Source organism: Nelumbo lutea, chromosome 7 (assembly GCF_056320005.1).
Source record: "Nelumbo lutea isolate HS-2025 chromosome 7, American lotus-T2T, whole genome shotgun sequence".
NCBI lineage: Eukaryota > Viridiplantae > Streptophyta > Magnoliopsida > Proteales > Nelumbonaceae > Nelumbo > Nelumbo lutea.
This window is the reverse complement of record NC_142690.1, coordinates 10,271,692-10,400,513: the sequence shown is the minus strand read 5'-3', so window position 1 is coordinate 10,400,513 and position 128,822 is coordinate 10,271,692. Positions and strand designations below refer to the sequence as shown.

Sequence of the window (128,822 nt, the reverse complement as noted above, 5' to 3'; positions counted from 1 at the left end):
CGAGATCGAGCCCAATTCAGTGGCTTGATTATTAAACGAGCTAAGCTCGAGCCTATTTAGAGCTCGACTCGTGAGGCTCGCGAGCCAGCTTATATATATATAATAAAAATATTATAACTATTAATTATTATAATTCTTAATTTTTTAAATATAAAATAAAAAATTATATATAATTTTTATTTTTATAAAATATTCTTTCTCAAAATCAAGCTCGAACCGATCCGAGCCGAGCTCAAGCTTATGCATTTTTTACTCGAGCCAAGCTCAAGCTCAAGGTTCTGGCTCGAATTGAGCTCAAGCCTGGTACTATTCGACTCAGCTTGGCTCGAATCCACCCCGACTCTCCATCAATGTCCCACGTAAAGCATATATATTTTCTATACATCTATGGCTGGAATGTCTTATGGGTAGATGCGGGTAACAAATGTTCAATTGTTTGATTAAGACCACTTAAATCACTCGCAAGTAGGGATGTGCATAAAAAATCAAAAAACCAAATCGAGAAAACCGAACTGAAAAATCTGATTAACCGAATTGATGAGTTCAATTTCAATTTGGGATTTTTGAAAAATTAAAGGACCGATTTGATTTTTGGTTAATCTAGGAAAAAATGATGGTTAACTGAATTGACCGATATATATATATATATATATATAACATATGTCACATATTATCTATATAATATATATAAATATATATACACTATATATATAATTATCTATTTATAAATATATTATATATTTTGTAATATTTATAATATATTATATTATTTATTATTTATAATATAGTATTATACATATATATTTATATAATATATAAAAATCGAAGAACCAACTGATCAATTGGTGGTATTGATTTGGTCTCGGTTCAGAGAAATGGAAAAACCGATACTGGTTCGAACCGTGGACACCCTACTTACAAGGAAAGGTGATCGATTTCAAATTGAAGGGTTAAAAGGAATAATAGGGGCAGACGAGAAAGGACAAGTGTCAAAATTGTAGGAAATAATTTAAGTATTCATAATTCAAAAATGGATATGGCATTAAATAGAACCTAATGGCTCATGATTCATCTAACCAACCCCATGCATTTGGTTAGGACTTAGACGATGATGATGATATCAAATATTTAATAAAGCTCTTTTGTGTGCTGAATTCATTTATCTTAACAACAAAATTCAGTTATTACCAAGTAAAAGAATAGAAAAAATGGAATACCAAAAAGAAAAGTTATAAGGCTCAACCATGTCAATAAAATCATCACAATCATGGAAGCACAGTGAAGCTCGAGATGATTGAACATAGCTTAACATTCTGTAAGCACTTGGCCTAAACACAATTTAATAATAAAAAAAAAATAAAGCTTATTTTCTCAATGTTGATCCCAGGCGGCCAGATAGCTATAAGAGATTTTGGTCATTGGAAGGGGTGGAACAAATACAAACCTAACCTTCCAGATTTGTTTATTTTATTTTATTTTTATTTTTTGCACAAATGTTCTAAGACTTGAAACCACATACTCATGCTCAATAGTATTCAATCTGATATATCTTTTATATATATATATATATCAATGGAATCTAGTGATTATTACAGTAATTAATTACTGTAACTTAATAATTACCGATTCTTACAGTAATTTAATAAATATATAATTAGTGATTATAATTAATAATTACTGTTATTATAAATATTGTTAATAAATAGATATTTACTTTAATTTTATTTTAAAATAAATTATAAATATTGTTAATAAATTTAGTAATTATTTTTGTATTAAAAATAGTTAAAAATGTAATATGTTGTTGATAAGAAAAAGTGCCATGTGTTGTTTATGGGTCGGGTCGGGCTCATAGTTCTAGTTAGTTCTTGTTTAAAATTTCAGTTATTAATAGAGATAAAATTGTAGAACTGGAACTATTATAATTGGTTCGATCAGTTTGGATCCATTAGGTAGACCTAGACCTGTTCATGGGCCGGGCCATGCTTTGAATATATATCAACAGAATACACTCAAGCCTGAGCCCCAACCCAGCCCGACCATCAGGCCCAAGTCTTAAGCCTGAGCTCGAGTCTAGGCAGAAAGTTTTTTTTTTCTTTTTTATTCAATAAAAAGTGTTTTATTTATATTAAAAACCTTTGAAACTCAAAAATAATAAACATCTCACTATTACTTGAAAAAAAAAAAGAATAAGAATAAAAAAAATATTATATATATTTATTTATTATTTAATATATAGTATCAAGTCGGACTCAGACTCGGATCGGACTTTTTTGAGAAAGCCCGAACCCTGGGGAGCTCAGGCCCAGGAGTTGCAACTTCGATCATCCGGGCTTTGAATATCATGATTAATTCTACCAATTTTCAACATGCTAGACTTGCAGACACAGTGCAACCATGGGGAGAGTTAAAAATAAAACGTGTAATGCACTCCATGCTATCCGTTAAGTAAGCACATCCAATCAAATGAGTAATAGAAGTATATATAGCACACAAGTTGCTCATCAAAGCACACCAAAATGTTAATACTACAAGTTAGGACTGCTAGAAATTTTTGTCAATGCTCGGGGATGCCCCAACTCCCCACTCCATCCCGGGTTAGCAATGGACTGGTTAAACAGTTACTGGGCTCTATGTGATAGTATGTAAGAATAACAAATTCCTAAAAAGATGCAGAAGGTAAATGGGCTTAGAAAAAATGCGGACGGAGTGAGAAGAGGGAAGAGGATAATTAATATGACTGAACCCTGAGACAAACAAGTTTTGCCATTCTGAATGTCGATAATTAATAGCCATCTATGCTTTTAGTTTTTTTAATTGTAAAAAGAAAATGTTTGCACATTTGACATGTTGCATGGTCTTATTGTTGAGCCATCTCCAACTTTAAACTTTAATGTTCATTCTCCAACTTACTGGTATTTTAAACTTAAAGGGCTCTCTCTTGTATCCATTCTTTAACAAGTATGAATAAATTGAGTCATTTATCCCAAAAATGAGGTAGCACAGAATTAGTGTAAATTATTGAAGTTTGATTTTTAATTGAAAATTATATTAACTTTCTCTTTCATTTTTAATCTCCCAACTATTCAATAAAGAATTATTCGAAATTGTTTCCTTGCCTTCCCATTTACCCGTGCTTAGCACGGGCCCTTTCTGCTAGTATTTTATTATTACACCAGGTAAGATTTATTGGAAGTAAAATCATAGGTATAATCATGCATTGGAATATCTTTTCATGAATTTAAGATGATGTACAGGAAATATTAATTCCTTATATATGTATGTTTGATCCATATTAAGACCAACATTATGATTGCTTCAGTTGGAATATCTTTTTGTTTTTTTACTGATAGCAGGCATGCACAAGCATCCCTATATAGAGAGAGATCACTTGAGTGCAATATACGGCTGGTGTTAAAAAGATGTCCACGTTATATTCAGTTTCTTAGTTGAATTGGTTGTGGGTGAAATTAATTAGCCAAATATTTATTTTTCATTTTAAAGTAAAAATAAAAAATAAAAACAACATATAACTTCATTTTAAGTGTATAAATAGCTTGGAGTTCATTATTTTAACTCATCATGCCACTTTTGCTCTTGTTGCCTTGTGGCATGGGAAGTGCTACAAGACAGGGGAGCTCAGTACTTAATAACTTAGTTAATTGAGTTTCCATGCAATTTGGGCTGAAAATGAATGGTCTGTGAATTCCATGTTCACATATGACCTAATAAAAAAGGACAGACTTGATGAATTAAGTAAAGAAAATTCTAAATTGAAATTTAACTATACTTGTACATAACAAACCCGGGTTTTTTATTCTAACTATCACATCCTTATTTTATTTATTCATTAACTTTTTTTCTTGTGCATCCCTTGAGTTTCATGAATGGTTTCAAAGTGAAAGGGAGTCATTTCTTGGTTTAATGGTAAAATTTCAGGCCAGCAATCATGAAAACATAGGTTCAAATAGGAGGGTGTACATTGTGTACAATAAATAAATAAATGTTTGGATCGTATCCACTTTACCCCTCCCAAGACCCTATATATTGGGACTAACATTATACTATATAAAATAGATACTTACCTTGGGTTTTGTATAGGTGGTCATGAAAGTTAAGATGGTGTTTGGTTCCATTATGTTTTTATTGTTTTCATTGCTTTTTTTTCAATTTTTTTGCGATTTTGACTGAGCCACATCAACCATGCCACCATATTAGAAAACACTTTGAGAAAAGAAAAAACATAAAAAAAAAAATGATGTTTCTGAGATGGCCATTTTTTGAGAAAACAAGAACCAAGCAGCATGTATATATGCAATTTTTTTGTTGCTATTGTTTTTTTGAAATCTGATATACATGATGCGATTTTCTCAAAAAACGGCAATAGAACCAAACACCACATATCATATACTATGTACATAGCACTTGCTCTTATACTAGTTTTCATAATGATATTTTGCAATGGTTTAGAAGTGGATGTTAGGCAATAAAAGTAAAATTGTTCCTCACTTATATCTCATTTTTGCCAAGCATATATTAAACAAGACGTCTCTTGCATTGCAATCAGAGTTAACTAGGCAATTCCCCTATATGACATACTCTATTTATGACATATTAGGGATGATGTGGCAAATCCAATCCATTCACAGGGTAGAGCGACCGTCTGGTTTATCCTCTATACCTGGCCTGAATTGTTGGTTTCCCAATTAATAATTTCTATCCAAAGCCAATATAGAAAAGTTTCTCAAAAGTAATAACTTTATGGACACGTAGAAAATAAATATTTTTGGGTAATTTGTTCAACAAATGAAGGTCAACAAAATAGAATGGAGATGGAAGACCAATTTGGTCTCCCAACTAAATTGTCAAGTGGAAGATCACTGGCTCATTTAAGACTTTTCGACTAAATTGTCAAAGGAGTGGGCCTCCTGGTTGGTGAACTTCCCTATGACCCACTTGAAAGTTTAAATTTAGGTGGGAGTCCAAAAGAGCCTTACATTTTTCATCGTAAAAATTTTAATTTGGAAACACTTGCCACGTGTTAAGTTTTAAATTAAAAATTATGAATTTAAATGACCATTATTTGTAGAGGAAATAACAATTTGGGGTAGAGTTTAGAGCTGATGCGGACCAAATGATTGAAGGAATACCTATCCAATCGAGGGAATTCACCACTTACAGTTGATGGGATGCCTTTTTTATTTTTTTTAATATACTCCAAGATGAGATATATCATGCAGAGCTGTAATATAGGTTGGGTCTGGTTCCGGACAGGGTGTATCAGTTCTCAACCAATTATTTATTGGGACAGTATTAGGGCTGATTATTCTTGGCCCGGCCCCGTATCATGTTCGGAAAATTTTGGGCCAGGATTAGGCCCAACACATCAATCCCGGCTTAGCCTGTACTATAATATAGTATAATATATATTTTTAAAAATATATTATAACACTATATTATATATTAAAAGATATAAATTTTTTTAAAAGTTTATTTAGAATGTATTAAATAATTATTGAAATTTATTAGAGTATTTTGGAAATTTTAGGAAAAATTACTACATTTTGATAGATTCTGGAAAACTATTAAAAAATTATGTAATTTTCATTGTAAATTACTGAAATTATTAAAGATAAATGAATATGGGAAAGGGAAAATTGTAATTTTAACCAATAATTACACAAATTATTAAGATAAATTAGTATAATATTGGAAAAAGAAAATTATTGATTAGTTTATATTAGAAAATATAAGATAAATTAGTGTAATTTTGTAAGTGTACCATTTAAAAAGAAAATAAATTATTTAATAACAATTTAAAAATAAATTTGAATAAATTTTCAAAATTACACAAATATAATATATTTTCCATGATTTTTTCATAAAATTATATTTTTGAAAATTAAAGACAATTTAGTGTACTTTTAAACATTTACCATGTGGTTCATACTCAGTATATCAATTTTATCATCAAATTGAATATTGGGTTAATGGGGAGTGGGTACCTTGCCTTGAACGTGCCTGATAATAGGGATGGGGCGGGAAAATTTTGAGGATTCCCCATCCTTGATAAGGAATGGGTACCTTGCCCTGAACAGACTCGACACTTAGGACGAGATAGGGAAATTAGAGGATTAACGGGGAGTGGATGCCTTGCCCTAAACCCGCCTAACACTGGGGACGGGGCTAGGATGGGGTAGAGTGTCTTGACTATGGGGTGGGGACAAAGATAGGGGTGCCTCGCCTTAAACCCACCCCATTGTCATTTCTATACAATTGTTAATCATTAGTGAAATTAATAAAATGTTAACATTTGTAATTATTTAAAGTCAATCAAAATTTCATTTAAAAATAATTAAAGTTATAGCAGTTATTAAAATTACTAAAAATGATTAATAAAATTAAATTTATTAAAAATTATTTGATTCGTATTAAATTAACAATCATTATTTTTTGTAAATCAACATTAAATGAAAAATATAATTATTAAAATTTTAAATATTAACAATAATGTTGAATACTTTTAGTTAATTAACAATAATTTTATTTGTTAATTTATCAATTAATTAATATTAAATAAAATTATTATTCTTATATTTTCCCATGCATCGCACGGGTCCCTGCTAGTGTTATATATACAAGTATATTTTATTTTATACTAAATGTTTATTATTTTATAGAAGATATAAAAATTTTAAGTTCTAACATATAAATAAATATTAATTAGTTAACACATGTCAATACATGTGTGGACACTTGAGCCAACTCAAGCATGTAAATTGTCCTCTTAGGCAAGGCCTTCTATAGATGAAGGCAAAACCTTCACCCTCGTTTTCTAAGTAATGTGGGACTTAGACAAATGCCAAATGGTAGCACTCATTATTTGATGTTGTTTCAAGTCCCACGTTGCTCGAAATGGGAATAAAGGCCTTGCCTTCATCTATAAAAAGATAGATAAACCAAGACAAATCAACTCTAAGAATTAAATGAGGCCCATGCCTTTTTTGTACATAGGCCCAAAGTTTAGCCAAGCCCAATTTACTTTGGGCTTGTGCCATAATTTTTTGCATATATTATATTATATTATATTATATTTAAGATTAAACAATTTAATAATTAAATTTTTATTATTAGATGTCATAGGCCTAGAAAGCCCATAAGCCCAATCCGGGCCCGTGTAGGGCAAGAATTGTGCTTGTAAACTAGGCTTGAGGTGTAGGCTGGGTGGGCCCAGGCCTTGGGGGGCCAAGGGCCCCCACCAATATAATTGGCTCCACCTCTATTTGTATTGATAATTTTGTATTGTTGTCAAACAATTTTAATTGTGATAAGAATAAACATTAATCTCGATACTATAATCCACTTTTTTAAAATTAAACAACTTGAATGCGAAATTTTGCATCCATTTTCCAGATGCAAACTTTTGCTCTCATTTGAATGCAAACATGTCATGGAATTGAATTTACTGTCATTATAAATATACAAATATACACCTGCAAAACAGAACCATAGTGCATATATGCATTAAACCAACATCCACATTGATGCCTCCAAATAAAATCAAAACATTGTAAGTTGAGGAATAACTTTTTTTTTGTATTAAGTTGAATAATAACTTTTTTGTTTATATTAAGTTGAAGAATAACTCTAGATGCCCCATCAATTGAGAATGAGTTATTTAAAGCCACATATGTTGTCACAAATAAAGGCCCCTTCATAATGTGACTTATCCTTAGAGATAACAAAAGGAGATTATCTTTGTTCATTAAGAAAATAAACAAGATTATCTTTCTTTTAGTGGAACTAGCCAATGTGCAACTTAATAATATGGTCTTTATATATTACAGGAAAAATAAAAGGACCATATTATAATTTACAATGTTAATTTGATACTTAACTCATTATACAATGATTAGTGACACTAGACTAATGTAAGAGTGTCAATTGGATAGTATGTGGTCTAACCCGATCTAGTCCAATATGAATTCATTAAAAATGGACCATGTCCAATCCAATCCAATAAATACTTTGGACCATTAAGCCTATACTGGTCCAATTTAATTTGCTTTATTGGTCCAACCCAAAATTGGTCCTCTAGACTATTGTACCTTCTATCAAGACAAATAACCCATTCATTCGTGAGAAGGAGATTGTGGTATTTATCCATATACATGTCATGTGTATTATTAGACATATTATTTAGTATCACTAGTAAGTGTTCATGTGCTTTACGCGTGGCAATTCTAAATAGCAAATTGAAAAATTTAAATCTGATTACATAACACCTCATCCAAATATGTGATAAATGTTTTGAATTGTGAAGTTTTAAGTATCTTTGACAAGCCTATTTGCTTGGCGATACTCTTCTTTTTTGTAATGTTTTATCTTTTTGGTGTATCTTTTTTTTTTTGTTATTTATAAAAAAATTGTAAGAATTAAATAGAGGCAAATGAATGACTCAAAAATTAATGGTTCAATTTACAATTTAAACATTAGAATTAAATAGGGACTACATTAAAAAATGAGTATTTTAGTCAAAAAAAAGTTTCACAATCTTATTCATACCTTTAATAGTAGTGTAAATATAGAATTATAGATGTGTTCATTTTTTCTATAATTCCTCAACATTTCTATGAGTAAAAATAATTATAATATGTCACACTTACTTTTTGTTTAATAGGATAAATAAATGATATTATACATGTGCCTAAATGTTTTTTTTATAAAATTTATGTATTTTTTAATTTTTATGTTTATATTTTATTAATTTTTATTATTTATTTATGACATTAAAGGTTAACACATTTGACCAAAAGTTGAACAATTGATCTTTTTCAAACAGTAAAATAATTTCATTTTTGGTTAATTCTAAATTATGTATTTCTTTTTCATTATCAATAAAAATAATTTTTGTTTATTGCACTTATTTGTTTTCTACATTTTTATAATTTTCTATATTTATTTTTATTTTAAGAATTTTATTACCTAACTATGACTTCATATGTTGATGAATTTGATTCAGATGGTTGAATTGGTTAACCACCACTTGGGTAAAGAATGGTTTTGTTTTTTGATCCAGTTTTAAAATATATGGGTTTATGTTGTTAAAAATATCGACATAGATCTAATTAGTAGCATTTATTAGTGAAAAATAACTTAAATATAGGATTTAATAAGAGAAAATGAGAGTTAATGCTACAAGACTTAATGAGAGGGGATTAAATTAGGTGGAAAGTAATAATTAAAGTTACATTTTCAACTCTTACAATTAGAGATGGATTAAATACACAAATATGGGCATTTTAGTAGTCATTAAAGCTAACATTAAAATTGTAATAAAATGGCTTTTATTCCCTTTCTCAATCAAAGAAATAGAGGGTAATTTTAGCCTATAAAAACTTTCACTCTGCATCCACACTTTTATATATAGTATAGACTTAGGGTGCAATTACGTCGGGTTGGATTGGGTTGACCTAAGACTAAGGATGTTAGTTTTGGTTGGTTCATCCGCCTTGACCTAACCTTATTCGGTTGGTTAGTATTAGTTGTTTACTGGTCAGGATAAAGTTCAAGCTAACACGTGACACATGCTAAACCTAATACATGGCAACATTGAAAAATTATACATTAGCCTTTGCTAAGAATGTAAGGGTCTATCGCCATTTGGTGGTGGCTTGATCGGTAAATTTTTTGACTAATTGTAATGAAGACGTGAGATCAAATCCCTTTACCACCAAGGTTGAGGGCTTATGCCTTATGGGCATGGGATAGGCTACCCCATGTATATAAGAATAGGAAGAACATGATCTTTTCACATGGCATATATATCTGTGTGTGTGTGTGTGATACATATAATTACAAATAATATACACTTGGTTTTATATTAAATATTATACACATTAGGCATGCTATATATTAAACATACTATATTTAAAGGTGTAAGCTCAAAAGCTTTGCTCAACCCTAGTATGGATCTCTATATGGTGAAATTCGAGCCTTCAAGCTTAGGGTGTAGGCTAGGCTGGGCATGGGCTATGCTCCTTATCATAAACTACTAGCTTGACCTGGCTTACTTGTTTTTCCTTTCTGTTTTAACCTACTAAAGTGAAATTCATTTAAAAATGCTATCAGATTTGAAAAAAACCAAAGTACCATTGTAAAGTCCAAGAGAATACATAGTAAGAAAAGTCAGAAAAAAAACAACTAAGTCCCAACATGACATAAAGAGAGATAAGTGTTTTAAAAGTTCACCTAGATGCTAAACCATTTTTATCTTTGGGTTGTAGATCACCTGATTGACTATCTAGGTTGGATAGGTCATACCTGGGTTACACATTGGCACTAAGTAAGCAGATCATCCCGGCAGGGCGGTTAGTAGCACCTTGCTTAAGGCCAACCTAAAGTACCTCGGCTTGGTCCACCTGAAGGACCTCCGTATAAGGAGCGACCTCCTTCAGGGACTAGCCGAGCTAAGTAAGGTACAAATGGTGACCTACAAGGCATGCTCGTCGACCTATTACATAGATCCGTTAACAAGACCGAGTTCTCCAGAGTAATAACGTTCGACTGCTAAGCCGACCTACCCACCTCATCCGCATTAGAGTCGACCGAAAGGACCTTAGTCCTCTGCACGGATTATGTAACCGATGGGATATTTTCTCCCAACTTAGCAGAAGTAGCTTCCTGGGAATCTCAAACCTATTACAAAGGGTCTCTAATCCCTTACACCTATATAAAGGCATCATTCTCCTAAGAGAAGGAATGCGCGATTAAGCTCTCACACACTCTCATCTTCTAAGTCGGTTGGGCGATGCCTTCCATTCTTCTAAGCCATAAAAGAGAACTAAGACTTTGAGTGGACTGAAGAGTGCTAGCTCACCTTTGACGAGCGCAAAAGGTACCTCGGTTCGCCACCTATATTGACCAAGCCGGAGCCTAGGGCTTGGTCCTCATTAGAGAAGTAGAAAAAAATCAACGATTTATTTACTATGTAAGTAAAGTCATGCATGCTGCTGAGGCTAATTACCCGAACATTGAAAAGTTAGCCTTCTCGTTGGTGTTAGTAGCCCAAAAACTGAGACCTTATTTTCAGGACCACACTGTTGTAGTCTTGATTGACCGACCTCTGAGGCAGATTCTCCAAAAGTCCACGGTCTCAGGGAGACTCACAAAATGGGCAGTCGTACTCAGCGAATACGATATCTGGTTTGAGCCGCAACTAACAATCAAAGCATAGGTCCTGGAAGGCTTTGTCGCCGAGTGTACGTTTAGCACGCTGATCCCTGAAGTTGCCAAGCTAGTAACCACTTTGGGGGCATCAACCAGTGTGGCACCCGTAATGGCCTGGGGTGAGGAGCCTTGGATCTTTCATGTGGATGACTCACCCAACCAATGCAGAAGCGGGGCTGGACAAATCCTCTACGGGCTGAGCGAGGTAAAGCTGGAATACGCTCTCCGGTTCGCGTTCCGAGCTTTAAACAATGAAAGCTGAATATAAGGCACTGATAGTTGTGTAGCGACTCATAGCAGGTCGTCAATCAAGTGAATGGGAAGTATGAGGCTCAGGAGCCCACCATGTCGATCTATCTAGCTAAGGTTAGGGAGCTCCTACCCAACTTCCACTCTTGGTACATCCAATAGATCCCGAGGTCACAAAACACTGAAACCGATGCACTCTTAAAACTGGCCAGTGTAATAGACTCCATGAAAAGAATGATCTACATAAAAGACCTACTACGCCCAACTATAGGAAGGGTGGCAGAAGAGGTCACCCTTGTTTTGGTAGTAGAGCTGAGCTGGATGGATCCATTTGTTGACTATCTACACCACGGGACCATTCCAAAAGACCGTAATGCAACATGGAGGGTAGAGTGGTAGTCAGCTCGCTATGTAATCATAGGTAAGTAGTTGTACCGCAGGTCATTTTCGCTCCCCCTACCTACGTTGCTTGCGCCGATCTGAAGTAGACCAAGTGCTGCAAGAGATTCATGAAGGTACAACCCATGGCCTTGGGGGCAGGGTGTTTGCCCAAAAAGCGTTGCGACAAGGCTACTATTGGCCTACATTGAAAGCGGATGCAATCGAATTGGTACAGAAGTGTGATAAGTGTCAGTGGCACGCTAACATTCTACACTAACCCGTAGTCAACCGAAGATACCTTACTATCCCATGGCCTTTCGCGCAATGGGGGATTGACATCCTTGGTCCCTTTCCACCCGCAACCGGGTAGAGGTTCTTAGTCGTGGTTGTTGATTACTTCACAAAATGGGTGGAGACTGAGCCGCTGATATCCATCACAACTTGGAACTTCTTCTGGAGAAGCATCATCTGCAAATTTAGACTATCTAAGGTGTTGATCTCATACAACAGAATTTCATATCCCTAAGCAGACGGTCAGGCCGAAGTGGCAAACAGGGCATGCCTTGGGCCAGGCTGGTCCGTGGGCCAAGCCTTGGGCCAGGTCGGGCTGTGGAATGGGCCAAAGCTATTTATCTAAAAAAATTAAAAAACTTAAAATTTTAATTTTATATGAATGTTGATAATGAAATAAATTAATATAATAAAATTGAAAACAATTGTTTATTTTATTAATATATTATATACTATATATTATTATATAATTATAATTTATATAAATATTATATATAATATAAATAATATATATGGGTCGTGTTGGGCTGGGTTGTGGGCTTGGTCGTGCCGGCACGCGGGTCGCGGGTGACACTACCCACTCGGTCGTGCCATGTCGGCCCAGCTTGCGAACCTAAAACCCCGGACCCAATACGACCCACATGACCATGTTGGGCCTGGCACGACCCGTGTGTTGTCGTGCTGGGCTGGGCCGCGGATGCCATAGACCGATTTACACCTTTGTGCTTTCAACCTAATGTACGAGACTGAGGTTGTAATTCCAATCGAGATAGGTCGACCATACGCTCCAAGGCCTATGAGGAAGAAACCAATGAAGACAAACCATGGACTAACCTCGACCTGGTAGAAGGGGTTCACAACCTAGCTTACATTTGGACTACGTCATACCAGCAGCGGGTAGCTCAGTACTATAATGCCCAATTTAAGAAACGCCAATTTAGAATTGGCAACCTAGTACTCAGGAAGGTTATGGTTGGTCTGAATTGGGAAGGTCTTTATAGAGTTTTTAAAGTGATCGGTGAAGGCACGTACGATATCGAAACAGTGGATGGGAAGCTGGTACCCCGTGCGTGAAATGTGGACAATTTAAGAAGGTATTACTTGTGAAGAAGTTAAGAAGTTTCGAGCTGCGTCCGCAAAGTTATAAAATCCTACTAAGTATGAATATAAGGTTATCTGCTCCAGCGACTTTGAGCCAACCTTCAAAAAGCTCGGCCAAAAGAAATTCAAGGGGAAGCCAAATCGGTTTTAGCACTATGGCCCCCCTAAGTTGACCTACGAGAAGCTCGTCGAAAATGATCTCAAGGGGAAGCCAAATTGCTTTTAGCACTAAGGCCCCCTAAGCCAACCTATGAGCAGGTTGGCCAAAATGAACTTAAGGAAAGCCAAATCGCTTTCAGCACTAAGGCCCCTTAAGCCGACCTACAAGCAGGTTGGGGAAAATGAACTTAAGGGATGCCAAACTGCTTTTACCTATAAGGGCCTTAAGTCGACCTACGAGCACCTTGATAGGTTTTGAACTTAATCAAAAATTAAAATTGAATTCATATGAAAAGAACGCAATATATACCAAAATATGGATTCATTATTTTCTACAAGAACATTGCCAAAAAAAAGGATGAGTATAGATAGGGGCATGTAAGCCCCAAGAAATGACAAGTTCTGAAAGATTAATAGGAGAACATAGGCTCGAGGAAACAACAACATCCCATAAGTTTAAACCGGGCCAACCACTACTCATCATCGTCACCTTGCAGCTTGTCATCGACATCATCTGCCTCCTCACCCTCTTCATTGCTGACCTCTCCTTTTTCTTCATTCGGAGTCAAGGGCTCCTAGTCAACCTGCATTACCAACTCTTCTGGCACTAGCCTAATGGTTAGGTTGCCAAAGTCAAAATCGGGGTGTAGAGTCTTGAGATAGCATTGACAAAGCTTAAATCTCCTCTTCATCGAGGGAATGGCATTCTCAACTTGCTCCTGGGCATATTAGGGGGACAAACGGAAATGCTCGACAACTGCGACCTCAACAGGACGGATATCCTTAGTGTACTTGGTCTGCCACTCCTCCAGTTGACGATCCTTTGTCCGCACTTCATCAGTTAAAGTGGAAATGGTCCCTCTCGCCTCCTCTAGCTCGTGCTGTATATCGGTGCTAAGCCTAATGAAACGCTGGCGATCCTCCTCGGCACTGAGCTGAACCCCCTACAGTTGGGCCTTCAAAGCCTGCATGCTTGCCTGCATCTCGTGTTTCTCCTTCCGAGATGAGGTAACCTGATTCAGCAACACATTGTGTTCGCCCGCCAAAGAAGAAGAGAACAGTCAGAACAAGGATAATAGGAAAAGAGAAATAAAACATGAGAGAGCAAGAGACAAACTTGATGGATGCACTGAGTCATTCTAGCGCCGACCTCAGAAGGGTCCATCCCACTGTAACATTGCACGTCTTCTGGAAGACATTGAGAAAACATTGTGCACTAGAAGAATGCCAATCTCAAAATCCAAAAATAGAATGCCCCTAGCTAGAAAATAAACCAACTTGCTAAGATAGAATAAAGAAAGCATTGAGCACTAGAAGAAAACAACTCATGAGACTTATACAAATGCAATTCTTCTCGAGACCAATCCAAAGTAGTGAAAGTTGTGATGTTGGTCCCAGTGCTCCTCATCATACACGTTATTACTCAAATTAAGACAGATGGCATCTGTTCTTGGTTCTTATTTGGGCTATGTTATTCCATTGTTCATCCCAGAAGGGATTTTAGGTGCAACAAAGGAGATCAGACCTTTTCTCGCTCAACTTTGTTTTTTTAGGCATTTATCATTCTTTTTTTTTTTGAAGAGTAAAAGAAAACTAACATTAGATAAAGGATAAGGAAATACAGTCATCCACCCTGGGTATCCCTGGCAGATAGTTATAATGAACAAGAAAAGAGGATTCATGAATTTTAGCTACTTGGGATACCGCATGGACCGACAGGTTATACTTTCTATTTACAAACAAAAAGGTAATAGAGTTCAAACTTCTTAGTTTAGAATGTACGAAAAGCCAGTGGCAATTCCACAGATATTCTTGAAGATCATTGTATGAGCTGATCAACTGGTGCAAGTCTGAGTAGATATAAACTTTTCTAATAGTCCATTGTTGTAATTCAAATAACGCCTGCAAAACAACAAATAATTCAGCTTGTAATACAGAATTAACAGAAGAAGTACGCCCTCCCATGAGCTTGATAAAGGATAAGTTTTTGGATAAGATAATAACCGCAAAAGTATATAAGGAGTCTGAAAATTTTCCTGCATCTGCAAATATTATGTAGTCAGTATTGTGGGGTAGGGACAGATTCCATTTGGGATTAACAGAGGAATTTAATGGATTCGACTGTTGACTTTTGAAATTAGTTGAGAGCTGGTAAACGCACCGAATAGACTTAGCTAGAGAGGAAGGATGAAAGCAATGCTTTGAAACAGATTTTCATTTCTAGTAAACCAAATATAATAACAGGCAATGGCCAACCAAGACAAAATCTGAATAAAAAGAGTTCTATCATTTAGAATATTGTACAGACATTTCAAACCCGAAGGTCAAGAGTCATGAATTAACTGCTGAAAATGTAAATTCCAAGGGTTCGTAAAAAGAACAGCCAGGGCAAAAGGACAATTGATAAACAAGTGAGGGATAAATTAAGTCTTAGCTTGAAAGGAGTATAAATACAAATATGTAAGGGTACTAAACCTTGTACTTTGTATTATTTTATATTTATTTGTATTTATATTCTTTCCAAACTGAGCCTTATATTTGAACATTTATGGAACATGATATTCCTAAATATTAGACTGAATTGTGACTGTTTGGCCTTGATTTAATTCTATAAGCTTAGAATCCAGTATTAAATGTGTTTGTCTCCATTCTATGCAAATGGTTAGGTTATTTGTTTCACTCAGCTTGATTTTATTTGTTTTGCCTTGTATTGTGATTTGTGATTTCTAGTGTTGAATGATTTCATGTTTTATCAAAAAAAAGAAAAAAGAAAAAAAACAACGCCTTAGAGAGACAATTTTCCATACCAAACTCTTACACTTGGCAATTCCAAGCTCAAACTTCAAATCATAAATAGATGCAAGAGAAGGCCCTCCATCTTGCATTGCTTTAACCTGACCCATGATTACCCTCACCACACTGGCACGTAGCAATAGGCCCTATGTGCACTTTGTCACTAATCCCATTAACCCACTAGCAATGTCGATATATAGCAGCATCATAACCATTGTAGATCCAAAGTTAGAAATTAAATCAGCCCCCACAAAGTCTAACAATACATTTCCACTGTGTATTGGAAACATCTCCCAATGATAATATCAGAAATGATGATGTCATCATCAAGAAATGTTAATGGAGATGTGGTGTGGGACATTTGTGGGGGGCTGATTTGAACTCCGAAAGTTATATTAGGGTTATGTTTGGCATTAATGTATTTTATGAGCATTCCATCTTGCCAATTTGCCACATTAGAAAAAGTAGAAATGTCATTAAGGCTCAGTTTGGAAGGAGTACAAATACAAATATGTAGAGTGTAAAATCCTGCATTTTATATTATTTTGTGTGTATTTGAACCGTACATATTTGTATTTGTACTCCTTCCAAACTGAGCCTAAATTGCATTTGATAAATTGGTTTGGAAAAAATGGTATTGCAATGACTATGGGCATGTTTGGTATTGATGCCATTTCCCAGAAAAACCATGCCAACTTAGAGCCTTATTTGGTTCACACCATATTTTTTTTTTTTGCAAAAAAGGGTTAATAAAGATGACAATTTCCCTAATCTTCGAGGGGACCTGTCCTTCATAGGGTCCTAGCAGGGATGGAGAAAGCACTCCCTGCCCCACAAGGCTCCATCTTCTCTTAATAGTATATATTTGTGTTAATATTTTTAAAATATGGATGAACATGTTTGAATGTATTTGAATCTATTTCTGATTGGATTGTAAATTGTAACTCTTTTAGTTAAGAAATAGAATGAGATAGAAATTAAAAAAAATGAATTTAATGTCAGGAAAAATGTCAAGAACTAGGAATCAAGATCAAATCAGCCCCCACAGGATTGCCCTCCACAATGTCCCATAGCACATCCCCGTCATGTATTAAAAACATTTCCTAATGATAATACCAAAAATAATGATATCATCATCAAAGATATTCCCAATATACAACGGAGATGTGATGTAAGACGTTGTGGGAGGATGATTTTAACTCCTTGGGAAACGCCTACAAGGATTGGAAAATCCTGTCTCCTTTGGTGGGAGTAAGGATGAAAATTTTGAAGGGATGAGTATGGAAAGTAGCTCCCATCCCGCACCCACCCCGTTGACCTTTGCCATTCCTAATGATAAGCAACGATGCCTCCAAATTCGAAACATGGTTTTTCCAAAAACATCGAAGTGACATTTCTTACATTGACAATACGTTTCTGACCATATTTATTAACTTATCATAGTGTGGCACATGAAAAATGGTGAAAACCCTTTAATTGACATTGCACATTTTATCCTATTGATAGCAACAGTTCCAAATAAAAAAAGGCATAATAAACCACTTTAGTCTTGAGCTGAGTCCATATCTCCTTCCAACAAAACACTTTCTAATACCCTTCCAACATAATTTGACATTGCACATTTTATACGTACTGGGTCCAAATTTCATGATGAGAATTTAATGCATTGGAAACATATCCCATACTTGTCAAAGATAGATAATCCCAAGTTCCCAACACATGGTTGGGATGTATGCATAATCAGGAGTGCAGTGTTCCTCACTCTTGGTGAAATTGAAATCATTGTGAAATGTAATGATTTAAAACAACCTCATTAAGATACGAAAAAGGTCAAGATCAACTTTGATACTTCAAGGATAGAAGATGGAAGATGTATGATTAGTATTGTAGCTTGTGATTATGCCCACAAAGTAATACTAATTTGCAGTTAGTAAGAGCGTTGGTATGTGTTGATTAATGTGGCGATTAGTATTGTAGTTTGTGATTATGCCCACAAAGTAATACTAATTTGCAGTTAGTAAGAGCGTTGGTATGTGTTGATTAATGTGGCACATGCCTGGGCAGCTCTTGGGCATATCTTGTTGCGGCTAGGTTTATAAGTTATTGCTTCATCATTGAAGGACACCAAGTGCGGTAATCAATAGAGTGAAACCTCGGATCAGTCTATCAAAGCTTCTTGGCTGGTTGATTGGGGAACTTGAGCCACACGTGTCACCAGAGAGTTGGGATCACCTGCCAGCTGATCTGAACTGTTGCCAGATCACCAATAAACAAAATACATACCAACACCTATTTGAGTTTTATGATGAGATGTACAGTGTCAGATCATGTTGAGAGGATGTTGTAACTTGTTTATTGGCAGGAGATTCCAACTCAGGTCACACCCTGAATATTTAGTGTAATGTTGTGCCTTTTTGATTTATGGGTTGAGCAAATTTGAATTTGCTCCTTACACCAACTTCACGGTGCATCACAATGCATTGAGAACATCTTTGCATGAATGATAATATCAATTAAGGAGTTTAGATCTGTTCCTCAGAGAGTGTGTCTCACACCATCTTCACAATGCATCACAGTCATGCATTGGGAAGATCTTTCCATGAATGATAACATCATGTATGGGAGATATTCTCAATGCACGGTTGTGAGGAGCAGATCCGATCTCTCAAGTAAAGTCTACACATATGCTGTGAGGTTGGTGTGATGTGCACTTTGTGAAGAACAATTGCAATATGGAGTTGGACCAGTCATTTAGCCTTTACTCTTCGAATTGGGATTTGCTCCTCACACAAGCACCTCACAATGATCACAAAGGCACATCCCACCTCCTGTTAATAATAACACACAAGTATGAAGATGTTCCTAATACACAATGGGATGTACCCGTGAGGTCGGTGTGAGGTGCCCTTTGTGAGAGCACATCCGTTCTCTTACTCTTCTTGTTATGAAAAATGAAAAGGTTAAGTGTCCCAGAAAAAAAACATATAGGGGGTTGTGTCACACACCCTAAGGCATAGGGAGGTCTCTGTAATTTACTCTATTCAGCTTTCGAGTTTGTGAGGTCGAGGTTTCTAATTGCTTTTAGAAACGGGATCTGCTTCTCACAAATGGGGACCTCACATGCATATCCACTTGCATTGAAAACATCTCTGAGACAGGATGTGTACTCACAAATGGGCGTCTCACATGCACATTCGCCGTGCATTGAAAACATCTCCCCTAAATAATAATTATTAAGTATGGAGATGTTCTCAATGCATGTAGGATGTATGCGTGTAAGGCGCCAGGTGTGAGGAGAAGATCTTGGGACAGCCGGACAGGACTGTTGACTGGACTGGATTTTTGGCTTTGAGGCAGTTGATTCTCCTTCATATGTTCAAAAGAAATAAACAGTGCTTGTTGCTTGATGAAGATGAGATCGAAATGCAGGATTTGGTGGCCGAAGCAGCTCTCATCTTGCGAACCAAAACCCACCATTTTGTTTGGGTGGTTCGTCCATTCTTCTTGGACTTCTATCAACGTTGTTGTAGCTCTTGCAGCTTCTCCTAACGAGATATCGCGTTCCTGCTTCCAATCTGGGCTTCAGGTGGATTACCCATTTTAACTTCTCACGTTTTCCTTTTCCTCTTTATATTTTCCCAAAATCTGTTCATTTGGTTTTTGTGTTCTTAGTGTAGTGATGGATGCTTTCCTTCCGTTAAAGGTTGAATGATATGCAGAACTTCTGATGATTTACTTGTGGGTTTTATACGGGAATTTTCTAACTTTCGTAAATTGGTATTCTGTGCTTTTCTACTCACCATGTAGAGAAAACAATACAAGTATGTGAGTTTAGTATTTGGGAGTCTTTATGCTTGAATTACAAGGGATATAACTCAGGCGTTTAGTTGAAATTTGGTTGTTTGTGTTCTTCCCTGTAAAATTCTATGAAATAATTGGTTGCAGCTATTAAGCAATAGATTTTTTTTTAATTAAAAAAAATAACTCCAATACGACATTAATATTTCTTCCAAATCAGATTAAACAGAGCCCAGTTGTTGCCTCTGTTATCTATAAGTTCAAGGCTATAAGCTCAAAAAGTTTTAATGGATAAGAGTTTTAAATTGCATTTTATCTCAAGAAAGGATAATCACTCTCATAAGGAGTGTTTTGTCTAGTCTGCCAACATATTATTTGTCTCTACTAGAAGTCCCAGCTGAAGTTGCCAAGAGGGTGGAGAGATTACAGAAGGATTTTCTATGGGAAGGGGTGGGAGGAGGGAGTTCCAAGAAATTCCATTTGGTCAAATGGGGTAAGGTATGTAGACCAAAGGAGGGAGGGGGTTTGGGGATTAGAAGAGTGAGAGTTTTTAATAAAGCATTACTCAGGAAGTAGCTGTGGAGGTTTGGGATGGAGAAGTTGACTCACTCATCATGGAGGAAGGGGGTGGTGGTGGAACATGTGGTGGTAAGGTTTGGTTAGGAATCGAGGGAGGTTAGTGCATCTTATGGGGTTTGTGTGTGAAGGGTATTATGAAATTTAATCAGCAGTTTAAGAATTTAGCTAGTTTTTCCTTTTGGGATGGGGAAAGGATAAGGTTTTGGGAGGATGATTAGAGTGAGGTGGGTAAGCTGATGGAGGTGTGCCCAAGGCTGTACAGATTCTCAGATCATGATTTAACCATTAGTCAATGTTTTAAGAGGCATGGGGATCAGTGAGTCTGGTGTCCAAGGTTCAGGAGATATTTACTTGAAGGAGAGGAGGAATAATGTATTAACTTGCTGGAAAAGCTGGAGAGGGTAAAGGCTTCAGATCACTTGAGAGATGATCTATGGTGGAAGGAGTGCTCCAATAGTAAATTTACAGTTAAATCTTGCTAATCAGCCTTGTGCAGGAACCATTTGGAGTTTGATCAGGTGGTGGGCATTTGGGGCAATCCTGTGCCCACAAGGGTGGAAGCTGTAGCTTGGCTCATCTCTATGGATAGTGTGCTAACTGCAGATCACCTCGAGAGTAGAGGGTTCAGTCTAGCCAGTATGCTACTTAAGCAGAGAGCAAGAGGAATCTGTGAGTCACTTGTTCATATTGTGCAAGGTGAATGCCTTCATTTGGAAGTTGTTCTCAGCCTTGTTTGGGGTAAGGTATCTTCAGCCTGACTCCCCTGCACAGGTTTTCTCTATATGGCTGAGGATCAGAGGTAGTAAGAAGGCTAAAATGCTATGGATTTGTATTCCTTTTGTGGTTTTCTGGTGCATACGGAAGGAAAGGAATAGGAGGTGTTTTGAAGACAAATGCTGGAGTTTAAAAAGACTAGTGGTAGCTATTTGAAAGGCTTCTTCAGATTGGGCGTTGGTGCATGTTATGCAGGAGAGAAGAAGAGAGGAAGAGAGAAGAGAGAACTGAGAGCCAAAAAGTGCTGCTGGCGGCGCCAGATTTTGGTATATATACTAGGGCGACAGAATATAAAAAATAAAAGGAGAAAATTACAATAGTACCCCTGCGGTACTATACTAAGAGAAATAACAACCTTTTTACACTCCCACTCAAGTTGGGACATAGATGTCAATCATGCCCAACTTGTCACATAAATCATGATGCCGTGAATGGTGTAACTCTTTTGTAAAGATGTCTACAAGTTGATCTTCAGAGCTAACATAAGGAGTACACACTTCCCCTGTGACGACCTTTTCTCTGATAAAGTGTTTGTCGACTTCGATGTGTTTAGTTCTATCATGCAGCACTGGATTAGCAGCAATGTTTATGGCTGCTTTGTTATCACAGAATAGGGTCATAGGTCTGTCAACTGGAAAACCCAACTCACTCAACAAATTTTTTAGCCACATAATTTCAGCCACTCTATGAGACATTGCTGGATATCTAGCTTCAGCACTAGATCTAGCTACCACATTCTGCTTTTTGCTTCTCCAGGTAACTAGATTACCTCCTATAAAGGTATAGTAGCCACTAGTTGACTTTCTGTCATTTAGGGATCCTGCCCAATCTGCATCAGTATACACTTCAACCTTCAAATGTCCATGCTTTTGAAACAACAAGCCTGCACCTGGGAACTTCTTAAGATATCTGAGAACTCTTTCTGTTGCTTCAAGATGGGTAGTCTTAGGGACATGCATGAATTGGCTAAGAACACCCATTGCATAAGCTATGTTTGGTCGAGTCATAGAAAGATATAACAATCTTCCTACAAGTCTGGAACTATTTCGCATCCTTAATGGGTTCACCTTGATAGTCACCTAGTTTGTGGTTAGGATCAATAGGGGAATCAACTGGCTTCACTCCCAATTTTTCTGTATCCAAGAGTAGATCTAGGACATACTTTCTTTGGGAAATGAAGATACCCCTTTGTGAGTTGGCCACTTCAATCCCAAGGAAGTACCTTAGAGGACCTAGATCCTTCACTTCAAATTGGGTAGCAAGAAAATTCTTCAACTTCTGAGTTTCATCATTCCAATTGTTAGAATGCTTGAGTGTGTTCGGCTGATAAGAATTTCTATTAGCCCATTCTTATGTTAAACTTATCTTGTAACTGGGCCTTTGCTAATGGGCCTAATCTTGTTTATGTCTTAAGTCTTCTGGGTGTTCCATCACTAATCAGGGGTATCCCAGTAATTTCTTGTACTTTGTACTTCACTTATATATAAATAAAGGCATGGTCGACTGCAAGTACAGTTCGACATTCTCTGCATCTTAGAAGTTTCATTCTCTTCTTTGCTACTTCGAGTTTAGCTTCTCAGTTTACATGGTATCAGAGCATTAGCTCCTTCCTGGTTTCAGCCGGTGCACTCTCTTCTCTTGCTGCCTTTTCATCTTCTCTTTTTCTTTTTCTGGGTTGCTGCAGCGAAGACCTAGGAGTGTAAGGGAACTCAACAAGTTCGAACCTAGGGTTTCTCTTGGTTGTAGGACTCAAGGGAAGTAAGACCTAGAAGTAGATGTCCTATTAGGTTTTTTTTTCTAGCAAGTAGTAGCTATTTGGCTACTAAGAGAGGTCTGTACAAGACAGACCTAGTTGAGGACTGATTCCAGCAGTTCTAGCACTAGTCGAAAGGGGAAGTGCTTCCTCTACAACTAAAGCTTTGGTGCTCCAGCAAGACCTACGCAGAACAGTGGTAAAGGCATAGCCTCCTCTACAGTTGTAGCTTCGGTGCATTAGCAAGACCTTTACAGAACTGTGGCGACTTCAGTTACAGATCATTTCCAGGTCGGTTACCAGCCCTACTCCAGCTCTGTGAACTGGTTCAGTTACAGACTTTTCCTTGCTGCTGTACCCGAACTGGTTTAGTCCAAGTGAAGCCTATCTGGTGTGCTACCAGCACTGTGAACTCTGTGACTACTTCGGCCAGCCCTAACCAGAACCACCCAACAGTACTGTGAACAACTCCTTGACCGAAGTTAGGATGTCATCACTATCTGGTGAAGTTTCTTCTAAAGATAACAGACCTGTTATAAGGTCCTCAAACCTGGAGAACCCTAATCTGCATAGCTTTCAGATTACAAGTGTGCTATTGGATGAGTATAACTTTAGAGAGTGGTCCGTCTCAGCAAGACTGTTCATTACCTCTCGTGACCTTACAGGCTATTTGGATGGAGATAAAAAGGAACCAGAAATCAACAGCCCTGAATACACTGTGTGGCACAAGGAAAATGCCACAGTCATGTCTTGGTTGCTGGCCTCCATGACTCCACGGGTGGCCAGAACTGTTCATCATTTTCCTACAGCCACTAAAATCTGGGAGAAAGTATCTAAGACATATGGCCAAAAGAAGAATAATGCTAGAATCTATAGGCTGAACCAAGACATTGCAGCCCTAAGGCAAGGAGACATGTCTGTGGCAACATACTTTGCAACACTGGAAGGTCTCTGGGAAGAGCTTGACCATCACATGATTTTGGATTGGGAAAATTCCAGGGATAAGGAGAGGCATGACAAGTAGATTGAGGAGGGCAGAACCTTCAAGTTCCTGGCAGGCTTAGACCCTATATATGAAGGTGTAAGGTCACAGATTCTAGGGAGAGATGAATTACCTAAGCTTCATCATGTTTATTACCTGGTGAGGAATGAAGAAGTAAGGAGAAAGGAGATGCAGGTTGACTCCCAGACACAAGCAACAGAACTATCTGGAGAACATTCAGCTTTAGTCTCTACTAAGGGAAGCAGATTTTCAGACAAGAAGTCCCTCAAGTGCACCCATTGTGGTGGTGAGAAACACACAAAGGAGAAATGTTGGGTCTTGTACCCTCATCTGAAGCCAACTGCTCTGAGAAAGGAAAAAAGGCAACATAAGGGCCACACAACAAGTGGGAATCTTGCCACCAACAACAGTAGTGACATCTCACAGAGTACTCAGCCAGTGTCCTCTTCCACCACAAAGTAGGTTGCTGATTCCTCTGGACCTAGTACCTTGGGCTTTACAGCTAGTGAGGTAGAGGTTCTCAGCCGGGCATTTGCCCGTCTGAAGAACAATCCTTTAGCTTCCACCTCTCTTGCCAAATCAGGTACAGCCTCTGCATTTAGTGCAACTAGTTCCATTAATTCTAGCTCTTGGGTGATTGACTCAGGAGCCACCGACCATATGACACATATGTCCTCGTTATTCTCCTCATATCATTTATTGTCTGGCCAGGATAAGATGAGAGTAGCTGATGGGTCCCTATCCACCATCTCGGGAAAGGGAGTGGTTGACCTAAGCAAAGATCTCTCTCTTAAATCAGTCTTACATGTTCCTAGTCTTACATCAAATTTGTTGTCTGTTTCAAAACTTACAAGAAATTTGAATTGCAGTATAACCTTTTTTCCCTCTCATTGTGTTTTCCAGGATAGATTGATGAGGAGAACGATTGGGAGTGGTCATGAGTATGAGGGCCTCTACTATTTTGATGCATATGTCAGTTCAGCACTGCAAGCTTCTACTACTATTAGTCCAGAAAGTGTGGAGTCAAGAGCTAGGCTGCACTTGTGGCATGCTAGGCTAGGTCATTTGTCTTTTTCTTCTTTAGCAATGTTGTTTCCCGATTTATGTAAGGGCATTCCGAGTCAAAGTTTAGTTTGTGATGTGTGTCAAATGTCAAAACAATGCATATCAATGTATTCAATTTCTAGTAATGAAATTCAAGCCCCTTTTGATTTGGTCCATTATGATGTTTGGGGTCCTTCACCCATTGTCTCCATTGATGGCTTCCGTTATTTTATCAGTTTTATTGACCATTATTCTCGGTGCACTTGGATTTATCTGTTAAAAGGACGTGAAGAAGTTCCACGGATAACTATGATGTTTTGCAAGATGGTTGAAACACAATTTGATAAGAAGATTAAACAATTCCGTTCAGACAATGCAACTGAATATTTTGAAAGATCCCTGAACTCATTCATGGAAAACGAAGGCATGTTACATCAATCATCATGTGCTTACACCCCTCAGCAAAATGGAGTTGCTGAGCGCAAGAATAGGCACCTAATGGAGACAGCTCGAGCTCTACTTTTCCAGCACAATGTGCCCAAGCAATATTGGTCTCAAGCTGTTCTCACTGCATCATACCTGATAAATTGGATGCCATCTAAGGTACTGGGTATGAAGACCCCTTTCTCTGTGTTGTGTCCCACTCTTCCAAAATTTCCTTTTCCCCCACGGGTTTTTGGATGTACATGCTTCATACATGTGAAGGATCCAAAGAAAACCAAGTTGGATCCTAAGGCTACAAAGGGAATTGTTTTGGGTTACTCTCCTACGCAAAAGGGGTATAAGTGTTATGATCCTGTCTCCAAGAAAAAATGTCACCAGAGATGTAGTTTTTTTTTGAGTCTCAACCCTATTTCCAATCTTCTCAGAATCCTTTTCAGGGGGAGACTAGTGGGATGGAAGAGGATTCTCATTCTCCCTTCTTTTTTGTTCCCCTTTCATCACCTTCCACTACTCCTAGCTGTAACATTCCGGGTCGACCTAGTGAGACTCCCGCTGTGCCAGTTACATCTCCAGCTTCAACTGATGCTCCTGATGATTCCAGCAGGCAAGAGAAAGAGATACTTACATACAGTAGAAGGAGGAAGGGCCCTCAACCTCATGATTGCAACCAGTTGGACTCAGATCAATCTGTCTCTGCAATCCAAGGTAATTCTGACTCTCTCAATTCAGATTTGGATCTTCCTATTGCTCTCTGTAAGCCTGTTCGTTCTTGTACCACTCGGCATTCCATAGCTGATTATGTCTCTTACTCACATTTATCACCTGCCTATCATTCCTTTGTGTTTGCTCTTTCCTCTGTATGTGTCCCTTCCAGATATTTAGAGGCGGTATTTGATCCAAGATGGAAAGAAGCCATGAATGAAGAGATGAAAGCCCTAATGAAAGCAAGAACGTGGGAATTGGTGGAACTGCCAGAAGGGAAAGGCACTGTTGGGTGCAAGTGGGTATTCACAGTAAAGCACAGGGAAGATGGGTCAATTGAAAGATACAAGGCCAGACTTGTGGCAAAGGGATTTACACAAAAGGAAGGAATTGACTACAAGGAAACCTTTGCCCCGGTAGCAAAGCTCAACACAATCAGGGTTCTACTATCATTAGCTGCAAAATTCTCTTGGGAACTTCATCAGCTGGATGTGAAGAATGCTTTCCTAAATGGTGATCTACATGAAGAGGTATTCATGGAACCCCCACCTGAATATAATGTTGGAAAGAAGGTGTGTAAACTAAGGAAAGCTTTGTATGGCTTGAAGCAATCTCCCCGGGCATGGTTTGAGAGGCTTTGTACGGCCATGAAGAAAGTGGGGTACACTCAGAGCAGTGCGGATCATACATTGTTTACAAGGAGACAGGATGAAAAACTTACAACTTTCATTGTTTATGTGGATGATATGGTGATTATTGGAAATGATGTGAAAGAGATTAAGAGGCTGAAGGAGTTCTTACCTTCAGAATTTGAGATCAAGGACCTGGGAAATCTGAGATATTTTCTCGGGATTGAATTTGCTAGATCAAGAGAAGGAATCTACATATGTCAACGAAAATATGTGCTTGATCTCCTAGAAGAAACATGCATGATGGGGTGCAGGCCAGCAGACACACCAATAGAACCGAACCATGGATTACAAGAATCAATGGGTGAGGAATACTGTGATAAGGAAAGGTACCAAAAATTGGTAGGAAAACTGATATACCTATCCCTCACTCGGCCAGACATTGCCTATGCAATGCATGTTGTCAGTCAATTCATGCACTCACCAAAGACTCCTCATATGAGAGCAGTGGAAAGAATTCTAAGATACTTGAAAACTTGCCCAGGGAAAGGAATTCTATTTAGGAAGAACAACAGACTTCGAATTGAAGCCTACACTGATGCTGATTGGGCTGGGTCTGTTGGAGACAGAAAATCAACCTCAGGTTACTGTACATTCTTGGGAGGAAACCTAGTCACATGGCACAGTAAGAAGCAGAATGTTGTGGCTAGATCAAGTGCAGAAGCAGAATACCGAGCTATGGCACACGGGGTTGCAGAACTCTTATGGCTCAGAACACTCCTTAATGAGCTTGGTATCAAGACTGAAGGTCCTCTCAAGTTGTATTGTGATAATAAAGCTGCTATCAACATTGCCAATAATCCAGTGCAACATGACAGGACAAAACATATTGAAATTGATCGACACTTTGTAAGAGAGAGAATTGTTTCAGGGGAACTCTGTGTGCCTTATACTCCACCAGAAATGCAGATTGCAGATGTATTAACAAAAGGGTTGGCAACTACAAAGTTCAAGGACATACTTGGCAAGCTAAACATGATTGATATCCATGTTTAGCTTGAGGGGGAGTGTTAGAATGCTTGAGTGTATTCGGCTAATAAGAATTTCTATTAGCCCATTCTTATGTTAAACTTATCTTGTAGCTGGGCCTTTGCTAATGGGCCTAATCTTGTTTATGTCTTAAGTCTTTTGGGTGTCCCATCACTAAGCAGGGGTATCCCAGTAATTTCTTGTACTTTGTACTTCACTTATATATAAATAAAGGCATGGTCGACTGCAAGTACAGTTTGACATTCTCTGCATCTCAGAAGTTTCATTCTCTTCTTTGCTACTTCGAGTTCAACTTCTCAGTTTACACCAATTACCAGTGATAACTATATCATCAACATATACTATCAGTGCTGCAATTTTCCCTTCCCCTCTTTTCACAAACAATGTGTGATCAGATTGACACTGCTTGTATCCTCTTTGCTGTATTGCTACATGGAATCTGCTAAACCAGGCTTTGGTGATTGTTTCAGCCCATATAATGATTTCTTTAACCTGCACACTTTCTATTCATTACCTTGAGTCCGAAAACTAGGGGGTTGTACCATGTATACTTTCTTTTCAAGGTCACCATTCAGAAAGGCATTCTTGATGTCAAGCTGATGAAGATCCTAGTCAAGATTAGCAGTTAGGGAGAAAAGGACTCTAATGGAGTTCATCTTAGCAACAGGTGCAAATGTTTCTACATAATCTACTCCATACACTTGTGTAAACCCCTTTGCCATTAAACGAGCATTATACCGTTCCACAGTGCCATCAACCCTGTGTTTAACTGTGAAAACCCATTTACATCCAACTGGATCCTTCCCTTCAGGAAGATCTACTAGTTCCCATGTGCCATTTTTATGTAACACATTTACCGAAAGAGCTTCTGCCACATTCTTAGGGATAGGAACACTGTCAATGGAAGAGAGAAAGGGCTGAAAGGAGGGTGAAATGTTTTCACAAGAAACAAAGTGGGAAATGGGGTGTTTAGTGGTGCAAGATCTAACACCTTTTCGGTGAGTAATAGGAAGGTAAAGGTCATTAGCAACAAAAGTATCAATAGCAATAGGGTTAGGAATATCAACAGGAACCAATGTACCTGAATGGGTATGATCCGCCCCTGGAGAATCTGATGGCATTGGTGGTACAGTTTCTAGGTGTCCCACAACTCTTGAACATGGTTGGCCTTTGTGAGGACGAAAGAAGACACGAAAGGGAGGAGGATCAGGAAGAGGAGGGAGCTGAATTAGTTTCTCCTCATTCCTACACTCCCCCCGAGGAGAAACATGGAAGAAGGGTTCACTCTCAAAGGAGACATGCATAGAGACATAAAATTTTTGAGAAATATGATCAAAGCACTGGTATCCCTTCTGAGTGAAGGAGTACCCCAAGAAGATGCAATGAGTGGCACGAGGATCTAATTTTCCACGAGTGGGTGACAGATTTTGAACAAAACAATGACAACCAAACACACGAGGAGGAATAGAAAGAAGGGGAGCCTTAGGCAAAAGAAGCTGATGTGGGGCTTTGCATTCTAACCAACGAGGGGGCATGCGGTTGATGAGATAGGTAGCACAAAGGACAACCTCAAGCCAAAATCGTTTCGGGACATTCATATGAAAGAGTAATCCCCGGGCCACTTCAAGAAGGTGTCGGTTCTTTCTTTCAGCAACACCATTTTGTTGTGGAGTTTGGGCACAAAAGCTACGGTGAAGTGAGCCACGCAAAACAAAAAATTCCGTGAGATCACTATGAAAATATTCTTTGGCATTATCCGATTGAAAATTTTGGATTTCAGTTTGAAATTGGGTGAAGATCATCCTCTAAAAATCTTGGATAATTTTAGGTACTTCATCCTTGGTTCGCATGGGATATAACCATGTATATCTGGAGTAATCATCGGTAAGAAAATACTTGTAGCCACTCTTAGATGGTAAAGTAATAGGGCCCCAAACATTAGAGTGGACAATGTGGAAAGGAAGTTCAGATTTATTATTCATTGAAGAGAAATGAGTTCTACACCGCTTACTCAATTGACAAGTTTGACAAATAAATTCTAACACTGATATTGACTTAAACAACTTTGGAAACACAATTTTTAAAGACTCAAAAGATAATGACCAAGACGACTATGCCATATATAGACCTGGCTCTTACAAGACTAACTCTTAGACTCTGTGACTTGAAGACCAGCCTTATTCTCCAGCATGTAAAGCCCATCCACCATACGTCCTCCACCAATCATCTTCCTCGAGGCCAGATCCTAGATCACACAGTAAGAAGGGCAAAAGGTCACTGAGCAGTTTAAGGAATTAGTAATACTACTAATAGAGAACAAATTAATGGGAAATTTTGGGACATGTAAAACATTAGACAGGGTAAGGCCAAAGGGAAGAGAAATGGTTCCTTGACCAGCTGTGGTAGAGTATGATCCATCATCTAGTCTCACCTTGTCTCTTCCAGAAATGAGGTGATAGGTTTGGAAAGTAAGAGGACTTACTAGTCATGTGTATAGACGCTCCAAAATCAATGATCCAAGGGGTGTCAGGGGTATGAGATGCTACATGGAAAGCTGTGGTAGAGTTACTTGATGTAGACGCAAATGAAGTTGAGGGAGAAATATCCATCTGATGAATTGCTCTACCATAGAGCTCTAAATGGTCACAGAAGGAATTAATAATATCCTCTTTTGGGTCGGATCCAGAGGCATGTGCCCGAGTCACAATAGTAACGGGGGGCGGATTCTACTGAGTAGCCATATTTGCTATAGTATGCTTTCTTGTACCTTGCTGTCTTGACTTTTTATTCAGGTCTGAACCTTGCTTTTTACTCAGATCTTGAGCCCATTTCGGCTCCCCATGAAGATCCCAGCATGTGTCTCGGGGTTTCTAGCAATGAGTACACCACAATTTATCATTGTCATCCACCTTTTTCTGAAAATCCCCCTTCTTAAAGGTATTTCCCCCACCGGTAGTAACACTCTCGCCCCCAACACGACTACATCCTCTCCAAAATTGTTCATCAAATTTCTTCTGATTGTACAAGAGCAGAAACTTCCTGGACGGATGGAAGATCCTTGCTACTTAGGATCTAGACTCTGATAGATTCATATGCAGGGTTCAAGCCATGTAGGAAAGCAAACACTCTCTGCTGGTAAACAAGTTTTTTGTACAATTTTGCATCTTCATCACACTTCCAGTCCACACTCTGATAATGGTCTAACTCCTTCCAGACAGAGGTCAAGTCTGAATAGTACACAGACAAACACTTCTCCCCTTGTTTACAAGTGGACGATTCTGCTTGTAACTGGTAGATTTTGCATAGTGACGCAGCTCAGAATAGGTTGATTTTGCTTGTTCCTAGATCTGATTTACCGTTTCAGCCCACATAAAATTCTTTCTTATTTGAGGTTGCATAGACACTAAAAGCCAGGACATGACCATGCTGTTTTCTTGGTTCCATCTGTCATATTTAGCACTCCCAGAATTGGGTTCTTTGATTTCCCATTTATATAACCTATCTTTCCCCTTGCAGTGATGTACAGCTTGATCCCTCTTGTCCATTCTAAATAATTTAAGCCATCGAGAGGAATAACAGCCATGGGAAAGGATAGGCCCACACCCCCACTCATTCCATTTTGCATTGAGGAAACACTGGATGTAGCAGAATCTTCACCACTCATGATTACAGATTAAAAAACACTCTTAAAGTGGGTACAATACCTAAAAAAAATGTCTAACACCAAGGGAGAAAGGAAACCCCTTTTTTCTTCAGAAACACAACTCTTTTCTGTAAAACAGAGGTGCTGTTACAGCACTAACAGGTCATCCCTTGACCTACAGAATCAAAACAGGTGCTGTCACAGTGCATACAGGTCATCTCTTGACCTACGCATCAACGGAAAAGCTGTTACAGCAAGTACAGGTCACTCTCTGACCTTCAGTCCACCATAAAAGCTGCTATTGCAGCACACAAAAGGTCTTCATGACCTACAGTTTATACAGGGGTCAGTCGACTCCACAAAAAAGGAAAGAAAGAGGTGCTGATCACCTCACATCCAACCAGCAGACCTAGTACAGGTTCTGCCCTGACACACGACCAGAAAAAAAGGAGGAGAGAAATTACTTCAGTGCATGAGAAAACCTTGATCTTCAATCAGCTGAACAATAGATGAGGGTGGCAGATCTGGAAATCTGGTGCAAAGAAAACTGTTCACTCGACCTCTCCTTTCAGATCTGATAGTCCCGCTCTGATATCATGTTATGCAGGAGAGAAGAAGAGAGGAAGAGAGAAGAGAGAGAAGAGAGAACTGAGAGCCAAAAAGTACTGCTGGCGGCGCCAGCTTTTGGTATATATACTAGGGTGGCAGAATATAAAAAATAAAAGGAGAAAATTACAATAGTACCCCTGCGGTACTATACTAAGAGAAATAACAGCCTTTTAACAGTGCACCCAGAATTTGCTCAGATTAAAAAGGAAGATTTAAGGGGAAAGATTTTGGGAGGTGCTAGAATTACAAAACAATGACATTGATAGCTTTTTCTGTTGATGTATTGTTTTCTGAAAAGTTTTATAGTGTAGTGTATGAGTGGGTGTTGCCTTGACATCCTATCTGGATGCACTTTCTTTTGTTTTGTTTTAATGAAAAATTTCTATTTACTTATCAAAAAAAAAAAAAAAAAACAAATTAGTATGCAACTTGGCTGCAAACTGGTATATTTGATCTAATTTCTTGTTCAATCTTTTATTTGACGGGTTATCCAGAATTATTAGGGATGAAGAAAGAAAACATGTTATTGTTCTAATTTTGTGTGAAAATACCTAATTTAGCTAGAGCCCACTTTTTCATTAACCATCTATTACCATATAATAATATAAAGTGGATACCCCATTTCTGCAAATGCACACAGAAAAACTAAAACTACTAAAGCAAACTTAATCTATTTCCACTATCAATACCATGTTTATTTTTTTCCTTTTTGATAATTGAAAGAATTTTATTAGTCACAAGGATAAGAAAGTACAAGCTCCCCAAGGAGAGGCATGAGATGCGACCTCTCCATACTAGTTAAGAACAACTTTCCATAAGGTAGCACAAAAAAGATCTTCTTTGGAAACCCCAAGTTTGGCCAAAGAATCATCCATAGTATTTGCTGACCTGCTCACCCATTTAACATCCACTCTCATATTACTAGTTAGCCACTTTACTTTTTTGAGGAGGTCTCTGTACCCCCAAATGACAACATCTGGATTCTGGGTTTGAAAGCCAGCTTATTACCACCTCAGAATCCCCTTCAATTATCAAATGTTCCACCCCAAGCTGGTTGGCAATTTGGATTCCTTGTACAGCCACTGGTACTTCTGCCTTTGTAGAATCTCCTACTCCCACTGATCTTGAGAATAAGGAGATAATGTTGTTATCTTTATTCCCCAGCACACCCCCTACGCCTGAAGGCCCGGAGTTACCTTGGCTGCTCCCATCAAAGTTTAATTTGATGACACCTTTCGGAGGAGGTTCCCATTTTATCACACTTCTATTCTTCTTAGTAGAGGTATTAGCAATTGCTGACCAATTCCTCTAAAGGTCATCAAAAGAAAAATCAGCAAAGATATCCAAGGTCTTCAACCAATGGATTGCTCTTGTAAAAACACAGTCCTTCACTTCAGCCAAGCTTTTTTCCTTCTCTAGGAATACTGTAGCATTCCTTTCCTCCCAAATAGTCCATAAGGTAGCTGCCCTAAGACATTTCCACATGATTTTACCTCTTCTCATATGCCACCTGAAAATAGATGGATTAAATAGCAAACTTACATCAGATGGCTGGATCCACCTACAACCAAAAAGACTTGTTAGAGTGAGCCGAATAAGGGTAATTTAGTAATCTTATGTCAGTTAAGTACTTTGCTTATGTGGCTGTTTTATTAGAGTACTCTGCCCCACACTTAAGTGAGGGCAGTTTAGTCTTTGTAAGTGTAATTAGAACCTAATAAACACAAGGGGGTCGACTGAATGGGAGTCTAATCAGTTCGACTAAACCCTCCTGTTCTCTCTTTCTCTTGTCTTCTTCCTCATCTTCTTCTTCCTTCTTCACTGGTTCGGACTACTGTAGCTGCTCCAAAACATGGTATCAGAGCAAGGTTTCTGACCTGCTTCCGCTTGCAAAGCATCTCAGCTGTGTTCGTGACACCCTCCTCTTCGTTTCTAGTTGGTTAATGGAGAGAGCTGGTTCGCCCTAGGTCTGAGACATCACAGTTCGTTGCTCTCTGCTACGCACAGTTTTCTTCATCAAGGAAGGTGATTTCAGCAGTGAATGGTTGGCTGATACTCTCAAAGGAAGGTTGGTTATTTAGTCCTCTTGTGTTGCTGGTATTTCTGGGTAGGAACCCTTCAAGAATCAGTTAGTACTGATTAGAACCTAGAGAACTAGGTTCATTGTTGCCCTAAAAAGGGCTGTGTGTGCAGTAGCCGAATGGTGTAGGGCTGCTGTGAGTTGTTGAGTGGTGTTAGGGCTGCTGTAGGTGGCCGAGTGGTGTAAGGTGGAATGCAGTGACCTTGCCAAGCTCCTTGTGGTCGTGTAATGCCCTCTTAAGTGTGTTAAACAAATCTGAACTGGGTGTAGCAGTTTGACTGTGTTGTGGTGCTTGTGATGTGCAATTTTTTTTATTGAGTGGTTGTAAGAGGGCCTACTGTTGTGTTGTGGTGCTTGTGATGCTTATGTGGGTCGTAGGTGTGTGAAGTCAGTAGTAGTGTAAAGAAGAACAAGTGTGTGCTCCCACTGTTGTGTTTAGGGGCTGCAATAGGTGCTGAAGTATCAAACTGTGAACAACATCAATCAGCTTGTAGCTGAGAAGTAAGGTTAGAGGCAACTGTGAAAGAGTACAATGGCAGCAATAGGAGATGGCTACAATGATCAGAAACCTAATGTGGTAATTTCCTCCGACTACCTAGGGGTGCAAATGACCTCAATTAAGCTGAATGGGGAGAACTATGTTCCATGGGCCAAATCAGTGGAAGTGTTTCTCAAGGCAAAGAAGAAAGTAAAGCATGTAAGAGATGAAAAGCCATCGGAGGACTCTCCAGGGTTTGATGATTGGGAGCAAGAAGATGCTCAAATCATGACTTGGCTGTGGAATAGTATGGAACCTAAAATTAGTGCCAACTTCATGTTTCTTGATACGGCTAAGGATATATGGGAGCATGCTAAGAAGCTATATTCTGGACAAAATAACACAACAAGAGTGTATCAGCTTTATCAGGAGTATTTTGATTTACAACAAGGAACCAAAACACTAGAAGAGTACTATGCCAACATGAAGAATATAAGGAATGAACTCAATGTCTATCACCCCCTTACTCCAGATATTAAAGTTCAGCAACAGCAAAGGGAGCAATTAGATGTTACAAGATTTTTAGTGGGGCTGAAGTCGGAATATGAACCAGTTAGAGCCCAAATATTGGGGGGCTCTACTCTTCCTACACTTGAGGAAGTATTCTCAAGGCTTCGTAGAATCTCTTTGGGACAGACAGAGAACTCCACACAGTCTGATAGATCAGCACTTGTGACAGTTCGAGGGGTTGGATATAGTACAAGAGGGGGAGGTCATGCTCCCCGAGGAGGCCGTGGCAGTTCCATGATTAGTCGGGGTGGTCGTGACTCAGGGGGAGGCCGTGGCAGAGGGAAGAATAACTCTACAAGGAAATGCACTCATTGTGGTAGAGAGGGACACATAGTGAATTTCTGTTATGATCTACATGGCCCTCCCTCTAAATGGGCTAATCATGCTGTAGCGGGTGAGGTTGATATCAGTGACAGTAAACCGGCAGACCGAACTCATCCCACATCTACATCTACCTCTGGGAGGGAAATGGTGAGCGTACCGCGTGATGAGTATGAACGGTTCCTTCAAACTACTTCACAGCATACCACTGCCACACTTGCCCAATCAGGTATTGCTTGCATGTCATCTAAAATCTCTCCCTGGATTATTGACTCTGGAGCCTCAGATCATATGACCGGGACTCCAGGTGTGTTCTCTTCTCTCTCTGAAACCTCCACATCACAAACTGTTACACTTGCCAATGGGTCCTCATCTCCCGTGGTGTTGGTAATATTGACATGGCTCCTGTGCCCTTATCATCTGTTTTATATGTCCCTAAGTTTCCATTCAATCTTATGTCTGTTAGTAAAATAACCAAAGCTCTTAACTGTTCCGTTACCTTCTTTCCTTCCACCTGTGTTTTTCAGGATCTCAAGACGGGGAAGAAGATTGGTGGGGGGCATGAAGCTGGTGGACTGTACTATCTTGACGGTGGTGGATCTTCAATTGCTCTTCAGACTTCGCTTACTCCTCTACAATGGCATTGCCGACTGGGACATCCATCTCTCAAGGCTCTCAAGATTTTGGTCCCGTCATTGAGTCATTTGTCAGTTTTGCAATGTGAGTCATGTCAGTTTGGGAAACATTGTCGTGTGTCCTTCAGTCCAAGAGTTGAGAGTCGTATGTTGAGTCCTTTTTCTTTGGTTCATTCAGATGTTTGGGGTCCAATCAAAATAGAGTCTTATAATGGGTACAAGTATTTTGTCTCCTTTATTGATGATTGTTCAAGAATGACATGGATTTACTTAATGAAAGAAAGAAGTGAATTGTTTTCTATTTTTCAAAAATTCCATGCTGAAATACGCACACAATTTGGTGTTCCAATCAAAATTCTCCGTTCAGATAATGGTTGTGAATACTTTCTTACTTCATTTCAATAGTATTTAGAACAGCATGGCATTATTCATCAGACATCATGTGCATACACCCCTCAACAAAATGGGGTAGCTGAACGGAAGAACCGTCAGCTTCTTGAAACTACACGGTCTATTCTTCACCACATGATTGTTCCTAAACGTTTTTGGAGTGATGCTGTACTCACTGCATGTTTTCTCATTAATTGGATGCCCTCCTTCATTCTTCATGGTCAGTCCCCCTTCTCTATCTTGTTTCCCACTTTATCTCCATTCCCATTAATTCCTCGTGTCTTTGATTGTGTGTGCTTTGTCCACAATCTGAGCCCTGGAATAGACAAGCTAGATGCACGCTCAATTAAATGTGTCTTCCTTGGCTACTCACGGACTCAGAAATGGTACAAGTGTTATAATCCCATTACCCGGAAGTGATATGTCTGTCCTGATGTCACATTTTTTGAGTCAGTCCCCTTCTTCTCAAGTCCTGAAGCACCCTCGTCTCCACCCGCACTTCCTCTTCCTCTCCCTGTCAGTGATCCAGTTCCAGATGTTGTTGTTGGAGTAGACTCATCACCTCATCCCATGCAGATCACCACCGAACGTCCACCAATCCGGCAAGTGTATACACGGCGAACGGCACCGACCCCTCCTCCAGCTTCTACCTCATCTGCGGATCCTCTCATGGCTCCTATTGTTGAACCCTCAAACCTTGATCTACCCATTGCCTTACGAAAAGGTAAACGCAGTTCTACCCTCCATCCCATTTCCAATTTCGTTTCATTATCTCGTCTTTCTACATCACATCGCCAGTTTGTTTCCCTTTTATCCTCTATTTCCATACCTAACAATGTCCAAGAAGCTCTCAGTTCACCTGATTGGCGGCAGGCAATGGAGGAGGAACTTTCTGCTCTTCAACATACTCAAACGTGGGAACTTACTACTCTCCCACCTGGTAAGCATGCTGTGGGATGTAAATGGGTGTATACTGTGAAATACTTGCCAGATGGTAGTGTAGAGCGTCTGAAGGCCAGACTTGTTGCTAAAGGTTACTCCCAGTTGTATGGAGTAGACTACATGGAGACATTCTCTCCGGTGGCTAAGATTGGTTCTGTTCGTGTACTAATTTCCCTGGCAGTTATGTATGATTGGCCTCTGTTTCAGCTTGATATCAAGAATGCCTTTCTCCATGGTGATCTTGTGGAGGAGGTATATATGGAGCAACCACCTGGGTTTGTTGCTCAGGGGGAGGATGGTAAGGTATGCAGATTGAAAAAGGCAATTTATGGGTTGAAACAATCGTCGCGTGCTTGGTTTGGGAAGTTCAGTGAAGTGGTGAAGAGTTTTGGAATGAAGCAGTGCCAGGTAGATCACTCAGTGTTCAGCTATGACTCAGAAGCTGGGAAGATTCTATTAGTGGTCTATGTGGATGATATTGTCATTACTGGCAGTGATAAATTGGGGATTGGCAAATTAAAGGTATTTTTGCAAAACCATTTCCAAACAAAAGATCTTGGGGACCCTCGTATACTTCATTGGGATGCAATTCTTAGAATTGTGAGGTATCTGAAAGGAGCTCCAGGCCGTGGACTATTGTATAAACCAGGAGGAAAACTTGAAGTAGTGGGGTATACAGATGCAGACTGGGCAGGCTCAGTGAATGATAGAAGATCTACTACGGGCTATTGCACATTTCTTGGAGGAAATCTTGTGACGTGGAAGAGTAAAAAGCAGACGGTTGTGGCCAGAAGTAGTGCTGAAGCTGAGTATAGGGCCATGGCACATACTACCTGTGACTTAGTGTGGTTGAGGAATCTTCTACAAGAAATTGGGTTTCACATGGATAAACCTATGAGACTGTATTGTGACAACCAAGCTGCACTCCATATCTCATCCAATCCTGTATTTCATGAGAGAACAAAGCACATAGAGGTTGATTGCCACTTTGTGAGGGAGAAGGTCCTTGCTGGAGAGATAAACACAGAACATGTGGGCTCGAATGATCAATGGGCAGATTTGTTTACAAAAGCTCTAAACTCAGGGAAAGTGAATCATCTATGTAACAAGCTGGGATTATATGACATATATTCTCCAGCTTGAGGGGGAGTGTTAGAGTGAGCCGAATAAGGGTAATTTAGTAATCTTATGTCAGTTAAGTACTTTGCTTATGTGGCTGTTTTATTAGAGTACTCTGCACCACACTTAAGTGGGGGCAGTTTAGTCTTTGTAAGTGTAATTAGAACCTAATAAACACAAGGGGGTCGACTGAATGGGGGTCTAATCAGTTCGACTAAACCCTCCTGTTCTCTCTTTCTCTTGTCTTCTTCCTCATCTTCTTCTTCCTTCTTCACTGGTTCGGACTACTGTAGCTGCTCCAAAACAAGACTAAAGCTCCAACTCCATAAGGCTGCAGCAAGGGAACATGATATCAGTAAACGGAAACAGTCCTCACTTTGGGCTTTTTTCCTTCTCTAGGAATATTGTAGCATTCCTTTCCTCCCAAATAGTCCATAAGGTAGCTGCCCTAAGACGTTTCTACATGATTTTACCTCTTCTCATATGCCACCTGAAAATAGATGGATTAAATAGCAAACTTACATCAGATGGCCGGATCCACCTACAACCAAAAAGACTAAAGCTCCAACTCCATAAGGCTGCAGCAAGGGAACATGATATCAGTAAACGGAAACAGTCTTCACTTTGGGCCTTCCATAGGGAACACCAGTTCGGGGAAAGACAAGGAAGAGGTCTCTTTTTTTTTGCAAGTTTTCCAAAGTGTTGATTTTTTCATAGTAAACTTCCCAGCAGAACACAACAATTTTTTTTGGGGAATAGGTTTTACCCAAACTTCTTTGACAGGAAAAACTTCGGGGTTGGGGCTGAAATTGAGGGATTTTAGAAATGAAGCACAAGTAAGGTACCTTTAGGTAGGGGAGTCCAGACTCTTGATCAGGTTATGTGGGGTCCAAACAAACTGGCTCAAGTAAATGATGCAACCCAGTAACACAAGTAAGCTCACTATCCCTTAAACCCTTTTGAAAACCAAAGTCGCAGTTTGAAGACAAGGGAAGCAATGTATCCGGAAGACATTTTGAAATTGGCTCATTTTTGTAAAGGGAAAGGGAGTATAAGGAAGGGAATCGGTCCTTGAGGGGTTGTTTACCCACCCAAATATACTCCCAGAACGAATAGAATCACCAGAGCAAGTATCATACCTGGCAAACCTGAGGAAGCGAGGGAGAATACCATGTATGGCCTTCCAAAGTGTTATGTGGGTAGCCCAACAAGATATCCCAACATCCCAACCATTTCTTGAGTATCCATGAATACTTGACACCACCTCATGCCAAAGTCTCTCTCTCTCTTCCGAGTCCATCTCCATAACCACTTCGCTAGGAGGGCTTCATTATATCAATACCATGTTCAATGCATGTGTTTCCCCATTAGTATGGATAATGTAAATATGTTGAGCTCCTCTGCATTATCTCAAATGCGGTGATGGCTGTTCCTAAAATCTTAGCAATTGGCACAGTAAGCGATGTTTGAAAAAGTCTCCTCTTAGTGACATTGCCCTGTAGAAACAAGAAGACTGGCATTTTTTTTTGTCTTTCCAAAATAACTACTGTATAAGCTTTGTTGGATTCCTTGCAAGTCAGTGGTCTAGAAGAAAATTTCAAGCATTGAAGCTGCACCCAATGCCCTCCTAACAGTGGACTCCAATGATCTAATATTTTGCTTGTTAGTTAAAGGATAAAATTTGCTGAACCTTCTTCTGTGGTGGTGTTTGACCCATGGCTAAATTTAATCCTCCATACTGATGCTGTTTTAATGTTGTGAAACCTTCTTCTAAAGCTTTTGCAGCTAACCTCTCATTGCCATGCAAAACTTGTCTATATCTGTCTTTCCTTAACATCAAGTTAACAAATGAATGTGGATTTCTTGGGCAGTTGCCTAGTTAGCTGAACAGTGTTTGTATTTATCAAGAATCACTTGTAATGTTGACATAATTTTATTTTGTTCTTTTACATAGGAAATTCTTCATTACACAAATTAGAGGATGCCTCTATCTCTACAGGAAAAATCAACATTTTCTATTTTGGGATACTGTGCTATGGATTGTAGCTTTAGTGAGCAACTTCAAGGTATTGAAATAGAAGACGTTGGCACAAAATCCAACAATTGCGAAAAGTTGTACCCAGAGAAAAGTCAAGATTTATTTGGAGAAAATCATGGACGACATTCTTGTGAATGCCACAAGTATAGATTCTTTGAACAAAGCAACATGGTTTCTATTGGAATCAATAATTGGATCCAGCTCTCCTATGATTCTCATGAATATCATTGTAGAAAGATCCATGGGATTCCTAAGTTGCATCACATACACTGGAGTAAAAGAATAGTGTATAACTGTGATCTTCACGTATGTAAGTTAGGGTTATCCTCTTGTTTCTTGTTCCAATCTTAATCCAGTTATTTTCTTTAAGCTCTTTTCTTTTGATTGAATAATTCAGGTAATAATTTATGACCCACCAAATTTTGGCATACACCATTTCTTGATGAGTTCTTGTGTTTCTTCTGAGCAAGTTGAGATGCAGTCCAAGAGGCCCAAGTGTATTGATGAACTTTGTCAGAAACAAGCATTCCCTGACCTGGTAATGTACTGTTTGATGGACCTTGAATTGTTGGTGTTTTAATCTCTTCTCAACTATCTACTTATTTCTATACTTTTAAATCTGGAGTATAGGATATAGTTGTCTTGGCAATCAACTGTGCAACTGCTGCTAATAACTCATTTGAGAGATGTATGGGCTGCAAAACTCCATTGAATTGGTACCCATTGTCTCTATTGTTTCTTTTTTTGATGAGTACATTTCCTCTATTGTTTCTTTATTCTTTCTCATTTGTTTTGCAGTATTTGATTTCATATCCTTCTTTATTCAGGTTGTTTGCAATGACATGCAGCTCAATAGCCATGTTTGTAGCTTCATTCTTCACTCTTTTCTACACCATTCTTCAGATCTTTCATGCTTTTCTCAGTTATGGATCGCATTCATTGATCTACAAGATATTAGCAAAGGTACTTAGTCATACATGGAAGAATGCCCATATTCGCAGCTGTCAGTTACTATATTGGCCAATATTCCTTCAAGAAGGTGGTTTCAGGTAATGTAACAAATTGTATGACACTTGGGAATATCTAGGTTAGGGTGTCAACTTTGAAAATTCCATTTGGTTCTGCATGGGATCAAAACATGGTTGACTTGAAGAAGTCATCTCACCATGGTCTAGTTCCTACCTCCTGTATATGAGATTTGCAGGCCAAAGACATGCTAGGTGTAGTCTTTCATGGAGAGAGAGAGAGAGACGAGAGAGAAGAGAAGAGAGAAGAGAAGAGAAGGGAGAGAGAGATACGATTGAGAGTCTCAAAACTGTAGCTGGTGACACCCAGCTTATTATTTATATTAACTTAATACAAAAGAATGAGAGATTACAATTATGCCCATGGCGGCACTCCCTAGTAACAAGCTAATAACAAAGAAAGAAATAAACTGGTTGACAACATACTAACGACAATTGTAAAATAACAAATAAATAATCCTCACAATCCTCCCCCTCAAGTTAGGCTGAATATGTCTATCATGCCCAGGTTGTCACATTTAACTCATTGTGCTGTGAGTATGGAAGTCCTTTTGTGAGGACATCGGCAAGTTTTTCCTTGTAGTTGACAAAAGGGATGCAAATTTCCCTTTTTTCCAATTTTTCCCTTATGAAGTGTTTGTCCACTTCAATGTGCTTGGTCCTTTCATGTACGACAGGATTGATGGCGATGTTTATGGCTGCCTTGTTGTCACAGTAAAGAGACATAGGATTATGAACAACAACTCCAATCTCCCCTAGAAGGTTTTTTAGCCAAAGAACTTCAGCCACCCCATGTGCTATAGCTCTATATTCCGCTTTAGCACTTGACCTTGCTACCACACTTTGTTTCTTGCTTTTCTAGGTCACTAGGTTTCCTCCCACAAATGTGCAATACCCACTTGTGGACTTTCTGTCATCCACAATACCTGCCCAATCAACATCTGTAAAGACTTCCACCTTTAGATGATTATGCTTACTGAATGGTAGACTTGTTCCAGGATACTTTTTTAAGTATCTAAGAACTCTCTCTACTGCCTCCATGTGTGGTTTCTTAGGAGAGTGCATGAATTGGCTTAGGACCCTAACTGAATAGGCAATGTCTGGACAGGTCATGGACAAATAAACCAACTTTCCCACTAACATTTGGAATTGTTTCACATCTTTCAGAGGTTCACCATCACAGTCACCCAATTTATGATCAACATCCATGGGAGTATCTGCTAGCCTTGCGCCTAACTTACCTGTGTCTTGCAACAGATCAAGGGTGTACTTCCTTTGAGAAATGAAGATGCCCATTTTTTAATGGGCGACTCCAATTCCAAGAAAATACTTTAGGGGACCTAGATCTTTCACTTCAAATTTAGATGCAAGGAATTGTTTCAACTTTTGTATTTCTGTACTCCAATTTCTTGTAATGATGATATCATCCACATACACTATCAATACAGTAACTTGTTCCTGACATCTCTTCACAAAGAGTGTGTGATCAGACTGACATTGCTTGAACCCTACTTACTGAATTGCCATGTGAAACTTACTGAACCAAGCCCTAGGAGATTGTTTTAAATCATAAAATGACTTTCTCAGTTTGCACACCTTATTTTCACTTCCCTTGGCACAGAATCCAGGGGTTGAACCATGTACACCTCCTCCTCTAGGTCACCATTTAAAAAGCCATTATTTATGTCCAGTTGATGCAATTCCCAATCAAGGTTAGCAACTAATGACAGGACTCTAATTGAGTTCATCTTAGCTACTAGAGCAAAAGTAGTCTCATCATAGTCAACCCCGTACACTTGAGTGTACCCCTTGGCTACTAATCTTGCTTTGTATCTTTCAACTGTCCCGTCCGCTTGTGTCTAATTGTAAACAACCACTTACACCCCACTGGGTCTTTCCCCCTTTGAAGATCCACCAATTCCCTAGTTTGATCTTTAGGGAGGGCATTAATCTCCTCCTTTATAGCATCTGTCCATTCATGGCATTTTAAGGCTTCTGCAACATTTCTGGGTACAGGGATGCAATCAACTACAGATAGGAAGGCTCGGTATGAGGGGGAAATGTGATCATAGGAGACATACTGGGTAATGGGGTGTTTGGTAGTGCATGACCTGACTCCCTTTTGATCAATAGGAATGTCAAGGTCATCCACAGTAGGAGCAGGGGTATCAATAGGTGCAATAGGGTTTGGACTTACCTCTTGGGAGTCTGACGGTGTTGGTTGCTCAATGTTTGGCTACTCCACATCTTTGTCACATTGTTGATCTCTACGGTGCGTACGTTGGAAGACACGAAAGGGGGCCAGGTTCGGAATAGAAGGAAAAGAGACTTGGTGGACTTGAACCTGCTTCTCCTCTTCCACACTACTCCCCCATGAGGAGAAGTAGGGAAGAACGGTTTAGACTCAAAGGACACATCCATAGACACAAAAAACTTATGACTAACGAGATCAAAGCACCAATACCTTTTTTGAAAGGAGGGATACCCCAAAAAGATACAAGGAATGGACCGAGGGTCGAACTTACCTTGAGACGGAGACAAATCATGGACAAAGGCACACCAACCAAATACTCTCATGGGAATGGAAAATAAAGGGGATAGAGGGAACAACAACTGATGGGGGGCCATGTAGTTGAGCACTCTGGAGGGCATGCGATTGATGACATAAGCAGCTGCAAGTATAACATCCATCCAAAACCTTTTTGGGATATTCATGTGTAACATCATCCCTCAAGCTACCTCAAGGAGGTTTCTGTTTTTTCTTTCTGCAACACCATTTTGTCGTGGTGTTCTTGCGCATGAGCTCCTATGAATAGATCCATGGGAGGCAAAGAACTCATTGAGCTCACCATGGAAATATTCCTTTGCATTATCTGATTGAAAGGTCTGTATTTCAACATGGAACTGCGTAAACACCATCCTCTGGAAGTCTTTCATAATCTTTGGAACTTCATCTCTACTACGCATGGGGAATACCCATTTATAGCGGGAAAAATCATTGATCAATGTGATAAAGTACTTATACATGCCCTCAGATATTATAGTAGTAGGCCTCTATACATCAGAATACACAATATGAAAAGGAAAACATGATCTTTTATTATTTGAATGAAAAGTTGTTCTACATTGTTTGCTCAACTGACATGTTTGGCACCGGAAATCTGACACTGAACATGACTTAAATAAAACCGGAAACAAAGACTTTACTATTTCAAATGAAATATGACCTAACCGACTATGCCACAGAAAAATTTGACTCTTATTTGGTTGACTATATGACTCTGAGGACGACACCGAGAGATCAGCTTTGTTGTCGAGAATGTAGAGACCATCCACTAGGTTCTCTCTACCAATCGTCATCCCAGAAGTTAGATCCTGAAAAACACATGAACCAGGGAAAAAGGTTACACTACAATTTAAAGAGTTTGTGATACTACTGATTGAAAGCAAATTTATAGGAAGTTGAGGGACATGCAATACACAATTCAGGTTAAGGCCATGGGGAAGAGATATTGATCCTCGGCCTGCAATGGAGGAGAATGATCCATTTGCAAGCCTCACTTTATCCCTTCTTGACAAAAGGCTATAAGTTTGAAACAAGTTTGGCTTACCGGTCATGTGGTTAGAGGCCCCTGAGTCAATGATCAAGGGGAGTCAGTGGTAGTGGTGACATGGAATGCAGAGGCCGCATTACCTGATGTAGACACAAATGAAGTAGAATGAGTACCAGTAACTAAACTATCCATTTGTCGCAAAGCCCTACAATATGACTCCAAGTGATGTCTGAAGGAATTCATGATATCTTCCTTGGGGTCAGAACTAGTAAAGTGGTCCCATGTAGTACCAGCAAACTGAGCATCTTGGGTTACCACATGTGCTGCATTATGTGCTGTATTTGGCTTCTTCTGACCTTGTACTTTACCTTGTTCTTGGTTCTTCACTGCCCACTTCGGCTTCCCGTGAATCTCCCAACATGTGTCATGTGTATGTCTCGAGCATCGACAGTGGGTACAAAACAACTTGTCTTTATCATCAGCCTTCTTGGAGTCAGTTTTCTTTCCCATATTGTTACTACCCATTGCAGCCAATGCTACCTGTTGCATACACCTCTTGAACTGAGGGAAACTCTTTACTTCGTAAGATCTGAACTCTCAAGGGTTCATAAGCAGAGCTTAGTCCCAACAAGAGTGCAAAAACTCGCTGCTAAGAAACCAGCTTCTTATAGACCTAGCATCATCATCATGTTTCCATTCTATAGCCTGATAGTGATCCAATTCTTTCCATACTGAAGTAAGGGCTGAATAATAGGCAGACAAACTACAATTCCCCTGTTTACAAGAGGGTAAAGCTTGCAACTGGTAAATCTTGGCATAATGCCTTTGCTCAGAATAGGTGGTTTTGGCCTGTTCCCAAATCTCACTAGAAGTGTCTGCCCACATAAAGTTCTTCTTCACATCAGGTTCCATGGCTGCAAGGCGCCAAGACATCACCATACTGTTTTCTTGGTCCCACCTATCATGTTCAGCTGTCTCACTCTTGGGTTCTTTCACTCTTCCATTTATGTAACTAGCTTTTCCCCTTGCTGTTACATAAAGTTTTACACTTTTAGCCCATTCTAGGTAGTTTAGGCTATTTAAAGGGGTAATTGGCATGGAAAACATCATGTTTTCACCTCTCATACCAGTTGTGCTACGGGTTGGTGTAACCCCAGATGAAGCTGAATCATAGTTTGCCATTGAGGGAGAGAATCTACACTACAAGAACCAGAACCACAAGTGTACCAGACCAGATCCCACACAACTACAACACAGCCACAATCAGAATGCTAAACCCCCAAGAATTTTACTTCTGGAATGAGAAAAAAAAAAACTGCTGAAATCATCCCAGTACTAGTTTGGCCATTAGAACAGCCCAGTAATCAGTCCAGCAACCAGTCATTAAAACAGTCTACTAGCAGTTCGACTACAGCACATGCTTACTAACAGTCCAACGTCTGTACGAAGGTGTAAACCCAAAAAGCAAGGCTTCACACCATTGGCCACAGAAAAAAAAGGACCACAGAAATCAATTTTCACAGCATCGAACAAAGAGAAGAGAGGCTTTTCAGCATTGTTCCTCTTCTACTAGGGTTTCCTTGGTGTTACGACCAAGGAAGAACCCAAAGAAAGCAGCCGAAAGTGACCTGACCAGTCCGATTAGGTTTCTCTGTCTTCCATGTCCAAGAGATCAAGAGAGAAAAAAAGAAACTGAGAATAGGGCTTGGTTCAGATGAGAGAAACGGTTCTTTATAGCCCAGAATTATGCTCTGATACCATGTAATCTTTCATGGAGAGAGAGAGAGAGACGAGAGAGAAGAGAAGAGAGAGGAGAAGAGAAGGGAGAGAGAGATACGATTGAGAGTCTCAAAACTGTAGCTGGTGGTGCCCAGCTTGTTATTTATATTAACTTAATATAAAGGAATGAGAGATTACAAATATGCCCCTGGCGGCACTCCCTAGTAACAAGCTAATAAGAAAGAAAGAAATAAACTGGCTGACAGCATACTAACAACAACTGTAAAATAACAAATAAATAATCCTCACAACAGTAGGATCACTGAAATTTTGTTGGGCTCACATTCATTTATGTGGCTAGAAAATTTGTTGGAGCTTAGAACTATATGATTGTGATAATCTCATTAGGATGATTGTTGGCCTAAGATCTAGTTCTGATCCATCAGATGGTGGACAATGACAAATCCATCTTTCTATGGGGTAGATGTAAGAAGGTCATGATCTGGGTATTTATGTCTTGTAGTTCTTGAAAGTTGACATCTTTATATATTGCCTCAAGCCTTTAAATGTCATCTTTTTGTAGGTCTCAATCAAATGTGCAATATGCAGAGAGATATTCCTTACGTAAGCATTCAATGTGGTCAAGCATAGCTATTGATCTTCTTTTGGGGAATATGGTTGGTGTGGCATTGTTAATACATGCAGAAACTGTATCTTTATGGGTTTCCGACCTTGTACACAACATAACAAATACTGTGCTGCGTTTGGGTTGTGTATGGCTGATGGGGGTCCCAGCAGGTTTCAAACTGAATATGGAGCTAGCCAGAGGTCTTGGCATGATCTCACTTAATGTGATTCATATGTGGTCTACCCTCTGGTTCTTTGTTGGTTTCTTCTTCAGTTATTTTCTTAAAGTACTTTCTATTTCTGGGATCATTTTGGGCACAACTGTATCGGCTTCTCTGATCAAAGACATGATTGTGATGGCAACTCTACATGTCTCAACTCTTCATTGGTTGATTTCACTTCTATATTCGCAACAGATCCAAGCTTTGGCAGCCTTATGGCGTCTTTTTAGGTAAAAATTGTTTTTCTTTTGGATTTAATGATCAAAATATTTTCCTACAATTCCTCATTGCAATTGCATTCCATTGACATCTTTATTATCTGATAATCTCTTACTGCAAAATATGAAAATTTGTGTGTGTTGATCCCAACTTTAGTGGTACCTTGCTTCTTAACCATGTTATGGTACCGTTCATATTGTTGGGCATTTTTTTTTTTGGTAGGAAGAAAGATAGAACTAGGGGCTACACAAGATGGTGAGTGCCCTTCCCCAAATCACTAAAACAAATATAACTAAATATCCGATCCTTTAAACCATAATTGGTCACCAGTCTGGTATGTCCAAGATTAGCCAACCAGTTGCTAGTGCAATTTGCCTCCCTAAAAACATGCACGTAAGAGGCTGCTAGAGCTCTGATGTGGCACACTTCATAGAACTCATCCGAAATCAGCTTGAGGGATTCATATTGTTGGTATGATCCATCCAATCTCTACATAAAAAATAAAACAATATAAGAATAATGTGCATGAAGCTGAGAATTCTATTAATAATCCATTCTAGTAAGATTAATAACATTTCTTTTTTATAAGAGGTGCCCCACTGCTTCCAGCTCTAGAATGTTGGCATGAGATGGCTTTTCCTTTCTAATAGAAGAAAACCAGCCTTTTGAGAAGAAAGGCCTGTTTAGAAAGATGCAAAAAATCAAAAGAAAGTAGCAGAAATCTGAGTTCAAGAGGAGAGAAGATGAAGAAGAAGGTGGCGGCAACTTGGGTTCATAGAGAGAGATTTTCGAACATAATCTCTTCTCTTACACCCTTAATTCTATTTTTTTAAGTTAAACTTTGGTAATTTACAGAGAAGCCCTTAGTTGGGCAGAAAATTAAAAAGACATAACATAAGAAAGAATAAGCCCAGATTAAGGCCCGTTACAACAAAGAATAAACAGCCTATGGGCCATTCGGCCCATCTTCTCTACACTCCCCTTCAAGTTGAGCATAGATGTCAATCATACCAAGCTTGCCAGTATCATGCTGAAGTTTAGCCTTGGGAATGCCCTTGGTGAGGAAATCTGCTAATTGTCCTTCAGAGGTGATGAAAGGTAGGCACACTTCTCCAGAAGCCACTCTTTCTCGAATGAAGTGTCTATCAACTTCAATATGCTTAGTTCTGTCATGTTGCATTGGGTTGTGAGCAATGTTGATGGAGGCCTGATTATCACAGTATAACATCATTGCCCAGTTCCTTCATCAAGGATTTAAGCCACAATAGTTCAGAAACTCCATGAGCCATAGGTTCAGAAACTCTATCAAGGATTTTCCACCATCTTCCTTACCATCTAAATAGTCATTGGAATGGATGACAAATAGGTTCAAAGCTCTATATCTCCCTTAGAGATCACAAACAACTCGAGGGCAGCCAATGCTTGTTTTACTGCAGATCCTTCTAGCTCCACCACTGTCTCCACTCTCCACTTCTGCAACCACTCCAGACTTTGTTGCCATGTGTTGGTTGCATTTTGCAAAGGCAATAATGTGGGTCTATTGTAGGCACACACCTTATGGATCTTTTAGAAATCCCATCACCTGCTCATTGCCAATGAGGGGCACACATGTATTGGCTTCCATCATCTGACAAATTTGGCAGAAGAGTGTTCAAGCAGGTGACGAGCTGAAAGTTGAGCACTGTTAGCGATAGTGCTACCACTGGTGGAGGTAGTGTGGCTTCTGGCGAGGATTTTGGTACTCAGGAAGATGTGGGTTCCTAATGTGGGTCCAACTAGGGTGGTGGGAAATGTTGTATGATTGGATATTGCAAGAAGGAAATTGCCAATGTGTGAAGCTTTGGAAGGTAGGAGATGACTATCCAGATTCTAAATGTGGTCAGGAGGATGGTTGAGTTAAAGTGGATGGGTTAGGCTAGGTTACAACCCATATACATTTTGGACAAAATGGTCATTGATGAATGTGGGTGGGTTGGCCTTCAACTCACATCCAACCAACACAATTACCACCCAAGCTAAGCATTCACCAATATTGTAAGGCTAATACTTGTTTTGAAGTTAAGGACGACCATATCATGTGACGTAGAGCCCCCTTTTGGAGGCTCTTGCTCCCAAGAGTCATAGAGAAATGTAAGAGAGAGCATGAAACTTTCATGAAGAATTTAGAGGACACCATGATAAATCCCTCCAAAGATTGGCGTACCTGTGGAGTACCTTCATTGATGGTTCTCATATTCTTGATGGAGTTCTACTTGTAGGGGTGTGCTTGAATTCATGGTTCACAATTTCAATATCAATGGACATTTCACCATACAGCAATGAGGGAAATTTGGGTATATTTTGCTAATTTTGTTCAGATATTTAGAAAAATTAGAAATCTGAGGAATTATATAAAAACATGGAATTACTTAATAAACTTTAAATCGTTGGAAGAAGTATAATTGCATATGTAGTGCTTCAAAAACTATAGCAAGCAACTGCATAAATCAAATAAGAGAAGATTAAGAGACATGAATAGGTATCATTCTCGTTGTCTCCCTTGTAATCTTTTAGACATCTTCTTTTCATTATGTAAGTCGTTTACTTGCCATTTTTGATTTTTAGTCTTTTTGGTTACTATATGTTTTGATTAAGATGGGAATTCTCTTTTGTAGTTGTGATCCATTTTTCTTTTTCTTTTCAATTATAGTGACGTGAATTGAATCATATCAAAATAGTTAGCCAATCATTCAATTGCCAAGTCCTTAATGGGTCTTTAGGTGACTCATGTACGATCTCAAGAGGTCTTTGACGAGGACCCTTTCTCTTTATCTTGGTAATGGAGGCTATAGGCAAGATGATGCTTAGGGATGAAGACCTTAGCTTGATTTCTGGTTTCAAGGTTAAAGAGCAACCTTCAATTCTGTGTGTGAAACAAACCTGGTAGTGGAGAGATTTTGCTCTTCTATTTGATCCTCAGAGACAATATGGCATGAAGCAATTCAAAAGAGTCACAGAGACGGATGTTAGCAATAGGATTGAAACCTTTCAATCTAGTTTCTTCCTTAGGAATTGAAGGAGAGTTGATAATCGCCAAACATAGTAGAGGAGCCTGGACGAGGATCTCCCTAAAGGAGAACGAAGTAAACTGGACTGTATTTCATTTACAGAAGGTATTAGAGGAGTGGAAGCTTCCTTTAAACCCAAAAAGTTTGCTAACAGAGGAAGTGTAACCATATTTCAAGTAAAAGAAAACAGATGGAGAAGATTTATCAGATTAAGCCACTGGGAAGGAGCAAGTAAAACAAGAAGCATCTGCGTTCCAGAAGAAGCAAGCAAAAATGGTTGGTTAGTATTTTTACAGAGTTTGGGGTCATTTATTGACAGCAAAATGAATCCAAACCATGGATTCCCACCACAGGGAAACTTTCCAGCGTTAGAGAGAAACAACAGTAGAGTGGTAGCAATAGGAGGTTCAGCCTTTATCTCCGTTGTACATCAAAAGGGGCCATTCGGAGTCTGTATAGAGGTGGAGTTGGGTTTGTCCACAAACCTCCACTCCATTGACTTGTTGAACCTAAATCCAATAGACGATTACGGAGCTGTGGGTTATGCTCCATTGGAAGAGATAGTTGTCGCTTGGACCAGTTTAGGAGCTCTCTCCATCTATGGCAAATGGGTCTTGATTGACCACTGGTGGCCAACATTAAATGCAGTACCAGCGAAACTAAGATTTAATGGCTGGTTACTGATTCATGGTCTTCTCCTTCATCTCTGGAAGGAAGAGGTTTTCTCTTTGATTGGAAGCCTCTGTGGAGGTCTTGAGGAAGTAGATCCTAAAACAAAGGAGTTGTTGGATTTGCGAAGTGCCAGGATAAAGGTAAAAGGAAGAGGGGTGTATGCAGTTCCGCGTTCAGTGCCAGTTCTTGATAGAGGGGTGTGGTTCTACTGTGCCATCGAAGTGGAGAAGAAGAATGAGTCACAACATGAGGGAACCGAGTCGACCCGACAACAAGGTATGAACACGCGTGACGCGATTGAGGATAATATGACATCTGCCAATAAAAAGCTTGCAAGTGTGAGACATTTTTCGAAAAATCCAGAAGGTAATTTATCTGCAGAAGGAAACTTCCTTTCTAAGAAAGACTAGAATGGCAAAAACAACGAGAGATTAAAGGAAAGTAGACGGGAGAAAGGAAAAATAATTCAAAATTTAAATACAAAATCAACAACTGCAGTAAAATCGGCTGAAACAAGGCCCACTAAAGCTCCTAGGCTGTGGATTAACCCAAATACCCGGTCACCAGAGGTTTTATTGTCCAGGCCCCAAAATCTGGGCCGAGTAAAGACGAAATCAGCTTAGATGTCCCCAGGCCAGCAAAGTCGGACCATGTTAGCCTCAGTCCACCAGCCACTCCGATGTTTGAAAATGGAGAGATTCCAATCACCCCCCCCCCCCCCCAATCTGTAGATAGTCGTGCAGTAGACATTAATCATCCTCCAACACCAAACTATAGCTCGTTGGTGGAATCGGTGGAAGATCAGGAGGAAGACTTAGATTCAGACCTAAGCTCATATGAATTAGAGGCAGAGATAGTTGGTCACACAGTGGCTCTGGAAAGAGCTAAATTCCTGTTCAAAAGAGGAGAACATTGGAGAAGTGTAGACATTCTGCAGCCCATGCAGTTAATGGACCCTGATTATGGTCTCTCCGACCCTGAATGCCCTGAAAAAGGAAGGAGTTCTAATCTCCAAACAACTCCAATTTCTTGTATTACAGGAAAATCTCTGAATCTTCTTCCTTCAAGATCTCTCTGTTCTCTTTCTTCGTCACCCAATCCAACCCCCTTTTTCCTGTCATAAAGGGAACCTCTAGACACCGAAATTGTTTAGAAGAACAAGCAGTGAAGTTTCCAGGCCAGAGAACAGTGGGACGAAGATAATGGATACAGAGGGATGTATGGAGGTGGCTCAAAAGCTTGGGATTACCTTTCCCGAAAGCAATGAAGAGTCCAACAAGCTCTCTGGAGCATCAGATAAGGATAGAGAAAAGTCGGGTGAGAAGAGACTAGGAGGGAAGACAAAAAAAAGGTGCAAACAGGGAGCTAAAATGACTCCAATGGGGTTTAGTCAACCAAGGAGCCTCTTATGCTAACAATGAAGATAGAAGGACAAGTAAGGGCAAGGCTATTTCAGATCCTCAATGAAGTTACTTAGTTGGAATATGAGGGGGTTGGGTGGGAATTTAAAGAGGTGTCTAGTAAATGATACCCTAAGCAGGGAGAATCTTGATATTGTGATAATCTAGGAATCAAAAAAAGGGAAGAGGTGGATAGGAAATTGATTAAATCAATCTGGGGAATATGGGGCAGAAAGTGGGTAGTTCTCCCAGCAATTGGAACGGCAGGTGGAATTATCATTGTATGGAAAGAAGAGGTGGTTTCAGATGTGGAAGTAGATAAATGTGACTTCTCTATTTCAGTTCTGTTCACAAATATGTGTGATGGGTTCAACTGGATTCTTACAGGAGTCTATGGTCCTAACTCTCCTACAGAAAGGAACAGATTCTGGGAAGAATTGGACCCTCTTCACGAGGGTAGATATATACCTTGGTGTATTGGTGGAGATTTCAATGTTACAAGATTTCACAATGAGAATTCTAAGTGTAGGAGACTAACCAGGAGAATGAAGGACTTCTCCAAGTTCATAGCGAGACACAATCTTCGGGATTACCCTATCCATAACGGGACCTACATCTGGTCTAACATGCAGGAAAATGCCATCAGATGTAGGATAGAAGATTTCTGATGACGATTGACTGGGAACACCATTTTCCAAAACTTTTCTAGAAAATCAGTCCAAGATGTGTTTTGGATCATTGGCTTATCAGTCTTCAAACGGAAGTTTCGAGAAAAAGGAAGACCCCATTCAGAATGGAAAAGATCTGGACAGTGAAGGGATGAGAGATCCATCCCATGGACGCCCAAAGATTGCGGATTAAGGGGCGAATTTCAAAAATTTTTCTCTCCCTTCAACTGGGAATCACATTCCCTATTTAGAAAATCATATTTTCAAGGATCATTCTTGAACCTTAAACTGAATCAGATCTGAACCAAAAGGAGCAGGAGAGAATTATACCTGATACGGAGAAGTAGTATCTCCCAACGAAGGTGTTCACGCCCAAGGAAGGAACCAAAGACTGCTCCCACTGAAGATGGCGCAGTGCAGATGGAGTAGAATCAGCAGTGTTCTTCTCCAAGAACTCTGTCCTTCGCAAGGATCAGCAAGATGGTACATGAGCACAACTTCCTTTCAATCCTTTCTCAAAGAACTGATGTCAAGATCCAATCTTGACTTCTCCCACAACTGGAGATCGAACTGGCAAACAGGGCAGCAAGAACAGGGAGACGGCAAGAGAGTATTCGCAGGGAGTAGAGTTCTCTCTTCTTGATTTTGCACTAGAGGAAATCTGTTGTCTGTCTAAAGGCTGCCGCCCCCTTCTTCTTTTGTAATCTTAAAGGGATCAGCTCCTAATCAGATTAGGAGTTGCTAATCCAAATCTGTTGTCTGTCTAAAGTCCCTTTAAGTGATAAGGGATAATCCTTATCTTATCTGCAGATCAGATCAGCCATCTCCTAATCTGATTAGGAGGTTTCCAGATCTAAATCTCATTTAGATCTTGGACTCTCTAAGTGGATAGGGTCTAAGCCCAATCCTATTAGCTGATCCACTTCAGAATTCGCCCCTTTATTAACTAAATAATCAGCCCAGTTCGAAATGGGCTTTAGGCCCATTAGGCTTATGTGCTCACTTAACCTTCCTAACTGCTGCCCAGTTGGGCTTCCTTGTATGGCGTGGGACCCAAGCATTGATCTACACATCAGCCACATGGGTTCGGCCCAGCCTTTGTTACAAGGCCTGGCCGAATACACTGTTAAAGACAATGCACCCCCTGAAACCCATCGAATGGGCTCTATGGGCCCAACACTTACCCTAAGTGGTCCCTGGGCCAAGCCACCTTGTAACACCCAGGGACTGTGGGCAGATGCAAGATTAGCCCATCAGGTATTATCCTCAATGGTCTTACACTTAACCTCTCAGCCCATAATGATCATACACTGCCCGACAAGAGAGGACCTCTCCCTTGGCTGCAAGGAACAGTGTTGCACTCTCCACTTTTATGGATCCCGGGAATTAAAACCTTTTGCAAACATTTTAGAAACCATAATATATATACTTTTATATCTCATATAAAATATACTTTGCAAAACAAATCTCAACGGTTGAAATCGGCTGCCGGCAGTCTTGGTTTCCATCAGTGAGAGCGCATCCCCGATCATTACCTTTGTCCGACAAAGGGGCTGATCCTGTCATTATGATCACCCACTCAGATGAATTCTCGGACTGTCCCAACATACCCAGGTTTTGACCCCCGCTAAGGATCTCATTGATTGGCATATCAAAGACAGCCCAATCCGACACCTAGTGCAGTATCATAATCGAGTCTAGGGGTCGGGTGTAACTTTCCAGTTTTGCCCATCAATCTCCAAGGTCCAGGGCAATACTGGAAATCTGGTCCAGTTCAAAGATTCAATTAATCCTACACTGTATGTGCCTAGGGTCTCACCCTGGCAGCTGAGACAGGCCACCCCAACCGACTTGGTGGCACCACAGTGTCAGCCTTGTCAGGATAGGTCTCCCCAGACCGATCCACTGGCTGTGAACATTCTAAACTAACACGAGTCTCATTAAGTGTCCAGTTTAAGGGTATTACACAGAAACATACCAAGGGAACATGAATCAAATATGTATCTTTATTCATTTACAATAAACTCATAAAGTACATCATTCTGATTGAAGCTAAGGGCATACAAAACTGTCTAACAGACAGATCATAAAGATTTTCAGCAAAAAGTGGCAGATTGGTGGAGGAATGTAGATTTGAAGTGTGGGCTAGATTTCGTTTCCAACAAAAGCTGAAACATCTGAAAAAAAATTTAAAAGTTTGCAGTAGGGAGGAATTTGGGGCTTTTGGAGAAGAGAAAGTTAAATTAATTAAAGATTTGGAAGTTTTTGATATCCAAGAACAAGAAGAAAGATTGAATGGAGAGGGAAAATTGAGAAGGGAAGAGATTAGGAAAGAGTGGGAAAAGACAATAAAAAGGGAAGAGATTTTCTGGAGATAGAGATCTAGAGTGAGATGGTTAAAAGAAGGTGACAACACAAGGTTTTTCCACAACTATGCCTCAGGGAGGCGAAGATAAAACCACATTTTCAAACTGAAGGTAGGTCAAAATGAAGTAGAAGGGGAAATAGTAGATGCACTTCTAAATCATTTTAAAGAAGTGTATTTTAATTCAGCAAGTAGAAGAGCTATTTTGAACAACTGGACTGGCTCTACCTTGCCATAAGATAAGCAGAATTAGTTAGAGAAGGAATTTGAGGAGCAAGAAATTAAAGATGCAAATTTTAACTTGGGTGGAGATTGAGCCCCAGGTTCGGACGGGTTCCCTATTTTGTTTTACCAATTATTCTGGGATACAGTAAAAAAGGATGTATTGGAGGTTTTCTTACAGACTTTTACCACTCAGCAATAGTCAATAAAGGAACCAACTTGACCTTCATTGCCTTAATTCCAAAGAAGACGGGCACTTTGCAAGCAAAGGATTTCAGGCCAATTAGATTGACTGGAAGCTTGTATAAAATTTTAGCAAAAGTTTTGGCGACCAGATTGAAAGAGGTTCTAGGAGATCTGATTTTAATATAGAAGAAATTTACAATGGAGAGCAGCCTCGGCTACCCTACAAACAGGAGAAAAACAGAAGGACAAAACCAGAAATAGCTATTTAAATTACAACCATGCCTAGAAAGTCTGTTCTCTTATAACCCTTTGTTTTGCTAATTGATCTGCTAACTTGTTTGCCAATCTTGGAGCCCAACGGATTGAAATCTGCATATCGTTGGATAGACTTCTGAATTTTTTGATCTCATTTATGAACCAGCAAGGGTTCTTATCCTCTCCACTCAACCAGCTTAGGATCACTTTAGAGTCCCCTTTGATTATCAACTTCTGAATGCCCAACTCCATTGCTTTTTGGGAAGATATTTGGGTGATCACTCAACCCCTAAAAGACCACTTTCCTTCTCTCTAGTCCATCTCTCTCTTTAAAAAGAAACCAATTTCCCCCCCTGGTTTGCCCTTTGGATTTAAACTGGAATTTTGGGTTTCGAAGAGGGTTAAGGGATGAAGAACTTCTTTGTGTTTCAGAGCTCTTGTTGCTTCTAGACTTAGTGTGCCTGGACCCCCTAACCTGGACAAAAGGGTTTGGTTTCTAACCTCGGTTGGCTCCTTCACTTGTGCTTCTTTCTTTAAAGCCCTCTGCTCCAATCCCTCCTCTCAGGTGTTCTCTGTTAAAGAGGTCTGGTCAAGGCCTATTCCTCCTAAAATAGCAGTGTTCTGTTGGGTAGCCTACTTGGGTAAGATCAATACGGTGGAAAACTTGCAAAAGAAGAAACCTTACTTGTGTTTGTCCCCAAATTGGTGCTTCTTGTGTAAAGTGAAGGGTGAGGACTGTAACCATTTACTGATATCGTGCTCTTTTGTTGCCAATATTTGGAACTGGGTTGTTGCACTATTTGTTGCCAATATCGTGCTCTTTTGCCCTCCGAAGTAAAGCTGCTGTTCATTCCGGTTGCCTTTGGGAGATTGACAAAAAGAGGGAAACTAATGTGGAAATGTATCAGAGCCGCTACCTTGTGGACTTTATGGGAGGAGAGAAATGCTAGAATATTTCAAGAAAAGGAAAGAAGTCTTGCTGAAATTAAGGAATGCATAATGACAAGGACAGTCTCGTGGCTAAAATCTTCACACTTGTTGGCAGATTACTCCTTTGATGACTTAAGGAGAAATTGGGCAGCAGTGGCTTCTACAGTCTCCACAAAGAACAAATCACAAGCTGAATGGGAATCCCCACTGGATGGAGTGGTAAAACTGAATTTTGATGGTAGCTGCCAAGGTAACCCAGGGCCATCTGGAATAGGAGGGATTCTGAGAGACAAAGATAGCAACATGTTGTCTTTATTTTCAGGACCAGTGGGTGTTGGTGATTCTGTAAGGGCAGAGATACTAGCAGCGGTACAAGGTATACAGATGGCCAGTCAACTTGGAGTGAATAATTTGATAGTAGAAGGGGATTCCAAGGTAGTAGTGGGCTGGTTGACAAGTCCAGAGACAGCTTGTTGGGACTACAGGGATCTGTTAAAGAAAGTTAAATGGCTGACAAGGAATATGTCAGTCAGGTTTCAGTGGGTCAGCAGATCAGCAAATGCAATGGCTGATTCTTTGGCCAAGCAAGGGGTGTCAAGGGGAGATCTGTTTTGGGCCACTTTGTAACTGTGTTTCAGGCTTGTGTTTGTTTAGTGTGTATGACTCAGTCCTAGGGGGAGGTAACACCTCGTGCCTCTTCCTAGGCTGAATGTACTACTATTTTTTGAATTAATAAAACTACTCTCATTTATCTAAAAAAAAAAAACTCTATTGTTTTTTGTAAATCAGACAGAACTGCCTCCCGCTCAGCTTTCACTTCCCCAATTGGTCCTGAGAACAACCTCAAGATTTCTCCCTTCTCATTTCTTAACACTCCTATTCCAGAAGGGCTTGGGTTACCAACACTCCTGTCAACATTCAGCTTAAGGAAATCAGTAGATGGTGGATCCCACTGATGCAAAAGTTTTTTCTTGGAGGAGGAGGACCCAACCATCACTCTCCAGTTTCTGAGTAAATCATCAGCAGTAAATTCAGAGAATAAGTTCACCGTTTTTACCCAATGCACTACTTACACCAATACACAGTCAAGCACAAACTCTGCACTTCTTTCCTTATCTTTGAGTATTCTGAGGTTTCTTTCTTCCCAAATCGTCCATATTACAGCAGCCCTTGCGCACCTCCACATCATCCTCCCCCTTTTTCTTGGCCACCTAGAGGTAAATGGACCAAAAAGCCTATCCAAGCTTCTCGGAGAAGTTCACCTGCAACCAAAAAGAGAAAAAATTCAATCCCAAATATAACCTGCAAAGGGACAAGAAATGAAAAAAGTGAAAAGTAGATTCACTGTCTAAATTGCACAAGATACACCTATTTGAAGAGAGGCACCAACCAGGTCTTTTCCTTTTGTAGCATGTCGCAAGTGTTAATTGCACCATGGTAAACTTCCTAGCAAAAAGCACCTACTTTGGAGGGGGCAGGACGGTTCTAGACTTCCTTAACTGGGAAAGAGACCGAAGGGGATTTTGGGGCAACCAAGGCATCAAAAAGGACGAGACACTAAAGACCCTTGAAGGATAACCAGTCCACACCCGAGAGTCTCCTCGACTACCGTGAAGGTACATCCCATCCAACAAGAGAAGGAGATTAGAAACATGAATCAATTCTGAGTCTCTAACATTTCTCTGAAAACCCAAATTCCACCCAAACCCCGAAAGCGAGGGAGAAGGAATTAAGAAGTCACAAATAGGTTTTCCCTTGAGAGAAGATAAAGCAAACAAAGAGGGAAAAGAGAATTTCAATGGATTTTCACCCACCCAAAGATCTTCCCAAAATCTTACTTTATTTCCTAAGTTTAGGTCATACCTGATGTGATTGAGGAAAAGCAAAAGGACCTTGTGGATTGATTTCCAAGGTGCAACTCTGGGTGCCCTACTAGAAACCCCAACATCGAATCCGTTCTTAGAGAGCCCATGAATTCTAGCCACCACTTTTGCCCAAAGTCTATCTATTTCTTGCGGGAATCTCCATAGCCATTTCCCTAACAACGCCACATTTTTCTCCTTAATCCTTCCCAATCCCAAACCGCCATTCTTCTTCCCTCTGCACACAATATCCCATATTCTAATCTTTTGATCCCTCTTCTCTTCCCCTGGTCCCCACAAAAAATCCCTTATGATCTTCTCTAATCTTTTGACAATGGGCCGATGCATATCAAACACTGAGAGAAAATAAACCGAAAGGTTTGCTAAAGTGGATTTGATAAGATTTATCCTACCCCCTAAGGAAATGTAGTTCCTCTTCCAAGTAGACAACTTCTCAAATATTTCCACTACTAGATCCTAGAAATTCAAAGATCTAGGATTAGCACCAAGAGGGAGACCTAAGTATTTCAAAGGCCAGCCGCTTGACCCACACCCTAGTTCTCTAGCCCAAATGTATATCTCCTCTTGACTCATGTTGATCCCTGCCACCACACTTTTGCTTAAGTTTACCTTTAAGCCTGTCACATTCTCAAAAAGCTTGACTAAAAGCCTTAGGTCTCTGGCACTTTGATCTCCCTCAGTTTCACAATTATCACTTGCAAACTGTAAATGGGCGACCACCACTTCCTCTTTTCCTATTCTCCATCCCTTGATTAACACCATCTCATCAGATTTTTAAACCATTCTACTAAAAACCTCAGCAATGAAGGTGAAGAGAAAAGGTGACAGCGGATCTCCTTGCCTTATACTCCTTAGAGCCCCAAAAACTCTGACTACCCCATTTACCACAATTGAAAACTAGCAAGACTGTAGGCAGCCTTTTATCCAGTTGCCCCATCTCCTTCCAAACCCACATTTCTCCATCACTTATATCAAAATCTCTTAGTCCACACAATCATAGGCTTTTTCTAGATCCAGTTTGCACACAATCCCCTTTTCTTCTAGATTTTCTGAAGTCCTTCATGCACTCATTTGCAATAAGTATCTGATTTGCAATTTGCCTTTCTTGAATGAAGGCCCCTTGGAAGTGTGAGATAATCGATGGGAGGGCCTTTTTCAAATGGAGGGATAGGACTTTGGCTAAAATCTTATATTGACTTGTCACCAAACTAATTGGCCTAAAGTCCTTGGGGTGGCACGCATCCGCTTTTTTTGGAATCAAAGCAATAAAAGTAGCATTTACTCCCCTACTAACACACCCTCTGTAGGAGAACTCCTCAAAAAATCTCATGAGGTCTCATCCAAACTAGTTCGCATTTGTGAAAGGGAGGCAAATTATTGACAGCATTTTAATAGCAAATGAATGCGTGTAAGAGAGGAGGCTATGTTCGAAAATCTCTCTCTCTGAACCCCAGTTGCTGCCACCTTCTTCTTCTTCTTCTTCTTCTTCTTCTTCTTCTTCTTCTTCTTCTCTCGCAACCTGATTTCTGCTACTTTCTTTTGATTTTTTGCAACTTTTTAAACAGTCATTTCCTTTCAAAAGGCTGTTTTTCTTCTTGGTATCAGAGCAGGCTCGACTTTTCCCTCTTTTCACCTCTTTTTTCCCATACACAGTGTGTATGGAGAACTGAATCGTATGAATAGTTAAAGAAACCTATTTCAGCCCAGTTGTTAGTGGTTTCTAGAGAGAAGGGGACTGGTTTTGTCATCCTCCTGACAGATTCAGGTGTGTTGCCCGAAACCCTAATTTTCTGGAGAAATCTGATTGCAGGCCCCATAGGGAGTTTGACCTGGGCGCTTAGTGACTGAGGGTCTTCTCATCCTTCATCTTGAAGATCGAATCAAGTGGATTGGTGTTCTGTGAAGCCTACAAGGAGCGGCTGAGATTTCTCTGTTTCTCTCGGCTTCTAGGTGTGACGCATTTGTTGTTATTCGAAGTTGTTAGAAGTTATTTTCGAAGTATTTAAGAAGATGAACCCTTCAGAAGTTGAAAACAAGCATGTTGCTGAATCTGGATAGGTTCCGGGAGCCTCTGTAGACTCTCTACTGGCTGTGATCACAGTCAAGTTGGATGGAACTAATTATCTAGCTTGGTCACAATCAGTAAACATTCATATCTGCAATAGAGGCAAATGGGGTTTTATCTTCGGGAGCAAGAAGGTTCCTTTGGAAGATGATCCATCATATGAAAAGTGGATGTAGGAAAATTATACGGTTATTGGATGGCTTGTGAACTCAATGCAACCGTAGATTAGTCAGCACTATTTGTGGATGAATTCAGCAAAGGAAATTTGGGATAGTGTTGCTGAAACCTATTCCCATAAATTAAATGTGGCTAGGGTTTACAAGCTGAGAAGTGATGTGACGAATTTGAGACAAGGGGAGAAACCATTAGCTGTGTATTTCTCAATACTGAAGTCTTTATGGCAAGAAATTGATTTGATAGAAGCTGTAGCCTGGGACACTACTATGCTAAGACCTATAGGAAACTTGTTGAGAGAAATAGGGTGTTTGAGTTTTTGACAGGGCTGAATCTAGAGTATGACTTCACAAAGCAAAATATTTTATCAAAGGGTAGTGTTTCACTGTCTCAAGCCTATGCCTTGGTAAGTAGTGAAGAAAGCAGGAGATTTGTCCAGGTCTAAGGGGCTGGTCTAAATGATCACTTTGCTAATATGGGAGTGAAACCTAAGGAAGTTGCATGGACTCCAAGTAGCTCAGGGAAGAAAGAAATTATTTGTGAGTACTGTAAGAAGCCAAAACACACTAAAGACAAGTTTTGGAAATTGCATCCTGAGCTTCTTCCTCTTTGGTTTCAAAAGAAGACTGGCAATATGAAGACAGGGAGTGCCAATATTGCTGCTGGTCCAGATAGTGACAGATACCAAACTGAAGAGATGACTGCTAGTGAGCAGTTAGCAGCTATGAAGGCAGAATATGAGAAGTTTGGGAGGATGACCAGTCACCTAGAGGGTGTGGCCTCTTCTTCCAACCCTCCAGGAAATTCAGCCTCTTCTGCATTTGCTCCTTCAGGTATACGGGCTTCTGCCAATCATGCAACTATTTCAGGTAATTGTAGGATCCCTTGGATTATTGATTCTGGTCCTTCTGATCATATGACCAGCCTTTCCACTTTGTTTGTTTCTTATGATTTACTTCCTGGCCGTGACAAAATCACCCTAGTCGATGGCTCTCTTGCCTCTATCTCTGGCAAGGGAACCATCAAGGCTACAGATTCCTTGTACTTCCTTCTGCTCTTCATGTACCCAAGCTAAATACAAATTTGTTATCTGTAAGTAGCTTAACTAAGTCATTGAACTGCTGTGTAACCTTCTTTCCTTCCTACTGTGTTTTTCAGGATTTGGAGTCTTAGAAAGTGATTGGGAGTGGCCATGAAGCGAATGAAATATATCTGCTGGACACTCCTAGACAGAGCCATGAACAACCTGAAAAAGCTGCTTTTGGGTCTACATCTATAGAGTCCATCAGTCAAGTCATGTTATGTCATTTTTGTTTGGGTCATCTTTCTTTTTTCTGCATTAAGTCATTTATTCCCAAAACTGTTTAAGGGAATTAGTCTGTCTAGTCTTCATTGTGAGTCGTGTGAATTGTCAAAACATTGTAGAAGTAGTTATCCTTTGAGTAATAAAAGATCTTCTTCTCCTTTTCATATTGTGCACTCTGATGTGTGGGGGCCTTACCACTTATCTTCTATGGGTGGCTACAAATATTTTATCTTGTTCATTGATGACTTTTCTTGGTTCACTTGGATATTTTTGATGAAGTCTCGTGATGAAGTTCCCAGACTTGTGAGGCAATTCCATGAATTTGTCCTAACCCAGTTTAATACCAGAATTAAAATTTTCAGATCTGACAGTGCAAAAGAATATTTTGAGAAAAACCTGACCTGCTATCTTATTGATTTGGGGGTTATTCACCAAATCTTCTGTGTTAGGACCCTAGAACAGAATGGAGTTGCTGAAAGAAAAAATAGGCATATTGTTGAAGTTGCAAGAAGTATTCTATTTGCCTCACATGTCCCTACAAAATTTTGGGGTGATGCTGTTCTCACTGCAACCTACCTAATCAATCGTATGCCATCCAGGGTTTTAGGGTTTAAGTCTCCCTTTAGTCTTCTTCATCTGGGCAAGGATCTTTTTCCTATTCCTCTTCGTATCTTTGGCTGCACTTGTTATGTACATATCTCAAGTGTCCAGAGACAAATTTGAACCAAAAGCTCACAAGTGTATCTTCTTTGGTTATTCCCCCACACAAAAGGGTTACTGTTGTTTTGATCCGAAGACTGGAACTCAGTATGTCTCCATGGATGTCACTTTTGATGAGCTCTCTTCCTTTTATGATTCTTCTCAGGAGAGGCAATGTTCAAAGGGGGAGAATTTGTCACAGTTGTTTGCTCTTCCCCTTCCTGTCCTAGTTGAGTCTTCTGTTGAGACTCTTCCTCCTTCAAATGAGTCAAGGGAGGATCAGTCATTTCATTCTCATTCCAGTGTTCCTATCCCTCCTCCTTTACCTCCTCATCCTCTTTTTAATCCCAGGTTGTTCCGAAGGCAGAGAACCAGAAATAAGCAGATTGTTTCCCCTACAGCACATGAGCCTCCTGCATTTCTAGTCACAGAAGAGACAACAGGTACTGATACAACCCCTTTGGAGTCATCCTTCCCAGACCTTGATGTCCCCATTGCTATTAGGAAAGGAAAAAGGAAGTGTACTGCACATTGCATTTCCAAACACCTTTCTTATATTTGCTCTCTCCTTCATATTTTGCCTACCTTTCTTTTGTTGCTTCAAACCCAATTCTCAGGTCTATGTTAGAAGCTCTTACTATTCCAGAATGGAGGGATGCTATGAGAACAGAAATTGATCCCCTGCACAAGAATGAAACTTGGAAAGTGGTTGATTTTCCTGAAGGGAAGGATCTAGTAGGCTGTAAGTGGGTTTTTACTATTAAATATCATGCTGATGGCACCATTGAAAGGTACAAGGCTAGGCTGGTTGCTAAAGGTTATACTCAGATATATGGGATTGATTATCTGGAGACCTTTTCTCTTGTTGCCAAGATGACTTCTGTGAGAGTTTTGCTATCTCTGGCTACACACTCAGACTGACCACTTTATCACTTGGATGTAAAGAATGCTTTTCTGAATGGAGAGTTACATGAGGAGGTCTATATGTCTCTTCCTCTAGGGATGTATGAAACATATATGAAAGGGAAGGTTTGCAGGCTGAAGAAATCTCTTTATGGACTTAAACAGTTCCCTAGTGCATGGTTTGAAAGGTTTAGGGCTGCCCTTGTTAGCTTTGGCTATGTACAAACACAGTCTGATCTTACCCTCTTTGTAAAGAGGAGAGGATCCTTGGCCGTTTACCTGATTGTGTATGTTGATGATATTGTTGTGACTGGTAGGGATGTATCAGGGATTAATGATCTCAAATCCTTCCTTCATACAGAGTTTGAGATCAAAGATCTGGGGGAATTGAGATACTTTCTTGGCATAGAAGTTGCTAGATCCAAGGATGGGATCCTTATCTCTCAGAGAAAGTATGTACTTGATTTACTCTCTGAAACAAGAAAGATGGGTGCTAGACTAGTTGCTAGTCCTATTGAGATGAGTCATAAACTCTCTGCCTCAGATGGAATATTGTTGGAAGATAAGGGAGTCTTCCAGAGACTACTTGTAAAACTTCTCTATCTATGGATGACTCAACCAGACATTGCATATGCTGTCAGTTGCATTAGTCAGTTTATGCATGCTCCTAGGGATACTCACATGGCAGCAGCAGAGCGAATTCTGTGTTATTTGAAGGGTTCCCCTGGAAAGGGAATTCTATTTGCTAAGCATGGCTATATGAAACTTGAAGCGTACACAGATGTTGATTGGGCCGGAAACATTGATGACAGAAGATCTACCTCTGGGTACTATAGCTTGGTGGTAGGTAATATTGTCTCTTGGAGAAGCAAGAAACAATCAGTTATTGCTCGGTCTTCAGCCTAAGCTGAATACAGAGCCATGGCTCATGGAGTTTCTGAACTATTATGGCATAGATCCTTGATAGAGGAACTTGGTATTGAGCATGATAAGCCAATGGTGTTATACTGTGATAATCAGGTTGCCATCAACATTGCTCACAATCCAGTACAACATGACAGAACTAAACATATTGAAGTTGACAGACACTTCATTCGAGAAAGAGTAGCTTCTGGAGAGGTGTGTCTACCTTTCATCACTTTTGAAGGACAGTTAACTGATTTCCTCACCAAGGGCATTCCCAAAGCTAAACTTCAGCATGATACTGGCAAGCTTGGCATGATTGACATCTATGCTCAGCTTGAGGGGGAGTGTAGAGAAGATGGGCCGAATGTACTATAGGCTGTTTATCTTTTTTATCTTTTATGTTCTTTGCTGTAATGGGCCTTAATCTGTGCTTTATTCTTTCTTATCTTATGTTTTTTAATTTTCTGCCCAACTAGGGGCCTCTCTGTAAATTACTAAAGTTTAACTTAATGAAATGGAATTAGGGGTGTAAGAGAGGAGGTTATGTTCGAAAATCTCTCTCTGAACCCCAATTGCCGCCACCTTCTTCTTCTTCTTCTTCTCTCTTCTTGCAACCTGATTTCTGCTATTTTCTTTTGATTTTCTGCAACTTATTTAAACAGTCCTTTCCTTTCAAAAGGCTGTTCTTCTTAGTAGAGGATTAAGGCAGGGGTGTCCTCTCTTCCCCCTACTTTTTACATTTGTAGTTGATATTTTCAGTTTCTTATTGGAGAAGGCAAAGGGACAGTCTTTGCTTAAAGGTTTTGGAGTAGGGAGAGAAGAGGCCCAAGTTTCCAATCTGATGTTCGCAGATGACATCATTCTTTTCTTTGAAGCAGATGACTACAACATACACAACTTGAAGTGGGTGATTATTTGTTTCAAAGAGGTGACAGGGCTGAAGGTAAATTTGGCAAGAAGCAGTTTGGTAGGCCTGAATGCAAATGATGAGATTCTAAAAAGTTTCAAGGAAGTATTAGGCTTCAAATTGGAAAAGTTACCAATATCATATCTAGGGATGCCTCTTGGAGGAAACCTGAGAAGCCATTTTTTTGGGATCTGGTGATTAAGAAATGTGAAAAAAGACACTACTTGGAAAAATGTTATCTCTTAAAAGGTGATAGGATTACCATTATAAAAACATCTCTGGCTAATTTGCCAACATACTTCCTATCTGTTTTTAGTGTCCCAATTAAAATAAAAAACAAGATAGAGAAACTCCAGCAAGATTTCTTATAGGATGGTGGAAATGAAAAGTCTTGCCATTTAGTAAAGTGGAATCAGGTTTGTAAAACCAAGGAAGGTGGAAGACTAGGAATTGGTCATATCAAAGAGAGGAATGAAGCCTTACTTGGGAAATGGCTTTGGAGATTTCCTACTGAAACAGGAACCACTTGGACTTCCATTATCAGCAGCAAGTACGGGAGAATCTCAAATGAATGGGATAGCAACGCCCACTTGAACCGAATGACAGCAAACAATCCCTGGAAAGGTATTTCTTCAGCTTTTTATTTATTCATTCCTTTTATTAGATATAAAGTGGGAAATGGAAATCGGATTAAATTTTGGACTGACCTTTGGTGGGGAGACAGAACCTTAGCTAGTGCTTTTTCAACCTTTCTCGTTCCAAAGAAGACACAATTTCCTCTTGCCTCATTCCTTCTTCCTCTGGATTTAACTGGAACCTAAACCTAAGAAGACATCTGAGAGAAGTAGAAGTAGATGAGCTCAGAAACCTCTTGCATCACCTTAGAGAGGTCTTTCTCCAACTACCCCTGACCAAAGAGTTTGGTCCCTTAACCCTGCTGGAAAGTTCATCCCGAGTTCCTTTTTCAAGGCTCTAGTATCAAGTGTATGTGACCCTAACTTCCTCTTCCAAGAATCTGTGGTGTTCCAGTGTCCCCTCAAAATTGTTGTGTGGGAGGCTTGCCTAAAGAAAATAAACACCTATGATACCTTACAGAAAAAAATTCAAAGGCAAGTGGTGCATTTCCCCACATGCTTGTCCTCTGTGCCTAAATGACAGAGAATCAGCAAATCACCTTCTTCTACACTGTACTGTAACCAAGAAGATTTGGTACCATTTCATCAGAATGGTTGATATCAAGTGGGTTTTTCCCCACATGCTTGTCCTCTATGCCTAAATGATGGAGAATCAGCAAATCACCTTCTTCTACACTGTACTGTAACCAAGAAGATTTGGTACCATTTCCTCAGAATGGTTGATATCAAGTGGGTTTTTCCCCACATGCTTGTCCTCTGTGCCTAAATGATGGAGAATCAGCAAATCACCTTCTTCTACACTGTACTGTAACCAAGAAGATTTGGTACCATTTCCTCAGAATGGTTGATATCAAGTGGGTTTTTCCTAAACAGGTAGTGGAGGCAATGTGGCAATGGAAAGGTACAAGTTTAGGTACAAGAGGAAATCTGTATTGGAGATTGGTAGTTCATGCTGTCATGTGGGGTGTTTGGGAAGAAAGAAACAACAGGGTGTTTGAGAATAAAGCCAAAACTGTAGAAGATCTGATCTCCTCTATTACTTTCCACTACAATCCTTGGGCTGTAAATTCTGGAGATTTTGCTGGACTTTTTTGGATGATCTCCTGCAAAATCTAAAGGAAATCCTTGTCATCCCCAAGACAGGATATTCTCATCTTTGTTTTAAAAGGAAGGAAAGGATGGCGAGATTAAGTTTTGACAGGAGTGCTCAAGGTTCTTCTAGTGTAGCAGGGGTTGGAGGTATAGTCCAGGATAGAGACGGGAACATATGTTGGGCTTTTAGTGGACCGATTGGTTGTGCTAATTATACAAAGGCAGAAATAGTAGCAGCCCTCATGGGACTTCAGTATGCTAAAATGTTAGGAATTTCCTCCCTACCTATTGAAGGTGATTCATCCAATACGATAAGATGGCTAAAAGAAAAAGACAGCGGGCCTTGGAATTTGGCTCATTTCTTGGCAGAAGCTAGAGACATCTTGGATTCAATGCAGGTTAAATTGAACTGGATTCCCAGGTGTGAATAAACCCTAGTTGTTTCTAGGTCAAAGTAGAGAAGAAAGAAGAAAGAAGAAAGAAAAGAGAAAGAAGAAGAAGGAGAGGAGAAAAGTATTCGGCCAGACTAGAAGAGAGGATGTACAAAAGTACCTCTCCTAGCCGACCCACTTGACTTTTATTCATGAAAACTTGAGTTACAAGAAAGACAATTTTGTCCCTCATAGAAGATGGGACACATAACTTAAACTCAGATACAATAGACATTTCACTTTCAATAAGATACACCAGAATGACCAAAATACCCTTGACTCGAGCATTCTAACACTCCCCCTCAAGCTGGAGAGTATATATCATATAGTCCCAGCTTGTTACAAATGTAATCTATTCTTCCCCGAAAATCCTTTTGTGAAGATATCTGCCCACTGATTTCCTGAGCTCACATGAGATGTAGTTATTACCCCACTTATCACTTTCTCTCTCACAAAGTGACAATCCACCTCAATATGTTTAGTTCTTTCATGGAAGACCGGATTGGATGAGATGTGAACAGCAGCTTGGTTATCACAATATAGTTTCATGGGTTTGTCAATTGAGAAACCCATCTCCTGTAGTAGGTTCTTCAGCCATACTAGTTCACATGTGGTATGGGCCATAGCCCTGTACTCTGCTTCCGCACTACTTCTTGCCACCACTGTTTGCTTCTTGCTCTTTCAAGTTACAAAATTGCCACCCAGGAAGGTACAATACCCTGTGGTTGACCTCCTGTCTGATATAGAGCCAGCCCAATCAGCATCTGTGTACCCTACTATCTCAAGAGGTCCTCCTTTTTGGTATAACAGACCACAACCTAGAGCACCCTTTAGGTACCTAACAATTCTCAGAACAGCTTCCCAGTGAGGAACCTGAGGATGTTGCATAAACTGACTCACCACACTCACAGCAAATGATATATCTGGTCGGGTAATGGTCAGGTAGTTCAACTTTCCCACCAACCTTCTGTATCTTCCAGGATTATCAAACTCATCACCTGCATCCACACTTAACTTGGCATTGAGTTCCATAGGAGTCTCTGCTGGTTTAGCACCTAACAACCCTGTTTCTTCAAGTAGATCAAGAACATATTTCCTCTGGCATAGGTTGATCCCCTGTTTTGACCTCACAACTTCTATTCCTAAGAAATACTTTAGCTTCTCCAGATCTTTCGTATTGAAGTGGTCCTGTAAGAATTTTTTCAGCCTGTCAATTCCATTGTTGACACTTCCAGTTATGACAATATCATCCACATACACGACTAGATTTTTCCATCTTTCGAGTTATAGATAAACACGGAATGATCAACCTGACACTGTTTCATCCCAAAGGCCTTCACCACTTCACTGAACCTGCCGAACCATGCACGTGGAGATTGTTTCAGTCTATAGATTGCCTTTTTGAGCCTGCACACCTTACCAGCCTCCCCCTGAGCAACAAACCCTGGTGGTTGCTCCATATACACCTCCTCAACAAGATCACCATGTAGGAAGGCATTTTTGATGTCAAGTTGTAGGAGAGGCCAATCATACATAGTAGCCAATGAGATCAACACCCGAACTGAACCAATTTTAGCCACAGGAGAGAATGTCTCCATATAGTCCACACCATATAATTAAGAATAGCCCTTGGCCACTAACCGTGCCTTCAATCGTTCCACATTGCCATCAGGAAGATGCTTCACTGTATAGACCCATTTACACCCAACAGTGTGCTTACCAGGAGGAAGGATGGTGAGTTCCCACGTATGATTATGTTGTAGAGCAGAGAGTTCTTCTTCCATGGCTTGTCGCCACCTTGGAGAGGCAAGGGCTTCCTGTACAGTCTTGGGAATGGGAACTGAAGAGAGTAATGATATAAACTTGTAATGGGAAGCAGAAAGGTGAGCAGTGGAAACATAGTCTGAAATGGGATGAGAAGTACAAGTACGTTTACCTTTCCGCAAAGCAATAGGGAGATGAAGATCTGAGGGAGAAGGAGCAGTAGCAGGATCTGTCGACGGGTGCTGAAGTGGAGGAGCCGAAGCACTTCTGCGAGTATACACTTGAGTAATTGGCGGCCTCTCTATAGTAACTGGCATATGATGTGCATCTGCAGTAGGAGTGGGAGCTACGGGAAGGGGGTCCACAACCGGAACAGGAAGAGGAACCACAGAGGGAGAAGAAGAGACCCTGACATTGGAGAAAAAAGGAACTGATTCAAAGAAGGTGACATCCGGGCACACAAACAATTTATGAAACTTAGGGTTATAACACTTGTACCCTTTCTGAGTCCTTGAGTAGCCAAGAAAAATACACTTCGTAGCCCGAGCATCTAGCTTGTCTACTCGAGGCCCCAAGTGCTGAACAAAACAAACACAACCAAAGACTCTTGGGGTGAGAGGAAAGGGAGACAAAGTGGGAAACAACATGGAGAAAGGGGATTGACTTCCAAGGATTGACATGGGCATCCGATTTATTAAAAAACAGGATGTAAGAACAACATCACTCCAAAAGTGCTTTGGGACATGCATATTGATCATCAAGGACCGAGCAGTTTCAAGAAGATGTCTATTTTTCCGTTCAGCTACACCGTTTTGTTGTGGGGTGTAGGCACAAGAAGTTTGATGAATTATTCCATGATGTTCTAGGTATTGCTGAAATGATGAGGAGATGTATTTTTTGGCATTATCGGAGCGAAGTATTTTCATATTAACACCAAACTGAGTGCGTATTTCAGCATGAAATTTCTGAAAAATAGAGAACAATTCACTACGGTCTTTCATAAGATAGATCCATGTCATCCTTGAAAAGTCATCAACAAAGATTACAAATTACTTAAACCCATTGTATGACCCCACTTTAACTGAACCCCATCCATCAGAATGAACTAAAGCAAAAGGACTTGAGACACGACTATCAATTCTTGGACTAAATGAGACTCGATGATGTTTTCCCAACTGACATGACTCACAATCTAATGATGAAAGATGACTCAAGGAAGGAACTAGCAGCTTCAAAGCCTTGAGAGAGGGATGACCAAGTCTGCAGTGCCATTGGAGAGGAGTAAGAGACGACTGAAAAGCCAATGGAGGGCCACCACCATCAAGGTAATACAAACCACCGGCTTCATGCCCTCCACCAATCTTCGTCCCCGTCTTGAGATCCTGAAACACACAAGAAGAAGGATAGAAGGTTACAGAACAATTAAGGGACTTGGTTAATCTACTAACAGACATAAGGTCAAAAGGGAACTTAGGAACATATAAAACAGATGCTAAAGACAATGAGGAGAGATCAACATCACCAACACCACAAATAGGAGATGTAGAACCATTAGCAAGTGTAGCTGTCTGAGATGTGGAGGTGCGAGAAAGGGAAGAGAATACATCAGGAGTCCCAGACATATGGTCCGAGGCGCCAGAACCAATGATCCAGGGTGAGGCTTTGGAAGCTAAACAAGTCATACCTGAATGGGCAAGTGTAGCTGTGTTCTGCTGAGATGTTTGAAGGAACTGCTCATATATTGCCCGTGGTACACTCACCATTTCCTGCCCGGAAGCACAAGTGGGTGTGGAGGGGGTTGGTGCAGTTTGCTGGCTTTCTGTAATTGTGCTACTACTTTTAGATGTAACATGGTTAGCCCAAGTGTTAGGTGGACCACGCAAATCATAACAGAAATTAATTGTGTGCCCCTCTAAGCCACAATGTGTACATTTTCTCTGAGCATTACCCCTTCCTTTTCCACGGCCTCCCCCTGACTCACGGCTTCCAGTTCGTCCACTGGCCCGGTTAAACATGTGTCCACCACGGTTGCTTGGAGGGCCACTGCTGCCACCACCACTTCTACTTCCACGACTACTCCCTTTAGTCACTACCAAACCAGATCTATCAGAGAAGGAAGAATGTTCCACTGGCTCAATGGATGTCCTCTTAAGACGAGCAAAAACTTCTTCAAGTGAGGGGAGAGCTGATCCCCCCAATATCTGTGCTCTGACAAGCTCATACTCAGCCTTCAAGCACACAAGAAACCTAGTCACATCAAGTTGTTCATGTTGCTGCTGTTGGATCTGGACATCTGGTGTGAGAGGGTGATACACATTTAGCTCATTGCGGATGTTTCTCAAACTTGCATAATACTCTTCTAAGCTTTGACTTTCTTGCTTCAAATTGAAGTACTCTTGGTATAACTGATATACCCTAGTTGTGTTGTCTTGTCTAGAGTACAACTTTTTAGCATGATCCTAGATCTCTTTGGCTGTATCTAGGAACATGAAGTTCACACTAATCTTTGGTTCCATGCTGTTCCAAAGCCATGTCATTATCTGTGCATCATCTTGTTCCCAATCACTGAACCCAGGAGAATCAGAGGAAGGTTTCTCTTCCCTCACATGTTTTACTTTCCTCTTGGCCTTCAAGAACACCTCCACAGATTTTGCCCATGGTATATAGTTCTCACCATTCAACTTGATGGATGTCATTTGAACACTTAGATAATTTGAAGAGAGCATGATGCCTGTTTTGTTGTCATTCCCAACAACAGTTGAAGCCATCTCAATTATGTCTCCTCTGAATATACACCACAATCTCACACTTGTCACAAGACTTATTTCACTTACAATACCACCAACCCACTTTCTTCAACTGCACATTACACACTACACTTTAAAGCTGAAATCATTCAGTCAACACATCAAACACTTGGACTGCACACTGCAGGACCATTTACCACCAACACACCACTACTGAAATTACTCAGTCATTTCATCGAACACTTGTTCTGCAAACTGCAGAACTGATTACACACAAGGTCTAGTGGTTCACTTTTAAGCATTAAAAAAAAAAAAACATAGATATGCCAGCCACCACAACACAATCAACACCACACCACTGCTGTCGTGGACATCAGCAGTCTACCACTCTTCTTTCAGCACACATGTGAGCAAGAAAACACAAAAAAACATGACTGATATGTGTATCAGTTTCACCCAGCACCACAACAACTAACTTTCGATGCACACAAAAAAAATCAGCATTCACAATCCATTTCTGAACACACGACAGCAGTGTCCATACCTGTATACGACTAGCCCTCTTCGTACACTGAATAGAGGGTCTAGTATACCACTTCAACGACCACCACAGCACCAGCCAGAGGCATTCTCACCTCCAGGCCCTCAAAACGACAACTCCTTTTCAGCCCTTTATCGAGTCTTCAATCAGATCAGCTGTAGGATGAAGAAACCTACTATGAAGCTGGCGGCGAACCCAGGAAGAAGACAGCAGCAAGAAAAAAAAAAAAAACGAACACCAGACCTTAATGCTCTGATACCATGTGAATAAACCCTAGTTGTTTCTAGGTCAAAGTAGAGAAGAAGAAAGAAGAAAGAAAAGAGAAAGAAGAAGAAGAAGGAGAGGAGAAAAGTATTCGGCCAGACTAGAAGAGAGGATGTACAAAAGTACCTCTCCTAGCCGACCCACTTGACTTTTATTCATGAAAACTTGAGTTACAAGAAAGACAATTTTGTCCCTCATAGAAGATGGGACACATAACTTAAACTCAGATACAATAGACATTTCACTTTCAATAAGATACACCAGAATGACCAAAATACCCCTGACTCGAGCATTCTAACACCAGGGAACTGAACACTGTAGCAGATGGGTTAGCTAAATTTGATGCTCATAGAGATTACTTTTTTAGTGATAGTGTTCTACCTTTTTAACCTTTATCTGCTTTGCTTTGGTGTACATTTTCTCATGTACCACCTTTCATTGCACCCTTATTTTATTTGATCTTTCTATTTCACAAGTTAGAAATTTGAGAGCAATTTTCTGTTGTTTTGAAGGTGCTCCTTCAGCTTTTCATGTTTGTTGAGTTTTGGGTTGATATAACATGTTTTTTATTTACATAGTATAGTTAGTGAGTTATTGGGCCTTAGGCCCATTAGTTTATGTTTTAAGTTAAGAGTGTTTTTAAGTTCTCACAAGTAACTGACTTACTAAGGGCATACTTGTCTTTGTACTCTCTTTTATTTATGTATATAATCTAATGAAAGGGGTGGTCGGACCTAATTCTGAGCTTGTCCCATTCTCTTCTATCTCTCTTCTCTCTCTTTCTCAGTTGAATCTTTTCTTCTCTTTCTTTTCTTCTTTATTTTACATTTTTTATATCAAAACAGGTTGTCCAAACTTTTCTACTATGTCGATCTCTATAAGAGCACTTTGTTTGGTGCTGAGACTTGAGACCAGCAATTTTTTTTTTAATTTCTTGTGTTGAGTTCTTGGGCTGTTTTCTTGACATTTCCCTCATTCTTATCTGAGTTTTGTGTTGGATATTAGGCAGTTTTTTTGCCTTAATCGAGAGGTTGGATAGGAGATTTGTGGGGTGGAAAAATCACTTCCTTTGATTAGGTAGTGGCATCACATGTGCAAATTAAGATGCCAGCTTTGATAGAGAAGAGGTTGTAGAAAATTTGAAGAGCTATTTTGTGGAATAGGAGGAAAGACAAGAGGAAGTTCCATCTTGTTAAATTGTCTTGAGTCTATCAGCCAAAAGTAGGAGGGTTGGGTTTTAGGAATGTGGGTCTCACAGAGAAAGCGTTTCATGGTAAGCGGTTATAGAGGAGTTTGAATCTGCCCCCCACCGAATTGCACTGCAAAAACGTCCCACATCATTAGAAGACGCCGCGTGTCCACCCACACGCATGCGCCTCAACCTCGTGAGGAGCTAATGGGACGGCCGTTAGCACCTTCACCCAAAAAAGTGAGTTTCCTTCTTTCGAGTTTGGATCTCAATCTTTCACTCCTATTGACCTGCCCTCTGAAACTCAGACCGCTCCATCTCCTCCTCCGCCGGATCTTTTTAAGAAATCCAATGCCGACGATCATTCCACCAGATACACCAGAACTCCCCATCCCTCTTATCTCAGATATTCTCAGATATGTTTTTTCTTTTAGTTTTTTAACTTGTTTTTGCAATAGAAAAAACGCAGAAGGAAGAATCGCCGGCAGATATTCTCGAATATGTTCTCTTCCTCCTGCAATATTCCACACTAAATTCACTGATTTGAGTTTAACCATGGAATGTCTCCGATTGGGTTGACATGCAGTGCAAAGACGAGCAAATTTCATGGTTATTTAAACCATAATAATTGTGTGAGTCAGACAGAGCACAATCGTTTTCGTGAGGGTTGGCTCTCTCCAAAAAAAAAAAGAAAGATTAGAGGGTTGGCACTGAAGACCTCATAAACAAGTTCAAAACTTGATTTTGAGCCATGATGTGTTTCTGTACTTTAAAGGGAAATCAAGATTAGTTGGAGGTTGAGTTGCTTAAATTAATTCAGTTTGGCTTCCATCAAGAAAAATGATGAATCCTTTTCCTATAGTTGTCCTTGTTGCTGATAATTTAGAGATAGAAACAAGCAGTTGGTTTGTCGAACTTAAAAGTCGCATTATCAAGACAAAGCGCTTTCTAGGGATGACATAAAAAGACATTGTTGTCATTGTTTCAAGCCTTTGAGTCCTAACCAGAGCCAATACCTGTATCTGTTGCAATTCTTCCATTCTGCGTTTTTTCTATTGCAAAAAAAAAATGTTAAAAAAACTGAGAAAAATATATTTGAGAATATCTGAGATGAGAGGGACGGGGAGTGTGTACCTCCGGTGTATCTACCGGAACGATCGTCGGCGTTGGATTCCTCGGCAAAATTCGACGGGGGAGGAGATGCAGTGGTCTGGGTTTCAGAGGGCAAGTTGATAGGAGTGAGAGACTGAGATTCGAACTTGAAAGAGAGAAACTCTCTTTTTTGGGTGAAATGGGAGATAACAGCTGTCCCATTAGCTCTGCACGAGGCTGAGGTGCATGCGTGTGGGAGGACACGCGGTGTCTTTTAATGGTGTGGGACGATTTTGGGGCACAAGTCGATGGGGGGGCAGATTCGAACTTGTTATAGAAGTTGCCTAGAGAGGAATCTGCCAAGTAGAGAAGAATTATAATGGTGAAATATATTGAAACTCTTTTTTAGTGGTCTTATTCGGTGGTTAACTCGTCATATGGGTTTAGCTTTTGGAGATGTATTTTGAAGATATTTAGCAAGTATGGTCCACTCACAGGATGCAAAGTTGGGGATGATGCTAAATCAGATTTCAGAAATATGTTGGAGTGATTTTGGTAAATACTGTGAGCATTGTCCAAGACCGCATTTGGTTTCTCCTCTGGTGAGGACAACCATAAAGATCTTTACTTTTTATGAGGTGGTTCAATGTTCTGGTTCCCCATTTTCTGGATAGGGGAATAACCATGTGTTTCAACCTTCTTCAAAATCTCGATTGGACTCTTAATCCCTTATCATATAGGGGGGCTGTGCTTACTTGAAAAGAACATGATGGAAAGTGCACAGTTCACTTGTTTCATGCGGCCCTTGCTTGGGGTACTTAGTTCTTTGATGCCAACTGCATATTAGAGAGGTTTTTTCCTCCCAAGTCCAAAGATTGAAGCATTTATAAGGATGTTGTTCCTTCTTTTCATTTTTTTCTTTTTGATCAATAATTCCTTCTTTTCATTTTCACTCACACTTGTTCTGTTTCATGCTAGTTTTTGGCATTTTGGTTGCTTTTGGATATGGGGGACTTCTTACATTTTTTCACATAAGAATGACCGTGTTATTTCTTTTTATTTGTTCCTGTATTTTTCTTGTTGAAAATATATGCAAGGTTCTTATGTTCAATTACATACAAATTATTATTTTTCAACATTTTTTTTGCTTCATGGAGTTATACAATGGAGGGTAGCCTGTCCCCTATACCCATAACCTCCCAACCCTGGTGAAGTGGGAACCAGCCAGAGAACTTACCCACCGAGCCACCATCAGTTGGTTATTCTTTTTTAACATTACATAGATCATTTAATCATTCATTTGTGGAGAACTTTATATTTCTAAATAAGTATAAATGTTAAGAAAAGGAGCCAAGTCCTTGGCAGTAAGCCACCAGGGGGCTAAGTTTGTTCCAGTATTGCCTATTACGTGAGGCTAGCTCATGAGCTACACAATTTTCCAGATATTTCCACATACCTAAATCTAATCATATAAAAAAGAACCAACTAAACTAGAAGTGTGCTTGAAATGAGGTTGTTTCAGTTGGCTCAATGGTCAACAATTGGAAGGGCTGATTCTTTGGCAAGATTAGGGGAAAACGGGCAGCAACTTTTTGGAGCTCAAATGTAAGGTTAATCTAAGAAAAGGGATAGGTAACGTACTTCCAGTCTATATATTGGGATGCATTATACTTTGTACATATTTGATTTTTTTTTTTTATAAAAAAGAATAACACACTTCCAGTTAGGCAGTTACCTATAAAAAAGGGTCTGCTTAATGCCAGAATGAGTTGTCCCTTGCAAAAGACTACACAACAGTCTGCACATATCCTTCCACCAAGCTGTTTGATGTTTAGCTGAAAGGCCCTCCAAAGCCCATAAATAACTATCTGAAGCTCTGCTTCTTCACCTGCTGTAGAAACTCTTTATCCTTTGTGGGGAACTTGAATAAACGTGTTGGCTTTTTATTGGATGATGCCACACACGGTTATCCTATGACATGGGAAATTCAAAGGTAGTAGGGTGAAATAGCTATGCTGTCATTGTTAAATGGTTTCTGTAATTCAGCTATAAAGGCACTGATGGTTTCTGAACTATTGGCAGGGGCCGAAAATGGAACCCACTTCGACGGAGGTTGGATAGTTATGACTACACTGTTGAGCAACATATAGTTGGATCTCTTCTTTTTACCCCCCTACTACTTTTACTACCTACAACTTATGTTTTCTACATTTTTTTCACAATTATGAATACAACATCTAGTTGCATCTGTATATTGATTGAGGTCATTGTGTCAATCCTTCATGCTACACCTTATGCTAAAATTTTCATCTGGATGGTAAGACCAAGAAGATTTCTGTGCGGAATATGGTTCGAAATATTAACTGATCCAGGTAGTAAGGTGCTTGGTCATCCAGAGGTTGGATATATTGATGAAGACCATCCAGGATGTGGGAAGACTCCAGAAGACGGGACAAAACAGGAAGATGAAAAAAGATATGCAATTATGATTTCATTTCTTCGCAGCAACTTTTCAAATATAGGTACCGGTATTATTCTTAACATGGCTTGGTTGGGGAATCATGACAGGGCTTGTTCAAATAATTTTAAAGTATCTGTCATTTTTTTCCAAACACATGCATTTAATAGTGGGATCCTTTGTTTTGTCTAGAACATGTTAACACCTTAACTTGGGTTAGCATATTTCACTCTTTTGGGGTTAGATGCACCTTTCAGCATTCTGTCACTGTGGCTTTAATACTAATCAGAGTGGAAGTTTATTTCAGGACAAATCATTCTACCACACTACAGAGTTTTGTTTCATGGGGTTTCTCTGTCATCTGGTGCTTCACCTGCCTATGGACTTTTCACCGGAAGAAGGTAGGCTGCGTATCTTTTCAATTGTTTGTGCATCATCCAGAGTCCAGACTGCTTAGTTTGTTTCCCTATTAGATATGATTATAAGTTTAAACATTTCATTTTCTGTTACAGAATTCCTTCTGCTCTGGGAATTTCTCTCCCTCCAACAATGCCATGGATGTCTGTCACCTGTAGGGAGTATTGGCGACTATGCCATGACACAATAATTGCATGCATGATAGATGACTTCTGACAGATTCTGCTAACCTAATATCACATTCCACTTTTTCCAACTCAATTCTTTGTTTCCACTTACTGCTAATTTGTTCTCTTTCTTTTATTATTATTTTTGATGAGGATGTGTGCTCTGCTTTCATACTGTAGGGGGATGAGGTAAAAGTTATCTCACGTGGCTCACTTGGCAAAAGATTATAGCCACAGGAACTGAGGAGAGTTTCTTCTTTACCATTTGATGAGTGTGCTTTTGGTCCATCCTGTTGGAGACCAGCATTTGTTGTTGTTGTTGTCGTCATCGTCGTCGTCGTTGTTGTTTCCTCTTTTTTTCTTTTAATTTTATCTAGTTACTGTGCTTATGCTAGCAATAGACCTTAGGTACCAAATCTGTTAAATCTAAAAGGTTCCGTGATAGAGTAGAAGGTTCACAAATTTGTTTAGCTTACTTTTTTCTTTTTTTTGAATTCTCATTTCTGTAAATTATATTGATGTAAAAGCCTGACTTTCATATACAAAAAGCTTTACAAATACCTTAATCAAGTAACATATGAAGTGCATAAGGTGTTATCACAGACTATACCCTCCTTTATATTCAAGAGTTCTTTTTAAAGACGGCCAGTGAAACAGATACTTTTCTCTGTTAGTCATTCCATGAAGTGTGTGCATTGTGATCCTCCAGTGGACCATATTAGACAATGAAAGAACTTCTTTTGAACAGCTTTAGCACCGCCTGTCCATTTCCAAAAAAAAAAAATAAAGGAAAATCAATCACATCTTAATCATGATAATCTTTGGAACAGATGCTTTTCAAAAATCTTCGGAACATTTACTTATCCAAAGATTAAATCAATCTTAGAAGGTAATTTTTACCCAAATAAGCTTCTCCAGTACCAAGTTGTTTTCAATGTTACAAGTGTTAATATTGGATAATATGGTTTGTTCCTCCAAACCCTACAATAGTTGATGTTGGCTACCTGTAGGAATGAATGTGACTAATTTTTTAATATATCAGCAACTGGGAATTCATCTGAACTCTGTATCATGGTTTTCAAAATCAGACCGGACCGGAAAAACCGGGAACAGGTCACCTGAATGGTTCCATTTTCCCCCAAAACCGTTTTTTTCCCCAAAACTGTTGATTTTGGACAGCAAACCGCTGAACCAGATGGTTAACCATTCGAACCGTTCGAATGGTTTTGACCGTTTTCCAATTTTATTTTATTTTTTTGTCAGAATGGGCCGACTGTTTGGGTTGAACGGTCGGACCGTTCGAACCGGTAACCTGACCCCTGACCGGTTCAGTTTTAAAAACCATGCTCTGTATGTTCTATTTGTGTACATTCAAATCCCTGCAGATGACACAACATTCCTACTAGATTCATGCAAGACTGCAAATTTTTAGAAATGCTGGCACGTTAGTGTATCATTCCTTTTCCAATTATCTAACTTTGCAATTAGGCGGTGTACTCTCTTACTATTTCATTTAATGCCCTCTTTGATCTTCTGCTGATCTCCCAAAAAGTTTCATTTTTTTTCTAAACATAATTTTGCGGGTGGTGGGGACTCAACTCTATGTAATCTTGGTTTATGTTCCTAGAGTTTTTCTTTGATAATTAAGTAAATAATTTATGTGATTCTATAGAGAATGCCTTATTTGTTGAAAGTACTTAATGATGACTCATTTTTTTTATTCCTTATGATTTGAAATAGCCATTAGTTTCACCATTCAAAATTGTAAGCCAACAATTGCAGAAGCACCACTTCATTTAGGTCCAATTATTTGAAAAGTCAAACCTTAAGAAAGCTTCTGGAAATTTTGACTGTTCCAAATAATCATAAGTTTTTCCCTTGCCAAGCTTCATGATGACATTGTTATCTCAAGCTTTGTTAGATATGTCGTGGAAAAGTTCCTGAGCCATGATTTTATGTAGTGATACTTCTGCTATTGTCAAAAGTACCCTACTCTGAGATAATAAAGCATATGCTATACCAACCTTGTTAGCCATGCTTTCAAGATTATCTTGTAAGAGAAATGCTAATGGGTTTCAATTTTGCATTAGAGTGGGCTTATCCAACTTAGATATTAGAATGATAATAGGGAGGATGGAGATTCCTGCTTCAAAGGATTCACAGCCCTAAAGATATCTTCATCAACTACAGCTCTGCAATGGCAAAAGCATTGATCTAGAAAGTCAAGACAAAGTCATTGTCACTAAAGATACTGAAAATGGATGTTTTATTGTATTATCTGCCAGAATCTTGATTAATATTTAGTTCTCTTCAGAATGAGATGATGAATACACTGAACAGGAACCTAAACTTGAAGGATGATCTTCCAATCAAGTTAGGCATATTCTGAAATTAGGGACACTAGTGTCCCTATCTTCGCGAACAACTTCTTTCTAATAAGTCCAGAATTTACTGAAACCATGCTTCCATTGGTGTATGAGCAAGTCCCACAAATCTCCTCTATTACATCAATATTTGATATTTCGTCCAGGTTAAGATGATCAATATAATCCTATGCTACCAGTCTACGATGGAAGTTGAAGTACCAGTTCTTTAGGGAATAATGTACATGACAAGAACTGATGATTTCAATAAATTACACATTGCTGAAGGAAAACATTATAATCCTCAAAATATAGTCTATATGAGATGAATGGCACATATTTCTTTTGCTGTGAACCGTACATGTAAGATTCATTGTCTTGTAACAACTGTGCTTGTTTTGTTGAAAATCCAAATTGTGTTTTCTACTCTAAATAGTTCAGTGCAAATTGAAATTTAGTGGTCAATGTTTATTTGCGGACCCTAGTTACACAATTTCATGCTTTTAGAGAGCAAATAATTGGTTTCAATAGCCTGTTAAGTGTTCTAGATCCTTCTCTTTGCAAGCTGAAGGAAGTTCCCATAAAAGAAGTTGGAGAAAAAGTTGTGCAAGTTACTACCTGCATTTAAATGGTACCCATAATTGTGCATTGTTTAGGTTGACAAAATGTATCCAACTATATGATTAACCCTTAATAAAACTTTCCTCTAGATTGTTTTTGTTTCCCCGTTGTTGTTGCTGTTGCTAAGAAAGTTCTTGTATATTGTCTGTCGAGAAAGTAATCCTACTAGTTTGGTGGTTACGACCACCAAATTGATCCTTCAGGTTGTCAAGGTAATACACTATTACATCCACCTGGCCATGCCATTCAAATTATTGTAGTTTCATCAGGAATAGCTGCTGTTTATTTCTTCTTTTATCTTATTTTTTTCCCTAAATATAACTGCTTCCAGATCATTACTTGGTAATGTGACAGATAATGGCCTGGATGACTATCAAGAGGATTTGTCACATCCCTGAATTTACAGAACCTAATTACTGAAATCAGAAACCTGGTGGATGAAAATCACGAGAATGCAACATTAGCCGGGTACCCAAGTGGAAGAACTAGTTTACCCTTTAGGCCAGTGATGTCATGAGGGTGGCAGGTTCCCTCATTACAAGTTCTCTAACATATAAGGTCTCTCGAGCCATGTTCTGTAAAGGTAGCTCAATCAAAAGGGTTCTACCTAATCCGGCTAAAAACAAGCCATGATCAAATGATAATTTTGCCTAGGCGATATGTTAGGCTGGACCCATCAATGGTGGGTCCTGATATTCTGTCATAATGACAGGTGCCTATAGGAAATATGTTAGGTAGAACCCATCAACGGTGGGTCCCGGTATTCTGTCCCAAAATGACAAGTGGCTATTACATGAGGGGACCTCGTGTTATATGTTCTTATTAAACAGGTCACGAGAAACACAAAGAAAGATAGGCTTGCGTTAAACCTATCCCCTATAGATTATGAAGAAAACAGACAAAGCAGAGGAAGAGGACAACCAACGGCTGCCTTGTCACTGGACTCACTACACTCCACCAATCGTTGAATAGTGACTAGTGAGCGTATGGATCGTAAGCGTTTGTTGCACTCTTTTAGGTTGTGGTTCCTTCTGTTGAGAAGAAAAGGTCCCATGCATACCAAGAGGGCACATGTGAACCCTCTGCTATCACTTTCATGTTTGCACTGCACATGGATGAAGAGAGAGAAAGCTCTTGGAATTAGAAATCCTTCTGATTTTGACATTTTCTCTCCAGTTACAAAATTGCCCTTTATGCCTTGAAGACCGATACCCACTTTATTGAATTAAGCGTCCTCATTCCTCAGTGGTTTATCATTCCACAGACCAGATTAACGAAGCAACCAATGATTCAACGTTTAATTTTGTTTCACTGTTTTGTGATACTTTTGTCAGGTTTTCCGAACATTGATAGCTCTCAAATAAAGACTAGAACAGACCAGCTTATAGGGCTAAGTTAAGTTTAATCCGGAGAGGTTTGGGTTGGCAACAATCCATCTGAATTTCCGATTCATTCCGGGAGGAAGACAAGGAAGAATTTGTTATTGTATATTTAGAGTTAAAGGGTTGAAATGGTCATTTATCATGAAAACAGCCATGTCTCCACTCCTGTCCAGCCAAATAAAAGGGTGTTACTGTCAGTTGCAAAATCGTGAGTCTACTTTGTCCCCTTCTCAAACTGTATAATTGGCGTCAACTGTCAAGGTTGCATGCATTGAGATATCCACATGGCATCCTTTTGCCTTGTAAATATGAAAATATAGTGACCCAACCACACTATATATATATACCCTCAAAGCTACCAACCCTTCATCACTACTCACCACAAAATTCTTTTCAGTTCCCCACTCACCTCTTAATTTCCATCCTGGTTTATTTCCCAGCTCCCTTAGTAGGGTTTCCTGTCTTCCAAACTCAGCAATGGCAAGGAAACCAAGCACACTGATGCTATGTGTTCTGACCATCTTGCTAGTTTTACTCAGAGAAATTCAGGTAAGCCACAACTGGCCTTTGAGGACTTTTATCTCTTTCCTTTACATTAACTTGACTAATCTGTCTTCATTGGGGTGTCCAGGGTAGCATTATTGCTACTAAGACAGAAGCTCCGGCTGCAGAACCACAGCCAGCAACCCTTAACATGGTGAGACTAGCTAGTAGCTATGACCAGCGATTAGCTTCAATTCCTGTAGAAAACTTTTGATTTTCTCCCTCTATTATGTTCTAGCCTTTGTAACTCTTCTGGTTTTCTTGGAATTGCAGTATGGTGCTACTCAAGGCAGCCTTCACCCGCAAGGTCATTTATCCACTTTAGTGTATGGGAATATGCGCTTATGGTGGTTGTTTGGTTTGAGAGATTGTGATTGAATTGTGTGGTTTTTCATTTTTGTGCAGAGTGTGCGCCTCGTTGCACTGCAAGATGCTCAGCAACAGCTTACAAGAAGCCCTGCATGTTCTTCTGCCAAAAGTGCTGTGCTAAGTGCCTGTGTGTGCCTCCTGGGACATATGGGAACAAGCAGTTCTGCCCTTGCTACAATAACTGGAAGACCAAAAGAGGAGGACCCAAATGTCCATGAACCATGATGTATCTTCCTAAGTCTAACTATACAAACCTGTGAATTAGTCATTCACTTGTCACGCCTTACCTAGTGTCAACTAAGTCTCTTGGATCATCTTATATTACATATTGTGCCCCTACTGAACTGATAAAAATGAAAGAGCTAGCTTCTCTAACAATGTGCTGCTGCTTTAGCCTTCACAAGGCCTTTGAATTGATTGTATCGTTCCAATTTACTGTGAACTACACATGTTGGTTATGGTAATCAGTGGCACTTTTAAATCAAAGAGATATCATCTATGAAGAGAGAGAGAGAGAGAGCAATAAATCGGTCGTTCACAAGCTGCAAAATCAGAACTCTTGTTTTGGGAGGGCAGGACTAGTAGATCAAACAAACCAACCTTATTCAAAAGATGGACATCAACAGTGCAGGAGGCCTTGCAAATATATGGCATAGCCGCACGGGCAAGATGTCTGGCTATTAAGTGGCTTATTCTTATCTGAATGACCCTGTCTTTACCTGAAAAAAGATATTGATGGTTGATTAATTGTCATGTACAGATTTGGGCTTTTCTCGAGTATAATCAGAAAACAATCTACAATAATGTTTGTGTTTGATTTGATAGAAAATAAGAAAGATGTAGAAAGCTGGGGAAAGTTCTTCATAAATTTGATGAATTCCTTAGACTCGGTTTGGGTTTGGGAAGAGTACAATTACAAATATGTACGATGCAAATTCAAGGTTTTGTACTGTAAATATTTGTATTTGTACTCTTCCCAAATTGTGCCTAATTTTCCTCAACTTTGTTTCTCTCTTAGTTTCTATCAAACCAAATTAAAGCTCAGCAGCCTTTGTTAAATTTGTTTTAACAGGTTAACAGGTAGGACGTTCCAAGCATTATATACTACTTTCAACCTTTTAAAATTCAATTGCGTGCTTTACACATTAAATTGAAGATTTTCTATACTCTGCGTGATGAAAAAGAGAAAAGAAAAAAAAAAAGAAGAAAAGGTTACCAGGACCACAAGCCACAAGGAAAGTGTTGTATTTGTATATACTATCATCTCGCTAGAAGGCGGTGGCTTGGGTGAGACATGACTCACTTTACAAAAATGAAGAGAGTTCTGTGTTCTGTTTGTTTGCATTGCGAAATTTATTTGCACAGGAATGCAAATGGGCTGTATAAATTATGCACTGCTATAATTTATAAACCTGTTTGGTTATCAAACCCTTTGAACCTTGTCCCCGGTTAGGGATGGGGATTGAGGTCTCGGCCCTGCCCCGATCTTGGTTATATATATATAATGTTATTTATATTAAATATATTATTATATTATATTATATATATATCAAAATATATTTAAATTATTATTTATAATTTATAATATTTATTTATTTCAAGTAAATTTATTTAAAAAAATACTGTTATCTGGAAACATTTTGGGGATTTGGGTCTCTACGGGGAATTCATCCCCATCGGGGATTAGGGATGGAGGACAGATTTTATCCGATAGGGATCGGGTACAGGAATGGAAGTTAATTTCAGAATCGAGGTCGGAAACGAGGAATATGATCCCTGCCCCAAACCCACACCGTTGCCATTCCTATTGGGAATTTAAAAGAATTTATGAATATATTTTTGGGCTTTATAACCCAATTCAAGAAAACAATTAATTGAAAATTTATAGATAGACATACTTTATATATACACGCGCACGCATATAATTAGAAAAATGTTTAATATTTTTAGATAAATAAAATCATGTATGTATTTGTTTGGATGAATTTGATTTGGGTTGGACCTAAATTGGCTCAAATTGGACACGGGCTATGATAAAAAAACCCAAAATTGACCCGATAATCTATACCTAAAATGCATGCATAGACCAGATCCGATCATTAATTAATAATTGGGTCGGTTCTACGTCTGCAATAATCGAGACTGATTCTGCACATTTATTTATTGGGCAGGGACCGGGTCTACCCAGATCCAGACCAGATCCAACCCATTGACAGGACTAATATGGACAGATCTATTTTGAAAGAGGGACTCAAAGTCAAAAATCAATACTTCCATTTCCATAGGCCTTGAGGGCTTGAAAGGTCATGACGAGACCTTTTGGACACAATTGTAATGCCTTTGTACACTAGAGCCCCTACTAGTGTAGCCCCTTTTGGCAATCTGATCCGTTTATAGCATGGTTGGGCCAGTCAAGACCTATATGCCTAATGTTGAGCGGCTGGCCCAGCCCAGCCCTGCAAATGCCGAAAGAAGTTGGCACCAACAATGGACCTCGTGAGTGTTAAAAGTTAGATTAAAACTTCAAAGCAATCAATCAGATGGGCCAAATGCAACTGCAAGGTGGGGCCTGATGTCAAGTAGATGCCAATCTGACATCACTAACATACCTGTCATACAAGATTCCCTCAAAATCAAAGCCTTCGATGTATTATTATGGCGGTATGGCCCACCTTGATTCACGGTTTAAAGCGTGCTGGTGCTGCGCTATATCCATGTTGTTGCTCGCAAAAGTGAGTTCGCATTATCCATCCATCCTTTCAAAATCTTTTCGTCCAATTCTAAACCGGACCATTTATCCGTACGTTTATTCAAACCGGACCTTGTCTCACTCTATAAATTTTCCACTATTTTAGGGTTTTCCTTTCTTACCGACCAAGTCACCCGCCATTTCTCTTTTCCACGTTTTCTGTTGGTTTCTATTTCCACTGTTCAGCCTTCACAGTCGCAGAGCTTCAGCTTCAAATCAATGGTGAGAGCATTGTAGTACATACTCAATCCTTCTTCGTTATCATCTAAGTTCAGCTAGTCTAGCTTTTAGTGTATGCGACCTGACAACGTTAACATCTTCTTAATTAGTTTCAGGGGACAAACAAGGAGATGTATCAGTATAACCATACCCCTCCATCACCTCCTAAGCCCGACAATATCATACGCGGCGCTGATAAACTGAAAAAGGTTTGCATTCTTTAAGAGACAACACCCCAGATCAATTTGGTTTTCAGAAATCTGTCTTTATGGGTTTTTTTTTCTATTATTTTATTGTTCTTGGAATTTGCTACATACTTGAGTGGTACTATATTGTTATTCTAACTGAAAGTCCGAAACCCACTGAAACCTACATTCTTAAAGAGAGGAGCTGCAGCACAAATCTCTTCTGTTCATTCTAAGATGGCTAAACCCAAGTTGTAAGAAAGAAAAATTACAGAATCCGGGTACCAGAAGATTTATTTTATTGGTTTTATATTCTTTTGCCGTTTTGCTCTATAGCTCCTTTGTACATTTGTTTTCAATAAAAATGGGGTGCATGTGGTTACTTATTATCTTTTGTTTACGTGCTTGATGACACAGAAATGGGTTATATCTAAGAAGAAGACGAAGGTGAATAATATGTGTATCTTCGATCAGGAAACCTACAACCGAGTGATGCGTGAACTCTCCAATCACCGGATTGTTACCCCATCTATTCTCTCTGTCGAATATGGGGTAATCTGCCAATCTTCTTTCATCATTCAACTTTGCTTAAGCATTAATATATGTGTCGTACGTCACTGCAACCTATTGGGTAACTCTTTTTTTTGGTAAATAGAAGATTTCATTGAAACAAAGAAACAGGGATACAAAGCTAACCAAAGGAGAGAAAAAAACTAGGATCAAACCATGCATGTTTAACCAAATCCAGAAGATTTGAATGATTAAGGTTTGTTTTCCAACATGTTTTTTATTTATTTATTTCTAGAAAGCTGGGTTTCGCTTCGCCAATGGTTCAAAAAAGCTTCATTATATGGTGTGTTCTGAAACCAGAAATATGTTTTTGAGTTTATGGTTTTAAGAAAACATGCATGGATTTATGAAACGTCATGTCTCATATAAAGCACTCTATAAGAGATTTTGGTGTCTGCAACACTCTAAATCATGGTTTTAAAAACTGGACCGGACTGGAAAAACCGGGAATCATTTAGTTTGAACGGTCGGACGATTTGACCCGGTAACCGGGACCCCTAGCTGGTTCGGTCTCCGGGTCAATTTTAAAAACCATACACCAAATAGTGTAAGCTACATCAAGAAAGACAACATGTTTATGCTGGAAAACACCCCCTAAATGGTTGATGATTTATACACCAAACTGACAAATTTTGATCAGTGTTTTTGATTTTCATACATGAGCCATTAATTTATGGGATGTGCTCTAAAAACATCAGAAAATGGTAAAAGAAAATAGTAGCAGCTGAGAAGAATAGTCTGCACGCAAGTGTTAGGACTTAAATGTCAGATGTTTCAATGCCTTGAGAAGAACTGATCACTGCTGTGCTTATAAGTAGGATTGACACTCTTGGGCAACACATGGATCTAGTTTTTAATTAGATCTGTTGTCATGTTTTTGTGTTGTGCCTTGTGACATAGCATAGTCATCAGTACTCCATGTTATTTTTTTTTTCTTCAAGTATTAATGTAGTCTCTGTTTGTCTTTCATTTATTCTTGTTTCCGCGCATAGATAAGTGTTTCATTGGCTCGTAAGGCAATTAAAGAAGCGGAGGAAAACGCAATCATCAGGATGGTGAGTGGGGACTCAACCCTGAAAATTTACACTCCGGAGAGGAATGTCTAGTGTCTCATTTTCTAGTTTGTCACGCACTCACGCCCATGAAAACAGTTCTGAGTTGAGAAAACCATTCTCTTAATTCTTACAGTTGTGAAGCAGATACCTTGTTATATTGATAATTTCCACTAGTATATCAGTTTATTAATGGATGGTTTTGTTGGTGGAAATTTTTTATTTCATGGTATTGGCTCATAGAAAATCTACTAATTAAATCTACGTGCATGGCGATAATGCAACTAATTTTTGATGGTATTCACAAAATCAACTCAATCAAATTATCTTATTTGCCTGGTTTCTAGATATGCTGGGAAATTTTACGCCATTAGAAGAAGCTAGGCGATTAATTAATGAAGTTAGAATTCTTCTTTGGCTATTAATGAATGAGGTAGGTTTGAACTTTGAAGTGTAGATACTGCTGGTTCTATGAATAATTCATCCGATTATCTTCTTTGGGGCTATTAAATATTAATAGAGTTTACTTCTTAGAACCTCGCATATTTTTCCTACTCCCTCTGGTTGCTGGAGCTGAAATTCATTAGATTTAGAACTCGTCTTCATAATTCATCAGATGTTCATCACGATACATGCAACAGCTTGAAAGAGTTCTTTCTGTACATTTGCTTAGTTATCATCCTCTGATACAGTGTTATGGTATTTCCGAAAAATGTAACATTTTTTTTTCTTTTGCTTTGAATTTGATGATCTAATAATTGCGAGTAGAACTGGATAGGGATTTGTATACACTGTTGCACACATTTTTTTGTGGGTAGATTTGGAGTCACCAATACAGGGGTGATCATTTCAAACCCGGCCCAGCCCAGCCCAAAATATATGTAAGGGTAGTAAGTAAGGCTGTGTTTGGTTGCGTTGTAATTATAAATATGTACTCTGTATAAATATCTTCTTTTCGGTTTAAGTATGTAAAGTGTAACCTGTTCTTTGTATTCTTATTTGTTTGAAATCGGTGTAAAACATAGGCCCCATCATTCAATGTCTTAAACACCAGAATATATAAATACCCTTATTTGGTATTTGCATCGCAAACAAATGCAGCATAAGATTCAAAGTATGGATTGGGTCAAGTTGAGGGTCAATAAAGGTTAGGGGTGAAAAAAAAAAACTGAAAAATCGAACTGACCAAAACCGATCTGAAAATAACCAATTGGTTTGGTTTCGATTAACCAAAATAGAAAATCGGTAGTTAATCGAACCAACGGGTATACATATATTTATATGGGCAATTTCCTTAAATTACCCCCTATTATTTGCGAAATTGACTAATTCTACCCTTAGTGTTTACATACTATTTTAAAGTACTCTTAAGTTTTCTAATAATCATCTAAAATCTTCTTGCTGTTAACTTTCCATGTGACGTCACGTAACTGATGTATTTTTTAAAAATTCTTAAAGTACCCATTATTAGCATCTTCTCGAAAGAAATTTTTTATCCCAATTTCTCCAAAGAGTTCCGAATACAGATTTCTCAGGGAAAAGCGATGCATTACAACGATATAAGGAATCTATAACGATTCTCTCACGATTGTTGTGCAGGGTAAACATTTATTGGCAATAAAATCCATTGCTCCGAGCACAGGTTTATTGAATGAGAAATGTAGAGGGAAGGAGGATCTGACGGGCTCCTATTACTATAATCACTCAGGCTGGTGAGTGTGAGAGTGAATTAAGACATGGTCATTGACTGACCGGCTCTAATTGAGTTTCGGTAAGTTGGTTACCATTACCGGTTAATGTTAGTGCCAAATAACTGTAGATGGATAAGATGAGCGGGTAAGGTATTCATGCATATTTTGGACAAACCAGAATCAAACAACCCGCTTTTCTTTTCTTTCCCCCTCCATCATCACCGTTGGTGAGCCCAAAAAAGTAATTTCCACTGGGCAGAATCACGCTCACATTGCCAACAAAATGAAACACTAGTTTAGGCACCTTGGGGAACTTGTCAATCAAGTCATCATAGATTTGTAGTAATAACACGGACCAAGTCTCGTCTGATCCTCAGCGGTCGAATTCGGTTACCACTGTTTTATACAACCCGGTTAGGAATATAGTAAACGTCATTCCAGAGTCAATCACCATTCTGCCATATTTGCATTTGGAAAAAATGGAAATCAGAGGTTTTGCATCAGTTGGGTTTTATTTTGAAAATTTAATGAATGTAAAGGGCAAATTCAATATTTCATTTTTTCTGTTAGTGTTTACTGGTGTGTCAGAATTATTAGAAAACTCAAGAGTACTTTAAGACAATGTATAATTAACAGTAAGGGTAGAGTTAGTTGATTTCTCAAACAGTAGGGGTAGTTTAAGAAAATTGCCCTATTTATATATATATTTATATATATTTTATATTTTCTATATATTATAAATTAATAAATATGCATTATATATTTATAATATATAATATATTATTTATTATTTAAAATATAATATTATATATATTTCTAGTATTTTATTGTATATTCATATATTTTTCTATAATAAATATTGTAAATAATAAAAAACCAAAAAATCGATGAACTGAACCGACGGCTAACTGATCAGTTTCGTTTCAAAAATCGACAACTCCAGTTCAGTTTCAAAAATTAGCCCATGATTCGGTTAACCGAACCATGAGCACCCCTAATAAAGGCCCATCGCTAAAGGTACATACCTCAGCTCTGGTTTGGCCCAAGCTTAAACCAACACAACTCAGGTTGGGCCAAATTCGGGCTTGGGTTGGGTCCGGCCAGGCTTAGTAAGGTTTTGGTGAATTGGCCTGTGTTGATTGTTGAGCTCGGGCCAAAAAAATTCTAATTCTGTTCCAATACCTAACCAAAAAAGGAAGAGTAGCAGAAGGTTGTGAAGTGGGAAGCTTTTAACTTGTAGATTACATAGATTTCTCATCTGATGTACGAGAAGAAATCGAACATGGACCGGGAAATATAGTATCCAAATCCTGAACCATCACTGTTATCTATATTACTTCGCCAACTTCTGTCACCCTAAAACTCATCTCTGACCTCTATACATACCCTCCAAAAGCATCCCGTGCTCTGCATCCTATTTCTCACATCTCCGGTGTCCAGTCCAGACGTACTTCGGCTGTACGAGTGACTATTAGCTACAATGGTAAGATTACTTTTTAGCTTCTACCTACATATTTAACAGAGCTATTAACTTGATTTTTCTTTGTATTTTTCAGGGAGGGAACAAAGGAGAAGCAGGCTAACTGTCACGACTCGACTGGTTAAGTTGTATGGCACTTGGCCCTCCAAGCAAATCAGCCAAACTGCACGCCCAAGATCCTTCTTGTTAAGTTGTTTAAGTGGTAAGGACACTCACCAAGACATACAATAACACACCAAGTGTTAAGAGGAAGAGACAATATTAAAACTATAGAAATTGATGAACTATAGAAACCTAGGAACATAGTAAACGTCATTCCAAAGTCAATCACCATTCTGCCATATTTGCATTTGGAAAAAATTGGAAATAAGAGATTTTCATCAGATCGGTTTTATTTTGAAAACTTGATGAATAGTGAAGGGCAAATTCGATATTTCATTTTTTTCTGTTAGTGTTTATCGGCGTGTCAATTATTAAAAAACTTAAGGGTACTTTAAGACAATATATAAACAGTAAGGGTAGATTAAGTTGATTTTGCAAACAGTAGGGGTAATTTAAGAAAATTGCCCTATTTATATATATTTTATGTATTTATATAAATTTTATATTTTCTATATATTATAAATTAATAAATATGTATTATATATAAATATATATTTATAATATATAATTTATTATTTATTATTTAAAATATAATATTATATATATTTATAGTATTTTATTATATATTCATATATTTTTCTATAATTAATATTGTAAATAATAAAAAACCAAAAACCGATGGTTAACTGATCAGTTTCGGATTCAAAAACCGGTAACCCCAATTCAGTCTCTCATCTTATGTAAAGCAGAGGGCTGTGAAGTGGGAAGCTTTTAACTGATAGATTACATAGATTCTCATCTGATGTATGAGAAGAAATCGAATGTGGACCGGGAAATATAATATCCAGATCCTGAACCATCACTGTTATCTGAATTTGGCTTGTCAGGGCAATTCGGTGCTCACACAGTTTGAGCAGCCCCTTATAACCTTGCATTGGGAATATCTCACTTGAAATAAATCACATAATTACGGAGATATTCCCAGCATAAAGCTTTAAAGCTTGTTGGAATGGGCATTGCCCCGAAGCCGGATATTACTTCGTCAACTTTTGTCACTCTAAAACTCAACTCTGACCTCTATATATACTCCCCAAAAGCATCCCGTGACCTCTATATATACCCCCCAAAAGCATCCCGTGGTCTGCATCCTGTTTCTCACATCTCCGGTGTCCAGTCCAGACGTACTTCGGCTGTACAAGTGATTATTAGCTACAATGGTAATAATACATTTTAGCTTTTACCTACAAATTTAAGATAACAGAAGTATTGACTTGATTTTTCTTTGTATTTTTCAGGGAACAAAGGAGAAGCAGGCTAACACTCCATCTTCTAAAGCTAAATTTTCCGGCGGCAAAGATAAGAAGTAAAAAAAAAACCCTCTGTTTTTTATTAAACTTTGGAGTTTCATATGCATTGTTTCTTCTTGATTAATGTAATATTTTGAGTTATTAATTGGATAAATTTCTTAAATTACTTTGTTTAACTAATTAACTAAGTGTATCCTTATTGTTTGAAAATTGAACCACATTAATCCTATTGTTTCTTACAATTGACTAATACTTCCTTTACCATTAGTATTCCTTAATATTAGTTAATAAAAAGACATAAAAGACTCCTTTACTCTTTATTCTTCTTCAAATTTTCACCTTTCACGAGACATATAAGGCCTGGGGGATTTTCACCAGTGAAGATCTCGGATCGTCATCACAAAAAGAACCATTGGATTGAAAAACAGTACCTGGCATTTGCAGCTGTAGCGGCAATTACCGGTATCCTCCCATGCCCGGCAGATCTCCGTCTTATAGTTATAAAGGCTGTTCCCCGATGACAAGGAGCTGGAATCTGGCCCCAACCTCGTACGTCCACCTGGCACTGAACTGACCAGAATCCCGTCCATCACTAGCACGTCCTCTTCAACTTTAACCGGCATGGTGAAGATCAGCGGCAACCTCGACAGCGGAGTCTCCAGGTTTTCTATTGACAACAGAGGGGAAGGTCAAGAGCCACGAGGCGATATGTTGGAGCGATGGAGGAGTGAGGAGAGAAACGTAGTCTAGTGGAGTTGATTTGTTATTTATTTGTTGTTTTCTGGTAAGCTGTTATTTTGATGGGAATTTTCTGTGTTTCTTAGTTTTGGTTTCATGGCGGTGAGTTATGCAAGCAGTGTTGGCAGGTTGCAATGTGATCGATGGGTTGAACGGAAATAAGAAAAAGATTTGATATTTTTTTCAGACGTCTTTGCCATTTCTAGTTATTATGGACACGACGAATTGAATATCCGAAATTGGGGTTATTATGAACCCCAACACCTTAATTAAAGGGCACCTTGGTCTGCAGCTCATGTCGACTATAGTAAGGCCTTCTTCGCTGTACGTGATTCTGCGGCAATAATGATTAGTTCAAATGAAGCTTTTGTTAAATGTTGTGAATCCAATGTGACACAGTTTTTCAGAAAAATGGCCTTGCTTCCAAATTAATGCAGTCATGACAGAGATTTTTGGATGGTTTAGATGATAAAAGCTATATGTGCAAGTTGGGTAGGCTTGAGTTGAATAGTTATTAAAATTTTGCTTCTCTTAATAATTAATAATAATATTAATAGTAGAATCACGCAAGCAAGAAGAACAAACATAAAAAACAGCTTCATTGTTTGATTCTACAAGCACCTTCGATCAAGTTTTTAAACTCAATTCATCAATTAATATGATACGGGAAAGATATGGTATGGAAAGAGTTTTCATCAATCAAAACCCATTCATGAATTTTGATAAAATTTCATTGTTGATTCAAACCATCTATAACCTGTTATGAGAATTCCATCATTTTTCAAGTTCCTTCGTTCATATGAGACTGAAGGTTTTAAAAACCGGAATGTACACCGAACTGTTCTTGTGACTCATTCTCAAGTCAAATGATTTTATTGTTTGGCTCAAATGGATGGTTCATTTTAACCTTACAAATATATATATATATATAATGACAAAAGACTATTATCTGGATTGATGGATTAATGGTTCAATTGATAGCTAACCAAATTAATAATTTTTGGCAAAAACCGATTTTAAGATAAAATGGAATGGAATACCTGACCAATTCACAGTCAACCGATCCAACCATACGATCCGGTCTGCTTTTCAAAATCATGATGAGACACATTGTCTTGTTAACTTATCTTTGCTCAGAAGTTATTAATGGTTTCTACAAGTTATATTAGCCGTTCAAAGTTTTAATTTTTAATATAAATTTTGCTTATAGAAATAAGCTTTTTTAACACTGAAAAGTAGTTTTGGGCCAAAATTTATCTGTGAATTTGGAGACCGTGTTGACTGCCTGAGTTCCAAGGTAATTTTCCATAGGTATGCCACTGATTTAGAATGAATTAAACCAAACTTTGAATACTTAAGAAATAAAAAAGATACTTGCTACTTAATCTTTTCCTTAGCGCGCGTGTAACCATTAAAAATGTGAGGCCAAATCAGTTGAACCTGATGACATAATCAGATTTGGAGTTCTTTTTCTATCTATATGGATGAAGTGGCAAAACTGGTGTTATGTTAGGCTATTAGCATTATAGTGTTCAAGCATATTTTCAGCGTTTTTAACTGCTGCTGACCTTGATGGTAGAATCCTGAAATCATTATCGTTCATCTTAGGGATGATAATTTTTTCCATTTTCTTGATATTAATAAGTCAAATTTGAATCGAATATCAAATATTTAATCGAATTTAAATTTGAGCATTAATATATATCAAATTTTCTAATCAGAATTGAATTCAGATATTGTTTGATTCAATTTGAATTCATTCCATTTGCATCCCTATTAACCACAACAAATGGTGAGTGAGGCTTTATCATCCAAGGTTGAAGACTACAGTCTTGTATGTTCAAGTGGGGTGGCAAATGGATGGATTGGGTAAGAGTTGAATACTAACCCACCCGTATTGACCCACTAACTGACCATGGCCCATCATCAATCTTTGTTAAAGGGTCATATTCCACCCTGATGCACTTATATTGACCCACTTGACCCATCCATATTGACCCTAAATCACGCTCACTCATACTAACCCACATACCCTCACTTATAAATACAAAAAGGGGTTAGGATGGCCCATATACCCAAAATAATAATTTTTGAGAGAATAATCTCTCTCAAGACAAACACATGATAAAAATAAGTCAGGTCAACTCGTATACCTAGAAATGCAAAAATTGTAGATAAATATAGAAAATAATAGAAAAAAATGCAGAAAATGCAAAAAAATACAAAAAATTGTGGAAAATTCAAACTTTTGCAGAAAAATCAGAAAATATGCAAAAAAAAACTAAAAAATTACAGGAAATGCATGGAAAACACCAGAAAAATGAAAAATTATGCAAAAAGCACAAAAAAATTGTAAAAAATGGAGAAAAATACCAAAAAGTTGAAAACAAATGTAGAAAAATACCAAAAATTATAGAAAATGCAAAAAATGCAATAAAAAAGCTAAACTTGTATAAAAGTGTTTTCGTATAAGTTATTTCACAAAAGTAATTTTATAAAAGTGCTTTCATAAGCCCTTTTACAAAAGTACTTCTATAAAAGTACTTCCATAAAAGTGTTTTCTTGTAAAAGTACTTTTATAAAAGTTCTTTTATGCTTACATAAAAGTGTTTTCGTAAAAACACTTTCATAAAAGTGATTTCGTGAAAAGTACTTTTGTAAAAGTGCTTTTGTGTAAAATTGAATGTAAACACAAAAATTAATAAAATCTATTTTATTTCACTTTTAATTCCAAAATGACATGTGGCATGGTGGTTTGGAATTTTAGTCCCATCTTGACCCTAATGGGTACCCTCGACCCAACCCACCTTGACTCTTTTTTATGAATGATATATCAAATCCATTAATCCATCGACAATTTATGTGAAAAAAAAAATAATGTTTTGAATTTTTTTCATAATTTATAGAAATAAAAATGCTAAAAACAATCATTATTTTTGTAATTAAAATTTATGAATTACATATAATATGATATGAATTCTAATGGATCAGATATATTTTAAATTAAAATTATATATTTCTGTAAATTATTATTTAATAATTTGATTTACACTAGTTTATGTCATATTTATTATTTATAGAAACAAAATGTATCATTTACCAAATTAATATAACTTACATTAATAATTTTTACGAAGTTACATACCCATTAGAAAAAGTAATGAAATATAAATAATTGAATTAGCAACTAAAATATATTAGTTGAATATGATTTGTTTCTTGGACGCTTGGATGTATGGATCTTCTACATTCTCATGGATCCCATATATTTTGTAAATTAATTATATATTTATATCTTTATTAATTAATGATTTAATTTGAATAAGTAATAATATATTAATGGATTTATACATGTTGTAAAGCTGTTATATGATATTTACATATTCCTGGAAGGAGTACAAGTACAAATATGTAGAGTGCAAAACCTTATATTTTGTATTAGTTTGTATGTATTTGCACTGTGCATATTTATTTTGTACCATGGTTTTTAAAAACGAATTAGTGATCGAATTGCTTAGGGGTCCGGTTATTGGTTCAAACAGTCTGATCATTCGATTCGAACGGCCGGCCCGTTCTGACAAAAAAATTAAAAAATTAAAAAAAATAAAAATTTAAAAAACAGTCAAAACCGTTCGAACGGTTCAAATGTTAACCGGCCAATTCAGTGGTTCGCTGACCAAAATCAACAGTTTTGGGGGAAAACAAAACCGATCAAGTGACCGATTCCCGATTTTTCCAGTCCGACCGTCCGGTCTGGTCCGGTTTTGAAAACCATGATTTATACTTTTTCTAAACTGAAGCTTATATCTTTTTATAATGTTACAGTATTTGTTGTTTATGTGTGTAAGCCAATCAGGTAAGATTGGTTTGTGGGTTCTAAAAGTTGGATTCAAATGCTGATGGAAACGGTTGCAGAGCATCAAATGAGGGTGAAAATGTTTTTGAAAGGACCCCCTCAAGGGGACCAAATCCCCTATTTAGAAGGATTACTTCTAGAATATCCTAAGGAAATTGTTAGTTTTATTTTTCATTGGCAAGGTTCAGGCGCCTCTTTGGGTATACTCTGTGCATATTGTTTTTCTTTTATTTTCTTAATAAAGTTATCTTATCTCTTTCCATAATAATAATGATAATAATAATACCAAAAAAACATGATACCCAGAAAAACTTGAAATCAATCAATCAGTATAAGCCCAACTAATCTGAAGTTGTCAACTGTCTCACTGGCTCATTGATAAGGTCTACTTGGATGTAGTGGAGACTTGGGTTCCTAATGCATTGGGGATGGGCTGTGGGGCACCTGGGGAGTCCATCCAAACTCACCGTCTTCTTCACTGCAGTTTAATATTCTCATTATCCTTCCTTGATTATCTTTTATCTTCTCTTGGTTTGCAGAAAATTAAATGCTAGTGCGGTATATAATTATATATAGAGCAATGTAGATGTAAGGACCAATTTTGACACTGAATTCACATTGATTCTCCATTAGAATGTATCTTACTGAACATCCCAACCATGAGAACATCTCTCCATGACAAATACATAAGATATTTCCAATGCATATTCTGATGTGCATATGGGATACACTACTCTGTAGGGAGCCCACCTCAACTCAGATGGAATCAGAACACCATTACTCTAGAATCTGCTCCAGTAACGAGAAATTTGTTTAAGTAAATGCGTTTCCAAAATTTGCATCAAGTGAAAAAGGCATAAATTAATTAAAAGAGGTATTAAATTGAATTGCCATTTTTCATTTTGGCAGGAAAAACGGTATAAGGGGCCAAGATAGAGTATTGCCCAATCAATTATTAATCAGTTGTATAAAGTAGACCCAGAATGAAACTAATTGTTAATTTGGACATTTGGGGCTAACCCAATTATACTTGACATAAATAATTATTTTGAACTCCACTTTTGATAATATAATTTTAATAAAAATAACAGTGAATGGTTGAACTGAATTGCATATAACACATGCACTCGCTCATAGTTGTAGTCCCATCCATACAAATGAAACTGCAATGCTAACAAATGAAGCAGTAATAAAAAAATTTATGTAATATCATCGATGTATAGTTGAGAAGGTTCATTGATGACCGATTTGGTTTTCAATACAACATTTATTCATTTATGGATTAGTTAGAGCGACCTATCATTTGTTTTTGCCTGGTCATTTTTCGTCATGGGACGGTGTAACCTGAAATAGAAAAATAGCAAATTAAAATAATGAGCAACAACTAATTTTAATGCATGTACAAGATAAAATAAGTAAATTTAAAATTGAATAAGTCTTAAAAGAATATCATATTTAACAAATAGAAAAAATGCCTATATATCAAGATATAACCTAAGGTTATGTTTGGTTTAAAAAAAAAAAAGTAGGGAAAGGAAAGGAAACAAAAAAACCGATATAAGATTTATAAAAGTTTTTTTTACCTTTTCCTTCTTTTTCCTAATTTTTCCTTCAAACCAAACGTAGCCTAAGTGTTACCTAGGCAGCCTGTGCCTTTGCTGGATGTTTCTAGGCGCCTTGATATCATATTTAACAAATAAAAAAAAAATATCTATATATCCACTATCTCCTGTGCACGTCTACCCACAATACACTATCCCCTGTGAATTGGGAATATCTCCCCTGCATAATACTATGCAGAGGATGAGGTATTCTCCATGTATAACTCCGATAAATGTGGGCAGAGTTCTGGTGGAGAGGAAATCCAGAATCATCATATATACACACAGTCTGACTATGATACCGAAAAAATATGATGGTTATAACCTTTGATACCATGCATACTTACTTCCACATTTGGTACCATGGGGAACTGGGTTGCCGCACATATATGCCACATAGATCAACTTCTCCATGCTAATGTGAGACTCTTCTTGCTCGGTAACACTTGCACACACACAGGGCATGTTGGCATTCCTCACAATACCACAACACCCCTGTGATGGTGGAGTCTTGGGCCCCGGATACTGAATGTAATTCCAACAGTTGTATCCTATAGACAGAATATCGCCATCACACGCAGCATTTTCCTTGATGGGAACCTGGTGGCTGGAGACTACAACTCCGCCAATCAACCAGGTTGCTAATAATAAGACGACCAAGTAACAAATGTTAGAAGCTACCATCTCGATCGATCTCTCCTTAGTCCTTGCTTCTCTGTTTTGGATGTTTGCTTGGTGAGGCAAGTTCAGCAATAAGGAGAATAGGTCTGTAACTAATTTATATTCACACCTTGCTTTTCAATTTGCTTAAATCTCGAGACATTTGCACCCCCTGCATGCATACGTTTTGGAATATGAAGTGAAACGCAAAACAGAGTTGTAAATAGAGTTGGTTGGGCGTTAATTGCTACCATTAATTGTAGACAAAATAGAGAATTGAATTGTAATTGGAGTTGATTACTCTACTCTGGTATATTAATTAATGAGCTGGTTTTGGGAGTTAGGTCATTCTGAATGGCAATGCTTGTAAAAAAGAAATGGGGTTATAACCGATAAGGAGAACATTTTGCTTTTAATATCAACTAAAGTAACACTTTTGGAAGAATTACAACGTTAAGGTAACTTTTTTCGAAAAATATCATTTAGGAATTAGGAGCAGTGACATTTGAAGAAAAATGAGGACACCTTATAGTATATAAATTGAAACTTTCTCTCCTTTGTCTTTCTTTCTCTCTCCCTCTGTTGAAGCTTCAAGAATAGGAGTCGGTGTCGGTTTTTGATTCGAAAACTTTCCACTAGGATACACAGGGACACACTAGGTAATGGCTCCCTCTCAGGTGGAGGAAAATTCTGAGAAGCACAGATCAAAGCAGGTAACACCCCACCAAACAACGCAGACCTCGATGCTTTACCAAACCTTGACGCATCTGGAGGAACCCGCTGGTGGTGGCACCAGTAATGACAGAGTTCCAAGGGTCTTCTTTTTGTTGGATATAGACCATGGTGCAACTGAAGATGGACAAGAACCGCCCCAGCCGGTGAAGCTGCCACCGATAAGGGGAGCGTTCATGCGACCGGATTGAGAACCGCCGGTTAGATGCCCGCCTTTTGGGGGAGTTGTAGACGTCTTTGATTATGTGGAAGAATGAGCTGCCAACGACACCCATGCCGAAAGCACCGCTGACATCGTCTAGGATTCAGTTCGGGTCAGGGCTCTCGAGAAGTCTCGGATGTCCCCATCTGATAAGTAGAAATCTTTCTTTGAAGAGTTAACAAAAGAGAACAAGGTCTCTGTTTTTGTTTTTCTCCAAAACAAAGAGAGAGAGATGGTCTCAGTTTTTGTTTTTCTCTAGAACACAGAGAGAGAGATGGTCTCTGTTTTTTGTTTTCTCCAGAACAGAGAGAGAGAGAGATGAATGATGACCAAGGTCATCTCATTTTAATCGAGTGAAAGAAAGACAGAGAGGGAGAGCGTTTCGAATGAGAAGAATAATTTTGTCCAAAAAATACGAATACAATTTGTATCGCATACACATAAAGACGTCGTATTTAAATAAAAAGTTGCTTTTATTTGTTAGAACCCCCATTTTTTAAAATTCTCAACATCAAGAAACACAGTAGACTATTGAATTACAGATCTCAACATCGAAGCTCTAGCTTTCCTTGAGGGCATCAAGTTGACCATTGAATTACAGATCTCTTCTATCGTTTTAGAAGGAGATGAGCAGAAGATAGTTTCTCTCCTGTTGAATCCCTCCTTAGTGATTCTCTTGTGCATTCACCACTTGATAGTTGAGTGTGAGAGTCTTTTGCGAATGTTTTCTCCTTTTTATATCTCATTAGTCTATGTACGTGTAATTGTGTGGCTCATTCGATTGCTAAAAGGGCTTGTTCTTTGTCTAGGACAAAGACTTGGTCTACCCCATCCTAATTTTCTACCACCTGTACTATTAAAAGATGCAATGACAGCCTACAGGCTTTTTTTAAAAAAAAAAAAAAAAGAGACTTTATCATCCATGGTTGCCAATCAGGATACGCTCACTCAGATCCAAGGAAAAAAAGACGTCTAGAAAGCTATTTCTGGTCTAAGATTAATTGCCAAATGGGAATTATTAGATTGGCCTCAATAAAATTCTTGAGATATTGCACTGGAAAAGGGATCTTAAAATTTTTTGTAATTCAAAAGTTTTAATAATTAAAATTTTTGAATTACATATAATATGATATATATGTATCTTAAAAATTCCAAGGGATCTGATATATTTTAAATTAGAATTATATATTTCTATAAATTATTATTTAACATTTTTATTTACACTAATTAATAACATATTTATTATTTATGGAAACAAAAATCATTTGCAAAATTAACGGTACTTAGATTAATATTTTTTTTAAGAAGTTAGGTACATACCCATTAGCAAAAATAGTGAAATATAAATGATTGATTTAGTAACTAAACTATATTAATTGAATATGATATGTTTCTTGGACGCTTGGATGTATGGATCGTCAACATTCTCATGTATCCAACATATTCTGTAAATTAATTATATATTTATATCTTTCTTAATTAATTAATTATTTAATTTAAATAAATAATAACATATTAATGACTTTATACATGTTGTAAAGCTGTTTTATGACATCCACATATCCTATCATGTTGGTTGTAACTTATATCTTTTCTATAATATTACATTATTTGTAATTTATGTGTGTTACCCAATCAAGACTGGCTTGTGGGTTCTGAAAATTGGATTCAAATGCCCATGGAAAGGGATGCAGAACATCAAATGAGGGTGAAACTTGAAATCAATCTATCGGTATAAAAGTGGTAACCAATCTGAAGGAGTCAACTAAGCTCATTGATAAGGTCTAGTTGGTCACTTGGTTGTAGTTGGGACATGGGTTCAAGTTGTGCCACTAACTCAGGGCCTCGGGGGGTTATGGGTTTGTTACACGGGCTACCCAGCTACACCTCCATTGTGTAGCCCATTCGAATTCACCATCTCCTCCTCTCTTTTTAATATTCTCATGTTCTTTTTCTCACTAGCTTCTTCTTTTCTCTTATTTGCAGCAAGTTAAATGTAAGTCGGGCATATAACTATACATAGAGCTATGTGGAGGAAAGGACCAACTTGGACAGGATGTATTCACACTGGCTCTCCATATAATGTGTTTCATAGAACATCCCTACCATGCATTGAGAACATCTCTCCTCATGACAAATTGGGAGATGTTTCCAATGTATACTGAGAGATGTGCATGTGGGGCATACTATTCTGCGGAGCCCCCACCTTAACTCGGACTCCAAATTTTCATATCTAGAATCTTCTCCAATAAGGAGAAATTTGTTTCAGACTTTCGTGAAAGCGTTTCTAAATTTTGCATTAAGTGAAAAGGCATAAATTAAAAGAGGTATTAAATTGCCATTTTTCATTTTGGCGGGAAACTCGGAATAAAGGGGTCAAGATGGTGTAGTGACTAATCAATTATTAAGCAGTTCTATTTCAATAAAATAGACCCAGAACCAAATTAATTATTAATGAGATATTTGGGTCTAACCCAATTATATATACTTGACATTAATAATTATTTTGAACTTTATTTTTGATAATATAATTTTAATAAAAACAACAGTGAATAGTAGATTGTTTATATGTTAATAAAACAAGTGTTTTAATTAACCAAAATTATTATTAAATTATCACTTTAAACAAAATATAATAAATAGGGTTCAACTATGATATGAAAAAGATATGATATCTGAAAAATGTCCGACCAATCAATTAGAATCATAAAGTGTGGTAGCCAATCAGATGTTACTTATCAAAATTCATGGGTGGTGGTTTTGATTGGTCAAAAATCTTTCGATACCATGTTTTCCCGTATCATAGATTTTTTCTAATAATTACAAGAAAACAGACAACCATTATATATTATTACTATACATAATTAATAGGCGTCAAAAAAAATTGACATAACTAATTTGGTCGATTTATTTATTTTTTAATCCTCAAAATTTGCTCGAGATGGAGGGGAGAGTTGATCCAATTACTGTAAGGGGCTATTTGTTTACGGTTTGAGACACCAGATTTTATTTCCAATTGAGAGGATTCTATGATTCAATGGCCAATCTTAATTATGCTTTGTCGTTTTATCCTTTCTGTGGAGTGAATAGGAGAAATGCTTATCACACTTTGCCCTCGCTCGTAGTTGTAATCCCATGCATATACCAAATGAAACTGCATTAATGTAAACAAATGTAGCTGTAATAAAAAAGTTTATATAATATTCATCGATGTAAAGTTGAGAAGGTTAATTGATGGTTTTGTTTCTAATACAACATTTATTGATTAGGGTGACATATTCTTTGTGTTTTCTTTCCACCTTTCGTCATCATGGAACGGTGAAACCTGAAATAGAAAAATAGCATAACAATGAGCAACCAACTAATTATAAAACATGTACAAGTAATTAATATAAAATAATTAAAGCTAATACCGATTAATTCCTAAAAGAATATTATGTTTAACAAATAAAAAAATACATAAATATCATTAATTGTTATCAAGGTTTAACCCAAGTGTTGCCTAGGCGACCAGTGCCCTTTGCTGGGCATTTCTAAGGGTGCAATTTGAGCAGACTCAAATTGGGTTTTTGTCAAAATTTGAATGGATCAAAATCAAATCTCGAATTCAAAACAGTGTAAAATATTAATTTGGACGAACCCAAACTACACCCTTACGTTTTATTTGAACATCAATGCTTATGAATATTATTATCAATAGTGCCAATGAGAGTGTGAAAGTTTTGTTTGACTAAAATACCCTAATTTTTGAATTTATTTATTCACAAAAATATAATTTGAGTACATTTTTCTTTGCATTCAAATCTCTTTTATTAATTCTTATATTTAAAGTATTAACTCTGGTTAATACTTATTGATACTTTTCTTGACTAAAACACTCATATTTACTATCATCATCATTACAAAAAATTATCACATATAAAGCATATGCACACTTGTTAATATAAAAAAAAAAAGAATCCATTAATCCAATGCCTAATTGATCAATATTAAATCCCATTGATATGTAAAATTGGAGAATTAACCCCGAATTTCCTCTATAAAATTAACCCAAACTCACACACACAGAGTTCGTCTGACCATGAATGTATGATACTGAAAAAACAAAACACGATGATCATAACCTTTGATACCATATATACTTACTTCCACATTTTGATCCATGGGGAAGTGGGTTGTCGCACATATATGCCACAAAAACCAACTTGTCCATGCTAATTTGAGCCTCTTCTTGCTAAGTAATACTTGCACACACACATGGCATGTTGACATTGTCGAAAGTATAACAACACTCTGGTGATGGTCGAGCTGCGGGCCCCGGATACCGAATGTAATCCCAACAATTCTTTCTTATTTTTGACAGAATTTTATTACCATCACACGCAGCATTTTCCTTGATGGGAACCTGCTGGTGGCTGGAGACAGAGACTACAACTCCGCCAATCAACAAGGTTGCTAATAAGACGACCAAGTAACAAACCTTAGACGCTGCTACCATCTCTATTTTCCTCTCAGATCTCCTTGCTTCAAAATCTTTGTTTTGGATGTTTAATTGGTTGGTGATATGTAATTCAAGGCCAGCTATAACTAGTTTATATTCACACCTTGCTTTTCAATTTTCCCAAATCACGAGACATTTGTACCCCTGCATGCATGAGTTTTGGAACATGAAGAGAAAGGCAAAACAGAATTGTAAATAGAATTTCATGTTGGGTGTTAATTGCTATCATGGTTTTCAAAACCGGACTAGGATGGATGGTCGGACCAGTAAAACCGAGAATCAGTTCAGGTGACCAGTTATGTTTTTTTTTAAAACCGAATTTTCTCTTAAAACCGTTGATTTTGATCAGTGAAACGCCGAATCAGATGGTTAACTGTTTGAATTGTTTGAATGGTTTTAACCGTTTTTATTTTTTTGTCAGAAATAGGCCAAGCATTCAATTTAAACAGTCGGACCGTTCGACTAGGATTGGTTTTAAAAACTATGATTATTGCCATTAATTTTAGACAAAATAGAATTTAATTGTAATTGGAGTTGGTTTTTTCTTTGATAAGAATAATTGGATCGAGTTGGTTATATATTCTAGTATATTAATTAGTTGGTTTCAGGAGTTACGTTTAGGAGTGGGGACTTACAAGTGGAGATTTTAGGCAAGGTTTAAAGCATATATTAGCTGAAGAAATAATTGCAATTAAAGCTACAATTTCAGTTTCTGCACTAAATTAGCAAAAGCAATGAAATGAACTTTTGTGATGAACACTGATACATAAAGCTAAAGTATAAAAACAAACATGCGTTGTGTTGATTTCCTTTTTATTGTAGAAAGGTTCAACTATGATGCGAGATGTAAGATATGATACCAGAAACTTATAACCAAAGCATCATAAAATTATTAACCAATCAAATTGTTCTCAAATGAACTTTGCTGATAGATAGTTGAGAAAAACATGCAAGAGTTGAAGAAATGTTTAACAAAGTATTTATAAAGCAAACCAATAAAATGGAACAAAATTTAGAGGAAAGGAGAGAGGGGGGTTAAGGCTAAAGAGCCCCGGGCGCATGGTCACGCATGGACGTGACCACATCGTTGATGAAGTTGGAACTCGAAAGCCGGCTGATTGATGGGTTGTTCGGTGACAAGGGTGGCGAGTCCGATGGAGGGACATCGAAGGAGATATCAGGGTCGATGTAGGGGACGATATCATCGTATTCTTCTAAAAGCAAGAATCAAGAGCCTGACGAAGCGGTGATCTGTCATAAGACTCAAGCGACACCGGCGTTCTTGGGCTTTGCTGGGGTAGCACTCGTAACTGCTCCGATGTGTGAGCGAAAAAACAGACGCGATGGTGGGAAACTGGTCGACCGTCAAGAATTTGGATTGATCGTCGGTGGCCCAAAGCATCGATACTCGACTTTTGTAGACACCAAGAGGATAAGGAGAAACGATGAGGGGAAGATGAAATCCACCTTACACAACACTGATCAATACCCATCCATTTACCGCAACATATCTGAACGCCTGTCTGGATTTCGAATGCCTCGGGAAATTGGTCGAGATAGATGAATCAGTGTCCTTGAAAATCATAATCAATAAAGTTCTATGTGAAGTTCCATGAATTTCCAACGCCTCTAAATTTCCAACCTAATCCATAAAGTTCCATGTAAACATAATCTTGAAAGTCATAATCTTTTCTTCTTCATCATGAATCAGCGTCCTTGAATCCAACCGTATAAACGAAAATCAAAGGAGAAAAAAAAGACAGGCGTCCGGAGATTCCAGTCTATGAAGGTGCAAAGGTTCTGATGGATGCTGCCTCGAACAGCCTGCGATCCAACCCCACACGCATGGTTCTCTCTTTCTCTCTCTCTCTCTTAGTCTCTCCCACCTAACCAGCGGCAACGACCTGCTAAAATAGCCATTTTCTGGTGAGTTCGAAATGCCCCTAGGCCAGGGTTCTGATACGGGCTACGAGCTACGGCAACTGGTTGATTGCACTTGCGGCAACTGGTGAGTTCAACGCCTCCTTCTCATAGTGAAAGACGGGGAGTGGAACGGTTGCACCATCGACAGCCATCGGGGAGTGGTTCGCTATAGTTGCCGTCGGGGAGAGGGATGGTGAAGAGGAAGGGAGAGAAACAAAGGATAATATTGGATTTTAAAGAAAATTTATACATTACATGATGTCACAGTTTTTGTATTCGGCTCCTACCTTTGAGTAGGGTTTTCTCCTACCTTCGAGTAGGGTTTTCTCCACCCCCCAATCCCTTTCCATCTCTCTTTCTCCTCCCCCAATATCTTTCCCCCCCCCCCCCCCTTTTTTTTTTTTCTTTTCTCTCTCTCTCTTCCCCTCTGAGAAAGTTTTGTTGATTTCTTGTCTCCTCTGCTATGGATGAGAAGGACCATTTAAAAGACCTCTCACGTATCTTGGTCCCTAGAACAGAGAAACCAGTGGAGGCTACTATGGACGATACTCTCCAAAATAAAGACCGGAAAAGAACTCTGATACGCGACAGGATCTTTGATCGAGGCCCTTGGTTGTTCGAGGGGGATCTGATTCTTCTGCATAAAGGGAAGTCAAACCTTCGTCCCGAAGATTACTTTCTGAACAGAGCAGATTCCTGGGTACACATGGTAGGCTTACCTTTAGCCTATCTAAATTCTAATGCAGTGAAAAAATTGGCATCAGAACATGGGAGCCCATTTGAGCCGGATCCAAAGGATGTTTCAAAGTGGAGCCAATATGCTCGTATCAGAATATCCATTGATGTGACTGAACCAATTAAGCAAGAAGTTCCCTTTAAGCTGCTGAACGGGAAAACTATCTTGGTGGATGTTCAATATGAGAGACTTCCTAGGTATTGCATGTTTTGTGCAAAAATTGGGCATGAAGTTGAAAGTTGCAGAACTAAACATCGTCTCCTTCAAGCAATTGAGAATAGTAAGAGTCAAGACATTAAAGGAAAATTAAAGGCCCTCTTAGTAGATAGAATTACAAAGGAGATCCGGGCCAGTGCAGTCCAACGTTCTTCGTCTAGTAAAAAGAATTTCAACCTGAACTGTGATAAAGCAAGGGAATCAAGACAGCAAAATCCGGTAACAAGCCCACCGGATCCTTCACCGTCGGCCATTCAACAGGGGACTAGGACAGATGTGAACTCTGACGATTGCACTATCCAAAAGGAAGGCGGAACTATACCGAAAAATCAGGGTATTAATTCCGCCAAATCAGGCAAGTGTTCTCCACTACCTTCTTCGTCAGTTTCAATTCTTCGTGTTGCGGGAACACTTCCAATTACTAATTCACCTTCTGACCTGTCAACCCCGTTCTCTACGGCGGAAAACATGGAGATTAATGCGAATCAGTTTCACATCCAGACTGAACTAGCAACAAGTTACCTCACTCCTTGCAAGCATATTCCACAGACTAATGCTGCTGATACCACTACGTCAGCACTCCAGCTAGTTGAAAAGGTGAATGGATCTCAAAAATGTGTAGGCGAGTTCTCTACTACTCCTACTGATACAGAAACTGCCAATTCAGACGTGTCGAATGCTAAGGCTTTCTCAACTATCTCTTCAAGTGATCCCACTGAAGCCTCTTCGACTCAAGACAACAACAGGAAGAGATGTGGCGGTTCTCTAAACTCTGAACTAATTTTGCAAAAGGCCCAAAGAATCGAAATAAATGACACAGTGACTTCAGGAATCAAAAGGAAACTGAAGAGCATGGCTCGAGGACAAGAAAAAAGTGATAAAAGCACTCTCTTTCTCTCATCATTTACGGGTGGAGGAGGCGCACCCCAAAACTGCCCCCAATCAATCATGAAAATTCTTGCTTGGAACTGCCAGGGGAATGGGAGCCCTCGGGCAGTTCGTCACCTGTCAAAGCTCCTAAATAGTACTTTACCAGAAATCATATTTTTGTTAGAAATTAAAATTTCAAGTTCTAGAATGAGGAAAATTCTGCATCAGTTAAACTGGAACTGTTTTTACTGCCTTGATGTTGTTGGTCTCTCCCGTGGCTTGTGCCTGTTGGGTGGATCATATTAATGTTCAAATTGTTAGTTCAAATAAAAACCTTATTATTGCAAGTGTAGGGGATCAGGCTGAGAGAGGTAGTTGGAACTTACTTTCCACCTATGGCTTTCCCCCAAAAGAAGACTGACAAAAAATGTGGCAATCAATAAGAGATTTCCATGCTCCGTCTATCAGTCCATGGGCAATGATTGGAGATCTAAACGCTATAACAAACAGCAAAGAAAAATCAGGTGGTTCGGCTGTTAGTGATAGAGAGACAAGAGTATTCAATTCTTTCATAAATGATTGTGAACTCCTGGACGTGGGATTTCATGGCCCGGCTTATACGTGGACAAATAGAAGATCAGCGCACCTGCTCCTTAAGGAGCGTTTGGACAGACTCTTAGCCCATCCGTCTTGGCTGCAGTTGTATCCGAAGGTCATGGTAAAACATTTGCCAGCAATTGGGAGTGACCACAATCCCATTCTCTGTAACTTAGTTGGTTTCAAGAGATGAGTGAAACCTGTAAAAAGATTTGAAGCTCTTTGGACTTCTTGTGATAGATATGCTGATATTCTCTCATCAATTTGGACCACTCAATCTGTTTCCTTTCCATAGAAGTGCTTGAATTGTAAGTCTATTTTATGGAATTGGTTTCGTTCCTATTTACAATTTCCCTTAAAAATTCAAGAAATCAAAAAGTGCATTGAATAGATCCAAATAGGAGACGTGGTAAACATTTCATCAGCAAAAGAACTTTCTCAGAGAACTAACTTAGAAAAGTGGTATGATATTGAAGAAATGTACTAGAAGCAAAGATCAAGATGTAATTGGTTAAATCACGGGGACAGGAACTCTAGATATTTTCATATTGTTGCTTCAAAGAGAAGGAGAAAGAATAGTATCTACTGGCTAAAGGACAACAACGAGGATTGGATTTCTGACCCCAAATTAATCAAAGATACTATTTGTTGCTATTTTAGATCTTTGTTTACCTCTTCCCATACAGACCTAAATTCAATGGCTGCAAATTTCTTCAGTAGTTGTATCTTAACTGATGATAACCAGTCTATATGTGAAACTCCTTCTGGTGATGAAATCAAAACTACTCTCTTTAGTATGGCACCCCTCAAAGCTCCGGGCCCATATGGACTTCATGCCTTGTTCTTTCAAAATGGCTGGAATACAGTTGGTGAAGACCTCTGTCAGTTTATCCAATCCTGCTTCAATGATCCTACAATCATCTCTACAATTAATGGCACTACTATTGTCCTAATCCCAAAAAAGGAGGATGTTTCTTTGCCTAGCGACTTCAGACCAATAGGCCTAGCAAACATTACTTATAAAATTGTTGCTAAAATTTTAGCAAAAAGATTGAAACCTCTTCTTTGGAAATTGGTATCTAATTTTCAAAATGCTTTTAAGCCAGGTAGACAAATTGTTGATAATATCATTATGGCTCGAGAAATAATGCATTCAATGAACAAAAGATCTTCTACCCCAGGTCATTTTATTCTCAAAATCAATCTTTCTAAAGCTAACGATCGTGTTGAATGGCATTTTCTTCTTCACTATATGGAGCTCCTGGGTTTCTCTGAGGTTTTCACCAGTCTTGTAAGTAACTGTTTAGCTTCTTCATCTATGCGCATCATTGTTAATGGTACTCCTAGTAAACCTTTCAAGCCAACTAGAGGGCTCAGACAGGGGTGTCCTCTCTCCCCGTACTTATTTATTATTTATCTGGAATTGCTATCCAGAATGCTCTTTGTTGCTCTTAGTGCTGGTGAACTCAAAGGTTTTAAATTTAGAAGATTAAATTTAAAGATAAATCATCTCCTTTTTGTGGATGAATTACTGATTTTCGGAGAAGCAACCACTTTGGAGGATCAAAAGCTGAAACTGTTACTGGATCTGTTCTGTGCTTGTTCTAGCCAAGCGGTGAACTATGATAAATCTTCAATCTCCTTTAGCAAATGCACACCTCTTTCATCAAGATCTGAAATCATGGATATGTTGGGAATAAAAGAGATGAAATTAGAGGATATGTACTTGGGTGGGCCAATTCTCAATACCTCAAAGAAGCACTCAAACTGGAGATTTATTGTAGATAAAGCAAGGTCAAAACTTAAGAAATGAAAATCAGGAATCCTCTCTTCATGCAGGTAGATCTGCTCTCATTAAATCTACTATAGCTTCCTCCCCCTTTATCATATGGCAACCTATGCTCTTCCATCCTCCATCTGTAAGGAGCTAAGATCAATTTGTCTTGATTTTTGGTGGGGAAAGGCATCAAAAGAAAGACCCATATCCCTAAAAGCATGGAAGTCATTTTTACTCCCTTTGGAGAAAGGGGGTATTGGCTTTAGAGACCCAAGTTTGATGAACAGAGCTCTCTTACTTAAGTTGGCTTGGTGTTTTCTCACAGAAACTGATTCTTTATGGGTTAAAATACTTAAAGAAAAGTATCTTACCTCATCAAATTTCTGGAAACAAAATCATAAAAGTTCACACTCATTGTTGTGGTCCAGCCTATTAGCTTGTCGGGAAGATCTAAGGGTTGTAGATGGTTAATTTCAAACGGTTGTGATGTAGATATTTTCAAAGATCTGTGGATTCCTAATGGATTGATTGAAAAGCCAAATAACTGGGACCTTGCTTGCAGCAAGGTGGCCATGCTCATGAATCAAACCTTACGGACGTGGAACACCCAACTCTTACATATGCTCTTTGATGAGGACATTATTAACCAGATTACAAAGATTGTTATCCCTCAGGTGAATCCTTTAACTAATGACAAGCTGATTTGGTCATTTACTCTTAATGGAAGGTTCTCTTGCAACTCTGGGTATAAACTGTTGTGTCAAGATGTTTCGGAATCTTCTCATGCTTCCTGGGTTTGTGAAAATCTTAGTTGGAAAGAATTGTGGAAAATGAAAACTTTAATTCCCTGTGTCAAGATGTTCTTATGGAGATGCTGTAAGGGAGTTATTTCAGTTAATGCAGAGCTGGCTAAAAGATCAACTAAGATTGAAGCAACTTGCTACTTGTGCAGAGTTTCAGATGAGATTGTGGATCACCTCTTATTTTAATGTCCAACTGTATAACCCATATGGTTTGCCTCCTTGAGTATCCAAATTGAGAATACTCAAAATAATAATTTACGTTATTGGTTACTGCATTGGAGACATATTGACAAAATAAAGAATCAACATTCTTGCTTTCCAATGTTTGCTCGAGGGGTCATTGTAATGTGGTTCATTTGGAAGCATAGAAACAAAGCGATATTTGAGCAACACCCTTTCAATCCATTACAGATGCTTGCAACCATTGAATCTCATTGTGCCTTACTTTCCAAATCTACTATTTCAGATTCAAACACTGACAGTGTTCACTCTCAAATCAGTACGGATCCTCAGACGATTCAGAGGTGGATCAAGCCTCCTACTGGAATCATTAAAATTAATATAGATGGGACATGGAGTGCTTCTCGCTCGGCTTTTGAAATTGTTATCAGAGATCACAATGGCTATTTCATACTGTGTAGATGTGCTCCCCTCTATTGTTCTTCCCCGAAAAAAGCTGAAGCCATAGCAATTTTGGAAGGTCTAAGGTGTGCCATTGCTATGGACCTTGTGGCTCTCATCATAGAAAGTGATGCAAAACACATCATCGACATTCTCTCTTCGGGTATAGACCCTCCTTGGAGATTACATTCTACTATTCTAAAATATAGACATCTTACTTCTGGCTTTGTATCAACCAGTTTTATTCATACATCTCAATCTTGTATTCGCTTAGCCCATGGGCTAACAAATCATGCTGTCAGATACAATCATGCTATGACCTGGTCGATTCCTCCAAATTTTATCAGGTCTATTTTTCTGGATGAGATATAACCTATTGTTTTAAAATAATTTTTTGCCTCTGGCTTCAAAAAAAGAAACCATATATTAACGACAGGGGTAAAATACAATTTAATTCAAGTTATCTTTTGCAACGATATTATAGTCAGCGATTGAAAATGCAATAGGTTCATCATTTCAGATGGAGAATAGTGAAAAGGTATGATTGTCATAATGATATGTATTCTCACCATAATTCAAAGTATTCATACACTTTTGTGTATCGGCAACGGTGCATCGGTGCTTTAAATCATACAATTTTAATTTTTTTTTAGTTTTTTAAAATTTACTTTTATAAATATTTTAATGTTATGTAATAAATAAAATAAACGAATTCCTAAAAACACCTTTAATAATTATTAAATATAGATAAATATATGGAAATCCTTACAACGTATCTTATAGGGGACATATGTACCGATACTTTGAACTGAGAATTCCCTCGTTAAACGGTCTAAATCTCATTAATTAATTAAAGAGTGAGTGTCATTGAGGAGTAAGATGGAGCATTGGACTCATCCCACCGATGGATTGGTTATATATTTAGCTCATATCCAATTCTCTCCATATGTGAATGAAAATAAAAAAATGAGAACTATAGATTAATGAGTGGGTATAAATTAATTGGAAATGTGTAATTAATTAATCTAAAACCAAAAGAACAAACATTATTTAACAAACCAAAGTAATTGTTACAGATAGAATTGAATGTGGAATTGGTCTCATATGTCGAGTTTTTTGTGGTTCTCATAAGAGTAGATGACCTGTAAACAATAGAGCCACCCCCTCAAGGTGAACCTCCTATAGCTTCAGTAGGAGAGGGAAACTAGCAGCTCTAGGAGTAGGTGTAATACATGTATGTATGCCATGGTCTCGCAAGTACATACTCGGGAAAGCCAATCCCATGCGATGGCATAGAAGCAGCCACATTTAAAGCTACCAGGGAACGGCCATCCGCTTTGGCGATCTGGTCAAATTGAGTTTTAAGGGAAAGCCATACCACTTTTTAGTTAAGGTGCCCTCAAGCCAACTTCGAAAGCAAGACAGCAACAGGTAAACCAATCTAAGCAGGTCGGCCCCCTGCTTATCTAGCTCGACAACACGTGTAAATCAATCTCAATAAAGGATGTTTGCATCTCACCCCCAACTCAAAAAAAAGAGCGAGAGAGAGAAAAAGAAACGAAGGCAGGGAAGACTATTTCGCTTTTAGCACCGTGGAAAACATGCAAACTTAGTCGAACTGGCTCGAGGGACATTATGTTTTAGTCTACCTGAGTGGAGCAACCTGACGAGGCAATCACGCAGTTAGAAGCCCCTCTTGAGGACGGCATGACGAATTTCGCTCTTGATGTATTGGGCTGAATTTCAAAACTCTTTGATGGTTGCATCCCTAGTAAGGTAGATGTCCTCAGAGTGATTGCTTTGTCTCTCATCGAGCAGATAAATTCACTCTTGCACCCCGATAATCAAGAAAGTGAAGTCCTGCGTAAGGCTACATTCAACACTTAAACTCTTTCGACCTAGGAAGCAAATTGGACCAACGCCTACGGCTATGAGCTCATCAAATTAGTCACTATGGGATAAAGAAACAAGCTACTCCCTTCACCGAGCTGATCTCAGCTCGAGAGTGGGGGACAATTGATGAGGGCGAATTTGACCCTCCAGTGACATCATGACACATGGCATCTCAAAACAGCTGGATGACACTGCGGCACCACCTAGGCGATAACTTGCCTTAGCCAAAGTGATGGATTTTGACTTGGCGACCTACCTCTACCGCCAACCTGACGATCTGCCTTTGCCGCTGACCTAGCAACCTACCTCCGCCAATCTGGCGGAAATCTAGCTGACAACCTCGTCCACAACTCAGGGCAGCTTGCAGCACCTCATCCAAGTCCGACCTGTGGTACCTCATCAGTACGGTCAAAGTAGCCTTGATGAGGAGTGACCTCCCTTGAGAGCTTGCCGACCTGATTGAGGTTCAGGTGGCGACCTACAAGACGTACTCATTGACCAATTTTGCCTGCATATCCCATCACTCCTAGGTTTCTCAGAAGTTGGCCCCTGCCCCGAATGTTTCAGAGGAAACCGAACAAGGTGCAGAGACTAGTCTATGTGCATGGCTACCTCCGAAGACTTTGGACCAGTTAGGCACGTCTTCCCGAAGGCCTCAGATGCAATGCATGAAGCTCATGCCAAACAATGCCTATATAAAGGTATCAACTCCAACGACACAATGTACGCACGATTATTGCATTCTAACTCTCCTGCTATACAAATTATATTGATTTAAGCATCAGAGTACCCACACCGAGTTAGCCACCCCAAATCCTCTAAACTCTACTTCCTTACAGTTCTACCAGCGAGCTAAACAACCAAGTCCAACTACCCTCCAGCTAGAAACAACCAAACGCGCACTTAATAACCAAAATAACAAGCATTATTTAATGAACTCCATACATGCCTTTATTCCTTCCAGATCTCTCATCAACTCCATACATGCCTTTGGAAATGTGTAATTAACGAGAAACCAAAAGAACAAGCAATATTTAATGAACCAAAGTAATTGTTACACACATATCATAAAAAATGAATCATGAAAAATATTTAGAAGTCTTTTGGAGAATTGGATTAAAGAGGTTGAGTCTTACTACTTCCACATTGGGTTCCTTGGGAATCGGATTGCCACAGTGAAACCTTATCTATGCTTATCATCTTCTCCACCTCCCTGGTGATGTGTTGACATACACATGGAATATTAGCCTTCTTCACAACATCACAACAAGCTTGCGATGGTGGAACCTGTGGCCCCGGCTTTTGAACGAATTGGTCACATTGTTCCACCAGACCCTCAAGATCACCTTCGCAACTCTGTGCAGAGACCTGGTGGCCGGAAATTATAATTCCGACAACCAACAACACTGCCAAGGCCAAGCAACCACTCTTAGAACCTGCCATTATCTCTTTGTCTCTTCTTTCCTTTCCTCAATCTCTCACTCGATCGCTCTTTCTCTCTAAGTTTGGTTTCGGTGCAATCGTTGGGCTGCTCATGGCCGCCATATATAGAGCTTGGAAAGAGGGCGTGGGTCAATTTTTCTGTTGGGAACTCACTGCCACGTTGTTATTTCACCATGAAATTGGCTCCACCTTAGTGAAACTTGTAATCATTGCGTGTGATTAACAAGGCTAGCATTTGAGGGTTGGCATTGTTAGACTGAAAGGGTGGTGAGAATCAAAAACAGAATCAAAATGTGAATAGTCTGTTTGGTTTATGCAAGAATTAGAGTAATCTGGAATGAGATTTCATTCTCAAGGGAGGGGGCAAATGGGAGAATGTAATTCCAGCAGAAATGAGAATAGGATTCCAATTCTATCCAATCAAACAGTAAAAATATTAAAAACAGTAATTATTTTAGTAATTAAATTTATGAAAAACATATAATATGATATGTATCTTAAAAATTCTAATGGATCTGACATATTTTAAATTAAAATTATATATTTCTGTAAATTATTATTTAATAATTTGATTTGCACTAATTTATGACATTTACTATTTATACACCCATTAGCACAAATAATTGATTTAGTAACTAAAATATATTAGTTGAATATGATTTGTTTCTTGAATACTTAGATGTATGGATCTTCTACATTCTAATGGATCCAATATATTTTGTAAATTAATTATATATATTTTTGTTAATTTGTAATTTAATTTAAATAAATAATAACATATTAATGACTTTATACATGAGTTGTTACATGTTGGTTGTAACTTATATCTTCAGTATTTGTTATTTATGTGTGTAAGCCAATCAGGTAAATTAAGATTGGTTTGTGGGTATTAAAAGTTGGATTCAAATGCCGAAGAAGAAGATATGTCTATGGAAAGGAGAACCAAAAGAGGGTGAAAATGTTTTTGAAAGCTATGATTGGTTTATGGGTTCTAGAATATTCCAAGGAAGCTGTTAGTAAAAACTTAGGTCGCCTAAGGTGAAGAACCGGGTTCAAGGGGGACCAGGTACTAACCTGCGTGGTTTCCCATCTCCTTCACGATCCCACCACATAGCATGAACTGAGTTCTTATACTTTCCACACACAAACTACTATTTTTGTCTGGGCTTGGTCAGAGGTTGTATTTAGACGAATTATAATGCTCTAATGGCGATGCCATGACAATCAATATATTTTGTCTTAAAATGTATTTATACCTCCTAATCATTTCAAGCTTAAATTTATTAACATAGGGTTCTCCTATAGTACTAAAAAGATGATATTCAAAAACTGCTGACCAATCAATTGTAATCATAAATGTGATAATTATTTATTAAAATTCATGGATGGATTTTGATTGGTGATTGGTATCGCAGTAAATGGGACGAAACTAAGATGGTGATTCCCATTAATCAAATAATTATGCCGTATCCTTTGGAATTTGACCTCTCAAAGGTTACAGAACCTGGACGAACAGGGTTATGCGAAGCGAATCCTTGGCAAAATTATGGTTTTATCCCTAGACATCAGGAAGAGAACTTGATTCAATACTTTCTGGTTTCTCTATTTATCTCGAGGGTGAATCAAAAGAGAACCAGGCCTAAAATGATGTGGGATGAAATACAGATGGAAGACCTGATATCTACAGATTATTCAACATAACACAGCGTTGATGGATGATAGGATGAAAAACAGGATTTATTTGATAGCTGACCCCAGAGGCTTTGTTGAGTCAATTTTAAATTGATAAAATTAAGATAATTTTTTTGGTATTTAATCATACGGCCGAATCCCATCTTTTATGAATAACACAGCAACACATTACTAACTCTCCTCCAAATTTGGTGATAGTACGAATCGAATCCACGTCTACGTCTCCGCTGGAACAAACCAGCCAAAAGTTGGCAGCAACACTAACCCGAACACAATAGTTAGGTGTCCAGTTCAGCCTCGAGTTTTAGAAATCAAAGTATCGAACATTGGTAAGTACTATGCTATATTGGATATTACAGGTTCAGAGCAACGCCAGCAAAACAAAGGCCGGATCTGCTCCTCACACTGGCGTGTACATCCTATCATGCATTGGGAACATCTCCCATACTTATTATTTATCATTCACGGGAAATGTTCCCAATGCACGGTGGATGTGCATGTGAGGTGCCCATTTGTGAGGAGTAGATCCTGGCTCAGCTAAACAAATTGATGATAAATCATGTAGATCGTGGGTCAATGGTTCAATCTCTGGATCGAACAGGTCGGGTGTTTTTTCGACTAATCCCCAAATTTTAGAGAAACCAGACCCAAACTTTTAAAATGTGTTAATTTAGTGCATACCATTAAGTGGCATTTGAAAAGATGCATGTCCCTCGAATGTTATCTAATTTCTTTTTATCAATCATGTAAACATTGACAAAAAATGAATAATCTCAATTTTTTGCCTATTCTATTCAATAAAGTTGGGATCACATCTCAATGGGCATTCTGATGATCTCAACTTTCTTGAATAAGAGAAAAGGATTAGAGATTATTCACTTTTTCCTAATGTCTAAATGGTTAATAAAGAAAATTAGATAACAATTAATTAACACCAAGTATTAGATTGGCATGTTTTGAAAGTTCAGATATCGAATTGTCTCATTTTAAAGTTCGAGAACCAAAATAGAACTAGGCCCAAAAGACAAGATACTAATAAAAAAAATTCCCTAAAAATTACAACTTTAAACTGCTAAGATAACTTGTAAAAACCATTAATAACTTAAACATGTCTCATTTAGTGAATTTCCTACATGATGGATTTATTTTTCCTTTTTTGTAAGCCCAGGCAAATTCGCCCCGCACCAAATCTTAATCTTTCAAGGGTACACGTAAAAGAAAGGAAAGAATAACCGACAAGCTCATAATGGTTTCGAAAAACGGACCAGACCGTATAGTTGGACAGATTGAGTTAGAAATTGGTCAGGTAATAAAATCATTTTTTGATCAAAAACTATTGATACAACCAGGCTGATTCGGGCAATTAAACCATCGATTGATCGATCCAGACATTTTTTTTGGCTGTTATTTAGTTTATTTATTTTTTATTTTTTCAAATTAAAACAGATCATCCATTCGAATCAGACGATAAGACCGTTTGACATGGAAACGAGTCACCAGAACAATTCAGTGTCCGTTCGAGTTTTTAAGACTTTAAGTCTCATTGTCACCCATACAATGCACGAAGAAACTTGAAAAATGATCGAACTCTCGCAACAACTTATCAATCGTTTGGATCAGCAATGAAATTCCTCAAATATATATGTATATATGTGCAGGGTAGATTCATCCATTTCATCAACATTAATATTTGTCATAATTAAATTTAAGCATAAAAGCTAGAAAGTTTACAAAAACGTTTTATAGTAATTGATGAATCGCGCGACTGAGTTTAAAAACTTGGATTAATTCGTAGATTATATAGGAGGGTAGCTATTAAAAAATAAACAGCTATAATGATTTAGGGGAATTGAAGGTGTTTGGAGTATCAAACAATGAAGCTGTGTTTTCGATGTTTCTTATTCTTGCTTGCGTGATTCTATTGTTAAAATTATTTATTAATTATTAAGAGACGCATATAGAAATTTTACTTGAAATTTTAACAACTATTCAACCCAAGCCCTTCTATAATTTAAACCATCCAAAAACCTCTCTGTGGTGGCTGCATCAATAAAAGTTATAGTTACTAAAGCGTGTCTGAGCAGTTTAGATGGTAGCAATCCGGGTGAAATCAAGGTTTTAAGTAAGATACATGTGCATATACTTAGGAAACCAAAGGATACAGTGGAGGCAAAATATATATATCAAATAATTTATTCAACAAATCTAGAAATTAAATCAGGATAATACATAAGTTATCAGAACTCTGCAAATGATCAACTATATATCTTCCACAATGAAGTTGAACTATCTTCGTAGATATAAAAAACAACTTAGAAAAGGGGACACTATGCAGTACTATTCCTAGTGTAAATTTTCGGGGTTGAGTCCTCAGACACTGCCGTGATAGCATTCTTACTCATCAATTCTTGAATTACCTTTCGAGCCAGTGATCCACTTATCTGTAGAGTAATTAAAACAAAACCAAAGACAATCAGGTACTACATTAAATACTTGAAGAAAAAGAAGCAACAAAGATTAATTTACAAACAAATATGCTTCTGAATATAACAGAGCACAACATAAAAACAGATATGAAAACAAAAAATATCAGATGTATGCAGCTTCCCAAGAGTTAAGAGCTTTACCCCCAGCCTTTCTGATAGGAGTGGAACTGTTATTAATTTGAAATTTGCGACTTCACTCAACCTCTTTTCCAAGGACGACTCCTGGTCGAATAAAACCTCATTATTCTTCTTCTCCTTATTATTCTTGTTCTTCACCCACTTCTGTATCACAAAGGAAAAAAGATTAAAAAATAAAATTAATAACTACTCAAGAAGAAACAGTGCACACGAAACTCCAAAGTTTAATAAAAAACAGAGGGTTTTGTTTGAACCTTCTTCTTATCTTTGCCGTCGGAAGATTTAGCTTTAGAAGATGAAGGAGCGTTAGCCTGCTTCTCCTTTGTTCCCTGAAAAATACAAAGAAAAATCAAGTCAATAGCTCTGTTAACTTAAATTTGTAGGTAAAAGCTAAAAAGTATTCTTACCATTGTAGCTAATAGTCACTCGTACAGCCGAAGTCTAGTGAAACAAGAGAGAAACGACGTCTGGTCTGGACAGTGGACACCGGAGAAGTTAGAAACAGGATGCAGAACACGGGATGCTTTTCGAGGGTATATATAGAGGTCAGAGTTGAGTTTTAGAATGACAAAAGTTGGCAAGTAATAGATCATAGTGATGGTTCAGGATTTGGATACTATATATAATTCAATTCCCAGTCCACGTTGGAGCTCTTCTCTTTTTTTCTCTTTTCTTTCCTGTTTCCTTCTTCGGTTAGGTAATGGAATTGGAACAGAATTACAAACTTCTTGGCCCTAGCTCAACCCAGGCCAATTCACCAAATCCTTACTAAACCTGGCCCGACCCAACCCAAGCCCGAATTTGGCCCAACCTGAGACCTGAGTTGTGTTGGTTTAAGTTTGGGTTGGACTTGGGCCTGACCAGATCTGATGTATGTACCACTAGGTTATGTTTGATTTGAAGGAAAAGGTAAAAAAACATATATAAGATTTATAAAGATTTTCTTACTTTTCCTTTCTTTTTCCTATTTTTTCCTTCAAACGAAACAAGCCTTTAGGGATGGATTTTTATGGACCCTCAGCTTGACCCAATCCATACTTTGTACCTTACTTACAACCCTTACATATATTGTGGGCTGGGCCGGGCTTGAAATGTTCACCCCTTTATTGGTGACTCCAGATCTACCCATGAACTGAACAAGATGTGTGCAACAGTATACAAATCCCAATCCAGTTCTACTCCCAATTATTAGACCATCAAATCAAAGATCCAAACCAATTGTTTTGGCAATACCATAACACTGTATCATAGAATGATTAAGCAAATATAAAGATGTTGAACTTCTGTGAAGACGACTTCTAAACCTAATAGGCTAGCGGAGGGGCCCTGCTTCGTAGGGATTGGAATCAAATCGTTGACCCGTTGTTTTAGTAAAAATCATTGAATCGGTCAATGATTCATTGATCCAAGTAGATAAACCATCGGTTTGTTGATTTGTAAAATGATTTTTAGCTATTTTTTATTTATTTTTTAATTGGGAACCATCTAGGCAACCATTCCATTTTATCCTAATTTCAGTCTTTGGCCAAAATTCGTTTAATTGATCAATGACCCATTGACTTGGGCGGTCGAACCATTAACCTGTTCAATGGTTTTTTGTCACCTTTTAATTTTTTTAATTTTTGTTGTTAGAACGGGCCATCCATTCAAACCGAACAATCAAACCGTCGATCCAAAAACCGGTGGCCATACAATTCCATTTTCAGATTGTATGAGTCACACGCTCGAATGACATAACATGTATGGTACTGCTTAATGGACCTCACACACTCAATTTTTTGCTTGTAATTTTTGTTGTCAGAACGGGTCATCCATTTTTTTATTTTTTAATTGGGAACCGTCTAAGGAACCAAATCCGTTTTACCCCAATCCCGGTCCCTGGCCAAAAACCATTAAATCGGTCAACGACCCATTGATCGAGTGGTCAAACCGTAACCCGTTGACTTGTTTAATGGTTTTTGGTCATTTTTATTTTTTTAATTTTTGTTGTCAAAACGGGTTGTCCATTCGAACTGGACAATCAAACCGTCGACCTGAAAACCAATGACCAGAACGATTCCATTTTCGGGTCATATGAGTCACATGCTCGAATGACATAACATCATGGTTTTTCAAACCGACCCGGAGATCAAACCGGTCAAGGGTCCAGTTACCGGGTCGAACGGTCGGCCCGTTTTGACAAAAAATAAAAAATGGTCAAAACCGTTTGGACGGTTCAATATCTAGTTATTAATAATATTTATAATAGCTATAATATATTTATATAATTAGATAATTATATATATCTAATTATCTAACAATATTTATATAATTAATAGGAAATGGGACCCGAGCGGTCGAACCATCGACCCGTTGACCCGTAAAAGGTTTTTGGCCATTTTTTTGAATTGGGAACCATCTAGGAAACAAGTTTCGTTTTATCCTAATCTCAGTCCTTGGCCAAAAATTGTTGAATCGGTCAACAACCCTTTTACCCGAGCGGTTGAACCATTGACCCATTCAATGGTTTTTGGTCATTTTTTTAATTTTTGTTGTCAAAACGGACCATCCGTTCAAACTGAACAGTCAAATCGTCAACCCAAAAACCGGTGGCCAGAATGATTTTGTTTTCAAGTTGTATGAGTCACATGCTCGAATGACATAACACGTATGGTACTGCTTAATGGACCCCACACACTCAATTTTTTGCCTGTAATTTTTGTTGTCAAAATGGGTCATCCGTTTTTTTTTTTATTTTTTTTAATTAGGAACTGTCCAGGCAACCAGTTCTGTTTTACCCCAATCATGGTCCCTGGCCAAAAACCATTGAACTGATCTACAACCCATTGACCCAAGTGGTCGAACCGTCAACTCGTTGACCCATTCAATGGTTTTTAGTTGTTTTTTTTTTTAATTTTTGTTGTCAGAATGGGCCATCCGTTCGAATCGGATGGTCAAACCATTGACCCAAAAACTGGTGGCTAGAACGGTTCCATTTTTGGGTCGTATGAGTCACATGCTCGAATGAAATAACATCATGGTTTTTAAAACCGACCCAAAGACCGAACCGGTCAGAGGTCTAGTTACCAGGTCGAATGGTCCAACCGTTTGAATCGAACGATCAACCTGTTCTGACAAAAAAATTAAAAAAATGGTCAAAACTGTTCGAACGATTCAATATCTATTAACAATATTTATAATAACTATTATATATTTATATAATTAAATAATTTTATATATCTAATTATCTAATAATATTTATATAATTAATAGGAAATAAATAATATTTATAATAACTATTATATATTTATATAATTAAATAATTATATATATCTAATTATCTAATAACATTCATATAATTAATAGGAAATGGGTTGGATTGCTCTCACGTGGGAATCTATTCGTATGTATAAATTCCATTTCCTATACGGAGAGAACACCCCATAATATGCGAGGTTTTAGTAAACTTTATTAATTAATATTTAATAGCACCAAAAAAGATAATTGGATCAATTATTCATAGAAAATAAAATGCGAGGTTTTAGTAAACTTTATTAATTAATATTTAATAGCGCCTAAGAAGATAATTGGTTTAATTATTCTTAGAATGATAGAACCAGCTGCATCTACACTTCAAACCCACCTCATTCATTAATAGACAAAGAAGAATTCTAACTTCATTAATTAATTGCTTGTCCTAATGGCTTAAAATTTCCCAGCATATCTTAAAACCAGGCAAATAAGATAATTTGATGGAGTTGATTTTGTGAATACCATCAAGATCATATATGTTAGATATCATCTCCTATGTTGTTATGTCACCAAAAGTCCAGAACAAGTTAGATCATCATAAGTTGCATTATCGCCACACAAGTAGATTAATTAGTAGATTTCTATGATCCAACACCATGCCATCAAAATTTTCCATCAACAAAACCATTCATCGGTAAATTCATACCAGAAGTGGGAAGTATCAATATAACAAAGTATTTGCTTCACAATTGTAAGAATTAAGAAAAAGATTACATTCATCTTCGGAGTGTAAAGTTTTTGAGTTTAGTGAAGTACTAATTCTTAGAATCGGTGTTGTCTTGATTAAGTGAAGTATTAATTTCTTGAACATTCAATTGTTCTTAGTTCCTATTTTGAATTTAGGAGGGTTCTTTATTTATTGTTTCTTTTTTCTATGGAAAGATGTGCTCAAAGAACTTAACATCTCAAGACTCTATTATTGTGTTGTTATCTACAACATTATCAATTGTTTTAATTATAAGAAATTAATAAATTATATTGTTTTGTGCATATTCAATGAACACACAATCATAGGTTTGTTGTCCTAATTTATTTCTTTTAGGTTCAGGTATTCCAATTTTTATTAAGCCCCAAACTTTTACGTAGTTCAAACTAAGTTTTCTATTATGCCAAAGTTCAAAATGTATTTGTCATTTCTTCCTGGGTGATATTCTATTATATAAATGACAAGCCATTAGGATCGTTTCCCCCCACAAGTTCAAAAATGCACTTGAACTAATTAACATAGCATTCATCATTTCTTTTAATGTTCTGTTAAGTTTTGCTACTCCATTAGATTCAGGTTGATAAGGGGATATAGTTTTATGTATGATTCCATTTTCTTTAAAGAATTTCCTAATGGTTTCTCCATCATATTCAATCCTTCCATCTGTTCTAAATATTTTTATTTTTTTCCTAACTAATTTTCTACTTCAGTTTTATAGTTTATAAAAGCTTGATCAGCCTCATCTTTTGATCTAAGTAGAATTATTTTTGCATATCAAGATAAGTATCTTTTTCCCCATTTAGCTTCATGATATTTAAGGTCTCTAAGATCACCATGTATAAGTTATAATAATCTAATTTCTCATTGTACACTTTTACAAGGTTTCTTAGTGAATTTTGCTTCTACACATGCTTGGCATTTTTCATTTGTAAAATTAATAGGAACATTCAAACTCCTAATTTATATAACCGTTTTAAATAAGGGGCACTATGATGTCCTAATCTAGCATGCCAAATATAAAAAAAAAAAAAAAATCAACAATATATGTAGAAGAAGAAGCACTCTTATTCATAAAAACATTAGAAATATTCAGTACAAATAGTCCACCAGCATTATATCATTTTCCAATAAATACATTATTTTTAATTAACACAATATTATCTACTTCAAACGTGAGCTTCAGTCCTACTTTGTTGAAGAGTGCTCCCGATACCAAGTTTCGTTGGATCTCTGGCACATGCAACAAATCATTCAACATTAGAATTTCTCCTGAAATCAGTTTCAAGAGCACCTTTCTTTGCCGATGACCTTCAAAATTTGTGAGTTTCCTATAAAAACTTTATCTCCCTCAAACTGAGTTGTATACTCATAGGAGTTGCGGTCCCCACATATGTGCTTGGTAGCACCAGTGTCCAGTACCACTCCTTCGACTTATCAACTAAAACTGCCTCACTTACCATAGCTGCGATAACATCCCCAGTCAAATTGACTTTTGGTTTCTCAAAGTCCTTTCGGTACCAGTAGTCCTTCTTGTAATGCCCGAGTTTACCACATACATAGATATTTCATTTTTTTGTTGCTTCTTGACTTTTTTATCATTTTTCACATTAAGATTCTTTTTGAATTTTGTAGTCTTTTCCTTAACCAAATCGGTTTTGGAAAACCGATCATCATCTTTCTTTCTATTCTTTTTTTCTATTTGAATTCAGACCACTATTTGGTCCAAAGTAGTGTCTTTCCTCTTATACTTCATACTAGTCATGAAATCATTCCATGTATGTGGAAATTTCTTAATAAGAGAACCAACAATGAATTCATCTGGCAGTATCATGCCTTCCTTTGCTAGTTCCCCCATAAGCACCTGAAACTCATCTATTTGAGTAGATACATCAATATCTTCTTTCATGGTGAAATGCAGAAAGTTGGCAATTACATATTTTTTATGTCCAACATTTTCTAGAACATACTTATTGTTCAATGCATTACAAATTTCATAGGAAAAGTTATAAGAGGAGTAAACACTAAACAGTTTATTGGACAGGCAGTTCCGGATATGGTGGGTGCAAAGATAGTCGGTTGTAGTCTAGTGTTTTGCAACAACAGAACGTGTTGGTTCTTCCATGTTTAATGGGTTCGGTTCAGTTAAAGCAAAAGCTACCCCTAACTGTTCTAAGGCAAACAGAAGACATTATCTCCAACGCTTGTAGTTGGTTCCATTAAAATGTTCAATCTTAGAGAAATCTGAAACTATTGATAGTATCTTATTCTTCATGAAGGGGTTAGCAGAGATAGGTTCCATGAATGTGGTTTTAAGATTGTTGGAAAATAATAAAGAAGGTAGAATAGAACTTATCGGTAATCACTTTCTAAACTGGAATTTGCAGGAGTGTGATGTTGTAGAATTGCGAAACTGAGAAGTTGCAGAGAGAAGAAGGGCTGAGTCGTGCCACTTGGTCACTCTCTTTAGGACCGCATTTTCCCCCTATGGTGCAGCCGGGTTGCAAATCGGTTGCCAAGATAAAACAGCCCATAGGCCACTAGTAGATGTACACTAGCTTACCAGACCTCCGCGAACCACAAAGAATTGATGCTCAGATTGTCAGAGAAGACTATCGAAAGTATTTTTGTGTGTAAACTGGGTCGACCAACACTCCTTTTATAGAGTGTTCTCAGTCACCCGAATGAACATAGAGGTGTCCTTTCAAATAGGGACCTCTTCAAAACAGTGCACCTATTCGAATTTAAAAAACCAAATGATATTCAAAATTATATTCAAATGATATTTAAAATTTGAATATAATTTGAAAAAACATTCAAAATTATATTCAAATTTAAAAAACCAAATGATTAATTTGATAAAACCAAAACTGATTCAATACGCACACGCACATGCACATGCACCTGCGCCCGGCTTGGCTCGACGTGCACGTGTAAAAAGAACCCCCAACCTGCCATCACATGCATGGGATACATATAGTGCTTTCCTCCTATGGGTCCTTACCTATAGAGAGAGAGAGCAAAACTATAAATATACTCCACCTCTACTCATTTTCCAAATAATGTAGAACAAAGAGTCTTTCCATTCACTCAAGAGTGGGAAGAAAAAAAGGCAAAACTTAAAAACAAGAGAGAGAGAAAGAAGAGAGATTCTTA

General features: G+C 38.4%; 5 protein-coding genes, 2 long non-coding RNA genes and 1 pseudogene across 14 annotated transcripts; 3 read left to right on the top strand and 5 right to left on the bottom strand.

Moving 5' to 3' along the window:
* The first annotated feature begins 19,438 nt into the window (after positions 1 to 19,438).
* Positions 19,439 to 80,102, top strand: LOC148845041 (N-acetylglucosaminyl transferase component family protein / Gpi1 family protein). Of its 8 annotated transcripts, none has more exons than XM_088954852.1 (9): positions 19,439 to 19,789; positions 40,721 to 41,114; positions 41,275 to 41,342; positions 41,435 to 41,520; positions 41,632 to 41,853; positions 47,686 to 48,180; positions 78,595 to 79,034; positions 79,278 to 79,371; positions 79,483 to 80,102. In XM_088954852.1, exons 2-9 carry the CDS (start codon positions 40,748 to 40,750, stop codon positions 79,601 to 79,603), a joined length of 1,893 nt encoding a protein of 630 aa, XP_088810978.1. In that variant the 5' UTR covers positions 19,439 to 19,789; positions 40,721 to 40,747; the 3' UTR covers positions 79,604 to 80,102. The 8 variants fall into 8 exon arrangements, with proteins under 8 accessions (XP_088810978.1, XP_088810975.1, XP_088810979.1 ...); XM_088954849.1 differs by having other exon boundaries at positions 19,444 to 19,789; positions 40,721 to 41,110; positions 41,202 to 41,342; positions 78,595 to 79,040; XM_088954853.1 differs by having other exon boundaries at positions 19,454 to 19,789; positions 41,202 to 41,342; positions 78,595 to 79,040.
* Positions 80,103 to 84,190: 4,088 nt separating this feature from the next.
* Positions 84,191 to 85,210, top strand: LOC148845040 (protein GAST1-like). Its single transcript, XM_088954858.1, has 4 exons — positions 84,191 to 84,469; positions 84,552 to 84,617; positions 84,737 to 84,770; positions 84,869 to 85,210. The coding sequence occupies exons 1-4, from the start codon at positions 84,398 to 84,400 to the stop codon at positions 85,048 to 85,050; spliced, it is 354 nt and encodes a 117-aa protein (XP_088810984.1). The 5' UTR covers positions 84,191 to 84,397; the 3' UTR covers positions 85,051 to 85,210.
* A 2,513-nt stretch (positions 85,211 to 87,723) lies between these two features.
* Positions 87,724 to 89,822, top strand: LOC148845039 (small ribosomal subunit protein eS25y-like). Its single transcript, XM_088953507.1, has 4 exons — positions 87,724 to 87,803; positions 87,911 to 88,009; positions 88,403 to 88,537; positions 89,548 to 89,822. The coding sequence occupies exons 1-4, from the start codon at positions 87,801 to 87,803 to the stop codon at positions 89,659 to 89,661; spliced, it is 351 nt and encodes a 116-aa protein (XP_088809633.1). The 5' UTR covers positions 87,724 to 87,800; the 3' UTR covers positions 89,662 to 89,822.
* Positions 89,823 to 99,811: 9,989 nt separating this feature from the next.
* LOC148845038 (uncharacterized) lies at positions 99,812 to 101,137 on the bottom strand. Its single transcript, XR_016102366.1, has 2 exons — positions 100,730 to 101,137; positions 99,812 to 100,125 (listed from the first exon to the last, which is right to left on the bottom strand). It is a non-coding gene; the product is annotated as an uncharacterized LOC148845038 (long non-coding RNA).
* Positions 101,138 to 101,568: 431 nt separating this feature from the next.
* LOC148845037 (mitochondrial import inner membrane translocase subunit TIM17-2 pseudogene) lies at positions 101,569 to 102,364 on the bottom strand (annotated as a pseudogene).
* A 2,787-nt stretch (positions 102,365 to 105,151) lies between these two features.
* On the bottom strand, positions 105,152 to 106,549 carry LOC148845036 (uncharacterized). The gene is made up of 2 exons (XR_016102348.1): positions 106,123 to 106,549; positions 105,152 to 105,301 (listed from the first exon to the last, which is right to left on the bottom strand). It is a non-coding gene; the product is annotated as an uncharacterized LOC148845036 (long non-coding RNA).
* A 10,480-nt stretch (positions 106,550 to 117,029) lies between these two features.
* Positions 117,030 to 117,356, bottom strand: LOC148845035 (uncharacterized). Its single transcript, XM_088954324.1, has one exon. The coding sequence runs from the start codon at positions 117,354 to 117,356 to the stop codon at positions 117,030 to 117,032; it is 327 nt and encodes a 108-aa protein (XP_088810450.1).
* A 3,871-nt stretch (positions 117,357 to 121,227) lies between these two features.
* On the bottom strand, positions 121,228 to 127,575 carry LOC148845034 (small ribosomal subunit protein eS25-like). Its single transcript, XM_088954323.1, has 5 exons — positions 127,381 to 127,575; positions 127,127 to 127,195; positions 121,927 to 122,001; positions 121,676 to 121,816; positions 121,228 to 121,489 (listed from the first exon to the last, which is right to left on the bottom strand). Exons 1-5 carry the CDS (start codon positions 127,573 to 127,575, stop codon positions 121,376 to 121,378), a joined length of 594 nt encoding a protein of 197 aa, XP_088810449.1. The 3' UTR covers positions 121,228 to 121,375.
* Positions 127,576 to 128,822: the final 1,247 nt, after the last annotated feature.

What these genes read in the sequence shown, in the direction of transcription:
- LOC148845041 (XM_088954849.1), top strand. Translation starts at nt 40,748, where the DNA reads ATGCCTCTATCTCTACAGGAAAAATCAACATTTTCTATTTTGGGATAC. An exon ending in AACAAGCATTCCCTGACCTG is followed by an intron (nt 41,343 to 41,434) that starts GTAATGTACTGT and finishes TCTGGAGTATAG; the next exon opens with GATATAGTTGTCTTGGCAAT. An exon ending in GGACTTTTCACCGGAAGAAG is followed by an intron (nt 79,372 to 79,482) that starts GTAGGCTGCGTA and finishes TTTCTGTTACAG; the next exon opens with AATTCCTTCTGCTCTGGGAA.
- LOC148845039 (XM_088953507.1), top strand. An exon ending in GCGCTGATAAACTGAAAAAG is followed by an intron (nt 88,010 to 88,402) that starts GTTTGCATTCTT and finishes TTGATGACACAG; the next exon opens with AAATGGGTTATATCTAAGAA. An exon ending in TTCTCTCTGTCGAATATGGG is followed by an intron (nt 88,538 to 89,547) that starts GTAATCTGCCAA and finishes TTCCGCGCATAG; the next exon opens with ATAAGTGTTTCATTGGCTCG.
- LOC148845035 (XM_088954324.1), bottom strand. Translation starts at nt 117,356, where the DNA reads ATGGCAGGTTCTAAGAGTGGTTGCTTGGCCTTGGCAGTGTTGTTGGTT.
- LOC148845034 (XM_088954323.1), bottom strand. Translation starts at nt 127,575, where the DNA reads ATGAAAGAAGATATTGATGTATCTACTCAAATAGATGAGTTTCAGGTG. An exon ending in ACGGCAAAGATAAGAAGAAG is followed by an intron (nt 121,817 to 121,926) that starts GTTCAAACAAAA and finishes TTTGTGATACAG; the next exon opens with AAGTGGGTGAAGAACAAGAA. An exon ending in TCCTATCAGAAAGGCTGGGG is followed by an intron (nt 121,490 to 121,675) that starts GTAAAGCTCTTA and finishes ATTACTCTACAG; the next exon opens with ATAAGTGGATCACTGGCTCG.
- LOC148845040 (XM_088954858.1), top strand. Translation starts at nt 84,398, where the DNA reads ATGGCAAGGAAACCAAGCACACTGATGCTATGTGTTCTGACCATCTTG. An exon ending in AGCCAGCAACCCTTAACATG is followed by an intron (nt 84,618 to 84,736) that starts GTGAGACTAGCT and finishes TTGGAATTGCAG; the next exon opens with TATGGTGCTACTCAAGGCAG. An exon ending in AGGCAGCCTTCACCCGCAAG is followed by an intron (nt 84,771 to 84,868) that starts GTCATTTATCCA and finishes ATTTTTGTGCAG; the next exon opens with AGTGTGCGCCTCGTTGCACT.